The following is a 143030-nucleotide window of genomic DNA, read 5'->3' on the forward strand; positions in this document are numbered from 1 at the left end:
CAAAGGGGTTAAAGGAAGCAGAGCAGCTGCATGGCCCCGAGCCACACAGCAAGTCAGCACTGGGCAGAGCTGGGCAAAGCTGGAACCAGACCAAGGAGTTCAGCTCCAGTTTGTGGTGGGTGCCAATGGAGAGCTTTTCCTGGCTGTGTGGGGAGAACAGGTGGCAAATCATTACCTCCTCAGGACTCTCAGGTAATAATTTAGGAGCCCAACACCCAGTTTTAACCTTCAGCTTCAAGCAGGACACAGCAGCAGGTGAACAGACCCGAGGCATCAGCTCTAAGTCAGCATGCCGGTGATTTAGGGTGTTTTTCAAGTAGTTGGGGCAGATGGAAAAGGGGATTTTGTGCGGTGGGAGGGTCAGGAAGTGGAGCTCCTACCTAATCGTTGCACGGCGTGTACTATCGTAGATCCGCTTCCGATCCCAAGAACTTGATTGTTCTGCAAATCAAAGAGACAGAGGAATGATCTTACTGGAGGCTCCACACTGTCCACTTTCCCCTGCAAAACTGGCATTATAAACACATGCAAGAGGAGCCTTGTCCAGGGCTGCACGTGGCCACAGCATCTCAGCACTCCACCGGCAAGGAAAGGAACGCACTGTGCCAGTGAGGGCACGGCCATGGTCTGCGGCCAAGGGATTTTAATCAACTCTCCCTCTCATTAAAGGACATGTGCTTGCTAATTACCAGCACAGTCCGATCTCAGGGTGTTCAATGCACACTCGCTGGTGGTTGCTGGCATTCCATGAAAGCTCTCCTGCCGGAAGGCTGTGAATTTCAGACAATACCACAGAGGAAGAAGGGGAAACAACCTCAAGATAAAATCTCCCAAGGAACCCACAGAGTAAAAGGCTGGGTTTGCTGCCAACCATCTCGTTTGTAAACGGCACAGATGCACCAGCAGCCAAAGCAGAGAGCACAGCAGCTGTTCCTGTGAATAATAAAAAATGTTTTCCAAAACAGAGTGTAAAGCTGCCTATAGGAGAGTCCAGCAAAACTTGAAAGGTGGGTGAGCCTGGCAGTGTGTGCTGAAGAGGATGAAATTTTAACCACAGCTCCATCCTGGCCTTTCTCTGTGTTGCCTGATTTCAGAAGGATCACTGCCCTGTCATCCACAACACAGATACACTCCTAAAAGGTGCTGCAGGCCGAGGGTGGATGAGTGCACTTGTGTTACTTCTGCAAGACATATTCTCTGCCACGTCAGTCTCTGTTTATTATCAACTCAGTTTCCCACCCCCTGTAAGTGACCTGCAGCCTTCTGCTCTTCCCATTTTCAGTGTACTTTGTTTTCTTTGGATGGGATCCAAAGCTCAAATTGACTTAAAGAGGCCCAGTATCACCACAGAGACTTCAGATGAGGAAGACATGAAGACAACCAGAGATGCAGGCACAGAGCTGTTGTGCATTATCTCTTGGACATTAGACAGATCTGGAGCTCTTTCCTCGTGTGCAGCAAATCCAGATTTCAGCAGCTGTGGAAAAAGCCACACCTGCAGCACTTCAACCAGCTAAAATCTTGCTGTCACGCAAGTTTACCTGAAAAGGTGGAGTTCAAGACAGGTCACACTCCCCTAGGATTAGTCATTTCTCTTGCTTCTGCAGGTTAAAAGCTTAAAGAAAACAGGAGTTCTCCAAAAACAGAGGCTCAGTTTACATCCCAGCCCTCACTAACCACCGTGACTTTGCAAAGCTGGGCAGAGCAACAGGTCACTGCTGCACACCTGCAACGTGGCCAGCAGAAACCCAGCAGCTCCTGAGGCTCCCAGTGTCACCCACCCAGCAGGCAGAGCCAAGCAAGGCCAGCCAAGGCAGGGACAAGCAAAGCTGTGCAGAGGCTGGCAGGACACAGGCAGTACCAGTGTTCCCAAAAGACTTGTTTTGACCTGGGGAGAGGCAGGTTCTTCTCTTTGCCCTCACTTCTGTAGGGTGACACAGCTTCTTGGAGCAGCTGGGTACCCTAAAGGGATGGGGAAAGCCTCAGCATCAGTGACTCCACTGTAATGAAGCAGGAAGAGCTCACAAAGGTCCCAGCCCATCTGTTTATCAGTGATTAGAGGTGAAGCAGCACCTTAAACCAGCATAAACTGGCGCTGTCACAGCCCCTGCCTTAGTGTAATTCCCATCTCTCCCTCCTCAGCCAGACCAGAGGCCAAACCAACCACAAAACATCCACTTTTAAAAACAGGGGCAGGGCAAACATTGGTGAGAAGCAGAGCACTGAGGAGCAGCACCTCATGCAAAAAAATTGCTTTTCCAGTTGTTTACCAGAAGCCCACCAAACAAAACCAAGGCACTGAGCCACAGCACAGCTGAGGATCCACGTATGGGTGAAGTGGACAGTGACCACAGCATTTTCTCAGCCAACCCAAGGGTCTAAATACACTGTCCAGCATTACAGAGGCCAACAAGGCAATACACATGGAGCAGTATCAGCAGCACACAGGCACTGACCAGTCCAACCCAAGATCAGAGAACAAAGAGGTCCAGCTAAAAGCAGTAGATAAATACAGAGCAAATCCCAAAGTTTGCTCAGTCCTCTCTGGGGCAGCAGGACATAGGGCAGTACCTGTATTTTCATTTCTAACAGAGCTGCTGGCAGGGCCCGCCCTCAGAGGTGTTGTATAAACGCAAAGCCAGCTCTCCCCAAGCAGCTTACAGCTCTAAAGCCCCAAGCCCTGTGCCAGCCCTGCTCCCCCAGGCTGTCACAGCCCCACAGTCCAAGGGCTTTGAGGTTGGTCACCTCAGTGTCCACTCCAGAACTGGGGAACCCTGCTCCTGCAGCTGTCAGGGGGACAAGTGCTTTGGGTAAACACACCAATCTAGCTTTAATTAAAAAAATAAAAAAAAAAAAAAGAGAGAAACAAGTTTTCCTCTCCTAATCCCCCCTCCCACACCCAGGTTTACATCTGCCACACGAGGAGCTGCTGTCCTGGCAAGGCAGGGATGGGTGTGAAGGTGGATGCCAAGTGAGGAGCCTTATCCAGTACCAGTCCCAGTCCCAAGCCCTCAGTGCCACAGATTTATGGCACAGTTAAACAAGAGAGATTTGTCCAGCAGAACCAAACCCTGGTGTCTCCCACACATCCCTGCTGTGGAAGGGGAAGCCTCAGCTTTGCTTTCAGAAATGAAGTTGCTCCCTCCTGAGAGCTCTAACAAGCAAACACAAAGGTATCCATTACAACCAGCATCTGCCCCCCGACAGTGCAAACTGACAGCTCAGACCATCCAGCTCCTGGGCAGTGACCCTGAGCTCCTTCTCCACAATTTCTTGCAGCCAGCTTGCACAAGCACTGGGGTATTACCCCAGACACTGCCTAATTTACTTACCAGCATCACAAGCTGGACACTGAACTTTAGTCAGCTGGAACACAGCCAGAAACATTATCCTAAGTTTGCTTGGCCATAAAACAGCACAAAAGCTATTTCACTATAAAAGTCCAGAAGTTCTGGTTTTCCCCCAAATCAAAGGAGGCCTCATTTATAGTAACTCACAGCAACAGCAATGTCTTGGCTCCATGTCTTGTGACACGAGTCCTTCCTCCCACGACCCCCCAGTGCACAATTTTGGGCTTGCTTGGGTAAGAAAGGGGATTGTCCTGCAGCTGCCAGAGCCCCCAGGCTCCCCTATCTCACAGCCTGATCACTGTAGATGGTGTTGGCCTGGCAGGGCTGGGTGTCACACAGCATGTGGCTGTGCTCTCTCAGGCAGGTACAGACTGCTCAGAGGAAAGGGGCTGCAGAACCAGACAAGCTTTCGTGGCACATAAAGGAAGCCACCAGCAACTGAACTTCAAAACCTACCGAAGGGGGGGGCAGGAAGGAAAAGGGATTTTGTTTTCCTCCCCTAACTGCTAATATCGACTTTCTTAACGGCAGCTCCTCACCCCGATTTCACCACGGCTGTTGCGAAAGGGCTGGCACTGATAACCCTGTGTGACTGTAACCGTTCATCTTCCAGTCGGGCTGTGCCAAACTTCAGGCAGCTCCAGCCCTATCTGACACTCAAGCCCCCGGGTGCATTTCTCTCCCTTCAAAAGGACAAGACACAACGCCCTGGTCAGGGACTGTTGCTCCTTGCTTGGGTGCTCACAAACGGGGTGCAGCAGCAGCAGCACATCCTGGACTTGGGGAAAGGAGCAGTACATGGCATTAGCCTGAACTCCCACACAGCCCAGCTCGCAGGAGGGTGCACAAAGACTGGAAGTGCAAGATATTACCCCAAATTCGGGGTACACAGTGCTGAGCTGGATCAGACACGAAGCTGCTGCCAGGGAGGCACACACTGGGGAAGGAAAAGCAGTTTTCTCCCTTCACCTCAGCTAAAGGAAGTGAAGTCCAAAGCGAAAGAGAAAGAGGCTCAGCAGGACCCATCCATGCACCCCAGGGTCCCCCTCTGCACCCAGGACTGTTCATGCTCCGAGTGGGGGTGGTATTCTCAGTGCCCCCCATTGCACCCATGACCCCCAGGGCTGCTCTGTGCACTGCAGGGGTCTGTGCCACCTGAAGCCCATTCATGCCCTCGGAAGCTCAGTCCATTCCATGGCCATTCCATACACTGGGGAGTCCCGGCATAGCCCTGGGTCTGTCCGTGCACTGGAAGGCTCCGTGCACCCCTATGTTTTGTGGCCGCTCTGTTCTGTGGGGTCCCGGCACCCCAGAATTGCTCTGTGCACTCCAGGGTCCATCCATGCACCAGAGACTCTGTGTACCCCACGGCCCCTCTGTGCATTGCGGGGTCCCAGCACCCCAAAGCCTGTCCCTGCATCCAGAGCCACTCCATGAACCACAAGGTCCATCTGTGCTCTGGGACAGTCCGTGGCTGCCCTGTGCTTTGGGGTGTCCCTGCACCCCAAAATTGCTCCATGCATCCCACGGTCCGTCCGTGCACCGGGAGACTCTACACACCCTGTGGCCGCTTCGTGCTTTGGGGAGTCCCGGCACCCCAGAGCCACTGTGTGTATGCTGGGGGATCCTGGATTCCCGTCCATGCACTGGGAAGCTCCGTGCACTTCACTGCCACTCCGTGTACTGGGGGGTCCCGGGACCCCAGAGCCTGTCCCTGCAATCCAGAGCTGCTCCATGCACTGGGAAGATCCGTGCACCCTGTGGCCGCTCTGAGCTTTGTGGAGTCCCGACACCCCGGAGTCGCTCCGTGCAGCTCCCGGCCGCTCCGTGCACTCAGAGCCCTGGCACCCCAGAGCCCGTCCCTGCGCCCGGAGCCGCTCCGTGCAGCCCGGGACCCGTCCGTGCCTCTGGGACTCCGTGCACCATGTGGCCGCTCCGTGCATTAGGGGCTCTCTGCACCCCAGAGCTGCTCCGTGCACCCCAACCTCCGTCTGGGGATTTGGGGAGGGGTCTCTGCACCCCGGAGTCGCTCCGTGCACCCTGAGCTCCGTCCGTGCTCTGCGAGACTCCACGCACCCCGTGGCCCCCCGTGCATTGGGGGGTTCCTGCACCCCGGAGTTTCTGTGCTTTGGGAGGGGGTCCGTGCACTCCGGAGTTTCCCTGTGCTCTGGGCGGTCCCTGCAGCCCGGACCCCTCGGCGCACTCCGGGTCCGTCCGTGCTCCCGGAGGCTCCGCGCACTCCGCGGCCGCTCCGCGCCCCGGGGCTCCGAGCCCTCCGAGCCCCCCGCGCCCCGCAGCACCCCGGGCTGCCTCACCTGGACGTGCTTGTCCACGGCGGCGAAGGCGGCCCGTTTCTTGGCCTCCTCTGCCATGGTGCCGCCGAGCCGCCCGCGGGAGAAGCCGCGCCGCGCCGCCGCCCGCCCCGTTCGGAGCCTCCCTGGCGGCCGGGCAGCCAGGGGCGTGCTGCGGAGCAGGGCGAGCCGGCCGGGGAGCCGCATGCCGGCGCGGCCCGCCCCCGGGGGGCTCTTCCTCACGGGCTGCAGGCCTGGGCCGTGCCGGCTCCTCTCCTCCTCCGCCTCCTCCTCCTCCTCCTCTCTCTCTTCTGCCGGGAGGATGGGACTTGTAGTGCTGCGAGCGGCGAACTACAGCTCCCACAATGCCCGACAGTGCCCGGAGCAACTTGTTGAATCGATGTCTATACATTTATAAGTACCGAGAGACGGGTTTGCCGGGGCTGGAAGGCGGCAAAGAGCAGAGGGATGCGGGGTGTCCCACCGGGAGGGGCTGGGGGAGGAGGGAGGATGGCGGGGGAGCCCCTGCAGTGGGGCCAGGCAATGCACTGAGCTCGGGGAGTTACTGAGCTCTGGCCGGGCTTCCACAGGTTTTGAGGAAGAGCCTTTCTCGGACTTTTCACTCAAACTTTGTAGTACGATCTCCCTCGAAAGTAGCAACATGGACATGACAAACGCCAGGGCTCCTCTGAGCACATGGTGTCAACAGCACTTAGTCCTTTACCCCGCCCTGCCAGGACGGTCCGGACAAAACCCCATGGAAATCTCCTGTCCTGAAGCACACAGTGCCTTTTTTTATTTCCCATAGTTTTTCCCTCTACCCTGGGTTGACCTCTGATGAAGTTGTTTCTGAAACATATTAGAGAGGCAGAGCAACCTTGAAGTCCTTCTAAGCAGCATTTTCACTCCTGTGAGCCACATTAGGACCATTCACAGGCACCTCAGTTTCTCTCCAGCTGCAATCACACAAAGGTGGATGAGAATTGCAGGTATTTACCCCTTACTACTCACTCCAAGGTCAGGCCACAATTCGTAGAGAATAATCTTTTGATTTGCTCAACAGAAAAGCTTAGGCTGACTTCTCTTTTTAAATTCTGTGTATGACTGGCTTGCTTTGCTGTCAACCTCTGCGATTCTGCTGTGATTTTCAAGGACTAGAAACATTTCCTTTTGTTCTCCCTGGGCCGGCATATCAGTCCTTGAACAATGGAGTGGGATTTTAACAAAGACTCTATTATCATTGCCCGAGTTTATCTCAGGCCTTACCTTTCTGTTCACAGCGAGTGACTCTCGCTGTTAAGAGCAGCACGTGGTTCTGTGCAGTGGTTCAGTGTTTTCTGCCAGCTGGCAACGATTTTTCCTGCAAGTTACCCGTTTTAAAGTGTAAATACACACATCTAGTGGGATATATATTCAGAGGGAATCAGACCCAAGCACTGCGTTCTTCCATGGTGCAAGAAGGGTAAAACTGAAGGAGCAGCTGACTGAGCTTTGGGAGACACTACAAGAGCATGTAGTGACAGGACAAGGGGGAATGGCTTCAAACTGAGAGTAGGTTTAGATTACATAGTAAGGAAAAAAAAATTACTGTGGGGGTGGTGAAGCACTGGAACAGGTTGCCCAGAGAAGCTGTGGCTGCCCCAGTGTTTAAAGCCAGGTTGTGAAAGAGCTCTGGGCAACTAGTCTAGGGGAAGGTGTCTCTGCCCACGGCAGGGGGTTGAAACGAGATGATCTTTAAGGCCTCTTCCAACCCAGGCCACTCTGTGATTCTATGATTATTCTGTTCAATATCCTAAGTATTTGGCTGAAATGAAGAACAATCCCTCGGGTTTTATGCTGACTCAGGAAGCCCATCCTGGGCTTCTCAAATCCCACCATTGTGGGGAATGTTGGTGCAGAAGTGTGGGATGACAAACCTGTTGTACCCTCACGGCAGCGGCTGATGTGATTGAAACACATCATGCAGTGCCTGGGGAAACACAAACATTTCCACTTCTAGATAATAGCCTTTCTGTTAGCAATTTATCTCAATCTGTTGGTGAGTTACAGCTCCAGTGAAAGCAGAAAATCTTTCATTTATGCTGTGCTGAGCCTTGCCTGTGCACAAAAAATTGGTATTGGACATTTCAGAAATGGATCTTCTGTGAATTCCAGCAACAACCAGCTCTGTTTGCAAACAGCTCAAAGTCCTTTTGTATTAGCCTGGTTTTGCCCCATGTCAAAGCCTCTCCAGGAGCCAACCTTCACCCTCTGTGCTTCAGTCCGAGGAGGTGTTTAAACCTGCTTTGAACAGACATTCTGCCTGTCAAACAGTGACAACTGCGAGGTGTTACCCCCAACAAAAACCGCTCTGAGGAACGGAGCAGCTGAGCCCTTTCAGGGACTGCATGACTCCGGGGACTGAATTCTGCATCTGAGGCTGAAATTACATGGTAGGAAAATTACATGGTAGCTGAGATAACAGCTTGCTGTTGACAAAAAGGGAAGAGCCTGCTCTTCACTCCCTTCAGCCACCATCCACACACAGCCTGAGTACAGAGTTTGTGCTGGTGCTGGCATTCCCATGACCCTGTGCTGATTTACCTTCCCATGCAGGCAAGAAAAGGCAGTTTCTTCTTGCCAGGTGAGTGAGGTTGAACTGGGTTGGCCAAACTTAATATATCTCTCTGAAAGGAGAATTTTTAAAATTTTGTCACTGGCTTAAGCTGCCCTGGTCTAAGAGAGTTGAAAAAAAAGGGAACATTCCCACCTGATGGTCCATCGCTTGCCAAGTTTTCCTGCTACTTCCATGTGTTGGCAGAGAGCTATTCTTTCTGAAAGGTAAAGCAACCAAAAAATCAAAGTCAGTTTTCCTTGACCTTTCCTGAGGAAGGCAGCAAGATCAGTCAGTTGGGAGAGGGAAGGCTGTGGGACCATCTTCCATGGCAGGCTTAACCCAGCCTAAACCAACTGGAAAAGTGCATTCTAACCTGGTGAAATCCTGGTGAAGGCACAGTCCCTCTGGGTGGCAGATATGTTGATCCAATTATCTGTACTCCTCTCTCATTGATTAGGCATGAAACAGCTAAAATCCAAGAGCCATGAAAGCAAAACCTCACCAACACACCGGTGAAACCAAGTGGAAGATTGAGAATTTCCCAGACAAACTCTCTTTCTGGTTGGCAGCAGCGCTCCAAACCACATCCCTGCAATTTACATTCCTGCAACCCAATTTTTTATCCTGCAAACTCCAGTTCGGTGACATTTCCCCTGAGTGACACCTGCCTCCCTGCTTGTCTCTGTTTTGATCTGTTGGGTGAAGAATTACTCAGGTTTAAAGGGAAGGGAGAAGGGAGAAGGGAGAAGGGAGAAGGGAGAAGGGAGAAGGGAGAAGGGAGAAGGGAGAAGGGAGAAGGGAGAAGGGAGAAGGGAGAAGGGAGAAGGGAGAAGGGAGAAGGGAGAAGAGAAGAGAAGAGAAGAGAAGAGAAGAGAAGAGAAGAGAAGAGAAGAGAAGAGAAGAGAAGAGAAGAGAAGAGAAGAGAAGAGAAGAGAAAAGAGGCATCAGCAGGGGTGCCGGAATGCTAATTACAGCATAGGCAGCTTTTGGAATGTCTGGATTCTCCTGGAAAAGGGAGGCACTAGGAACGGCCCTGGGCACAGGGCAGCCACGAGGTGGCACGCTGGGCTTTCACTGCTGCGCCTCGCTATTCCAGGAGCAAGTTACTCGGGAAAAGCAGGCAGATCTTCAGTGGAGCTATGTAAAACACCATTCCTGTTAACATCCATCCATCCTGCAAGAACAGGCTTTGATTTCCACATAAGTGGCTAGTCAGATTCGAAGTTATTGTCATATGACTGAAATAGATCTCTTATGTCAGTCAGTCAAAACAGAATGGAGGATGTGAGTCATGCTTTGCAAAAAGCAGGAAGTTTGGTTTTGTTGGCACAAATTTTTTAATACAGAGAGAAAATTACAGGGCTGTATTGCCATGTTTGTCATAAGGATTCGAGAACAACGTTGAACATCTCTTGGAGAAATGTTTCCAAAACAATAAAAAATAAGAGCTTTTTTAATGCATTCTGATTATTCATTATTCCCCGGTGCTACGGAATCTAGGAGGAGTCTGGAAGAAAACGTGTACTCTGGTGGAAACTGCGGGATCCTCCCCTAAATCAAAGGCTGCAATTGGAAGGCGGCTGCTCTGGGGCGGGGGCTGGGAGGGGACACGAGAAAATGAGATCATGCTCATGGGTGTGAGAGGGACACTTGCACCGGGCAGTTGTTGTTTTCCTTTAGGTGTAATAAACCTTCACGACCCAGCACAAAGGTGGAAGTGCAGGTCTAGTCGTGACATGTCCCGATATTCTGGAACCTTCTGGGGTCTGTGGTTGTGTCTCTGAGTGTTTCAACTGGTGGGACAAGAGATAAGTTACTGTAAAAAGCATGGCAAGGAGTTTGCTTTTCTTCATTGCCTAGAAATAGAATGGAGTATAAAATTTAACTAAATTTACCTTTCAATGTGACTGTGCAAAACATCACCATGCAGGAAAAATGAATTTAAATGGAGACAGGTCCAGGATAGGGCAAATTAGAGGAGAGAGCCAAATGTGTAAAATAAATGTGTAGAATAAAAGCCTTTCTTGGTTTGCCAAGAGAAACAAGGAATTTGATTAGTCTTTATGTTTATAGCCACTCAAGAGAGAGGAGTTATCTAAATAAAGAAAATAGTAGCACAAGACCATATGGATGCAGTAATAAAATGTCATTTAAGTTACTAAAAATGACATGCTCCATTTGGCATATGGTACAAGGTAAATTCTTTTGGACTTTGTTGTAATGAAGGAAGTAAAAAAACCCAAACAAAGATCCCTGGAATGCAAATCAGTGGTTGGCTGGGGAGCAGTGTTTGTGACCTGAGTTTGCATTATCTGGTGCTCTAAAACAGCTGCATTTCCAAATCATCAGAAAATAAGAGTGCAAGCAGAAAGAAAAGAAATTAGGTAGGAGTCTAAAAATTACAATTATGAGCTCTTTTTAAAGAATTCATTGGACAATCAAAGAGCCACAACTTCAAAATCAAGAGAGGAAAAAAATGGAATTTTATTAATGGACTGAAAGGTGTGAGTAAAATTAATAAAAAAAGCCAAAATGGAGAAAGCAGGAAATAAGAAAGTGTTGGTATAAATGAGAAGCTGTGAGAAGCAGAGCAGTTATTGGAAGTGAAGCACATCAAAGGAAATCCATATCTGGCAAGGCTAAACCCCAGAAAACCCCAGAAGTGAGTGGTACAGGCCCATTACTAGACGGACATGATTAAAATGTCAATACCAATGCAGAAGTGTTCATTGAACATTTATGATCTATGTTTGTAAAGAAGCAGGGAGATAGATACATGTGTGTGGGGGGGGGGGGGGTCATTTGACAGTGATGTGATTGATTTCAGTGCATTAGTGACCAGTGGAGCTCTGGTCTTCCAGGGATCCCTGTGGCCCAGGAGGTTGGAAACAGTGACTGCAGAGACTCCTCGTGTGCTGACATTCCTCTGTAGTGAACCTTGATAGACCAGGGCAATTCTGGGAGGCTAAAAAAGTGCCAGGTTGGTGCCTGTCTTTAGGAAAAGAGCCTGCATGATATGGAGTAAATGTAGATTTAATAACATCAGATCTATGGATAATGTTCTGCATAAACACCAAAAAAAGGGTGTTATGTCACTCATTAATGAATTAGTAATGCCGGTCAGAGGTCCAATAGAAATCTCATTTCATGCTTCTAAAAGATAACAAATAATTCAGTTTCATCCAAAAGGTGTAATAAACCTTTTAAAGCATTTTTATTTGGAACTGCACAACATTTTAATTAAACAGGGTAATAAAGCATCAGTGAAGAATATATTAAACACTGGTTACAGGGATTATTTTTTTATAAGTGGTTATAAATCACTATTGAATAAGGCTACTTCTAATAGGACCCTCCAGGATCATATATGCTGTGCTACACACATATATAATCAATATTTTCATTAGTCATTTGGAAGTAAATACAAAATCAGCCCTAATCCAATTTGCAGATGACAGCCTCATCAGTTGGGTGGTACCATCACAGTGACAAGGACTGTTCTTCAAAAGATGGTAAACTGGGTCTGGAAAAAACTGGGGGGAAACTTACCTTGAAGAGAACAATTATATATCACATATATCATTTATATCAAGTATATCATAAACAGAGAATCACAGAATCTCTTGGGTTGGAAGCAACCTCAAAGACCATCTCGTCCCGTTGGCAGGGACACCTTCCTCTAGACCAGGCTCCTCAGAGCCCCATCCAACCTGGCCTGGAACACTTCCAGGGATGGGGCACTGACAAATTCCCAGGACAGATCTGAGAATACATGGAGGGAACAGGAGTTTAAGGTACCACAGGGCCTTTCTGGGGCTGCTACAACACCTGGCCGAAGTGCTGGGGCTGCCGGTCACGGGCCTGTGTGTGCCGGGGTGGGTGGGCACAGAAAGCCCTAGGAAAGGTGGGGTCACCTGGGGTGAGCTCACCTGGGGTCAGCACAGGGCGAGTTCGGGATCGGGGTTGGGGTTACCTGCACCGCTCGGAACAGCCCGGGGGGGGCACCACCGAATGACAGAATCAATTCGGGAGGTCAAGACCCCCGAGCTGACCGAGTCCCACCCATGTCCGAACACCCCCGTGGCACTCAATGCCATCTCCACCCTCCCCTCGGTGGCCCCGGGCGGTCCCTCCCTCACCGCCCGCTTCCCGCCCGACGAGTCCATCCCGCTCCGGGCTGGGGGGAGGCACTTTCTGCGCTGCCCTCCCCCCCTCCCCGGGCCGGGTGGTGCGCGCCGCTGGCCCCGCCCCGCCGGCGCCGAGGAACAGCCACGTCTCCAGCCCGGCTGAGGAAGGGGCGGGGCCGCGCCGCCCGCGCGCCGGCCGACGTCCAATCGGCGACCGGGCCGGTGAATCATGCGCTCCGCGATTGGTCAACGCGGCAGGAAAGGAGGGGGAGAGAGCGGCGTGGCTCTGATTGGCCCGGCGGGCTCTGTTGACAAACACCCAGCTCCTCCCCGCCCCCCGCCTCCGGGCGCGCCAATCAGAAGGAAGCGGCGGGCTGAGCGGCGTGGCGGCGGACCAATGGGATGCGTGTCCGCCTCGCAGGGGCGGGTGCGCGCGGGGTGCCGGTACGTGGCGGGCGGGCGTGGCGCGGCGGGCAGGGCTGCGCGCGCGGCGGGCGCCCATTCTGTGGCGGCGACAGCGGGGACAGCGACAGCGGCGTTCATGTCCTAACGGGTGGCAGCGGCGGGCGAGCCGGGCCCCTCCATGCGGGGGCCGCGGGGCCGCAGCGCTCTGGCCGCCTTCGCGTTGCTGGTGCTGCTGGGGGCGGCGGCGGGCGGCCCGGAGCCGCCGCCGAGCGATGTCGCGGCGATGGAGGCCGCGTTCGGGCTAGGGGCGGCCGCCGCTCCCGCCGCTCTGCCCGCTGGTTCCGCGGACGTGACAGTGGAGGACGATGAGGGCGGTGTGGCCCCCGCGGCGCCCGGAGAGCAGGAGGCTGAGGGCAGCGGGGAGGCCCGGACCGGCAGCAGGTGAGGGGGGAAGGCGGTGACTCGGGTGGGGATCAGCGCCTGGGGCCAAAGAGGGTTCAGTGCCTGGGTGAGAGTGTGGGGTCGGTGACTGGGGTGAGGGTCATGCCTGGGGGTGCTTGAGGGGAGTGTCGGTGACTGCGGTTCCTGAAGGGGGTCGGGGGCTGGGTGCGGGTCAGTGACGGGGTAGGGGCTCGGTGTGGGGTGGCTGAGGTGGGGTCAGTGCCTGCGGAGGCTGAGGGGTGTCGGAAATCAGTGTCTGCGTCTGTTTAGGGGGAGTGTCAGTGACTGGGATGGGGTCAGTGTCTTGAAGGGACTCTTGAAGGGTGTCTGTGATTGGGGTGGGGATCAGTGCTCTCAGCGTGGAGGTGCCGGGCAGGGCGCTGGGCGGGGGTCAGTGCCTCGGCAGAGAAGGTGCAGCGTCCAGGGTCCCTGTCTGGGGGTGCTGCAGGGGACACGACTGTGTCTAGGCTGGGAATCAGCAGCTGGGGGTGTTGGGGAGGGGACAGTACACGGGGAAAAGGCTGCAGCGTCCCGGGGTCCTGTGTGGGGAAGGGGCCGTGCAGGAGTGGGCTCGGACGGGAATAGCGCCGGGATGTGTCGGGAGTACTGGAGGAGGAAGAGTTGCGCTGTGGGGTTATTACAGATGGAATGTTGCTGGGGATGGGAAAGCGGTGAAATAAGGTTGTCTCTGGCTGGTGCGTGGGGCTGGACTGTGGGACGCTCAGGGAAGTGTCCCGGGGCCGGAGGAGGGATGGGAGCGGTGAGTCCTGTGATGGGGCTGGAGTGGCGCTGCAGGGATGGACAGGCTGGACCGGGGGCGAGCGGTGACAATGAGGAGAGGGAACTTCGGGACCTCACCAGCGCTGAGGTGCTTGTTCTTCACGCGGTTGTTAGCAAGGAGAAAGGGTGTCTTAGTTCTTAGACAAACAAGCTGCCGGATGTCGCGCTGTGTGACATCTGGCCCGTCTGCCAACCCTGGTAATACTCGTCTCGATCCTTTCCTTGCCTTGGTCCCCTGTGGCAGTTCTGTGCCTGCGGGAAGGACGCCCTAAAGCATCTGCAGTATAAACTCTTCCCAATACCCGCAGCTCACAGTTGTTCAGAGCGCGCCGTCCCTTTCTGTCACCGTTTTGTTTTAAAGAAAATGCAGTTCCCCCGCGTACTTAATTGTCTGTTCAGCACAGACACTGCGGTGTGCCGGAGGGGAAGCCAAACACGCAAGGCAAATTGATGAGCAAGTTTCAGAATATAACAAGGGGAAATAAAATACTTAATAACTGCGTGTGGCAAGGAGCTCCGGCAAAAGGAAGACTTAGATGAATGACTCAAGTGCAGAAATGTTACTGAGCTGATTCCAGTCTGTATCTGAATTGGCTGAGAATGATGAGGTGATAAGCCACAGCCTGAGTTTAAAGGAGAAACAGCGTGACTAAATGCCTGCTGTATTTGAAAACATGAACATGAATAGCCCAAATAGAACAAATCTTGTTCCTAGTATACCCAAGCATTCACTAAAAGCAAGAAACTGGCTGATAACTTGGCACCCTGTTTTCTTGGAGGACAGTCTCTCCACTTAGCAACAGGATCACTGTTTTGTGTATCAGGTGATCAAAATACCACCTGGTTTGTTGCAATTCTGCTGTATTCAGTTTTTGATAGGACCCCTGTTTATTTAGCCTGGAAAATTTTTAAAAATACATTTTCTGTTTGCCTTCTTGAGCTAAGTAGAATACACTAAAGATGTTCAATGTAGTAAATTAAGCCCGAGATTAAATGTAGCTGCTCTGTAATTGATTAGTATGTAGGAACAGATTTGCTGTCATCAAATAAAAATAGAATGGCTGCCTGGCCATAGTGTTTGCCTGCGTTTCTTTATTTTTTTAATTTGTGTTTCTGAGATCTCCACTCAATTAACTGAGATCTCAGTTAATTGTTTTTCAGCAATACCCAGGCAATATAGAGGTCAATATAATCTGGAAAAAAATGAACAAACAAAGGAGAAAAAAAAAAAAAACAACAAAAGCCAAAACCCCAACTGTCTTTGCTGTAGGCAAATGAATATAATCATCTTGGTTTAAAGATTTTTTTTGTTTTGTTTTTCTAGAAGAAAATAGGAGGGTTAGTGATTTGTTGTGCTCTTTACATACAAACATGCAGAGTTTACTGTTGGAATGGCTGCTTAGAGTTCAAGTTTAACAAACAGCCATATTTGCAATGTCCCAATGGATTTTTGAGGGTTGAGGGTTTTAGGTTGAATGATTCTTTTAAACTGAAACAGGAACGGTGGTAAATGTACCAAAATGACAATAAGTTCTGCTTTGTTTTTCTAACAAAAATAATTTACTCGAATAAATGCAAAGTTTGATGTAGTGAAAGGGTGTAGGTGAACTAAAGAAGTTCCTCCTCTGTCCTGTTTACAACTTCCCTTGCTGTCTTCCCTTTTGTTTGTAGGTAAATCATACCTTCACTTCTGTAAGGTACAGCAGTGCTGTGCTAAAGCCTCTTGATCTCAGAAAGCAGGCTGTGTTCATTATGGGACACTAACAAAGGTTTTAAGGCCCAGGACTGCCCTTTTGTCAGTGTATGTGGAAGTTTGCAGTAGATATTTTGAATAAGATCAAGGGGGAACTTTATCACTGCCCTTGAACAACAAGTTCCTGTCTGTGAGCAAAGAGGATAGAAACTGGTAAGAAAACATTTTCATTCAGCCATAGAGGCTGTTTGTAGATGGTTGGGGTTAGGGAAGTGTGTCCAGATATGCTTTAGTAGTGCCAAAGTGCAAATAAAATCCAACTATACAACATTAGCTTGTTCTCTGCCAGCTGCTCCAATTACTGATCTCTCTGTCTGCTCCATGAACTGGCCCCTTGCTTTATTCCTGCTCTTAGCCATCTGTAAGGGCCCAGAAGGGATTTTTGCCTCCTCCATCCCTTGGTTCATTCACAATATATTCTGGACCAGCAGCTCAAGGCAAGGAGGAGTGCAGGTCTTAATTTTACTGATGTTTATTTTTTAAGTGATGGGTCCTGGGATTTAAGTGACTGCCTTAGTCTGAGTAATTTCTTTTTGTATCTTTTTTTTTTTTTTTTTCTGGTCCAGGCTTGTGGAGCTTATTGATTTTGTGGTATTGGTCATTGGGGTTTTTTTCCCCTCCTCCTTTTGTATCTCTGTGATGTGATTCACTCTGTAGTATAGTCCGTGATTTACTGTCAACAAGTATTGACACAGCCTTGATGCTGTTTTGTCTCTATTCTCCTCACTTCCTTGGTGTTATAATTGTGACTTTTGACCTTAAGCTGGGTAATACTTTGAAAAACACAAAATACTTTGTGTTTTTCCCTTCTCAGAAGGTACCATGATTTGGTAGTGTTCTCAGAAAACCTATGTGTTCCTAGAAGCTGGTTTCTTTGGTCAAGGCACTCTTTCAACTTTACCCAGTCAGGAAGTGATGTTAATAAAACCAGTGACAAGATGTTGTTTTCTAGAGAATGAAAGAGTTTATCAAGCCTAACCAAAATAGAAATTGAGTCCTTTTACTTTCATTTCGTCAATCAGTTGGCCCAAACACGCATCAAAAATATTGTTTTTTCAGTTTAATGTAATGGAATTACAGGAATCGCAGGCCTGACATCTTGAGCTAGCAAAGGCTGGCAAACAGGTGGCTGAAAGGACTTCCTTTATTCTGGAACTGAGGCTGTATTCTGCTCGTGTTTCTGAGAATTTGATGTAAGAATTGGCATAAAACACTGCACTAAACCCACAGTGGCATTGTGGGGTGACAAAAGCAAGTTGCCTGCCTGCTTGTTTTTAAGCTCTGAAATATTTTCTTGGAGTAGTTGCCTAAATTGCTTTTATCATAATGTGTTAATTTAGTGCTTGATTAGACTACCTGAGCAACAGAAAGATCTCCTGTCAGCACTCCATGCTCCCAGCACACAAAGCTGCAAGCACTGAAATCTCACAGAGAAAGGGAGGGGAAAATCTGACAGTCACAAAGTGTAACACTAGAGAGAGTCTTGGGCATGAATCTCAGATCCTACACCAAGCAAAGTTCAAGTGATGGGGTTTAATTTACTGGAGTCCATCAGAGAGAAGAACAGGTATTAAGATTTTAACTCCTAGACATAGACTAAGGAATGAAGGATTTTATCAGAAGAGAAAGGAGTTACAATTTTCTTTTCCCTGGTATATGATATTGCTGAAGAGCAAGATGAAATTGGAACCAGAAATGTGGCTATTTAGTTGAAAATTAATCACTTATTTAAAAAGCAGAGGGAAACTGATGTTTTTCTTACACCTGGTCTGAGTTCTAAAAGTAGCCACACCTAAAATTTAGATATAGCTGGGCCGATGTCTCATGGAAGTGTTTGCTCAGGAGGTGAAACAAAGTCCATTCTACAGCTGGGGACAAACCAAGGGGACAAACCCTGAGTGCCACTGCACCCAAGAAAAGCCAGGACTTTTACAGTGTGCAGAAGTGATTGGTTAAACCAGTTCCTCCAAGTGTGTGCTGCTGGCACAAAGGTCCCCCACACTCCCCTCCTCTTTCCTAATCAGCTGAACTGAAAACTGGAGTGTGGTCAGAGCACGATTTGGGTGGCTGGAGGTCACAGTGCAGGGACAGATTCCAAAACCGCCACCTTGAGTGGCCCTGGAGAGGCTTAAACAGGGAGGTAACTCTGAGGGAAGGTTGAGGTTTGCATCTGGTGGAGAAAGATAATACAGACATGTAAGATAGAAAGGCATGAAACATTTGTTACTTGAGGGAGAAGTCAAAACAGAAAGAATTTGATAAAGGAAAACAATGGGAATACACGGGAAGAAAACATTTCACAGTGAGATTTTAGGATTTGTCTTCTCCTCTGAGTATGGCTGCCAAAATTCCCTTCATTCTAGCTGCATTTCTACCTCTTTTTATAACCTTGTTGTCAGGAGGATCAACATAAAATTTAAGTAGACCCACTTAGAATAATATTTTTTTATGCAATGCTAGAGGGTTTCAGATAAATTGCTTTACCATAAAGCAAACAGATTGTGTTAAATATGTGTCCAAGGCCGTGTGTGAGCACTTGTTTACAGTACTTGAAAATAGTCAATCTCCTGCAATCTGGTTTATTATTAACCTAATCTTCATTTCTGTACAGTTGGAAAAAGTGTTTGTAATCAGCTTATAAAAACTTACATCTTCTACTGTGCAAATATTTGCACAATTGGTATTTTTCTAACAGTATCTTAAACTTAGCTTTTGGAGGAACGTGATGCTCGGCCACTTTCAGGAGTAGGAGCTGCTGTGGCATTTTTGGAACAGGTTAAAGATATCTTTGGGTTTATGTTTATTAGTAGTGTAGTGCTATAAGCATTATAAAATCCTATAAATTGTGTGGGTTATTTTAACATGTAAAATGGCCATGTTTTACATGACCTTTGTTAGAGGTGATGTAATGAGCCACTTTCCCTGAACATGTTTTTAGATCGTGATTTCAGTTTTTCCCTCCTTAAAGCAAACAAATAACCCCCATCATTTCCTCCCTAAATCCCTTGTTACTACACCATTAACTTCGGACAAGTGAATATATTTGGCCAGAGTTCTACACAATAATTTGTTGTCCCTTATTGTTTAAAGTAAAGATTAATATACATGTCTGTGTGTGCACTACCAGCCCCCTGCCCTATCACCCTCACCTGAAACTGGTTAATCTCCCCATCAGTTTATTTGCACAGTTCCTTATTCTCATTGAAACCAGTGACTATAAAGGTCCTTCCAGGTCACTGGATTCAGCCCCCCTTCAGTGCAAGCAGCCTGTAAAGTGATCAAGTTCTACTCCCTCTGCCTTTGAAGATTGGTGAGGCTGCTGCAAGCCAAACTGACAACACAATCCCAGCTTTTTCAGGTCAGGGAGAAACAATCTTCAAGGAAAAAAAAAAAAAAAAAGGCCTTTCAGAAATGCCTTGTCAGTGCTTTGTCTCTGATGTGTTGTTTATTTTGTTTGTTTGTTTATTTTAATGCTGGAGCTCTAGCACAACCAGAAATGTTTATTCTAATTGTACAGCTCTGTAAGAAACGAGATTTACTGAAATTGAGGAGCTTCAGGCACTGTAGAAAGCAGCAGCCAGCCTGCCATGGCCCTGTATTCCTAGACGTCAGAGTACTTAAAGCCCAAGCTGCAAAAGCCAGTTTGGTTGCTTTGTGGTCTGCGGGCATTGGAGGTTGTTTGTAGTGCCCTGTGTGTGCCTTTGGAGGGACTTGTTTTATTCGGAGACTTAAGAAATTTCCCCGAAGTTTGATGTTTCATCCAAAATCATTGAAAACTTAGTTGCAACTTAGTATTTTTTACATCCTGATTGCCTGGGTTAATAGTTTTGGGTTTAGGTTGTTTTAAAAGGATGTTTAAGGGGTTAAAGATCAGTTTGGAAGGGACTGGAAGAAGTGGGATCCATATTGTTTGTGTAAATATCTCCAGAAAGATGATCTCATTCAGTATTGTAGTGGTAACATCTGCATGCAAGAGCAAAAAGTCAACTGCCTTCCCCTGAATCTCAGCTCCGAAAGTCTTACAACATGGAAATCAGTTTATGACACTGAGCCAGAGACTTCAGCTCTTCTGCTCTGTTGTGGGTCTGGGTAGAGCTACCCAGTTGAATTGCTCTTTTGCAGAATACAGAGACTTAACTTAAGGGCTGGAGTTGGATTTTACTGAGCATAAAAGGCAGCTAATGAGTGAAGTCCATCCTGCTGTAGTTTTGACTGTGAACGTTTCCAACCTGCAGATCTCTAGTAATTATCAGCACTTTGGATGGACGAATTGCTGCACTGGATCCAGAGAACAGTGGGCGAAAACAGTGGGATCTGGATGTGGGATCAGGTTCTCTTGTGTCATCCAGCCTCAGCAAACCAGAGGTAAGGCTTAATTTCTTTCCTTACTGAATCTTTAAAAATGGAGTTGTCTGTAATAAGAGGAATGCAGCTTCCTCCCTGTTTGGTTGGTGTTAAATAATGGAGCAAACACCTATGAAACTTTGTCTCAAACTTTTTTTTTTTTTTTTTGAGTGCTTACATCATGTTGCCATTTCAAACTGGAGTGTGTCAGCATTTCAGCCTTGGGATTGACTTATTTGATAACTATCAAACTAGATGATGTAACTGAGTTGGGGAATTGTATGTAATTGCTGATTGAAAACAAGTTACTTGTAATTTCAAGCAAATGAAAGGATCATCTGCTTTGTATTACTAAACTATGTCTTGGCAAGTACTGGGGGTTTTTTTTCTCCCTCAAGAAAAGCAAAAGTCCTTGTGACTTAATAAATGAACAAAGGACTGTTTTGGGTGTTTTATACTAGATAAGCAGGCTTCCTGTGAAATAGAATGTGTTAGCAATTAAACAGAGTGCTGAAGGTCACCCTGAAGTACTGAGTGGTAAAGGGTTGCATCACTTCATGCTGATGAACTGTAAGAAGAAAATCAAGAGTTCAGTTTCTTGTTTGGTGCTATTGGCCACCATTAGTTTCAATAAACAAGGCTAAAAATTAGAAGGAAGGTTTTTTTCCTTTTTTTTTTTTTTTCTTTTCCTGCACTGGGGACATCTTTGATTGTTTCTCTCCTGGAATTAGGAGGAATAAAAACACTGACAAAGAGGTAATTTATGATGATAACACACCACAGAAGTTCACAGTCCTTCCCTGTCAGGGATAGTTGGGTTTGATGACCAGTCCTGTATCATGCTTTTGCACAATGAGCATCAGAGATTGAAAGTTGATTTCAGGATTATTCAGACTGCATGACTTTCTTACTTGTGGTTCTTCGTGGCTGTCTGTGGCCATGACCTCTGTTTCAGTGAGAGCTGCTAATGAGTATCTCAGGTTGCAGAAGTAATGTGAATGTTTACTCACATTCCTTTGTTTCTGAGGGAGAATTTTATTTATGGATGCAGCTTTGTGATATTTGTTCTGGTGTATTTTTGTGGTTTAGAAAAAACACTGTAGGAAAGAAGAACTTTGCCCCCCAAAATATGTTTATGAGCAGAATTGAAAAGTACAGAAGAAAGAACTGTGAACAGCTCTGTGAGGTGGCAGGTGTCAGTGGTAGTGTGATCCTTCACAAATGTTCTCAGTAGTAGATATATAAAATACTGGTCTCTTACCTGTTGCTGCAAGTAGTTTCTCATGACCATATGAAAATAGAACCAGGGCTTATGAAAAGCACACGTTTGAAATCTGTGCAAATATAAACTTTATTTTTTTCACTACAGGTTAAGTCACAAGCACAGGCTTTGAAAGATTTGGCAGTGCGTTTCCAATTATAGATGTGGTTTTGCAAATATAGATTTTGTCACTCAACTGTCTGTCCAGAGTTTTGATATTTTTCCAATGTGGTACGACTGAAGAAACAAAAGGTTGGGGTTTAGACAACAAAAATTGTAGTTTGCCCATGTGATATTTAATTCCTTTCTGTGACTACAAGTCAGTAGGTTGTGGCAGTCATAAAAATGCATTTTTAAAGAGTGTTCATTGTGGATAGAGGAAGTTAGACTTTCAGATGGGCTTTCAAATTGTTTAATTTCTCCAGCTGTGGCCAAAGTTACTGAGGGATTTTGGCAGTTGAGATGCAGAGCCTGTGAGATAACTAATTTTGGAAGGAAAAGGTCATTTTGGCCTTTTAGAAGCTGTTAAGTATTATGAATATTGGCCTTTTTAGACTTCTTACTGTCATGTAAACAAATGCTGTTAAGACAATTTAACAAGAAACATGATGAAAAGTGATGAATACTCTGAATAAACTGCATTTAAATATTTCAATGTTTAATCTGCTGTCAGTAATCAGCTGAAAGACTTAGATACTTAAGTGAGTAATTCACCTCATTAAAATTGCTGGGAAAATTCTGATTTGGGTCAAAATACTGATGTGGGCATGCGGCCTGTTGAGTTTCATTCTCTCAGACTGAGTCCTGAGGCTCTTCCTTCCTCTTCCAGCATTTTTGAAGTAACAAAGGTTTCTATGTTAGCACCCACAATATTCATCATAAAGCAGTAGCATTATGTAAGCTGTTAAATTACATCTTCTTGCAAGAAACGGCAGATAAGAAACTCTGTCACACTTGCAGTGACAAAGATTTGTGTTCTTTCAGTGCAAGGAAAGCGTGTGCTGCTGGGTCTTAATTGTTTTGATGAGGATTTTTTTAACTATCTGAAGTGTGAATATAATGAACTGTACTTCCAAGTCCTGGTGCAAAATCATGAATTTAATTTTCCAAGTGCCTTTTAAGTATAGACATTAGATCTTCAAACTTTGTTTAACAGAAGTGTAGTTAACTTCCTTTGCCTAACTGTAAAATGTCAACCTGGCTGTCTGGAGCTCGTGTGTTAATTAGGAAAGTGAGGCAGTGAAATTTCAAATGTTCCAGCAGCTCTGTCAAACGCTTCAGATCTTGAAACTACTGCTTAAGACACTGACAAGTGAGATGTTCATCATTTGTCATGTGAACAGATCAATTAGAAAGGAAAGGCTGCTGAAGTATTAATTGTGTGTCTGGGTAACTAAAATGCTAAAATTCTTTCCTTGGCTCCAAGCTCCAACATAAACAAACCATGGTTGGGGTGCCAATGCTGAAAAGTTGACTCTGTGGTTCAGGCTTGTGCCTGAGAATTTAAAAACTCTGTTTCCCTGTCCATTGTTTTAAAATGGGAAACCTTTCTCTGTGAAAGCCTGGTTACAACTCCAGGTTTTCTGTTATCTGCATGTAAAGATTGCCTGATGAAGTTCACAGTAAAGTTGTTGAATGACAACTTTTCTAAAAGGGAGCTTAATTTTAATAAAAACACTTTGCTCTTTAAAATTTAGGTTTGTAATTAATACACTGTCCATTCTTAGAAAAGAATACTTTTGGGAGAAGCAGCGTTGTTGAAATAATGATTAATTATAGTGAAAGTGGAGAACTGCTTCAAAGTTCTAGAAGCAGTGGGAAAGGTTCATAGCACATTGTTTGCTGATGAGGGTGAGCAAATCATTCTTTTACCTGCAAACTTTATACTGAATTACTTAATGGGCACCAGTCAGAGTTGTTTCAGTGCTCTGGGCAGAGACTGCGCTGGGATGGACTCCATAAAAGTACCTGGTAGGCTTGGGCTGTTACAGACTAATCCCTAAGTAAGCATCTTATTTCCTTATTTGAGACATTGAAGATCATGGGACAAAATCAGTTTCAGCTCACAAGGCTGACATTTATAGCAGTCAGAGTAAACATGCCACTGTATCCTGGAAAAATGGAATAATTTGATTATGCCATGTCACCAAATCTGTCAACATCCTTATTCCAATAAAGATTCTCATGACCTTTGTATCGCATTGTGTGTATGTATGTATTTATATATAAAGATATTTTTTTAATTGTGACAGCCACGTAAAATCAACTTTTCTACAAACTTAGATATCTGTGTCATCTTTTTTGAAGACAGAAGTGGCATATTTTTATAAAATACCCTAGTATTACATTCTTTTTCTCCAGAGAAATATGGAGAGCTGAAGAAGTTGTATACTGATGTCATCTGAAAACTCACAGCATTGTTGGTGAAGTGAACCCATAGAGACTTTGAGCAGATTGTTCCTTTTTTGCTTAGAGCAGTGAGTTGGAAAAGGATTTTGAAATCTCAAAAAACTTCACTAGTGACTGGATTTAATGTACAGTATATCTTCTTTCTTTTTCCTTCCCTTTATCTGCATCATAAACCCTTCCAAATTTTCAGTGCTTTGGTTTCCCAAAAGAAATACAGAATTCGTCTGTGAAGTGTCCAGACACCTGGGACTCACTCTGAGGTACTGACTTGCCTGCACTTTGCTGCAGTTTGGATAAGGCAACCTCTGTGCCCAGACAAGCCAGAGAAGAGCACAAATGTGTCTCGGGTTGCTTTGGGAACACAGAAGGAAACTCAGCAATTCCCATCCTTTGACCTCCTACACTCTGGAATAGAAGAAAATGCGAAGTCCACACTGAAATGGGTCAGGGCAAGGCAAGAGGTCAAAATGCCCTTTGAGGGGCTTGAATTGTGAATTCTGTTATGTGCCCTCCCAGAGGTTCAGGGAGGGTAAATAATTTAACAGTGTCTTTGAAAGAATTAGGAAAGTCTCACCCACCACTTAATGGCACTGCTGCAGCAGTATTTTATTAGTTTGAGTAAAACTTGTGTTTGTTTGGTTCATGGCTTTCTATTATAGTTACTTTTCGGTTGAGTCACTGTCTGTAAATATCATCCAAGGAAAAGCTGATAGTGTTTGTCTTGGATATGGGTGGGGAACACTTAAGACTGTCAGACACTTGAGTGTTTTCACTGAAAAGGTTATTATTATAGCAGCTGTTAAATGCAGTGATAAATATTAGGAATTTATATATCTTGCATAAAATTGTTTTGATTCTGCTAACATTCACTGGCCAAACACAAATGAGATTCTTTTCAAACTACACAGACATTCTGAGAAAATGTCTTTGTTCTGAGTTCTGATTAAAAATGAATGCCTCTAAGTTCACTGTTAGTGATTTTAAGTCCTAATCTTGGGTACATCTTAAAACATCTGGAATGGGACACAGCAGCAACAGAAACAATCTTTCCTGCTCAGCATTTAGAAGAGTCTCTGTGCACCATCCAGGCAGCTTGCAGGAGGGTCAGGTTTTCATATACAGAGAACAGCAAGTTGGTTCTCTGAGGTGTTTGAGTGTGTACAAAAGGTTCTTAAAGGACAGTTTTACTCAGCAAAGAATAAAATTTTTAAAATATCTGTTCATGCTGGGAAATGACTTTCAGCTGTAATGTGTTCTGAGCAGATGTAAAAGCACTGAATTGTCACTCCCTTCAAGCAGGCAGAGTGTCAGTTGCTGGTCTGGGTTTAGAGGTGATTAAACCAGGGAAAACGTTTCCTTGTAGGCAAACTGGTATCATTTTAGTTGTCTGAAAGTGTATTCTTGTGTCCTGTAGTGACCTTTATTTTTGTGTACTGCTGAGACGTGTAGAACCACCAGATGCTTAGATAGTTGGAGGTGTCATTCCTGTAGAGAAAGACTGGCACATCAGCTGGTTCTCAGTCATACAGGTTTTCTATAATAGACATGAAATTAAACTGTGCTAAATGAAATACAAGATGTGGGGATTGATAACAGTGGTTTTGTTGTTGAAGGTTGGAGAGGACCAGTTTAAAACTGAGAAAACTGTGTACGAAGATATCCCATGACAGGTTATCAGCTGCCATCTCCGTTCCACTGCAGGGGAAGGAAATGTGATTCTTCCTTGCCTGCGGGTAGAGAGAGAGAAAGAGAGACAGATTAGTGTCTTAAATGGTCCTGGAAAAGCTCATAATGAATAAGAAGTGAGTGTCCAGAATTGTGCTTCAAAGGAAGATAAATTCTAATTGCAATTGAGGCAGAGAAGGCTTATTAGGGCTATCAAGGGGAGTGGAGCCTGTGTTTTGCAGGAGGAGAATGGATGTGACTACTCTGACTACATGGATGTATCAACATTCCTGATGGCACAAGTGGTTCTTTTCAATTCTGTTTTTGGAAACACACGTGTGCATGAAGAGGTGACAGACAACAACTTCACTGGAGAGACCTGTGGATTTCTGAGTACAGATTTTTGTTGCTTTCTTGGTGAAACTAAAACATAATTTACAATTCTCCTGAAAATAAACTTCTAATGTTGTTTAGTGGACAAAAAGTCATCAGCAAAAGACTAATTGTTTTAAAGTATCCTGATATCTGGAAGTATGCTTTTATAGGAAACACAACCAACTTTTTAGTGGGAAATGGTAAACTTGAGGAAAAGGGGAATTGCTGACAGCTGCCACAGCTGAGTTGGTGCTTGGTGTGATGCACACCATCATCACACGTGTGGCTGTTGCTTAGCCAGGTGGTGTTATGTATTCATCAAAACCACTCATCTTCAGTCCTCTTAGTTTGGTGTCCTGTTCAATTAAAAACCCCAAAAGACCTCCTGTAGCTGCAGCTCAGTGCCTGCCTTGCTGCTGACACTTGTAGTCAGCACCGATGGAGCCCTGAGGAAGTGCTGACACGTGTCCTTTCACTGTGCTTTAAGGACCTTTTGGAGGATGACAACTTCCTCTAGGGGACACATGAGCAGCTACAGAACAGGATATTGTGGCTTGTGTGATACCAGAGCTCTCAAGACCAGCCCTCAGGGGATGCTCTGCCTTGAGCAGAGTTACTCTGTGTATGACCAGCTTTCATCTCATGCTCACAGCCATACTCAAAATGCTCCAAATATTGGAAAGGCTTTTTACCATCCCCATTGTCTCTGGGGTTTTATTATCTTTATAGTAGAATGACAGAATGGTTTAGGTTGGGATAGACCTCTAAGATTACAGAACGACTGAGTCCAAGTGTTAACCCTGCACTGCCAAGGTCACCTCTAAACCACATCCTTCAGTGGCACATCCACAAGGCTTTTACATCTCCCCAGGGATGGTGACTCCACCACTGCCCTGGGCAGCCTGTTCCAATGCTTGATCATCTTTTCAGTGAAGAACGTTTTCTTCACAGCCAGTCTAAACCTTCTCTGATGGAACTTGAGCCCATTCCTTCTTGTCCCATTGCTTGTTTCTTGGGAAAATAGATTGACTCCTCTCACCTGGTTAAAATTTCTGTTCAGGTAGTTGTAGAGAGCAATAAGGTCTTCCCTGAGCCTTTTTTTTTTTTTTTTTTTTTTTTTTTTTTTCCTCCATGCTAACTAACTGCAGCCATTTCTTGCAAGTCTTCTTGTCTGGACCCTTCACCTCCTGAGTGGAGATAAGAGCAGGAAGAGAGCTTGTAATTTAATTGTCTATGGCCTATTGCATGTTTTATATTGGCTGTTGAGCAGTTTTGGTATTTACAGATACTAAAATGGATCAACTCTAGTACCTAGACAATTATCAGTTTCAGTAATGGATAACTTAGGTAGTTGGAATTCAGCTGCCCAATACACAAAAAAGTAATTTGTTCTGCCCTAGTGCTTTTTTTAACTTTCAGGCTACAACTTTATCTATATAAAGAAAGGCCCATTTCAAGGGTTAAGCATTTTAGACAGTTTAGCAAATCATTCCTCTAGCAGCACAGCCACTGACATCTCATTTCCGAATTTCTTCTGGACTTTGTGCTCCGTAAGGAGGTAACTATTAATCTTTGTCAGACTCGCTGCATGTTTCGTGCACTCTTTCTTTGCATCCTTGAAAGAGGAGACTGATTTGCCATGTTCTGTTCTCCTGTATCAGGCTCTTTTCCTACAGGAGTTGCTCTGTGACTTAATTTTTCACATGGACTCTGTCCTTATCTGCAAAACCATTCTGTCCATGCAGGGCCAGGGGAAGAAACACTCAGGGTCTAGCAGAGATCAGTTTGAATCCTGGTCTCCTGAAGTGCCATGAGCTTCTGCTATTGCCCCTGCATGGGTCCCAGGTGCCCAGCAAACCACTCTGTCATGGTCCTCCCCAGCTGGACAGGGGAGAGAAACATCTATTGAAAAGGCTCGTGGGTCAAGATAAGGGCAGGGAGAGATCGTTCACCAGGCACCATCACAGGCAAAGCAAACTCAACTCAGGAAACCAGTTTTATTATTAATAAAACCAGAATAAGATAAGGAGAAATAAACCCAAATCTGAAGAACACCTTTCCTCATCCCTCCCTTCTTCTTCCCAGGCTTAACTTCACCCTGATTTTCTCTCCCTCCACCCCAGAGTGAGGTAAGGGGATGGGGCGTGGAGACTGCCATAAGTTCAGCACATGTTCTCTCTGCCACTTCTTCCTTCTCAGGAGAGGACCCCTCACACTTTTCCCCTGCTCCAGTGTGGGGTTCTTCCCACACCTGTAGCCCCCCCCCCCAGCAAAGCTTTGCTATGCAAATCCTATGCAAAGTACAAGTACCAATTTTATCATGGTGGCTGATGAACTTCTGTGTAGGGGCTGTTTCTGGAAAGGTGAGGCTTTGGGTAATTTTTTTTTCCCCCTAATCCACTCCCTTATGTGCTGTTAGTTTCAAGGAGCTCAGAGATGGGCTCAGTACCAGCAGCACCAGTTTGTCTCAGAAAGCTCTCAAGTTTCGGAAGACTTGCAGTCTTATTAATAAAACTTGCCGTGTAAAAGAGGGGGATGGAATAATGTCAAAATAAAGTCTTTCTTAAAGCACCGTGCAGTTCGGGTTTTTTATTATTATTATTAAGAGGAACAGTTTTTAAAAGTCTGTTACCATGGCAGCAAAGCAGGCTGGCATCTCTGTTTCTCAAAACCTCAAATCTTGTTTGACTATGATTAAAGTTAACGGTGGTAATTTTGGTTTGCTTGTCTTCAGAGGAAGGGTCTGTGTGATTGCACAGCAAACAGTATTGGGTTCCTGGTCTCTTTTGAAGCTGGGGTGGTCTAGTTAGCACACTGCAGTGCCTCACATTTCCTGTATGGCCCTTCAGGGGAAGGCAGAGCAGGAATAATTCTTTTGAGGGTAAACTCAAGCTGAACAAAGGACTGTGCCCCTGATGCTGGAGAGTATAAATCTCAAGCTGCTGTGCTGCTGTCATCTGTTGCTTTTTACACTATTTGTGTAAAAGACAGTTTTGTCAGGACCCTGGTGCTTACACCTGATCAGATTTTAAGATCTGAAGTGTAGAATCATGACAAAGATACCAGCTCTAGTCTTTTATTAAAGTTGTCGGGAGGATGTTGCAGGTGTTGCTTTGAAGAGAGAGAAGAAAGGAGTTTTGAAATGAGTTCTCTAGTCCTCATCCAGGCCCAGGGTTACAGCATCACTTCACACACTCATCAGACAGAAAATACAGGCCCACAGAAGTTGAATTTATTACTCTTTCCCGTGTATTCATGAAAAATGAAATAGAAACTGCCAACTTGTGGAGTATGGGGTATGATTGAAGGAGAAAGACTGTAACAGATATAAACTTCTGTCGTCAGGTACTTAATGCAGGCAGGAGTCAGGGAGCAGGTTTGGTCACTTGATAGATGCTGTGAACTGTTGCTGGGTGAGCCACACAGCCTGGTGGTACAGATCAGCCTGAGCTTTGAGAAACATCTCTGCTCACTGTTGCTGTGCAGACCTGGTGTGCTCTTTCAGGCTGTCACACCTCAGCTGAGATGAAACCCATTTCCATGGCTTCTCTGATGTGCCGCCCTGGCACTCACCTCTGCAGAGCAGGAAGGTCACCTAATCTCCCCTCTGTAAACAGCTCAATAAAATACTGATTATCTGATGTCCAGGTGCAGCCTTTCTCACGGTCCTGGTCTCAGGGATGGTTTGGGCATGTTCAGCACTGAACAGGCACAGGAGGTGGCCAGGACAGGTATGAATTCCATAAACAAGTGTAGTGCTGAGATCAGAAGTAGTGGTACTCACAAAAAGGAAAAATTTTCTAGATAAACAACAACCTGTCTGTTGGTATTTCCTGCCTCAGCTTCCTCATTGCCCTTGAACATGTCTCAGCTTGTTTTACTGATGTAAATCATGGACTTCCCTTCGCAGTCAATTTTCTTTTTCCTGGCTGGTTGAACAGCCTTCTATCTTTTGAAGAATATTTGCTCTTTTACCAGTGCTTTAGGCAGTGGAATAGCTCAACAGCCTCCATTTTTCAAAATATTTTGTTTGTGTCTTTGCTCTCCTAAGGATGTGGGGATGTTGTGGGCCTTGCAGAAGTTTGAAGACTCTGGTTGGCCCCTTCATCCCAGTGTGCTGCTGTTTGATTAGGGTTTGCCTGTTAGTACACTGTCATCCTTGAGGTGTCCTGTGCCTCAGGATTTCTGCAGGTAGCTGGAGGCAAAAGAGATGAATCAGCATCCTAAAATCTAAGGTGAATAGGAGAAATAACCTCTTCTGTTGGAAGGAAATCATAAACCCGTGGCTCTGTGCAAATAACCTTCCTGCATGCATAACAAAAAAAGGCAGACAATAAATCAGTTCCAGACCAGCCCAAACTAGGGACATCTCAAAAATTGTGTGTGTATCTATATCTATACATATCTGTATTACCTGAAAAATCCGTAAACATTTACAGTAGGGGTACCTGTGTTACTGTCTGTCTGTGGATTTGTGGTTTTAATTTGTTTGTTTTTTTAATGTGGAGCATACCAGCTTGCCTTCCCTTTCCCACATTTCTTTCTGTAGACTCTTGTTTCTACCCTTCAGAATAAAGCTGCCATATGTGACTTTTAATATGTTGCCTAGATTAATTTTAAAGAGGCTTAAAAGACATAGTTCTCAGTGCAAAGTAGTTTTCTTAAGAGCTTGCTTGATGTTGGCTTTGATCCTGTTTGTTACAGTGATCCTGTTGTAGGGATAATCATAGAGAGAAAAAAAACCTGGTACCCTTATCATTTAAGATCATGTAGGTTGGTCTTAGTTAATTTGTAATGGGAATGAAGCTCTGGCAGCTTATAGTAACAGTAAGATTTCAAAACTACAAGCAGAAGTGTTAGAAAAACATAACGACATAAAATCCTATTTTAAGGAAAATATTTCACTTGTGCGTGGTTATTTCCTTGGAGTTAGTAGATGGTCCAGCCCATCTGTAAACAATAATATTGACTGTTCTGGCACCAGCCTTGGCTCAGATGTGTCTGCACGTGAGCGCGCTTGATTCTTGTTTCAGACGATAAAGAGCCTCAGGAAGGGGGTAGAATGTCACGCTTGCTGTTAAAACAGCTCCTGGAAGCTTTAGTACTTCAGCTTGTTTTGATCTCTGTTTACACGATTTTTTTCCTGTCCTTTCTCTTTCTGTTCTCTCCACCGCTATAAATCAGCGGCTCCCCGCGCCTATCAACCTGCCGTGGCACCTGGCGTACGGTGCCCTCCTTTCCAGTAAAGAGTCTAGACAGCAAATTCCCTGGAAGCGTGTGCCATTCCGGATCGTTATGCCTTTTTCGCTTTTTTGTGGAGGCTTTTTAGAAACTGCATTACCTCACCCGTCGGCCTGGAGATTGCGCAGCCCGCGCCGCTGATAGGGCTGCCGAGCCCCGCGCAGAGCCAATGGAGAACTTGGGCTGCAAACTCTTAATGAGCAAAAGAGCAGCGGCTCCGCGCTTAATGTGGGGGCCTTTTTTTAAGTGTTACTTCTGAAAGACTAGCCACTTAACAATTATGTGCCATATTGCTGACCGGTGAAGCTGAACAAATAGCTATTTACATTGACAGATCAGAGGAATGTGTAAGTGCATCGTGGTAACCTACATTTTCTGTGCCAAGAGATTTGCAGCTGACTGCCTGGGTGACTCACTCCTTGGATTAGGAGATGAGGTAATGCTTTTGAGATACAGGGTGATGTCATTCCTTTACCTGAGCTGCATGCCGATGCTAGTTGCTAGTACTTTCAAGGAAAGTCCCTTTTCTGCTTCTGATGTACTAGAGAATGAGCTGCATAATTCAGATAGTTGTTGTTATTAATGTCCTTCCAAAGCCTCTGGCTGAGCTGCTCTTTTGAAAACAGATGTCACCACAAGTGACCACAAATGCCTTTTGTTACACGTGTGTGGGCACCTGCAAGTGGCACATTTGCATACCTGCTCAATTCTTCAAATAAAGCTATTTTGTTAAAAGAAGACCTTTGTGGTAATCAAGTGCTGTCTCTTGTCAGCACTGTGTCATGTAATCCACTTACACATAGAGTCATATTAAAGGAAGGTGATTTTTTTCCCCCCTGTTCTGTGTCTGTAGTGAAATAGCTCATTTGTGATGGTTAGTAACCCAAATGTTTCACTTGCACTTAGGAGCAGTTTAACCTTATCCACTCCTGCTCTGGCATTGTCCTTCACTGCAACAGCTCTTCCTGCTGCCTGTGCTCCCTTTCCTGATGTGTTCATGGACAGCAGCTGTGTCTTTTCTCAGCTTTTCCCTCCCAGTGTCACCCAGGACATGCTGCTCCTGTGGATGCCCTCCAGGCTGGGAGCACGGACTGGTGATCAGCAGAGCTGACCAACAGTGTCATCTGTCCTCTGCAGCTCATGGGGACCGAGGTTTTAGCAGTTGAGCAGGCAGAGAGCCACTGTCAGGGAATTTTCGAAGCCATAACTTGATTTGATCCATATATTGGGAGTGTCCATATATTGGGAGTGTGTTGCTGAATCAGCTTCATGCATCTTGGAAATTTGGGTGTGGTTCCTAGAAATGGCCAATGTCTGTGTGTTATTTCCTGGTGGAAATTTACTACTCAGGCCCTGGACCAAAATCTTTGGGACAGGTATCTTTGGGCACTTAAGATGACATGTGTCACGTTGTCCCCAGAGCTTGCAGTTGCCCCAGAGTCTTCCTTGCTGAGCAGCAATTCCTCAGCAGTTCACACCACTGTCTCCCTTCTTCCCAAACCATGGAATGGTCTCCAGCCCTTGGAGCAGAGTTATCTCATACTGGCATGGGCCTTCAGACTGGTTGCATGTGTATGGATCATGTGCAGATCCATTCAGAGGATTTGTTAATGCAAAGTAACAGCTGCACAGGCTAAAAGTTGTCATCAGAATTATTATGGGCTTCTGAAAGAATATATTACAGAAACATTTTGTGGTATTACTCCTCTGTGTTGAATGTTTTAACAAGGTGTTTCCACCATGGTTACAGCTGCAATTTTGGCACTAGCATTTTGATTTTAAAAATATGTTTTCCAAATCTTCCCAGTCTTTTGTTTCTCAAGACCACAAGGTTGCTCTTGAATATGAATGTTTATATAAAAACCTTATTTGTTTGCTTTATTTGTCCACTGATGAGGTGATCTCTACAAATGACAGCCCCCACCCACCACCAGAATATTTGCTTTTTTGTTGGTTTATTTCTGTGTGCGTATAGGGCTGTGTGTGTTTACTTTTCCATCTCACTAGTAGGCAGTAATGGAGCATTTGTGTATTGCATGCAATGTCTTTTCCAGGATGTTTGGCCTTTATTGCCATAAGGTAAATATCTGAGAGGGAAAGAACACACCTAGTTTTGCTTTGTAAAGAGATTCACAGCTAATCTCAGGGGTTTATTTTTATCATCTCTCCAATTACACATTGTGCTCCTGAGAGGAGTTTTTATTTCAATTGTCTGTCATCATGAGGCTTTTCAAAGCTGGAAAGCATCAGTGTTGGATCCTTTAGGGATCTTAAATACTGGCAGTGTAGGGTAACTCACCTCAATTTTCTCTTTAAATGAGTTGTGTTGAACAGTGTGTGAGGAGATATTAGTCATGACATGCACACCTCTACAACATCTGTCTTTCCCTCCCTTTTCAGGTGAATCTCAACTTTGCTTAATGCTGTTTGCTCGACTCTGACCCAGTTAGAGGAACAAAAAGTTCCATGTTATGTGGAATTTGAATCATGCAGAAGATGTGTTTTCAGATCCTCACAGTGACTCCAGAAATAATAAGAAACCTTCTGCAACTTTTGTACCACTTTGTAATACACATCTGCGCCTTGGAGTCTGAGCAGAAATATTTTTTTCCAAGTGGCTAATACACGTGTACCAGAAGCAGTCTTTAATTCCTAATGTGTCAAGTATCTGAATTTAATGTAATTATGTTGTAGGGTACTGCCCAAATTGACAGAGGTTCTGAAAAAACACTCAAACCTCCCATGTTAATCCATATCCTCAGAAGCTAAGATTATGTGGATTACAGTTTCTCACTGTTTTTGATGGGCACCGCCAGTGTGGCTCCACAGCATTAGTTATGGTCCATCATGCTGATAATGAGTTTCTTAATAAGTCCCTTAGTACTCGCTGACAATGACTCATACTTCCCAACTAGGATCTCCTTGAAAATCTCTGCATAATGGATGAAATATTGTATCCTGGTGAAGATTTTTTTTTTCTTACTTGTGTGTTTAGGGAAAAGCCAGGCAATTTTTGAAGGAGCAGTGTGCTTAAAGATAAGAAATTCTGAGGAGAAGTCAGATTTAACTGTCTGGAGAGGCGAAGGTGAAATGTGAGCTCTGATCTCAGTGATAATTGCTCTCTCTGCTTTACAGAAAGTTGGATATTCTGGAATAGACATTAATAGTCTAGTAGTACAGCCTCAGCTGTACTTTTAAAATTACTCTATCTTGAAACTATCACAAATAATCTGCAAAACTTTGCACTTTAACCAGTGCCTGTCTCTTGGAGAATGCTTCAACCCACATCATATTTTCTTCAGTTTTGGATGAAACCTGTCAACTCCTCGAGCTTTCAAATGTTTTGAAGAAGTGTCACACACTGAACTGTTTTTAAACTAAGAATAGTGAAATGTGGATCTGATTTGAATGCCTGAAAGTTTTCTGTCTTCAGTATAACTTTGAAAAATAGGACTCTGAGATACAAAACCATGAGGACACTGGAGCATAATGCACTGGACTTATCTGTATTCGCAACATTTCTGTTGCCATTTGTGGTCTGCATGTTTTGATAAAATTATGGCTAAATCATAGCTAACCTTGAATTATTTTAGGTGTTTGGAAACAAGATGATTATCCCTTCCTTGGATGGGGACCTCTTCCAGTGGGATCGGGATCGAGAGAGCATGGAAGCTGTTCCTTTCACTGTTGAATCTCTTCTTGAGTCATCCTACAAATTCGGCGAGGACGTTGTCTTAGTTGGGGGAAAGTCTTTGACCACCTACGGGCTGAGCTCATATTCAGGGAAGGTAAGAGCCTGAAAACGTGTTTTGAGTCTGTGTGTTTCCAGCTCTGCCTTGCAAACAGGTAACTCCTGAGGTTTAAACTGTGGTGCAGCTCCAGGGTTTAACTGCACAAAAGGGCAGAACCTGAGCTTGGTGGGCTGCAGTAGGTGACATGGCACTGCAGTCTCCTCTTGCCTGGGAGCTCCTGCTGGAGCTGTGCTGGCTTTAACCCTTGTCTCACCATTTGCTAACCCACTGTTCACTTTTTACTCCATCAGTTTTGTGCTGGGTTGGCTATAGCAGGAGATCAGGGAGTGCCAGAGCCAGCACAAGGGAAGGGACGGGGGGTTTGTCACCAGAGCACAGTGAGAGGATAAGAGGGATGACCCCTTTCTGTGGGAGGAGTTCAGCTTTATCATCTGGCTCTGGTTGGAGTAGACTTTGTAGTTCAGCTCATTGTGTATCAATTAATGCTTTAGGTGACACCTTTTTTACAACTGATTTCAGATTTTTCAAAACTAATGAGAACAGAAAAAAATCAACATATGCAAAAGTTAAGAACTTTCAGTTGTCAGTGTGTTTACTATCAGAAGAAGTTCTCCTTATAGTTTCAAGTAATATTTAAAAGCTAAGCTGAATATCAGATGTCATCAAAGTGGTTGTGGATACTTTGTGTAGTGAAGAACAGACATTTGGTGATTCAGAAACATTGCATTTTAAAACAAGTTTAAAAATAGATTCAATTAAAAAATGTTAAAGTTCCCAGTGTTTGTTTTCAACAAAATCAAGGTGGTGGGGTATTTTTTATTTTCACCATACATTTTAATGTGGAACACTTCTATGGTGTGGTGTGGAATCATCACTAGTGATAAAGAGCACAGACCCCAAAACAGAGTTCATTAATTCCTTTTGATTTCCTCACTGGTAGCTGAGCGCTCTGTACACCAACAAGCTCTTCCTCCTCCAGTGCTCAGAAGAGGAAATTTTCATTTCAGTTTTGATTCCTGCTTATGGTCAAAGCTGCCTCTTTGAGAGAGAAATGGTATCTGGCTCTTCCCTCCTAAGAGTTTGGGCAGTTTTATCTCTCTGGTATTGCCCATATAATGCAAATTCTGTTTGAGATTGGGACTGTTGGAAATTGAGTAATTGTGAGAGTTTCATTAATGTTCTCTTTTCCTTTTAATAGCTGACAAGGCAAAGGGGGAAGGCCTTGTGGTATTTTATATAAATCAATAGTAGTTCATTTGAAGCTGAGAGAGTTATGCTAAGACAAATATGACATGAAAGCAGAATTGTGCTGTGGGTCTTGCAGGAATGTTCTTTTGATGTCCATAGAAATAGTGGGAAAAGAGAGAGCTCAGATTTCTTTGTGTTAGAAGTACATGCAATATACAGTCAAATGGTAGTCAAAATACCACAGACTGTAAACTTTCTAGAATCCTTTGAAAGTTTTCATTCTGAAAAGCCGTTATCTCTTAAACCACGCTTTTCAACATCCTTCCACTCGAATATCTAAAGTCATGGAGTTCCAAGTTGCCTGCCGGCCAAGAGCAGGCTGTAAGGATTGTTAGCTTTGAATGGTGCAGTTGATGATACTTGTTTTGAAGTTGCACATGTGAGGCTGCCTTGTCCCTCAGGTGAAGTACATCTGCTCAGCCGTGGGCTGCCGCCGCTGGGACGACGAGGACACGGAGCAGGAGGAGACGCTGCTGCTGCACCGCACCCAGAAAACTGTCCGAGCTGTGGGGCCACGCAGTGGCAATGAAAAGTGAGTCTGAGAACTGCTCAGGAAGAGCCCCATAGAGATGGTGAGGCAGAAAAGGTGGCAATCAGATCACAGTTGCTTCTCTCGTCCTTGCTCACCTCGGGAAAGTTTGTCGCTGTTGTACTGTGCAAGGCAAATGTCACTTAATGTTTGTTTTGACTGTTGCTTTTGTGCAAGAGGAGACAGTTTAAAAGTCTTATAATCTACTCACTTCAGACTTTACCTACTAATGGTAACTATCACTGGCTGGGGAGGGGGTTGTACATGATGTCTTAAGCTTTCATTCTAAGTTGGTATTTTAGAGCATTCTTAAATTTATGGTGTTCATTCCATACTTTCTGAGCTGTAGAAACTGGTTCAGTCTGTGATTTTTCTAACACTGTCACGTTGAAGTTTTAATACATCAAGATTTCTGTAAAATTACAGCATGTATTTTCTGGGCGAAAAAAAACCAAAAAACAAACTCACTTCATAAACCACTGACTTAAAAAGCTGGATTCTTTACATAGATACAAGTAACTACCCAGCAACATAGTGGAGAAACAGTCATTCCCTGTTCCCCTGCTCCCTCTTCTGTTTGCAGCAGGATGTGACAGGTTGTGAATTTGTAGCCTGTCAGAGAGAACCTAATGAGAGCTCAGTAGATGAACAGATCAGATATTTCAGAGGATAAATCTTGGTTTCTGTGTTTCTTGGAGGCAGATATTAGCCAGGAGAGGTATGTCAAAACCATAGTAGTTAATCTTGTGTCCCAGAATCCTCCTGTCTTTGTGGGAAACAGAGGTGCTTTCCTGGTGACAGGAAATGGGTAGGAAACATCTGGGGTTTTAATCCAGAGAAAGTAACATCTTTAATAAATCGACTGAGTGTACAAAATATACCAAACATTTACCATAAGGGTGTAAATTCTTTAAAGAGCCAGTTTGGGCTCCTGGTGGTTTCCAGACTGATTGTTTACCATGGCTTTGGGTGCTCAAACATACTGTTCAATAAATATTTACCCCTTCGTGTTGTCCAAGACACAAACATGCCATGCTTTTCCCATCTGTATCTTGGTTGGTTTACAAGAATTGAAGAGTTCTTTGCTATGCAAGAAAACTGTGCTATTTACACATTTCATTATACATTTGTCTTTTTTTGGTATTAATTTATGGGACATGAGCAGTCCTGGTTTCATGAAGTACCTGCCAAGGGATCTCTGTTAGGTTGGATGTGGGGTTACACAAAAAAAAGCATTGTCTCTTTCTCAGTTTGAAAAATCTTATGTTTCCAATTAAATCCACTTGATTAGTGAAGAGAAAAATATTAGACTGCTGCTTCCTAAGAGCTTTATACTTACTGCTTTCATCAGCTACAGAATGTTTTCTTACTAAGCAGACCCAGCTGTAGTACTTGGTGATTTTAATTTCCCCCTTCATACACCAAACCTTTAATGCCCTTGGTCATACTTTACCAGCTTTTTTCTCAGTTCACCCATCATGTTGGACAACATTTCTCAGCTTGTTTGATTTCTGTTCTGGATTAGCACTCCCCTCCTGGTACAGTTTTATTCATTTGACAGTCTGAGAGTTTATTGTGAAAATATGGGCCAAATATAGGTAATTCAGTTTAGAAATCTTCTGCACAGAGGACTAGGGACTTCCTTGGAAAATAAAAGCTGTTTCTATAAAGGTTTTCTCTTTTTCTTTGAGGTGGAACTTCAGTGTTGGTCACTTTGAGCTCCGCTATGTCCCAGATATTGAAACTAGAGCAGGATACATTGAGAGCAATTTTAAATCAAATATGAACAAAGAAGAAACAAAAATAATTTCAGATGTGGAGGAGCAGGAAGCTATGATGAAAGACACAGTGATAAAGGTCTCTGTGGCTGACTGGAAGGTGATGGCTTTTAACAGACGAGGAGGACATCTGGAATGGGAATACCAGGTAGGGGAAAGACAGAATATTAAATATCACAAAAGTAGATGTTTTGAACATGTCTTTCATCTTTGGTTTCAGGCACTGTCTTTGTAAAGGAGCGCACATCTGCTTGTAATTTTTTAACTGAAGTTCTGACTTGGAGCTGCTGCAACTGTTACAAAAATTTAAACAAGAAATTTAAGCACTTTGTTTTTTGTTATTCTTATTTAATAGCTCATTAATACAGCATTAATTTTCCTATTACCTCTCTCCCCTACAGTTTTGCACTCCAATTGCTTCTGCATGGCTGCTTAAGGATGGCAAAGTAATTCCAATCAGTCTGTTTGATGACACAAGTTACACAACAAATAATGAAGTACTGGAAGATGAAGAAGATCTTGTGGAAGCTGCCAGAGGGGCCACAGAATCCAGTGTCTATTTGGGTGAGACACCAGCTGCAACATTTTCTGTAGTAAACATTATTCATTTCTCTGTTGAGGTTGTAGTAAAGCAAATATTTCTGTACTGGTAGATTTCAAACCCATAAATCTTTTCCATTTTGATTCTGAAATGTTCATTGCTTTGTCATTTCAGTACATTGGAGATGACTAAAAGCCTTGAAACTTTAGGAGACAGGTTGACAGCTAACAAAGCAGCCTTTTTGCTCATTAATCTGTACACTGATTGCAGTAACTTACTGTGAAGAAAATTCAGATAAGATTTTACATAGCTTAGTTTTCATCCAGCTGTCAGGATTCAGTGGATGGGGTTTGTGACAATTTGAAATAGAGTGGCTCAAGGTCCTCCTCCTCAGCTGTCTGCCTCTGGGGAGTAAATATGCTTTAGTTTTCTAAGACTTGGTTTGCCTTAGCCTTTTTCTCTAAGTCTTTACACCTTGTAGCTTTCCAATTAATGGTTAGAATAACAGGTAAAAAATAGCACTAGGAAGAAACCAGCTTGTTCCAGCCTGCCTGGTAATGGCTGTTTTGTGCAGCATTAGCAAGGGTAGGAAGTTTGAATGAAGTCTTCTGCAAATCCCCAACTCCTTTATAGCTCTTAACAACTGCTGGCATTTTCCTGTAGTACCAGCTTTCCAGCAGTAAAAATGAGATGTTCTGAACTCTTGCTTTCTTAGAACAGAGGGAAGATGCTACTTGAATTCAGCCAGCCTAGCAGTCAAAGTCAGTATCTCAGGTTCTCAGAATATGAAGGAATATTTTCAAAAATGTTTTTAACCATGTATTTTGACTAGACAGTTTTATTCCAGGGATGAAGAGAACCAAATCTAAAGACTAATACATGTCCTTCTTTATTACTTAGGTATGTACAGGGGCCAGTTGTATCTTCAATCATCAGTCAGAATTTCTGAGAAATTCCCAACCAACCCAAAGGCTCTGGAATCCAGGAATGATAATGCAATTATTCCTCTTCCCAAAATCAAGTGGAAACCTTTAATCCGTAAGTAGCAATTGAGAGTTTCATTTATTACTTTAGCTCAGAAAAGACAGGACATCTTTCTGATTTCCAGTATATTTCAAACTAGTCTGATGTTTCCAACTGTAAACTACTTCAGGAATATCTCTGTACTTTATTAAGTGTTTATTTTTTTTTTTCTAATTAAATGTTTCATGTCTGTTTTCTTTTACTAGGGATTTGACAGGGTTTTTGTTAGTAATGAAATGTTGAGTGTTCCTAATCAAATTTTTCAACAAAAAGAGGAAGAAGTTTTTTGCAGTGATGTGAATATGAGTGAATTGACTTGTCAAGGGGGAGAATTATTAAGTAACTGTTGCCTTAAAGTAACTTCCTTGATGTTTCCTTCTATGAAATTTACTTCTCATGGTATGTTTGAAAAAGCATTTTGTAAGATTATGCAGTTGGAGTTCTCTTTAAATTAATGTGAGAACAGAATTTTTCAAACAATTGACATTTTATATACTCTGTGAAGAATTAGCAGTCTGTACTTGAAGTAAAGCTCAGAAAATTTTGTCTTTTCTGTGCTTAGAATCTCCTTCCAGGACTCCAGTGTTGGTGGGCTCTGATGAGTTTGATAAGTGTCTCAGCAATGACAAGTATTCTCATGAGGAATACAGCAATGGAGCACTGTCAGTTCTGCAGTACCCATATGGTAGGTGAAGTTCTAGACTTTGAAGTGTTTCAAATACCCAGGTTTTATTATCTGTGAATTTCAATAAATGACCACTTATTTGATCTTAAGTATGTGTATTTTTTTAATATTTAATGAACTAGGAAATTACTGCCCAAACTAGGATTTCCAGATTGTGATGTAGGTACAATTAGCGCCATATAAAGCACAACAAAATGCCAGGGATTGCTAGTGGAGAGCTGTTGTGTGTGCTGCAGTTGCCACTGAGAGTTGTTTGGAGTGAAAAAATCTTGGGAATTACTTTTTTCAGAATTTACTAACAGTGCTGGAGACTCAGGATGGTTGTCACAAGTTTTCCATATGGAAGCTATTCTGGTTTAAAGCTAGGGAGGCGAAGTTGCTGTCCACAGCCTTAATTAACTAAATTTGCTGATGTGCCATTTCAAATCACAGATAATGGCAATAAAAACACCCCATGTCTGTTGAGGAGACCTATTAACAAGAAGCAAAAGTTGTTTTGAGGTACCTGCAAGTAAATCCATGTTCTTTTGGTGTGTTTTATACACAGATAATGGTTATTACTTACCCTACTACAAGAGGGAGAGAAATAAACGTAGCAACCAGATCACGGTTAGGTTTTTTGATGACACCAATTACAAGAGCATTCGCAAGAAGGATCCTGTCCTCCTGCTTCACTGGTGGAAGGAAATTGTTGGCACCATTGTGTTCTGTATCGTGGCCACCACCTTTATTGTGCGCAAACTCTTTCATCCCCACCCTTACAGCAGAGTAAGTCTTGTCTTCTGAATCCCAAATACAGAAGGAATTATTTTAGCTGTTTCTTTCAGTTTGGATTCTGCAGTGAGTAATATTAATAAGTTAATAACTAATGAGATAACAAAATCAAAAGCCTAAATTTATTGTTTAATCTGTGTGTGAAGGCTGCCAGCTGCCACATACAATTTGCTTAACTGCTTCAGCAAGCAGATTAGACTGCTTCTGACGTGTCTGGAGATATTTATTCAATGCCATATCTAGGGTACAAACCAGTCTCAGGCACTCAAGGAGTTGATTTTGTTTGTTTGTTTGTTTTGTTCTTGTTTTGGAAATCCTTGTTAGCTGCGGAAGGAGTCTGAAACACAGTGTCAGACTGATTGTAAGTATGAGCCCACTTGTGGAGACATTAAAGACAACAGCTGGAGTGATGCCAAGAACTCTGGATATGTGTCAAGGTGAGGTCTGTTCAACACAACATAAACAGGGTGTTTAATCACTGTGGCTGCTAATACTGTCTGGAGATAGAAAGAGTAGGTGTTCACCTGTTCTTACCTAGGAACTTCCAGTCCTCTGACATTTCAGGATAATCAGCAACTGGCACAAAGGACTCTGTCACCCCATTACTCATGGGACATTGCAGTTATGGTTAGTCTCAGAAATTCCAGAGAGTCAACAGGTTACCTGTGATCAGAGGTACTGCTCTCATACTTCTTGCTGATACACAGAATGGGAGTTTGATCCTTGTAGGTCTTAATCAGTGTTTACTCCATCTGTTCCTGTGTTTATGGTGTAAGGCAGGGAAAGGCAGTTGCAGATGGAAATAGATGACATTTTATATACTCTGCAGAATAAACAGTCTGTACTTGAAATAAAACCTTTATTAGTTTTACAAAGGAGTTGGTTAAGACGAAAAGCTTAATAGGGGCGTGCCATTATGCTCCAGAGCAAATGTGACCATTTCCTGTACATTTGTAACTCAATGAAACTAAAACCTGGAGTGTTTAAAATGAGGAAGAATAAGAAAAGTAGTGATATCTAAAAATTAACTAAAGATGTTTTGGATGCGATGTTTAGAAGGACTAGTTGCAGAAACAGTTTGGGGTAGGGTTAAAGGTAAATCATGATTTAGAAAATACTCAGCTATGGAAATGTGGGCTATATACACAGGATCCAGTAGGCATGCAAGCTGGTGATGTGAAAAACCTCTTCAATTTGTCCGGTGCATGCAGAATGGATCCTGCTGGTCTGTGATAAACTCTGCATAAATACATATTTAGCAATTGTCCATTTCATAGATAGATAGGGAATTGCTCACAGTGGGTGAGCAGAGAAAAATAAGAAATTCTGCAAGTCCTTCAGCATGTTTTGCCTGTACAGAACTACTTCAGTCAAGTTCATAAGTGACTTTATTTTTCTATCTACACTAATGCATTTTTCTCCTCTATCCTCCCTCCCTTCTTCTATCCCTTCCTCGCACCCCTCTGTCCCCAGATATCTGACAGATTTTGAACCAATTCAGTGTCTGGGTCGTGGAGGTTTTGGAGTGGTTTTTGAAGCCAGAAATAAAGTAGATGACTGCAACTATGCCATCAAGAGGATCCGATTGCCCAACAGGTAATGAAAGGGTTTGTTGGGACACAGAAAACGAATGAATGGTGGGATCCCATCCTACACAGAACCATCTGCTCCTGAACTGATTTCCCAGATATTTCATTAGGATGAATGACATACTTTTTAATGGGGGGCTGACTTAGTTTTGGCACGGAGAATTTGGCATATGCAATCCCAGCAGAGGTGACCTGCTTGGCTAAAACACTTGTGTAGCAGATCCCTTTGTGGGGATGCTGCTCCATGGGGATTTCCTTGATGAATGGAGCCTTTGCTGACAGGACCAGTTATTGCAGTGCTGTTAATATGCTTCTCTCCTTCCTCTCTTTGCCTTTCCAATTCCACCTCCTCTTCCTTTTTTCTTTCCCTCACCTACGTTTGTGACTCCACTCGCCCATTTGTTTCATTTTTTGGTCCCACAACCCCTACCTTTTCTCTCAGTCATAGGTGGTCAAGCCATGCTGCTGAATTACCCTACCCAGAGCTTGCAGCACTTCCTTTTAGTGGGAGATGGGAGACACTGCTTCTGGAAATCTCAAGTTAGAACAGCAAGAGGGAGGGGGTAAAGCTATGAAATCTAGAATTACTATTTTTTGAATGTGGTAAATAAGTGTGACTATTTAGGACTAAAGGTTTTGTTCTGAGATTTAAGGTAGCCTAAATTCTTATTTTCCAAGCATATTCAAAGCAATTCAGTAAAACCATCAGATTTTATTTGGTCCAGTTACAGTCTTGTGAATAGAGATAAATTCCTTCAGTAAGACAGGAGGCTGCCTGCTTTCCTGTCCACAGAACAGCAATAGTCCTTATGCAACCTCTTTACCTATTGCAAATTAAAAAAAAATATTAAGGTATTGTTGTCTGTCTTTTGTGTCAGTGTCTTCTACATCCCTGTAGGGCATTGCTGTTTAAAATCATGTTTTCTGTCCTTGAGAACAGTTGAGAGGAAGATAAACTTTTTTTTCTTGTTTTTGCTGTCTGTAATTATGTGAAAATAGAAGACTAAATATTGAGCTACTAGGAGCACATTCTGTTCCTCCACACTTATAAGCTAAAGGAGTTACTCTGGGGAATTTAAGACATATTTTTGTTTTGATGTGAAAAGCAATGCTACTGGCCTGGTGCATACTGGGGCAGCTTTGATCGAATTCCTTTGCTCAAGTTTTTGTGCTGTGCTGTTGCTTTTTGTGACCATGTCTGTTTTTCTCCTCACCCCAACCCACAGGGAGCTGGCTCGTGAAAAGGTGATGAGGGAAGTCAAGGCTTTGGCTAAGCTCGAGCATCCGGGGATTGTTCGGTATTTCAATGCCTGGCTGGAAGCTCCCCCTGAGAGATGGCAGGAAAAGATGGATGAGCAGTGGTTAAAAGATGAAAGGTAACTCATGGGGCTCTTTTTAACAATTGAATGTGAGATTGCTTGTCAAGAGAACTTGAAAACTAGTAGAGGATTCAGGAAGATGGAGAGACTATCCAGGGGAGAGATGGTTGTTATAACTTAGCCTGCCAAATTTTCCATTGAACAGGTAAAAATATATCACCCTTCTGCATAAACCTCTTGATTTATGGGTCCTCTCTTGTGTTAAGGTACTTCTTTCAGCTTAGGAAACATCACATAGTTTTTAACTGAGCTTGTGTAGCTGAATCTTGTGGCAATCGGATCATTGCTGCTGTGATTCAATTTCAAACTTTGGTATCTCTGCCTTCTTTGTTCCTTTCCACTGCTTTCTTCCTCTTCATTGTCTTGAGTTAGATGGACCTGATACTGTACTCAATGAATTTATTTCAGCAGAAATACGTGAGGGCTAATCAGACTGACAGTTTGTGAAGCTTGGTAGAAGTAGGTTAAAAATGGAAAATAAGATAAAGGAGTTAGAGAATGTGAAGAGAGAGGAAAAACTGGGTGTATGTTGGCATTTATAGAATGAGGCCTAATACAAGACTGCTGGGTGGTTTCATAATAACATCTTAACATGCATCACAATTTTTAGAATGCAGCGACCTTTATATTTCAGGCATCAAATTAACATTTCACAGCTGTAATTCTTCCAAGGCACTTTAAATAGTCCTTGCAGTGCGTGTTGCAAAGGGCTGGATTTTTTCAAACTGAAGATGAGCCTGATTGCACATTAGGAATCCAGGCAGTAGAGCTTGTTAAATATTCCTTTATCAACACTTTTGTCTTAATGAGAAAACGTTATCCTTGCTAAAACACAGATGCTAAATCCTGGTTATTAGTGGTTCTCACACTTGGGTAGTCATTCTGTGTTGCAGTATGACACAGGTGTCAGGGGTAGCAGTTGCTAAAATCTGGACCTTTGGAAGTGCATTTCTAGTGGAATGATTGGAATCTACTACAATTTCTCTAGTATTGATCTCTCAACTTTGTCTTCCAGCACTGATTGGCCACTCAGTTCTCCCAGCCCCATGGATGTCCCATCATTTAAGATCACAACTGAGCCATTTTCAACAAAGGAACACATTGAAATTACTGCAACTTCATCGGAGAGGGTGAAGTCTGTGGGGATACCTTGTGGTCAGTCAGATTCATCTGGAAGCCAGTTTTCCCCTCTGGAATTTTCTGACACAGACAACAGGGGCTTGCAGCACTCAGAAGATCCACTATTAAACCTTCAGGACAGTGTCCTCACAGGCTGTGATATAGAAGACAGTACTATCAACAGTAATGAGCTGGGACACTCCTTGGAAATATGTTCTTCAGCTGTTCCTGTTGTACACCTGAAGGAAGGGACCTCCTCCTCTATTGTGTTTGAGGATTCTGGCTGTGGAAATGCCTCCAGTAAGGAAGATAAAGTTGATGTTTCACATAATGAGGCTCCTTCTGAGGATAAAGGGAAAAGTACAAAGGAATCTGATAACAAGAAATCTGCTTCAGGAAGTCCCCTCTCTGTTTCTCCTCCAAGGCCAACGAGTTTAAGCCTGGACCTTTCTAAAAACACTGCAGAAAAAGTCAAACCCACCTCTCCAAAAGTGTATCTGTATATCCAGATGCAGCTCTGCCGGAAGGAGAACCTTAAAGACTGGATGAGCAGAAGATGCTCCATAGAGGAGAGGGAAAGGACAGAGTGTCTACAGATCTTCCTGCAGATTGCTGAAGCTGTTGACTTTCTGCATAGCAAAGGATTAATGCACAGGGATCTCAAGGTTTGTATCTGTAGGTTGCTCTGTGTGGGAGGAATGTGGCACTGCAGACAAAGCCTGCCAAAATAGCTGACTCCTGTCAGTGACCTCAGCATGGGTGTTAAAAAAGCTGAATCAATGTCTGTACAAGAATCTGGAGGTGCAGTGCTCCAGGAAATAAACATTCATCACTTGTTACTGCAATTAAAGTCTTTCTTACAGCAAGACTTCTTGTACCTGGCACAGATCAGTGGCATTTGTCCTATGGTATTTTTAATTCATGTTCTTTGTACAGGGTCATTCAGTGCTGAGCTGTGTGACAAAGCTATTTTGGATCCTGTTCTACTATTTCAAGTGAATCAGATAATTGGCAGTGTGGAGCTTGTAGTTGGACTTGATTTTAAAAGTCTTTTCCAACCTAAATAATTCCGTGATTCTAATTCTGCTATTTTCATTTTTTCTATAGCAATAACAGCCTAAAAGGAGCAGTATGCTCTCTCTTGGTTAGAGAAAGTAAAAATTAAGTATTATTCCTCTGGGATTGAAATGTAAACTGTCCTGGAGCAGAATTGTGAGCCAGTGCCAGCAATTGCAGTGAAGATTTCTGAAGCATTCACAGTATTTTTAATATTTCATAGCATCCAAACAGTGAGGGCTGGGGAAGGTGATTTGCACCTCTGTTGTTAAGTGTAACTGAAGTCAGGAGTAACTTGTACCTTTTGTTCCATTTTGTTCATAATCCTCCTATGCTTGTTCCTAATTTTGCTCTGTCTTAAAGTACTGGAAGTGTCAGTATGTGTTACCAAATAAACAGGTTTAATTGAGGAGCCCAGCTGAAGTTAGTTTTATTAGGCCAGGCTCTGAGAAATGGATCCTTTTTGCCATATGTGGGCAGTTCTGTTTCTCTTTGCTTGCTTGAGGAGGCATTAATTAATATTCTACCTCAGTGGAGTAATTACTGAAATGATTGTGGCTTCTCAGATGGTAATTTGGTATCAGCAGAAGCAAAAGCTAAAAACTGCCATCTCAGATGTGGCAGTAAAAGGAGGTTCAAATGCAATAATCCTCAAAGGATATGTCAGAGTTAGAAAAACTCCTGAGCCCTTCCAAGTATTTTCTTTTCCCAACAGCATTAGGCAATTACCCTGAACCAGTTATCTGACAAATCTTTAGTGCTTGAGAAACTGACCATAAAAGTAATTAAATCCCTGTACTAATATGTTGCTAGACATGTTAATTAATAACCTTAACAATACTGTCAGTTGTAGCCCTCTGCAGTCTTCCCTGAGCTCACTGCTCAGTAAACATTACCTGGATCTTCACTTAAAACTATGTTACTCTTAATCAGCAGGTGGGGAGTGTTTTGTTGGAACATCTTAAAAGTTCAGTGCTGGCAGCAGTTTGAACACAAGATTTAATTTTGTTTACTTGGTATAACCAACTTGGAAATGATCTCCCTGGATGAACAACTTCCTCCTTCAAGGAAACTTTCTATGCTTGTACAGATGTTATTCTTGGATCCCAAAGTTTATTTGTCTGTTACATGTTAATTTGGTCAAAACAACAGCCAGTTTATTTAATTATTTTCTATACTTTTCAGAAGCTCCTAGGAAGAGATCTCATCTAATTTTGTAATTTGTCCAAGGGATTGGTCATGCAGCCCTGAGTTGGTGCCAGCACTAACAAGTGAATAACCTGCAAAGTTGCTTTGGCTTGGCTACAGGCAGAGCTCAGTGACTGCAGAGGCCAGTTCTTGCTCCCATTGGCACCAACAAAAGCTGGTAGATCTGTGTGAAAACAAATTTCTATGTGAGCATATTAAAAGATCCAAGAAGTAATCTAAATATTTAAATTAACAGTGCACATTAAAAATGCATTAATTAGGCTGCTGCTAATCACAGATACTATAATGACAAGATGGCAGGAATTTATGTAGGCAAGAGAAGAGGTCAGAGTTCAAATTCTTTTGAAGAAAATGGAATGCAGAAACAAAAGTCTGTCTGTCAAGTGAATTTACTGTTATTTATAGGATAAGCTGTCGGTCATGCTTCGCAGCTCAAAAGAAATTATCAGTTTCACAGAACTGCAAGAACAGTCTTGGATACATTTTGCAGCATTAATTGAATTAAACAGAGTATTTCAGATGTGTGAGAAGCTTATTCCTGCCTGTGAAAAAAAGAGAATTCTTACTATGACTGAAGAATATGGAGAGAAATTTCTTTGTGCAGGTGGCAAGATAACTAAACTAGAGGGTGGTTATATTTGATTGTCCTCTCCTGATGATTTAAATCAAAACTGTGTGCTTCTGCCTTAGGCTTTTTCTTCTCCCTAGTGTGATCTTGATGGTTTATTTTTGCTGGTATTTTGCAATAGCAGAGACTCCATTCCCCTTATTTGTAGAAACCATGTGCCAGCCTGTTCAGAGACAGTCTCTATCTAGCCAGAGAAGCATTGAAATAAACTTTCTGTTATGAGGAGTTTTTCCCCAGGAAACAAGACAAATCTTGACTTGTGTGTTAATTGGAGGAAAATGGAGATCAAGGCAATGGGATACAAACTCCTGATGGAGATGTTTGCTCCTTGAGCATTAAAATTCTGATACCAAGACTTTTGACCATGTGGGTGTGCACTGAGGGGTGGGTGCTCTGTAAATGCATCAGGCAGAGCCTGGGGACGCTGTGGGTTTACAGGGCAGTGCCTTTTGTGCCCTGAATGCACTGTGACTCCAAAGGGCTGATGTTCATTACAGGAAAATACAGTGAGAGACCTGGCTGAGAAGGCAGTTTCAGAGGCAGGATGGGGGCAGTTTCTCTAGTGCTTCCCTCAGAGCTGGCCATTGCCTGAAAGCAAAAACCGAAAGCCTTTTCTGTCTTGTTTCTTGTGCACACAATGGATTTGTCTTTAACTGAGGAAGTCAGATGGACTTTGAAATAGGTCAGTTTTGTGGTCCTTTATCTTATGGAAAAATATTGCCTCCTATCTGTCTGCCTGCTCGTGTTGCAGGGCTTATGTCAGCAAAGCACAGACCACATTCTCCTCAAGGGAGCTCTGAAAGGAGCTTGCCCAGCACCACCTGCCTCTTCACAGCTTGGCCCTGTACAGCATCCTGCTGTTTCCTTCCCTTTGCAGGATCAGTCTGTTCTTCCCCCAAAACTCTGTGTCTGTATTTGTAACCCAGCTGGAGTGGTTTATTTCAGGGGAATAATCATTCTTTCGGTGGGTGCTATCAGCCAGGAAGCAAATTTCTTGGAAATCTGTCTGGGATGTGCACCACTGGCAAAGGGACATCTCAGTTCCAGTCCCTTTTATCAGTAGGCTAAGCCAAGGATGGTGGTGTGTGGCAAACAAGCTAAAGGAGAGTCAAGCCAGATCATCACTGTTGTTGCCTTCATAAAATTCAAAGTTCTTAAGCTTCTATCAAAAATAAACTTCTAATTCTCTTACACAAACAGCTGTTCCCACGTTAAACTGCACAGGTACACTGAAAAGCAGACCTTGTTCCTGTTGTAGCTATAATTTAACACTAAGATGATGTGCTATGTGCTGATTAGTAATACAGCAAACAATTTTAGCACATAGGGATTGAAATACAAAAGTCCAGGAGATGGAACTGCAGCATGTGGTGTGAAGGCTTCATGTGATGGGGGGCTGGATAACTTACCTGGGCTGTTCCCAGCAGTGTGGACTCTGTGTGTGTTCCTCAGCAGACGAGTGTGCTGCTGGTAAACCTCTGCTGAACGACAAGAAATGAGCAGTCTGAGTTTCAGGACCAGACAGTGGTTAATGCAGGAGTAATTGCTTTTTCTTGAATAATTAAAATTCTTAACTGCTATCCTTCAGCAGTTCAGGGAGTGTTTTTAACCCTGAGAGCTTCTGAGTTAGAACCAAGTGTTGTAACCACTGTTTGTTACTTACTTTTTCTTTTCACCTTTGTTTTCTCAGCCTTCCAATATATTTTTCACAATGGATGACATAGTAAAGGTTGGGGATTTTGGACTGGTGACTGCTATGGACCAAGATGAGGAGGAGGAATCAGTTCTGACCCCAATGCCAGCTTATGCCAGGCACACAGGACAAGTAGGGACCAAACTCTACATGAGCCCGGAACAGGTTTGTGCTCTCTTCTCCAAAGCTGTATTTGGCAGTGCCTGGAAGTGCCCTGAATTCTTGGGAGCTCTAAGATCAGGCACTCCTAGTAAACCATTGCAATCAAGTAACTTAAATTCTTTCTCATCAAAATAGAGTTTTGAGCTGAATTGAATTCCAAAATGAATATTTAAATATAAATGTTTGTTATAGCAAACATAGTGGCTAATTATTCAGACTGGATGAATTTATTTTTCTTGGTTTTAATGTAGTATAGGAAGATAACTGTAAAAGATTCCACCTAATTGTGGAATGAGGTTTAAGTAAGGTGAAACATTCTGCTTTGCAGCACAGAGGAGCTGAGGATCAGGACCTTGCTCCCTGCTGCTCATTGCTGAAGTTTGCCAATGTTGCTGTGCTGCAGCTTTCAGCTCTGCACAGGACTGGTGACTTCCACAGGTGGACTTGCCAGGGTGTTGTTTACTTTGTAGATAATCCAGTGAGTAGCTTGATTGCCCTGACCCTGATTTTGCCTTCTCAGATCTGTGGCAACACCTACTCGCACAAGGTGGATATCTTTTCTCTGGGACTGATTCTCTTTGAGCTGCTCTACCCCTTCAGCACACAGATGGAGAGGGTCAAGGTATGTGTGGTGTTGGGTTATCTTCAGTTTGGGCATTTGTTTAAAACAGCTATTTGCTTGATGAAACACTGGCAAGAGTTTGTTTTCTGTGCTGTTTTCTTTGGAGAAAAGCCTTGCAGCTAAGAGCACGACTTCTTTATCAGCCTTGTACAGACCCCCTGAATCACTGAAAATAAACTGCAGTCTTCCTAATGTGTGCAGTTGAATTTAAGCTTTAATTTCTTTACAAAGCTCCTCTGTTGTCAAGCCAAGTAAGAGAAACTATTGAACTACAATATCCAAGAACTCAAGCAACAAATATAGCTTGTGACTTTAAGCCTACCAGCTTGGTTTTCATTCAAGAATTGGAACCATGCTGTGCATTTTGATTATTTCTTCCTTCATTTGCATCTGCAGTGCTTTTTCACCCAGAGCACTTGGTGAAAAATGGCTGTTCCTTTTCCTGTAGTGAGTCTTAGCTGTGAGTCTTGCTCAGCTTCAAGCACAATCTTCCTATAACTGATGACATTCGTTGTACCCCATGTGAATTTGGGATGTTTGATGGTGCACTGCAGCTCTTGCTTGCTGTTAAAATGTGAGATCCGTCTTGCTCAGGAACAAGTTCATGGAGAACAGGGGCTACAGGCAGAAATGTCTCTCCTCTGTGACAACCAGTGACCTGTGCAGGAAAGAGAGTCATTAAAACTTGTATTTATCATTTAAATGTGCTTGGGGGTGTTATATTTTCAGGTGAAGATGGAGTGGGTTTAGCAGGGAGGTAAGAAACAACTTGAACAGCAGCCTGACCAAGTGGTCAAAATCTGACCAAATCTGTTGCATTCTCTTGATTAAAGTGCTCTGGCTTTTCATGGCAAAAGGAGGGAGGAATTGGTGTTTAATTTGAATCCCTGGCAATGAAACCAGTTTCAATTTCTCTAAATCAGTTTTACTGAAATAAAATATCCAGGAAAGATCCATCCTGCATTCTCAGATCTCTTGCAGCAGTGATTACCAGCTTTGCCCTTCCAGTTTCTCTCCTAAGAATAAAAGCAAAGCAAGTAATCAGAATGAAATCTAAATTCCATCTAATTTGATTTTTTTAATTCAAGAGAGTGTTAAAAGAGTGCCCTGACTTTCCAAGATTTTTACTGCCATTTCACTCTTCTTGCTAAAAAGAAACCACTGCCCTTTGATTGCCAGGTTCTGGAGTTTGGCTACTTCAGTAGTTACTTCTGAGTTGTTACACTGAGGTTTTATTGTCATCAGCCAAGCATTAGCACTGCTTGCTGAAGCAAAGCATGCTCTGCCTGACCAAGTAACCCAGCAAATTCTAGGAATTTGTGACAACTGGCTGGAAAAATCTCCAGAAGTGGAGCGTGAGAGCTGCTGCTGTCTCAAGCTGCGAGCAGTTAGTCAGTAGCAGTGCAGTTTATTTCCAAATGACATGCTGGAAAACAGATCACTAAATGCAGACTGAACTGACAGAAAAAAAGGAAAGTTTTCTGAAGCATTTTAATGTCACCAAATTCAGTTCTCTTGAACAGGAGCTTGACTGTTGCCCATCCCTTTTAACTGGTCACTTTATATTTTGAGGGGAGTAATAGTGAAATGAATTTTGATTTAACTTTAGAACTCTTGTATTTTATGCTCAAACTTTAGTAAAAGGAGATCCTTCGAAAAAAAATTGAAGTGCAAAATACTGTGCTTCTGGCTGAGCATGGGAAAAACACTGTCACTAGATGGAGCCAGTGGCCTGTGTATGAAAGAAGCACAGAAACAGCCAACACAGCTGCTTTCCAAACTGCTGATAAATCTTCTCATTCCTCCTTAAATGTTAAAGACTGTTACTTACATTGGTAATGCAGACACAGTCACTTCATGTGTCTCAATACTGGTGCAGGCCACCTTGGGAGTTACGAGTGGTGCACAGATTGGTTGATTTTGTTCAGCTGAAGTGAGAAAGTACAAGTTTATGTATCTGACTGATTTAAAACTGCAGAGATCACAATTCTTGTGGTAAAACTCCTCCTGTTGCAGACTCTATACCTAGGGAAGCAGCAACTCACCTGTTCAACTGTTGTGATTTTTAATCACTAAAGCAACTCTTTAAAGCAAAGGGTTTTCTGTCCAGCAGGCTGATTTCTTTGCATAATTTGCATAATTTTGAAGGATAGGGTACTATTACTAAAGAATATTATTTTGGAAAAGTTATATGTTGTTCTTCATATTTTTGCAGACCTTAAGTGATGTTAGAAATTTGAATTTTCCACCACTGTTCACTCAGAAATATGCACAAGAGGTAGGTCCATCTGATGCTATTGATTGTAGCCTTTTCATTAATAATTGTAGCTTTTTTCCTTTGCTTTCCAACTGCTTTGCTGGTAAAAATGGAGAAACCAGGTTGCTTTCATGTTATTAAGACGTATTTCTTTATCCCAGTACTTCTCTACCTTTCAAAGCTGTAACATTGCAACAATGGGCAGGATGACACTTCTGTCACAGTGTTACTCCAGGAATACATTTTTATCTGGCTTCCCTTTGTCACTTACAGTCATTCATTTCACATACATCCTGTCATGATTTCCTGCAACAAATCCATATTCCCAAAGAGAAAGTGCAGAGTTTCAGACAGGTAAAGGGAAGGGTCTGGGTGGCACCGTGGCTGCAGGGGATCCCCTCCAGAGCTGGACTTCCCAAGAGGGAAATCACAGGAGAAAATTGTGCTGTGCTCTCATTAGTCAGGTCTGTAAAGTGTTGTGGTTTTAGGAAAAGAGGAGGTGATGTACAAAACCTCCCCAGTAAAAAGCTGAGGTTCTCTCAGGGGTTCCGGGTAGCTTCAGACCAGAGACCAAATGAGGCCAGCCTTTCATGCTTTACAGCTGAAGGCTGCCTGGAAGAAGGGGCTGTACTGTGATCAGCTGGAACAGGACACTAATTCTGATTAAATTTGAAACAAATATTCAAAATTAAATTCAAAATTAAAAAAATATTAATTTGCCACAAGAAAAATTCAGCGTGGCTAAATATGTGATGGCTTAACATGAATCTAAAAATTACATATAAATTATGTACCAAACATTTAATTTTGATTGCATATAATGTGAAGTTTTTTATAACTCTATTAAACCTTGAGTCTGATTTGGTTCGCAAAATCGTTTTTAGTCTTTGACAGTAAAGACACTTTAAAAGATGCACAGTGACACATTTTAAAATATTTAGTGCACTTCTAACTACTGAGCCAAAGCACTAACACCCAAATAACTCAGAAAGCAGCTGGGGGTATTTTCCACTTGTTTACACAGCCACAGCTGAAGCCAGGACATGAAATGAGGAAGAGTTCATGGGTTGGTTCATGTAATATGTCTTGTGTTTTCTTTCAGTACAACATGGTGAAGGACATGCTCTCTCCAAGTCCCACTGAACGACCAGAGGCTGCAGCAATCATAGAAAATCCTGTCTTTGAAGACTTGGAGCTCCCCCCCAAACCCGTGCTCAGGCAGAGATCACGGACAATGAGTCTATCAGGAAATAAACATTCCAGACAACCAAGCAAATAACTATCCTCAGGATCACTTCTTCCACTCGGCAGGTTTCACAGGGATTGTTCAGCAGAAGGATCCTATGATGCAGAATGTTTATCTTGGGAATAGTTTACTTCAGCCTTTTTTTTTTTCTTTTTTTTTTTTTTTTTTTTTTTTTTTTTTTTTTTTTTTTTTTTTTTTTGCCATGTTTAATGTATAAGACGTGTTGGACAGATTTTTGTTTACTTTGACAGCCAACGAAGCCCCGTAACCAAACCTTTCCTTCTTCCAAACATTCCATCTTCCTTACCTTTGCTCTCCTAAGCAGATGGGTCCAGCTGCTGTGCTTGCCAATGTTGTGCTCCATTATCCTTTTTTGGTGGGGGGAGGTTCCTTGGGTTTTTTTGAAGCTTGTAAATGTCAGCTTGCTGGGTGAGTGAGAGATCTGTAACATGTAAATAGAATTAAAATACTGTATTTTTATAGAGCAAATTACAGTCTCTAAGCCTAGTGAGTGTCTATCTGGATCACTTGCTCTTTGGTGAAATGAAGATGATTTTGAAATTAACTTTGACTCCATTTTTGTCCCTGGTGGGTAAACTGGGAATCTGCACTATTTTTAAAGCAAAAAAGTACCACAGTTGTACATATTGTCACTGTCCATAGCCTGTCACTAGAGGAAATCATTTCATATTTCTGCACTACAGTAGATCTTAGGGAATGCATCTTGTATGGATGAAGCTGTAGAGAGGGAAAAAGAGCTTTTTGCCATTAAATGGGGGGTTTTGTAGGCAATGGTTGGAAGAGCCATAGTCAAAATTATGTACAAAAATGTTGTGATTCTGAAAATTTAAACTTAATTAAGTCATACGTGTCGTATGTAATCTTGTAGATTTGTACTTTTTAAAAAAATCAACTGGTAGGCATTTGTGTAATCTGCTAATTTAACTGCCTAATGCCATGCTTTTATTTCTCACTGTAAATATGTTAATTTTTATTTATAAAATACAGGATCAATCCATTTGGGTTGGTGGTGTACAGGATGCACTTGCTGTAATTGTTGAGTGCATTGATTACTGTGACTTCTTTCAAGTCTAAATGATGTAATAAACTTTTTTTTATTTATAAGACAAAATAGTAGTTGCTTCTGTTGGAAGCCTTGCATCCGTGTGTGCTGCAGATGGCAGCCCTGTGCAGCGGGAACAGGATGGGCTCTGCATTCCTGAAACTTCCTTTGCTTCCCTGTCTCACACTGGCCACAGCGTGTGTGATGACGCAGAACTGAATGTGCTGCTTGGAAGTGGGATAGGATCTGGAGAAAGAAGGGAGTTGAGCTCTAAACTGGGGGGATTATGGATTATGGAGGCAATCTCTCAGCAGAGGGGACAAGGGATGATTCTTATGCTGTTAGAACTGTTCTTGTACAATTGTAGTTTCCTGTTTTACAGACTGAGATTTGTTAAAGTCTCTGAGATCAGTTTCCTAAAAAGCCACTGGATTCAAATCCTTCTGGAGATTACTGCACTGTGGTGTGACACTGACCAGCAACTAAACCAGCTGACACCCTGCAGCTTTATGATAAGGCAGAAGTAGATTACAATGATTGTCTTCCATGTCCTCCTGGATAACTCTCCTCCATACTGGCTTGTCCAGGTGAAAACAGATTGCTGCAGTGAATATCTGACCAGGAACAGGATTTGTTTTTAGCTAGGTTAAAGCAGGAGAGTTAAGTGTGTCCTCTCCCCTTGGATGTCCCTGTTTGCATCAGCTACAGCTGCCCAGTGAAATGGCCACATGTGGAGCTTCTTTGCCTTCCCTGCCAGCTCAGTGATTACAGGTGGAGCACAGGAAATGAGGAATCAGGTATTTTTTACTTGCTGTATATTTGGATGTGTGTAGCTGCCTATTCCAATGGCCCTGCAGCATTTCAGTGCCAGAACTGGCATATGTGTTCACTCCAGGTGTGTCTGCATATTCTGGGATGTTACACCTGCCCTCAGAGGCGTGGATGAGTCCTGCCCTGCCAGCCACAAAAGCATCTGGCCTGCTCAGCTCTGAACTGCCTGATCAGGCTTTGCTTCTCTCAGCACTGAAGTGTGTTGTCCCTGTCTTTGTCCCTTATTGCTCCAGGGTTTGACAGAGAAAGGCTCTTCTCTAACCTGAGAGGTTTTCCTCTGGATGATGTGTACTTTCTTGCCAGTTTGTGGAACAACACCCAAACTGCCATAGCTGTGGGCTCACAGCCCTGCCAAAGGGGCTTTGGCCTGGGGTTCTGCTGTTCTGTGCAGCATTGGGGTCCTGCCCCATTCTTTCACAGGATGTTGCCTGTCCCTCAGCTCCCTTCCTCCCTCATAGCTCTTGGGAATGAAACCTCATTCTTTGTTCCATTTTATCAAAAAGACCTGGGTGGCAGCAGCAAGATTCCTGCCCTGTCCCCCTTTGTGCCCACGGGATGCTTCCCCCAGAATAAGGTGTAGTTACTTACCACTTCCATGTTGTTGCTGGAGTCGTAGGGTCTGGGACACCTCGCCCTCTCCCTGGAGAGTCATTTCACAAAAGAACCACTGTTGAACTCCAGGTCAGGACTGGTTTTTCTATCAGGCTTTTGAGAGAGAATTCCTGACCCTTGTGCTGCATCTTCAGTAGTTCAAGTGCTCCAGGCAGATCCTACTGCATTTTGCTACCTCTGAGGACAGTTCCCTGCTACCTTTTCAGAGTAACCCCTCTGTGAGGCACTTGTGGCTTTACTGCAGGGAGCCAGTGCAGTTGGGAAAGTCCAGACAAGCACTTGGGAGTAGTAAAAATAATAATTTCCATTTATCATGATTGTTTTTATGTCACTGTGGTAGATATTACAGTGTTCACACAAGTAATAATTCCTATTCACATCCTGTCTTCAGATGGTGTCAGCCACCTGTAGCTTTGAAACCACAGTGCTCCTGGTGTTACAGCAGGTCTTTGTCATCTCCTGGGGTCTGTCACGTGGAATGTCCCCTTCCAGAATTAACAAGGAAACCCACAGATAATTCACAGAAAGCCATGGAATGCTCTGAATATCCAGATGTTGCAGAAGCCAGTGAGCTGAACCCTAAGCAACAGCCCAGGCCAGAGTGGTGCCTCTTTAGGAAGTGAGCTCTGCTCTTTGGCCACATCTCTCCTCTAATTCCCATACACAGACTGGCACACATGGAGTTACTAAAACTGGTCATATCTGTAATGAGACTTCAAGATGAGAAACAACAGTGGCTTGATAAGAAACACTGTCCCCCCACCTGACACAGATCACCAGGATGTACACAAATGTTAAGATCACGTTATACCAGACTGGTTTGGGATTTTTTACCCAACATGAAGATTGAATTTGTCTTGGGAAATGCTCATTAGAAAAATAATTATCCAGGAATTAATTAGTTCCATTACTATAACAAATTGCCCCTAAAATATCTGAGTTCCTCATTATTCAAACTGTGGAAGGTGAAGAAATGCATCTTTGTTGTATTGTCCCCTGCTGTAATATTCCAGCCTCTCCTTCCCCTACTTTCCTACTCTTTGTTTTTCCATTGGGATGTGCTCCAGCACTTTCTGTATCACCACTTCCAGTGACTGATCCCAAATCTCTATGACTTGGGTTTTCCCTTGGGGGCACCGTTGGGCACCGTCACACTGTATTCCAGGTCCGGAGCAGTCTTGGCAAAGGTGGCTATGGAAACCATGTCCTCCCCAGCGTCCACCTGAGACCTGCGCCTGCAAACCAGCAGCTTCTTGAGGGCGTGCTGGAAGTCCCTGTTGAGGAAGGCGTAGAGCAGGGGGTTGATGGTGGAGTTGCAGTACCCCAGCCAGGTGATGATCTTGAAGGTGCCGAGCAGCACCGTGCTGGCTGAGTCGGCACCTCTGGCCGCCAGCCAGACGTTCAGCACGAAGTAGGGCAGCCAGCACAGCACAAACACGGAGATGATGATGCTGATGGTCCTCGTGGCCTTGTTCTCCAGCTGCAGGTGGTTCTGCCTCTTGCTGTTGGGGTGGTAGTGGATCTCCAGCGTCTGGGACATGATGCGGGTGGCCTTGAGGCGGGAAGCGCGGTAGATGAAGAAATACATGCTGCACATGACCGTGAAGGGAAGGAAGAACGCCAGGGCAGAAGCCACAATGGCAAAAACCCAGTTGGTGACGAAGATGCATTCTGTGCCCGCATCAAAGTCCACCCCAGGGATCTCGTTCCAGCCTTGCATGACGGGCAGGAAGGAAATGAGGGAGGAATACACCCAGACCGTGCAGGTCATCACAATGCATCTGCAAAAGGAAAGAGATGTGGAGGGGAGAGAGGGTCTGAGTAATTTTGAGTTGAGAACATCCAGTACGATTCAATCCCCATGGTAACCTGTGTGGGATATCGCTGCTGAGCAGTCCAGCAGGGCGTGGAGAAGGGAAAAAAAGCTGGAGTACAACAAGTCCAGACATGCGTATCTCTAACAAGTGGGTAATTGGTCTGTAGTTGACTGAATTGGGGTCAGCTGAAGGAGTGCTCAGAGCTGGCTGAGAAAAGATGAGGAAAGGTTTTACAGAAGATGTTTGTTAGTATTTGAAACAACAGCATGTAGATTTTTTTGCTTTCAGCTTTAGTATCTGGTCATTATCCCACCCTCTGGGGCCTGATGGGCACCAGATGACAGAATCTGAAAGGCGGGCCACACAGCCCCCTCCTCTCTTTGTGGTCCACAAATCACACACGGCAAGAGTGACAGTGGGAAAACATGCCTAGAAGAGCCTGAACCCACTCTGTAAAGCACCCCACTGCTGCACTGTCCTTTCTGCCTACCCCCAGATGAGTTTCCCCACCCTGCAGTCCTCACTTCAGCCCTTCACGTGAAACCCTCATGGGAGCTCAGAAACTCTCTGTTTTCCCTGAGTATCACTGCAGAAAAGATGGTGAGTTTAAGAAAGGGAAGACTACTGCTGTATGCATTCTTTGGGTCTCCTTTCACCTAGTCCTTAGAAGTTCTTCAAAGTCCTTCCCCATTTCTGAAAGTGTTTAAGGCCAAGGCTTGAGCAACCTGGTCTGGTGGAAGATGTCTCTGCTCAGAGCAGGGAGATGGAACAAGATAATCTTTAAGGTCCCTTCCAACCCAAGCCTGTGATTCTGTGAAATGACTGCACAAGGAAAAACCTGTAGGTCCAACTCAGCCCATATCACTGCTTTCTACCCCATTTTGCAACTCTTCCTTAGCTCAAAAAATATTCTCCCAGGAGCACCATCCAACCCCCCTCAGCTGCATCCTTCTTGTCCTCTCCTGCACCACATTAAACATTTTCTGCAGTTTTAAATGGTGAAAGTTCCTTTTGGCACATCACTCTGCATCTGGGAAGCACCTGTCAACAGCTCATTCAGTCTCAGATCAATGTCCACCATGGCCAAGTGACAACCTGGAAGGACCCAAAATGAGGAGAGAAACTGCACTCACCTGCCACGGGACATCCTCCTGGAGTAGTGGTAGGGGGTGACCACGGAGCAGTACCTGTCCAGGCTAATGAAGCACAGCGTGACAATGGAGGCAGTGCAGAACATGACATCAAAGGAGATCCAGACTTTGCAGAACAGCTTCCCGAACAGCCACATCCCCGTCACCTCATAGATGATGCTGGAAGAGAAAACAGCTGGAAATCACAGCTGGAAGGGCTGTTTGTGCAGCCCATGCAGGTGTATAAGGCCTGACTGGGTGAGGCTCTGAGCAGCCTGGTCTAGAGGGAGGTGTTCCTGCCCAGGGCTGGAACAAGAGGGTCTTTAAGGTTCCTTCCAACCCAAACCATTCTGTTACTATTCCTTTGTGACTGTTCTGAGGTAATGCTGTATTTTATCACACAGGTACTAAAGATGGGCACATAGCTCTGGGATTCATCCTCAAAGCACAGCCCAAGAAAGGAGCACCCCACAGCTGGAGCATGGTTGAACAAGAGCAACCCTGTGCTTCTTGCAGCCTATGTGCCTCAAGAGAGTTGCTTTGCTCCACAAAGCTCCCCAAATTTACATCTGCACAGCTTTGTTTATCACAGCATTTTCCCAGTGCTGACACAGCACAGTCTTTTGTGATTTTTCCCCGATGCTGGGGCATGGAGCATCTCCAAGAAATTCACTTTGCATCCAATTGAATGCTTCAAAACCAGAAAATATTTCCACTCTTGGTTAAAAAAAAATACAAAACAACAACATCCTAGGAGGAAGCCCATGCAGCTTGTACATTATGTGGCTCATAAATGCCTCAGCAAGGTAAACACACCAATAAAAAGCAGACATAATACCAAAAATACTTCTAACAAAGTCAAGAGGGGCCTGTGAGAAGTGAGCAATGAAGGAAGGAGCATATGGCAGCTGTAGGAAGGCTGATGCATGTTTCTATAGCATTCAGTGAGATGCCATTTGCTTCTCCTTTCTTCCTTCAGCTTTCTGCAGCTCCTGAGGCTGCTGAAATCACCACTGTGAGTGAATTTGATGAGTAACTCCCTAGTCCTGCAGAGCTTTAATTATCCTGTAACTTCCCAGCTTGCTGGTTAAATACAGTGAGATCAGGTCTGCTGAGCTGCTGTGCTCAAGTGTGCAGCAAGGGATTCAACCTGATGTCAGAAAACTATGCCTGATCTACATCTCATCAGCACAGCACCTGTGAAGGTTGTTCCAGAGCACACAACTGCTGTAGGTGGGTGCAGTGCTGCTGAAGGGTCCCAGCCCTCAGCAGCTCTTTATGTGGGGTTCCATGCAGAAATCAAAGCAAACTACAGTAGAGCCTGTCCCTGCACCATGGGCAGCATGGAGGATTCCACAGCACACACATGGAAAGGCTTCATGGCTCTTTTACAGAGGGGAAATGAGGCACTAGAATTGGAGCACAGGTTCAGTTTTGGACCTGGGTGCTGTTTTGCCATTCCTCAGAGCCCTCCTTATCCCCAGAGGTGCTGCAGAGCCTGTGGTGTGCCTTGGCCTCCCAGGAGGAGCTGTGCTGCTGTCAGGACACCCTTGCACACAGATCCCAGGTGAGCAGGTGCCCAGTTCTCACCTGCACACACCTGGGGGGATGCACCCGACCTGCAGATGTTCTCACAGCATAGGGTAGTGGACACTTGACCACTCTTCTCTGAGGTAAAAAGTCTCTGCAGCTTGGAAATGATGCTGGATAAGAAGGAGTACTAAAAGCTCAAAAAAGCACACAGTGAAGTCACCCCTGCCTTGCCCTCTTGCTTGCAGAGGAAAAGAATAGCTGGAAATATTCAGCCTGGAAATGACAGACTGGCTGGAGTACTCAGAGAACAAGCTAAGCTCAGCTGAACCGCTCCAGCAAACCAGCCAAGCCAGGAACAAAAGTCTTACTCTTATGAAATTAAGACACCAAGTGGCAAATTTATTTTCCCCTTCTGACACATATTCCTGAGCCAAACTGCCTCCTAAGATCATTTCTTTTCCTTCCCTTTGGCACATAATAACCTGCCAGCTGAGGAGCAAACTGAAATCCAAAAGAGCAACATTGATGTGAAGCCAGAACAGAGGGAAAGTGTGAAACAGCAGCCACTGTGCTGGCAGGGCTGTACAACACTGATGGAGCCAACAGGGTCCATTCCTCACCAGAGGCCCCTCAGGACCTGGCAGGTCTCCCCACCAGGCAGCACCAGGACATTCAAGAGGGGCACACAGCACCAACCATGCTCTGATCTTTGCTCCCCTTTGTAAGTTTTGTTGTTTAAGTAAAACACAACTAAAAGTAGATGGAATAAAGTAAAAGTAGTAGATATCACTACAAGTAGTAGATATCTATCAAAATAGATAGGTGTTAGTAGATAGATAGTAGATATCTATCAAAATAAATATTTTTTCACAGTGAGGATGCCCAGAGATGATGCTGTGGCTGCCCCATCCCTAGAAGTGTTCAAAGCCAGGCTGGATGGAGCTCTGAACAGCCTGGTCCAGGTCCTGTGTCCCTCCCTGCTCAGTGTGGGGGTTGGACTAGATGGCCCCTGAAGGTCCCTGCCAACCCAAACCATATTATGGTTCTATGATAATTTCAGCACCTGAACTTAAAATTCATCAAGCATAGAATGTAAGTTAGCAGTAATATTTTTTTAAAAAGAACATAATTAACTGGTTTTTTCCACCTGGTACCATGAACTTTTAACTCAGCTTGTAATTGCTTTTTGGGACAATATTCTTCAGTGCCAAATTCAAAGTAACAGGCAGTCCCATGAGAACTGAAACATAGCAATGGAAAAGAGTTCAGCTTCCTCTTATTGCCCCATGAACTCAAAACAGGGTGTAGTTCCTTGATTTACACAAACTTATGGCTGCTTTGCAGGACAAGACAGCCAGGATCACAAGTCAGCTGCTTTCTGGTTTTGTTTCACTGTTTTAGCCAGGTAGTGAAGCTCTCATAAATATAAACCTCATGCAGGGACACCTACCCTCTCAAGTGCCTCTTCTTCCATGAAATACAGGGGAAGCCTAAATTTCTCTGCTTATCCTTAATAAATTCCTTACATTCCATCTGCAGGGCTAGTCCTGGACAAGAGGGGCTCAATGACTGAAGCTCCATGTGCAAAGCTGGAAATCAAGTTCAGATCAGCAGCCAGGGTCTCTGTGTGGCCAACAGGAAAAACACCCTTGGGAATTGTGTCTGCAGGAATTACCAGGGGATCCATAACACAGAGCAGAGACAGGGAAAGCACACACAGCCACCAACCCACAGTTCAGCCCTTTGGAGACCCCAGCAGGTGAATCCCAGCCCAGCTCCAAGAGCAGATGCAGAGCTGGGAGAAAGGACATTTGTCCTCCTCTGCTCACACCCCAGGGACACTCCTCACCTGAAGGGCATCACCAGACAGGCCACAAGGAAGTCTGCCATGGCCAGGGACATGATGAACATGTAGGTGACAGTGCGCAGCCTCCTCTCCACCACGGGGCAGAGGAACACGATGGTGTTTCCCAGGAGTGTGGCCACGTCGATGAGGGTGAGGACCAGCCCGATGAGCACCTCCTGCAGCCCCACCCCTGCCCTTGCAAAGGAGGGGGCAGCAGAGGAGAAATTAGAGAGCCAGCTCTCATTCCTGTCCATCAGCATCTTCCCACTGTTAAAATCTGAGCGAGGCAAAAGGGGAGAAACCAGAATTACTTTAATAACGATTTTTGTGGGTGTGTGAAAGGCAGGAAATTATATTTAATGCTTCATTTGCTCCAGGAAAAATCCACACACCCTGCTGTGCCTGTGCCACCACTGTCCCGTGGTTAGCAGCCCATTAGAAGTGTCTGAAATCCTGAGGGTGAGGATAAATGTGCAGCATTGACTGAAGTCCTTCATGGCAATTAAAAGCCCTCCTGTGAATGAAAATGCATCATCAGATGAAGCATGAGACCAGAAAAAAAATAGAAATGTACTGAGAGCAGAGAGAGGAAAAGAAAACAACTGAAATAAAAAATTAAAGCAGCTGAGCCAAATCCCACTGAACAGCATGCCAAGTCCACATAATGTGGGGGCTGGAACTAGATGATCTTTAAGGTCCTTTCCAACCTAAATCATTCTGTGGTTCTATATTCTCATTATCATCTCTGCCACCCCCAGAGCAGCTGGGGCTGCTTGCCCAGGCTGGCTGCTCTCATAACCCCACTCTTCAGTCCATGCTGTGCCCTGGGTTGTCCTGGTGCTTTTTCAGACTGTGAAGTTCAGAGGTTTTTTACCACCACAGTGGGCAGCTCCATCCTGCAGTCTGAATGGCCAAGCAGGGCTGCCAGCAGCTACACAGGGAGCACAATCCTGCAATCACAGAATGGTTTAGGTTGGAAGATCATCAAATTGAGGTGTCTCAGGTGCAGCCCCGACCCCAGACTCAGGTTCCCTCTGTGCCCAGATGGGAGGTGATTGGGGATTTTTAATTGGGGATTTTTCCATTTTTGGAAATCCACATGCTCGTGTCCACAGCTCAGTTCCCAAGCTCTGACCAAGTGGTGTCACAGGTAGGTGAGAAGGTGAGAAAAACTCCAGCAGTACAAAGCTCACTGGTGTAGCTGAGGGAACACAAAGACAAAACTTGTGGGGAAAAAGAGAATTATAGAAATATTTCCTGATGACAAATTGTTATATTTAAATATGATCACTTCTCCTGTGTCCAGGATCTCCTTCCCCAGTACCCTCAGGTCAATCCCACATCTCCAGGGCATCCTACAGAGTGCAGTGTGAGAGTGAGCCTGGAACACATCCCTGTAGCCCAACTTGCCTCATCTCACAGGGGCCAAACTTTGTCTTAGAAGTGTAAGAATAAGGCAGCAAAATGTTCCCAACATCTCTTTGTCCTTCCTGCAGCCTCTGCTTCAGAATTACCTCTTAAGATGGTTTCAGTGATTTCTGAACCATGAAATTGTCCTGCTTCCCTTCTGGCCCAACAAACTTTCAGCATCCATGACCTCCTATAGTGACAACTTCCACAGCTCAGCTCTGTGTCCTGCAAAGAAACAACTCTTTTTGCTTGTTCTGAGCCTGTCACCAGCCAGCTTCATTCAGTGCTTCTGGTCCTTGCATTGGAAGAGAAATCACACAACCCATCCCCATCCACTCCCTCAGTGCCTTTGGTGGACTCTTCAACCCCTGTCACACCCTGCCAGCTCCCTCCTCATCTGCCAGTTTGCTCATTCCTCACAAGGAAGCAACAGAGGATTCCTGCCCATCCCTCCTGCTCTTCTGACCTTCTGAGAAGGACCAAAACTCCAGACAGTCTCCAAGAGGTAAATGCTCTGTGGATTTACCTAAGGGCATGGTCTCTGTTCTGTCCTGCTGCCCTTTCACCACCTTTCATCCCTGCCATGATTTGCTGATTTGAGTGGCACTGAGCTGACCCTTCCACTGGGCTGTGGCCATCCAAAGGTCTTGTTCCTGAGCAGCAAAAAGAGTTCAGAGCCCACTGCTTTAGATGGGAAAAGAGCATGAAATTAGGAAATTAAGTCCTGTTCATCTTTTCAAAACCCCATCACTCCACAGTTGAATTCTTTCTTCCACTGTAATGCTCAGTGAGTCTCATAAAAACCATTTTTCACTTCATTAAGTCAGACATTATCCTTCATGCCCTGGTTAAACTTCCTTTTGCCTGTAAATATCACCACCTCATGATTCACGTTTTTCCCAGCTGAAGATTTCTACAACCCCACATACCTCAACCCCTACCCCTGTAAAGACCATCACTGACCTCTCTGTAACTCACCCTGCACTTACCCCTCCTGCATGTCACCTTTCAGACAAGTATTTTTTCACACAGGGAACTTCCCTCTTAACTCAGGACTATCACATTTCCTTAAAAGCCCCCACCATGAGGGACTATACTGAAAACCTTTCAGAATTCCGAGCAGCCTACACCACCCAGGTGTTTCTTTTCCACCTGCTGACTTCTTCCAAGGATTCCTACACAACTGTGAAGCTGGGCTGCATTTTCTGAAAGCAATAGTGACCTTGTCCTTGGAGGTGATCGTGTGTTCATGCACCTACTCATCCTCCAAAATCTTCAGCTCCATCCCCTGACTTCTGTTTATTTGCTGGATTTAGTGGTCTCCTTTCTTTCAAGTTAAAAATAATTAAAAAAAAAAATAAAAACAAAATTAAGAGAAGACTCAAGCTGCCTAGAAAAAAAAAAAAAAAAAAAAAAAAAAAAAAAAAAAAAAAAAAAAAAAAGTAAAGGAGGAAAAGCTCTTCCTCACTGGAGCTGAGAGTCACTGACTGAGACCTGAAGAACTCCTGCTCCTCCAGCACTGAGAACAGGCAAATTTTTTGGACAGCACTGCTAAAAGTCTGTAGGCTGTCTTAAGCACCTCAGTCCTAATGAAAATGTTCCCTGGACAACACTCCACATCCTGGTAACAAACACCCCATAAAAATAAAATAAAAAATCCAGTCTGCAGCTCTCCCATAATTGACAGGAAAGAGCAAAATCTGCACCATTCTTTCTAAACAGCTCCACTGAGGATGTCACCAGACTGGATGAGCTCCCGTGGAACAGTTGGATTTCAGTGCAGCCACATTTCCTGGCAGAAATAACTGTTCAGGCCGTTCTCCTCCTGCATGTTTCACACAGACAGCTCAGGGACAGCCACATGGACCACTTCAAACACTTGAGTAGCACCCAGTGAACCCCAGGTTCTCCCAGGTGTGCATGCAGCATTAGGGTAGGCTCCTAAGACATGAACAGCAAAAAAAAACCCCAGGTTGGATAAATTTTATTTATTTATTTTTAATCTATGTCAAATTATAACATTTAAAACCTCCAGTCTTCAGGTTTTTAAAAAATCGCTGTCAAATTTTTGTTCTATGATAGATGAGAATCCTGGATTAACTATTTGGGTATTTTTAGAGGTAGCACTGAGACAAGAAGGTTTTGAAGTCGCACCTTCCTGCAAAGAATGACGGTTCCCACACAGTCGTTAAGTTTGTATCAGCGTTAGAACGGCTCTAATTAAAGCAGATCATTACTCACAGTGCTCTGTGAACACACATCACTCCCAAACTTCGAGCAGAACTAGGACACGGTTATTAGAATTCCTCTCTGCAAGTTCTCTGTGCTCCTCAGGTGCCATCTCAGCCACCAGCTTGGGTTAAAAGGTCTTCTTGAGTGAAAAACTCACAGCAGGCTCCTTAGTGCAGGATACATCCAGGAGTATGACAGTGCACAAAACCAGCAGGCAGATGTGCCCACGCTCACAAAGCACTAGAGAAACACTCTTTTGTCATACTTTTTTTTTTTTCTTTTTATCAACACAAAGGCTGAAGGACTGGAAATAAGGTTGTCTTTATTTGACATCCATTACTCCCACAATAAAAACAAGGGGTGTTGGATTCTTGAAACTTCAGGTCTGAACCTTAAACTTTAATTCAGGGTGCAGAAAACAGGATCCTGCTGTTCCTGATCCCTTTAAGAATCCCCAGGCAGAGTCCCTGGAAGCTCCTCCAGAGCCTGTCACAGCCTGGGGTGGATGTCTGGATCCTTTTACCTCTGACTGAGAAGCCAATCCTTATCCAAAGTGTGCTAAATTAAGTAAGTTAACTAAGAAGTGCTGCTCTCAAACCACCTGGAGAATGGTTAACACAGGAAAGCAGGGGATGGCACCATCCTGACCTCTCTGTGGAAATTATTGGGACAAAGCAGGATATGTCATCTTCCCCAGGGATGCACTTCCTCAGCTTAAAATATTGGAGCTTTTAAATTCTCCTGTGAGCTGCAGCAGCCCATGTGGTTACACTGCTCAGATAGCCCAGAGTCTTCCTACAGCATCAATATTTCTGTCTTTCCTGCAAAACCAAAGGGATAAATGCCCAGTTGTACCAAGGTGTGGGATCTTCCCGGGTTTCCTGGGATCTCAGATGCCTTAAGGTTTGCACTGGTCTTTTTTGGATATTGTAGTTTTACTTCCTTTCAAAAAACTGATGGGTTGGTTTCTGCTCTGAGGCTGCCTGAGGAAATCAACTCCAGCATTTCAGTTCCCGTTTCATATCCAGAAAGCTTGACCTAATTTATTCACCAGGCAAATCCCAAGCTAAAGGTTAATTTCATCAGTAAAAGGCATATTTTTATGGCAAGGGAAGGGGGGAAAAAAAAACCACTCTGCAATCTCAAGGCTGACTGCCCTTTAAAATCTTAGAGGAACGATGAGAACTGGAAATCTATTACTGGGAATACATTTGCTGGCAGGCTCTGCTGAATCAGGTACAAACCACGGCACAGGGAACAGCACCTGCCCCAGGAGTTTACCTCTCACACCTTTCCCTCCTCCTCCTCCCCACGAGAGAACTGCGAGAGCTCTGTGATTGTGGAACAATGCGAGCGATTTGTGCGCTGTGGAAGGCTGGGGGTGGTGATGGAGGAGGGGGAGGATGCCTGGGGATGCTTTCAGCAGCTCAACACTCTGTGCAGCGAGTGAGCCTCGCCACTGCCTTCCCTTCTCTTCCCCTCCCTCCCTCTATCCAACTTTCCCGATGGAAGCGCAGCGTTTCCCAGGGCACGATTTCTTTCCACCCCCGAACCAGCACGGAACGGCTCCTGCAGCATCTCTGACAGCCCCGGGCCTGGGAACACGGTAAAACACAGTAAAAGAGTAAAACACAATATCCTCACCCTGGGAGCCGATGGCTGAGGCAGCTCAGCGATGTTTTCCCGGCTGGAGGGCACCAGGGGCTCCCAGAGATCCCGATCCCTCCCCTCGGAGCTGCTCCCAGCCTGGCTGGGTGAAGCTGATGGTTCCTGCCCCCAGGCAGGACACGGAATCCTCCTCCACAGGCGGCACAGCGGGTCGGGATCTCCCCTGGCAGATGTAAAGCTCCTCCACAGCCACACAAAGTCTCTGGCGGCCGCTGCTGCTCCGGGGGGAGAGGAGAGACCGGAGCCACATCACAGCGGTGAAACTCAGGTGAAGTTAAACCCGCGCTGCAAACACCGGGGGGATCACTGGCGTTAGGAACCGAGCCGGGGGCTAAAACCCAAACCCTGGGGAGGCAAAACCCTCACCCTCTGGGGAGCAAAACCCCCAACCCCCGAGTAGCAAAACCTCCAACCCCCGAGTAGCAAAAATCCCAGCCCCTGGGGTGCAAAAGCATCAAACCCTTGAGTGCAAAGACGCTGCCCCGGGGTGTAAATCCACAGCCCCAGGGTGCCAAATCCGCCCTTCCTGGGGTCAAACCCGCCAAACCTCTGAGGGTAAAAGCGCCAAGCCCCAGGGCAGCAAATCTCCCAGCTCAAGGCAGGGCAAAACGCCGTGGAGGAGGATGCTGTGGAGCACATCAGCACCAGCCCGGGGCAGCGGGGACCAGCCCGGGGAGGGGCTGCGGGTCCTGCCCGCCGAGGGGATCTCCCTTGGAGGTGGGGAAGAAGAGGGGGAACCCTTCCCGAGGGGGAGACGGTGTTTGAAGGGGGTGTCCTTTGGGCAGAGGGCTCAGGACGTGCCTCAGGGGAGCCTGTGATAGAGGGGAGCAGCAGCCGTGCCCGTGGGGAGCCCTGCCCGGGGATGGGGTGTCAGGATCTGCCCGGGGATGGGGATGGGGATGGGGATGAGGATGAGGATGGGAATGGGGATGGGGATCCCGCCGGCGCCACTTACCGAGGCAGGCGGAGGAGCCGCCCCCGTCTCTCCTCCGCCCCGCAGCGCCCGCTCCTCCCCGCTCCAGCCGGGAACCCTTCCTTCCCTCCGGGAACCCTTCTTTCCCTCTGGGAAACCTTCCTTCCCTCCGGGAAACGGGGCTCCCCCTGGAAACTGTGCGCCCTTTTCTCCTGCTTTCGAGCCGGCCCTTCCCACTCCCCCTCGGCAGCTACAGGCACACGGAGACCTGATGCGTGAAAACAGCAATAAAAAAATAAGAGGCGTTCCGTGGGTTTGGCTCCCCTGCTGCCAAACAGGGCGTTTTGTTCATAAACTGAAACGAAAAATCCTAAAAATCCCGGGCTGGAAGAGGAAACTGTGGCACGAGTTTGGTGATGTTACCTGCCCAACCTCTCTCTGCCTTGTCCCCGAGTCTGGGTGGGATGGGATGGGATGGGATGGGGTGGGATGGGATGGGATGGGATGGGATGGGATGGGGGTGGGATGGGATGGGATGGGATGGGATGGGATGGGGGTGGGATGGGGGTGGGATGGGATGGGATGGGATGGGGTGGGATGGGATGGGATGGGATGGGATGGGATGGGATGGGATAGGAATGGGAATGGGATGGGAATGGGACAGGATGGGATGGGATGGGATGGGATGGGATGGGATGGGATAGGAATGGGAATGGGATGGGATGGGAATGGGGTGAGATGGAATGAGATGGGAGGGGATGGTGGGTGCTGGATTTGGGGTTCTTTAGGCACATCCCTGGCTGAACTGGCTGCCTAGAAAGGACAATTCCCTCTCCCAGCTGCAGCTCAGGGAGGGACCGGCACCTCTCGGGCTCCTCCACTCAGCCGGCAGAAAAGGAACTCGGCAAGAAAAGGCGTATAAATGTTGTTCTTTGAGCGCTGGGGTGAATGTCAGACACAAAGATGGGCGTGTGTAACCCTCAGCCACAGCTCCTGTCCTGAAACAACCCCCAAATCACTCTCCAAGGCATCAACTCTTGGCACTGAATTGCTGTCACTGGCACATCAGTCTCCTTTTCCATCTGTTTTCCAAGGACTGTTGCAAAGGTTTTGAGCGCTGGCTTCACCCACCACCAAAAATGACACTGGAGAATTTTTTTCAATGCGTGTGGAGAGGGTTGGTGCAAAGTAAAGAAACTCAGATTTACTGTCCTCTCCCTGGAATAGCTCAGCTCCTGGCTGCCAATTGGCCTCTCAGGTTTCAGGTTTGACATTAACACCCAAACTGTGATGGAAGAGCGTGTTTGGATCATTTTGTGTCACATTTATTGCTTCAGAAATAGCAGATTGCCCTTTGAACAAAATAAAATCTACTTTAAATTATGGATTTTCCACTCCAAGAATGGAAGGATGGAGAAAAAAAGAGAGAGAAAGAAAGAGCAAAAGAGAGAGAAAGAAAGAGTGAAAAAGAGAGAGAAGGAAGGAAGGAAGGAAGGAAGGAAGGAAGGAAGGAAGGAAGGAAGGAAGGAAGGAAGGAAGGAAGGAAGGAAGGAAGGAAGGAAGGAAGGAAGGAAGGAAGGAAGGAAGGAAGAAAATTGTGTCACAGTCAAACACAACCCCCTCCCTGTATTTTACTTTAATAAGAATAAAATATTTTCTATAAAGCAGGAGAAATAAGTAATGTGTGGACCAGAGTTTTCTTTGAATTTAGATTGTTTCCATTACTTTAATCAACATAAATTTCCATTTTTTTCTGAAAAAAATCAGCTTTGACAACTCCAATGTTAAATACTTTAAATTACTATGTTTAAAGTTACCTTCTAATTTGCATTTAATTTTTAAAAAAATAATATAACTTGAAAGTTGAGCAAAATATTTTATTTCTGATCAAAAAGAACAATTTTCAAACCTGAAGAAAAGGTTCACCAGCCTCTTTGCAAGCTGAGCTCTTGAAGCCAATTTCTGATCTCCTTCCTCACTCCATTAATGCCACTGAGCCAAACAGGAGCATCTGACCAGGGAAGATAAGCAAAGGGGTAAAACTTTTTAAATAAAAGCTTGTACCAAGCTCATTTATTTTTCCATTTGCTGACAAGCAAACATCAACAAATAGAATTAAATTATATATATTATATACACATTTTATAACAATTATATTTTGTATCATATGAATACATTGAAAGCATAACAAATATATTAAATTACAGAAATATTAAATAATTGATTTTTAATGATATTTAGTTTATGGTTGAGGGGTTTTTGTGGGTTTTTGTTGTTGTAGTTTGGTTTTTGGGAGGGTTTTTTTGGGTTTCTTTGGGGGGGGTTGTTTTATTTTGTTTTGGTTTTTGTTTGTTTGGTTGGGGTCTTTTTACAGATCCTTCCTAAAACATACTTTTTTTCATAGATTCATAGAATCCCAGAATGGACCTTTCAGGGTCATGCAGTTCCAGTCCCCCTGCTGTGGACAGGGACCCCCAATCCTTTTTGTCCGGGCTGCTCTGGGTCTGATCAATCCCCCAGCCTGGATTGATGATGGGTTTGCATCCACCTGGCCTTGCCAAAACCCCCTTCTCCTCCTCTATTTCCCTTGAATTCATAGTACAAAAATAGTCCAAAACCCAAAAAGGAAGCTGCCTCTTCCCCTAATTAGCGTTAATTGCCCATTCCTGGGGGGGTGGGAGGGACCTGTGCCACTGTCTGTGGTACCAGAGGGACCCATCTGGGTCCTGGCTTTCCTTTTGCCAGGCCCTTCTTTGTCCTCCTGGACTCCAGGGTGGCTGTCAGACTCCAGTAATTGAATTTTTATGGAGTAGAGAATAACAGCAAAGGCCTGCAGCTCTTCCAATGCACCAACCTCAAAAGAAATGGCAAAGGTGAGATAACAGCAAACGGTCTGGACAGAGTGCTGCAAATGCTGTGTCAGCCACTCATGTGAATGTCATCTGTGATCATTTCACCTGCAAGCATGTCACAAACCAAAAAAAAAAAAAAAAAAAAAAAAAAAAAAAAAAAAAAAAAAAAGTCATGACAAAATTTAAAATCTACTGGAAATTCAAGGATATTGTCAAGCAGGGATTCCTGGGGTGTCATCTCATGGGTTGCTGTTGTTTTGGTTTTACATTATATCTTCAGTGCCTCCTGGAAAGAGAGGAATGAGGGGAAATGGAGTTTATTTACCTTTCTGATCTTTACGACAAGGAAGGTAATAGGAAATTTACACTTCAGAGCCTTTTCCATATCAAAAGCAGCTTAATCATAAAAAATTTGAGAACCAGTAGAGCTGTTTATGCAGACACCGAGCTACAGCTCCTTAAACTGGCAAATAAGGTGGTGCAGGGGCTGGAATACTCAGGAATGGTTTGAGGCTTCATTTACACTTGGAAAGCATTGCTAAATCTCTTGGGAAGGAGGGAAGGAGCTCAGACCCATGTCTTGTGTTGGCAGTTAGAAGGATACAAGGAAACCTGGTGGGTTTTATACCTCAGGGCTCAGCAGTGGAGGTGCTGCCGTGGCAGATGATAACCCCACCATGCACAGAGATTTACAAAATGCACAGAGAATAATGGATAAAAAAGCCTGTAAATCATATGGCATTGGGCAAATAGGCCCATAGGAGTGGCACTTCTGGTGTTTTCCTTTGCCTCTTGAGGGGGAGCCTGTCCTGACAGCGCTGCTCCTCTCCAGCCCCTTCTTAAGGCAGCAGCATGAGAAGAACAAAGAAGAAAGGAGCATTTGCTTTCCTGTCTGTCTCGGTTTAGCCAGGTGTGAAACTGTACAAACAGTTGTTTGGACTGTAAAACAACTCCTTCCTAACCCTGCTGACTGTCAGGTTTCTGAGCAGAAGCCCCTGGAGGTGTTTGCTGGTCACTCCTGTGGCAGCCGCAGGGCCCGGAGGCAGCTGCCTGTGAGATGTGCTCTGTTCAGGCTGCTCTGGCACGCTGCACTTGATCCCTGTAGAAATGCTTTAGCCATCAGCCCAGGCTGTGAAGCTCCTTGGACACACGATCCCTGCTGTGCTCCCTGATTGAGCTTTTTCACTATCTTATGTGCTTAAAAAAAAAAAAAAAAAAAAAAGCTTTTTCAATATCTTATGTCCTGCAGCGTCTGCAGCATTTCTTGTGCTTGGTGAATTCTACCTGACAATTTCTCTCTCCTTCATCAGGACCCATATGTTTATATTTTCTTTTTCTGGTGGGATTTGTAATCTTTCTACTTTGACATAATCACTCCTAAAATGAGGGATTGCTCCTGTTGCCTGTGGCAGGCTCAGCTGTTCTGTGCTGCTTCCCACTCACACCTCAGACCTCAAAAGTGGTCTTTTCTTTCCATTGGATATGTAGGGGGTATAAACTCCTAATTTTTTCTGCTTTAACATATGCAATTTATATTCTGGAAATAAATAGTCCAGGTATTTCCACTACCTTCCAGCAATGTTTATACTGATACACTTTTAACTCTGCAAATACCTCCATGCCTCTGGGTGTGCCTCAAGCTGAACTGCAGCCTGTGTCACACTGCTGAAAAATCAGGATCTTCCCCATTATCAAGGGAACTAGAGAGACCCAAAACATTTTTGGTGAAATCCATGGGAATTACCAGAGTCTGAGATAGTTTATTAGACATTTATTATCTTTGCACCCATTAAGTCAAGGCAGTAAGATGCATATAGTTATAGAAGTATAGAAAAAATAAAATAAAAACAATTCCCAAAATTTAAACTGGCTCATGAGAAATGGTGTTTGTACATATCAGGAATTTTGTATGGATACAGTGGTTTTGGTCTTAAGGGCAATTTTGGGTCATTGGATCAATCCCAGCTGGACAGGAAGAAGAGCAATCACACTTTAAATCTTCAAATCCCAAACCCTAAAATGCTGTAGGCATCTCCCAGCCAAGTGTAGATCTTTTTTTCTGTCATTCTCCATGAGTTTCCCATTGGTACAAACCAGCCATGTGTGTTTGCCAGAGGGACCTCTGGTCACTGTCCCCAGAACTCTGCTGACAACCTCTTAACTGCAGGGCTGTAGGTAGTGAAGTGAGTTAATTAGTATGTGAAGTTTTGTGTCCAAATTCTGCTCTGTCATGTATTTTCCCTGGAGCTAGAGAGGAGTTTGAGGCTCATAAGCTCTAAAAGCACATTCAGACAAAGAAATGGCCCAGCTCTGCCTTGTGACTTGCCACGGTGACAGCTCCTGAGTGCTCTTGAATGTTCAAATTGTTCTTTGCAGCTTCACTTCAGCCACACTCTGGTGTCACTGCACACAGGAGTGAGCAATTCCAGCTGAACCTTCATCACTGCTTGGGGAGACCTTGGGCATTTTGATGCCTTAAGTTTTAGCTTTCATGTTTTTCAGATTCTGTGCTGCCTAGGGGTGCAGATCTGAGCCTCATATTCAGTGTTAGTCAGCTCTTCACAGAGCAGGGAGACAAAACAAATCCTTGTCCTGCTGAACACTAAGGACAACTTTCAGGCCCAAAAGCACAAACAACAGTGGACTGAAGAGAGAAACAAGAAGGACGAGACTTCACAACCTGAAGCTGTAATTAAACCCCAATATGCAAAAGGACCAAAACTTACAAAGTGTGAAACCTCACGACTGGTCATTCATTTTGTGACCATTCTAAGTCCACCTTGGGTGTAGTCCTGGTCAGGCTCTTGTCCTGCCCAAGGTGGATCCTGGAGGCCTTTCAATAAATACCTATTTTATTCTCTAGCTCTGTCCAGTCTCTGTTCCAGGCCAGCCTTCCCAAGGCATCAATTTCATCCCATAGAGGGATAACAGATCTGATACTGCCAGATTACTGTCCTCTCACACCAGCTGATAATCCAAGAGACATAATTCAGATAGAGGTATCCAAGACTGGCAGGGAACTGTCCCTTTTACTTGAAAGCAATAATGATTTTACAGTAGGACCAGCTGTCAGACATCAAGAGGCTCTCTGGGAACCCTGGATAACTTTCACTGGAGTGTGCACACATCTGCTGCGTGCTCTCATGGAATTGCCTGCTCACATCTCTGAAGTGGCTTCTTTATCTCCCTGTGGCTGTTGGGCAGATGACTTTTATTTGTGTGGGAGATCTCCCCAGAAATCTGATGACACTTCTAAGCAAAATGTTTTTCCCTGCACAGGGCACGTCCCAGTTATCAGATGGTCAGGGTTTCACTATGGTCACCCTCCTTGCCATGATTACACCACAGCACTTTCACCTGAGGCTGGCCATGTTGTGCCAACAGAATCTCTTTTTCCAGAAGGAACCTTGGTATTTTTACCCTTAAACTGAAACCCAGTGAGTAACATTCCCCAAAGTGCTCTCTAATTATGGGTTCCTCCATTCCTAAGCATCCAGATTGGGCTGGGCTTGCAGCAGGGTTGTACAACTGAACTTGGTGTGTGCTTTGAGTTCTCAAAGACCACCAGAAAATCCAAGCCCAAGAGATATGAAAATGCTCAAACTGAGTCATCAGAAATGAGTGGTCATTTTTTAAGCTTTCACTGCCTGCCAAAAGCTGCACAATGACTCAATGTCATGGTCTGAAGCAAAACCTCTGGTTCTGTGTGTTATCTATTAGACCGTGTCGGATGTGGAGGATGGAGAAAATGATAAATGTAGTCAGAAATGCCACTGAGTAGACACCAGAGACCTGTTGCAGAGACTACCAAGGGGAGTTGCAAAGGCTTTTGTTGATCTTAGAAGAAAAGACACCATTGATACAAAAAACAGAGTCTTGAGAAAGAGGAGAACACTGAACGCCCACAGACAAAACCACTGGAGGAAAAAACTCAGGATATCCTACATGCTGTATCAGGACACAGAATCTATTTGAATAGCTGCCATATTTTAATTGCTCCCAACAATCCTGTTTCTTGGCTCTGTTGTGTATTTCTAGCAACAATGCTGAAATTATTGTATAACTCTGAGAAGAAAAAGAGAAACTTATCATCAAAACCACTTGTCAGGCTGAAATAAGTTGCCAAAGGAAATTTTCTTTTTCCTTTTTATTGTTCTCCTCACAAGCTGGACAGGGGCTCTTTTTCTTGTGCTGCAAAACCTAATTATATACATACATAAAAAAATAGACAGCACTAGCCATTTGTCTCGTATGACTCACCACTCTCTTTGCAAATGTCATAAATGCTGGCAGACAAACTACAATCACATATTAGTGTCTCACAAGACTGCCTGGCTCGATTACAGCCTGGCAAGGATTAGGCTGAGTAATTGGGAGAAGATAAGAGGAAGATTTCACTGGACATCCGGGATTATTGTGTGCTGGAAGCATGGCAGGAGACAAACCACTAAAAGACAATCCAGTGCCTTCAATGGCAATCCCTGCTGCAGGTTGATACCACTGGAACAGCCCAGGAGATCTGAAGAAACAGAGCCTTGATTTTAAATAAAGGGCTTTGAAACTTTTTATTCATTTATCACGTGGGCATCCTGTTTTAAAGAATGAAAGGGGATCCCTCTCTGGAATACATCTTCATGGCCACCTCTGTGCAGGAGCAAGGCTGGTGCCTGGAAGCCCTGCCCTGGACCAGGTGGTGGGAGGAGGGTTTCTGCTACACCACAGTGAGCCTGGACACCCTCACCAGGGTGCACAGTAAATGCATTTGACTTCCTCACAAACCCCACTGGAAGGCTATTGAATTTCTTGAAGAGCCAGGTAGACAAACCCCACTGGAAGACTATTGAATTTCTTGAAGAGCCAGGTAGACAAACCCCACTGGAAGGCTATTGAATTTCTTGAATAGCCAGGTAGACAAACCCCACTGGAAGGCTATTGAATTTCTTGAAAAGACAGGTAGAATTAGGATTCAACACCTCTAGGGTGTCCAGCACCTTACAGAAAATGGCTTAAAGAATTTAGCGAGCTGGCAAGTCGAGTATGTATTGAAAAAGCAAAAAGGTTTTAATAAAAGAGAAAAATAATACAAAAACAAAGAACAAAGCTGGGCACATTATAGGGACAGTCCCATATACCTGCTACAACACCTTGAGAATGCACTGAGGAGCTTCATGCTCTCTTTTAAGCATCGGACGATTCAGGTGGGGTTTGGGCTACTTTTTTGAGGAATCGGTAAAGAGACCTATCAGTGTTCATGCTTTGGCACTGAGCTAATTACTGTCAGGAAAACCAAGAAACTTCTAGTGTTCTTCCCTTACAAAGTTTTGAGGTGAGTCTTAAATATGCCCTATATGGAAACGTGTTTGGCTGTGGAAATGCATTCCTACAGAACACCAGGGTCCTTCTGGGTCCTACAGCACCCATTCCTCTCTGCCCTGGGGCTACACCAGGTCTGACACCCCACTCCACCTGCAGGGCTGTGTCCAGCTCTGGGACCTCCAGCAGGACATGGAGCTCTTGGAGCAAGCCCAGAGGAGGCCATGGAGATGTTCTGAGGGCTGGAGCCCCCCTGCTCTGGACTCAGGCTGGGGGAACTGGGGGTGTTCAGCTGGAGAGGAAAAGGCTCTGGGAAGACCTTAGAACCTCTTTCAGTGCCTAAAGGGCTACAAGAGAGCTGGAGATGACAAGGCCATGGAGTGACAGGACAAGGGGAAATGACTTCAAAATGAGAGAGGGCTGGGTTAGATTGGATATTAGGAAGAAATTCTTTAGTGTGAGGGCAGTGAGGCCCTGACACAGGTTTACTGGAGATGTTGTGCCTGCCCCAACCCTGGAAGCGTTCAAGAATGGGTTGGATGATGCTCTGAGCAACCTGGTTTAGTGGAAGGTGTCCCTGCCCATGGCAGGGGTGTTGAAACTGGCTGGTCTTTGAGATCCCTTCCAACCCAGACCATTTTATGGTTCTGTGGTTCCATGCCTGTCAGGGCAGAGCAGAGCCAGAGAGGAGTGCCCTGGGCTGAGCAGAAGATGAGATCGTAAGAGTAAGTCTCAGTCACAGAACATCAGACATGATGGATCTGCTATAGATTGGCTTTAATAAGTAGGTGACTTTTTTAAAGATCAAAGTTACTTCTAAAACCCTGGAGAACTCTGAAGAAACTCATCTTTTCACAGTGAGACGGGCAGTGAATTTGTCAAACACAGGAATTCTTAAATGCTCTTCCTCAACTTCCATGGCACTGACACCAGAACCTGTCCCAACAAGAGCCAGTCTCGTTTCAGTTTTACAATCCTGTTTGAAAATGCATCCCCTCACTGTTCAATCCCTGAGGCACAGAACTCAGTCCCATTCACATGCACAGCATTTCCTGCCCTGGCTGGGCCAGGGATGGCTCCTGAGCTGTGAAATGTTTGAAATATATGAAATGTGTGCAATGTGTGAAATGAACTGTGTGCATTCCCAGCTCCTTCAACGTGCCTGGAGCACAGATTTTATCTCACTGGGTGACATCAGGGCAGTGATGCCTGATCTTTGGAGAAGTTTCACAGTAAAAAATGACAAATCAGGAAGAAATACTCATGTGGACAGGGAGATCTTGGACAGGAAAAGAACTATGCTCTGACGGTTTAAATGTGAGACCATCATAAGTTGCTTGGGGAAATTGTGCTTTTTTCTACAAAAAGCTGCACTGTGCTTTTTTCATTTGACAAGTGTATCTGTGGTTTGTTTTTATCTTTAATTAGGTATTCTTTCAAATCTTACCAGTGCCCATCCAGAACAAGTGGAGTGGCATAAATACAGACATGATGTAGAATAACTTATGCTGAAGAGCACAGCAACAGCAAATTAATAATCTTCTATTTTTCCCAGGCATTTCATCTTGAATCCAGGAGAAGACTAGTTTACTGATGTGATTCATTAGCTGAAGAATAAAATGTTGTCTGGCAAGGTTAATATTTCACATTTTATTATGGATTTTCACTTGAGGATCTAAAAATTATTTATAAGACTTAAAGCTTGAACTAAACACAAATTTTTTTTGCCGCAAATTGTGGCTGTCCTATCCCTGGCAGTACTCAAGGCCAGGCTGGATGGGGCTTTGTGCAACCTGGTCTAATGGAAAATGTTTTTTTTTTAGAGCATGTGTGCCCTTCCCCCCATACCTCCCATTACTTCACCTATCAAAAATTTTACATACAAAATCATAATTACAGCTACAAAATACTTCAGAGCTGTAGAACAAAACATCCCTGCCACTGTACTTTTATTAAGTTAAGCAACTTACATTTGCATGTAAAAAACATCTCATTGCTTGTCTTTTTAAGTTTAACCAAAGCTGCAAAACACCTCACAGCTCCATGGGTGGAAAGTTGATTGGAGCAGCCAAAGCCTTGGTGGGAAAATTGCCCAGGGATGTGCTGAGAGTGCATACCTGATGTGAATGTCTATGGGAGCGTTTGTAGAAAGGAGGAGGTGTTTGAACCGGCAGGAGGAGGAGCATCCTGCTCCTCTGTGATGGGAAATCACTCTCTGGAAATGGTGCTTTGCTCCGAAGATAAGTAAACCCCAGGGAGAGTAAAGAAGCATGTGTTGGAAATTAGGTCTTGCTCTCCGAGGAGTTTTCTTTTGGCATGATGTGTGAATATTACTCGGTCATTAAATCTGGATGGCAAGAGAAGGGATAGAATATGAAAGCAAGGCCAGGGAAGGCAGATGGAAAACTGGAATGGTTTGGGGAGCAGCAGGAATCACTGCACAGGTTGATGGGTTGTTAAGGGCATGTGTTCATCCTGGCACCTCTGCTGGGGATGCCCAGCTGTGCCCAGCTGTGCCCTCTGCCACCCCACAATGGCATCTGCTGGGGCTCAGAAAGAGCAGGAGAGAGGGAAACTCATTTGGTGGGTTATGAGAGGAGTGAGAGTCTTGTCTTTACAAACAAGCAGCAGGTTTGCTGGTAGATGAAACTAGCACAGAGAGATAAATGAAAAAATGGGAAGGATTCCTGTGGCTGATGAATGGAAAAGAAGATATTTGCCTTTACAAACAAACTGTAGGTTGGCTGATAAATTAAACTGGATATTGAAAGATGAAAGAAGCAATGGGGAAAACCCATAAATTCCATAAGAATTAAAAATTAAAAGGGAGGTTATACATTAAAGGGGAATTTTAGGTATTAGGCACTCCAGGAAGTCTGTACCTCTCAAATACCTCAGCCAATGGGGAAAGAGAGAGGAAAATGCAGCTGGGAAATTCGGATAAATAGGAGGCTGCATCCTCCAAAATTCGAGAGACCCCAGGGGAAATGCCCCATGGCCTCTCTCTTTATTCTAATGAAGTAAAAGGACTCCTCTGTCTCCTTTTTTGGACATAAACCTCTGTGTTTGTGGATTAATTTTCCTAACAGTTATGATATAGAAGAGGCTGAATGGAGGAAAATACATCTTGTCTGCTGCAATGATGAACTCCTTTGAGGTGCATTACACAGCTCTTCAGGGGCAGGACAAAAATCCATCCCATCAAAACCTCATATTTTCCAGGAACAGATATAAAGAAAGTGGGGAAGGGAATGAAAATCCTCATTGTTGATGAGAATTGAAATTGGGCTGGGAGGTGAGAGTGTGTGCACATTGCCCAGCCAGACAACCATGCCCACCCAGCTGATCTCAATCATCTCACTGCTTTCTCATATTTGCTTTTTTGCCCCTTTCCCCCTGTTCTTCCAGCTCAGTAATTATTTCTCAGGAATTCTCATAAAACAGTGCACCAGGAGCTGTCCCTAGCCAGCGGCTTAGGAACAAAATCCAAAAATGTATTTCTGGTGACAGCTGTGTCAGGCTGATTCCTAGAGACCACCAAACCCCTCTCCTCCCAATAACAATCTGTCTGCTTTCCATTACCTACTCTGTAATACCAAAACTCATTTTTGTTTGTTCTGTTTTTCATGTCTGGCTTCACACAAGCCAGGCTCTGTTTGTTTATTTGACACTGACTTGTGCTAGATAAATATGACCTATGCCAGATAAATATAGGTTGGATTCAAAGAATTGGTATCCAAGCTATTTATGTTAGCAGCTTGACTGAATCAGTTTTTATCAAGGTAAAGGAGTAAAATCTGAATATAGAAAAGGAACCAGGTAATAAACAAGAACACAGGTAACAAGTGGCTTTCATGTATTTTCTTTTCTTTGCAAAACTATATTTTTCTGACCTTTATGATGAAGTTGGCACTCACCCCCTTTAGATCTGACACCATCCATAGCCACAGAGCTGGCATTTCCCACATCAGACACTCCACAAGAGCAGAGGAAGGTCAGAGTGACCTTCAGGCTCACCTGGGGGAGGCACTGTCATGTTTGGGTCTGACTGTGAGCAGTACCTGGAGCAAAGCTTTTCTCCCTGGTTTTGATCACTCAGCCTTTGCAAATCTCCCCTTCCAAAATCAGGAGAGGCACCCAAAGCAATCACAGCTGGCAGAGGATGTCTTTGTGCAATGAGCTGGAAGTGGCTGCATTTTACAGAAATTCATAGTCAAAAATTAGAGCTTGTCTATTAAAATTGTGGCTGAAGCAGAGTCCTTTGGCTCTGGAGGCTGAATCTCACATTATTCCAGGAATAAAATGAGGAAAACAACCTGACCTGAAGCCATCACCACGGGCAGCACAGATTTCCCCAGGCAGCAGAACGAGGGTGGTGCCAGTTTTGGGTCTGATGCTCTCAGTGATGGGCACTGAGGGGAGGATCTGAGCACTGCTCGTGTGAGACTGAATTTAAAGCATTTTACATTCTCTGCTACATTAACTCTGAGGGATAAGTACCTTCCTGCAGCCTGGGGATGAGTCTGCACAGGCAGACAAGGTGATGGGTGATGTGGGAAGGCAGAGACACCTTCCACTCTCCCAGGTTGTTCCAAGCCCCATCCAACCTGTCCTTGGACACTGCCAGGGTTGGGGCAGCCACAACTCTGAAAAAATTAATCAGATTTTATGTAGATTATTGCAGAAGATTAAGATGCATGTGAAGATGGGTTTTTTTCTGATAATTTTGTTTTTTACTTTTTTTAAAATATATATATAGTTCAAGTAGCACAGAACATTGATGGAGAGTAGTGTATCCTGTCCCTTTTTCAATGGACACCCAGGGTGTGCCAAAATTAGAGCAATTTTAGTGCTTTCCAGTGAAGCCACTGCTTGGGAAATGCTACTCCACTAAATAGAACAAAACAATACCACACAGAACCCCACCCACTCCCAAAAAACCCCAAACAAAATATAAAAACAGTTGTTGGGGAACAGAAAACAAAGGAGTTTCTGGCAGGAGAAAATACTCCTGTGCAAGATCAGATTCTTCACCACTGCCCAGTTCAGACTTTTGCCTGTTGGTACTACATGGTGTTCTGTTAAAAACCTTTATTTTTTGGTAAAAGGAAATCCTGTTTTTCTGGCTTGTGCTCATCACAGTGGCCCCAAGGGAGCTTCAAATATTCATTTACTTTACCAGAGTTCAGAAATACTTAGCTCAAACCAATTAAGTTTTTAATTAAAATGCATTAGAAGGAGAATCTTGCATATTAAATTTCTCCTTTTTTTCTTTTTTCTTCTTTTGAAGAGGCACAGCAATCAGAAGAGTTTGGCAGCCCCTGCATCACAACGAGTTGGAGCCCAAAAACATTTTTAACCTTGGCTGTTGAATTTCATGACTCACAGAATTGAAGCTCACGGAGCAGAACCTTGCAATTCCATTTCCTTCTCCCAACGTGCTGATTTATGTATTGACCATATTCCCCAGCCTCCTGTGACAGAAATGCTGTCATTTTAAAAACAAGCAGCGTTTCATCTGTGAGCATCGTGCTTCTGTGGATTGCGAGGCCAATATCTGCAATTCTGTTAATGTAGGAGCTGCTGCAGTAATTGATCTGTGCCAGCAGCCACCACCACTTGAATGATAAATCCATGTTTTAAACAAACTGGTCTAAAAATCTACAGTGAGCTCAGCAAAAAAACAAAACCCAAAAAACGCCTGGGGAGAGCCAATAAAGAAAGATATGATAAAATAAACTGTTACAGAGCCTTCTCTGTGCAATGCCTTGGGAGGAGACTTAGCTATGGGGTGTCTAGAAGAGGTGACTGATGAGGTTGGGTTTAAACAAAATGAATCTTCAGCCTTCTTATTGTTTTGTTCTTACCCAAAACACACAAAATCCCACTGCCACTGGGACAGCAGGATACAGAAAATGTTGCCATTAGTGGGATGAGTCTGAAATCCAGTTTTTCATGCTTGTTATTAGAGATAGGAAAACTTATTTGCAGTCTTCATAAACTTGATTTCATGTAGGGCTGCTGATATATTTTGAAAGAAAATGAAAAATGCCACTAAAACACAAAAATGCTTTTGTTGGAAAACAATTCTGTACAGTGAAAAACAACTACCTCCAAAGTAAAGATGGGAATATTTTATAAAGGTTCATTAATCTTAGGTGAATCTCAGGTGAAATAGTTTTTCTGTAAGGACTGTAAGAACAAAAATAAAGGGAAAATTCAGGGCTCATATCTTCTCGAAGGAGAAAAGTGTCTGTATTTGAACATTTTCTAGACTCCTGAGATGGAGGCTCCTGGCAGCACCTCTTCACTGGGTGATGGTGTAACATAAAATAATGAAAACATTTCACTGCAGAGGCAGAAGTGTGTCCTGAAGGGTGGGGAATGGGCAGCAGAGCCAATGCCCACCCAAAACATCACCCCAAGGGGCCCAGGAGAGCCTGAGAACTTCCATCAAAATAAAAATGTGTTGGTTGGCTTTGAGTCTAGGAGTAAACAAGCAGCAATTCTCCATGTATAATTTGTAGGTTAGCAGTGACAGTGTCACCCTTGGCATCCTTCTCCCATGATTCACCCTCATCCCTGCCAGGGATAAATGTGGAATAAAAAAATCTGCAGAGAGAGGCAGCCTATATTTTTCATTTCATACTCTGACACATGAAGCAGAGCCTGTTTCAGCTCAGTGCTTGGGTTTTAAATTTACCCTTCTAGTTCTGTGTTTAGACGAAAAAAAAGCCCATTTTCTTTTTAAATATTTAGTTTCCAGTTGTTCCCTATCCTTTGTTCCTTTAAATGGGGGCCCACTAGGACCCTTCTCAAGTCAGCAAGAACACTGGGAAAGAGAAAACCCAAAGAAACTTTTATTTCTAAATTGAGAAACAAATGTGTCTTTTTTGTTTTGTTTTTTGAGGTTTTTTTTCCAATCTGATAGCAGCTAGAAACTTGGGTTTGGTGAACAAATGACCAGAGTTAACTCTTCAGATGCTCTTCCACAACAATTCAAGTGTCATCTCCTCCCAGACATGGCCTCACCACCAGATCCAGCATCAGGAGTCAGCCCTTGCTGAGATAAATGGAAAAGGTCATGAACAGAACAAGAAACTTCCTCATGCCTATGAAAACGTGGGAGCTGCCTGATTTCCCAGGGGAGACCTGGGCTCAGCATCACCCCATGGAGATGTTCAGCTCTTTCCTCTTCCCACTGTGTCTGGATCACATTTCCAACCTGCCCAATTCTCCCTTTTTCCCTATGGTGGGGTTGAAGCAGGTGAGTGCCTAAAACACAATAATGCTGTTGGAAAACAGGTGCTCTCAGTATTTCTGGCCATCTTTCCCAAAGAGCACTTTGCTGCCACACTCAGCAATTTTCCAGTCCTTTGCAGGTTCCTGGCCCCACCAGTCTCTGCCAGCCCCGGATTGTGGTGGGAACTCAGCATGAAGAAGAGCAGAAGAGTTTGGAGAGCATCCTCTATCCAAGCCTGCTTCCCAGCCTCTGGTCAAGGCCAGGTCCTGTTTGGAAGGTCATCAGTCCCAAAAGTGAATTATAGATGGAATTAGGTCATCCCTGGAGAAGAATCAGAATCCTCTTTCTTTGTCAGAGGATCAGCTCCTGTAAAACCCTTCCTACCAAAACCACAGGGAACACATGGATTTCCAAGCCATCATTTGGATTTGTGTACTTGAATCCCTTTATGGCATAAAGGACATAAATCACAGGGACACTTGGGAAAGAGCTCCACACTGAAAAACATTTTAAATTATTTTTAAAAGGTTAAAAGTTTTGGTTTGTCTGGGGGGTTTTTGGATTTTTTTGTTGGTTTTTTTGCCTGCAGGAATCCTTTAGCAAATGCATCTGACTTTGCCTGCCAATCATGGTCAGCCAGGGATGAACAAACACAGGGGAGAAAACTGCTGGAGCCTGCAGGGCTCCTGTAGGCACTCAGAGAGCTGTTCATAAAAACAATAGGGAATTGTACAGCAGGACTGACCCACAGCTCTCTGACCCCACTCTCTGTAGCACTTGGGTCTGCCTGTGTAATTGGCACATCCTTATATATATATATATATATGTATTTAATTTGTATATTGTATACATATATATTATATTTAGATAGATAGATATAGGTTTTGTTTGTTTGTTTTGAGGTTTTTTGTTTGGGTTTTTTGTGGGGGGTTTTTTTCCCAACCATAGAGGCAATGGCTGAAGCACCCACTGCATCTTGGAAATACCCAGAGGAAGCAAACCATGAGTCTGAGTATGTGGGAAATGGATTTGTAAAGAATTCCCTAAGTCTAACAGAAAGCTCACATAATGTGTATCTATTTGCAAACTCTGAGATAAATGCTGACTTATAAAGACCATTGGATAAGATGGACATTGTTGAGAGAGAAATGGAACTGGGAAAAATGTTTCAAAGGATGGCCTTGCAAATAAAACTAGATACTTTGGAGAAACAGAACTATGAAAGGTGCATTGTAGTAAGACCCAAAGGGGTGATTTTAGATGATTTGCTTTAAGGCATTAATGGCATTGTGTGGCAAAAGCTGATAGGCCAAGAAACACTTATAATATATTGTAATTAGGAAATAATTTGCTTCTGATTGTGATGGCGTGAACTGCAACATCTATATTGTCTCCCTCTTCACGTGAGACTGAAAATGGAATAAAAGTTTTTAAAACATCTCTCAGTTGTCCCATCTCTGGGTCAGAAAAGGGAATAATCTGACATGACTAGAGAGGCATCAAGCATTTAAACCTTCCTATGCTGCTCTCACCTGCCCTAAGGTGAGACTAAAGTTGTCTGAGCTGCCCTGGAGTTCCCAGCTCAGTGTTAGATGAAACCACCAACATATGGCAGCCTCACAAAACCTGCTCAGTTTAATGTTTTATGCTCAATATGGAAAGCTGGAGCTTCATCTTGCCCTTGGCACAGTAAATGGACTGAGTGAAGAAAGTGCTTTATAACTGCAGAGTGTCCAGTGACCCATAAGAGCTTCTGCAGTGTCTGGGTGCTATATCCCTGGACACAGAACAGGAGGGAAAATGCAGATTTCACCAGTTGCCAGTGGAGATTTGTGTTCAGCTGGTTAAATCTCTGAGCTTTCCTCACCTGAAAAGTGCTGCTGGTTGTCACAGTGTTCTGTGCTGTGTGGCCAAGGCTGGCAAAGCAATTCCTGCTGACCTGGAGGTGAAGGACACGCCCGCACTGCCAGGATGCTTCTGGCATTGATGGATCTCACCACTCCCCACTTGGGAATCCAGCAGTTAAATATGCTCCATCCCCTGCTGGGTCATGCATGTCATCATCCTTTCTCAGCTCTCTGCAGCCTCTGCTGCCAGAAAAACTCCATGATGACGGCGCCTGACGCAGGCTGGAAGAGATGGATGTTTATTGTTGTTAAATATCTCTGAATAAATGTCTGGAGAGGATCTTAAGATGAGCAGAGGTTGGCTCACAGCAAGACGTACTGTACAGAGTAAGGTGTACAGCCAGAAGGTTCCAGCTGTTAAAACTTGATTTCCCAAAGCACAGAACTTCCAGGAGCTTGCTCAGGTGTTAAGCAAGGAGATAAAAAACTTGAATTAATGAATAATTTGTGATAGAAGAATAGCTGATGGTGGCAGGGTGCAGGAGGTCTGGTGTGATGCACAAGGGATTGATTAGGAGGAGCTGTCCCTTGGGATGATGGATTTCTGGCATGTGGGGTGCATGAGCTCTTTTTTCTGCAAACACAGAGTGGTGCCTGTACTCAGAGTGAGACACACACACAGGTACATCCACACAGTGCTAAATAAAAAATGCTCAAACTGAAATCCTGGCCACAGGGCTGGGAAGGCAGATCTGGATTTCATCCACAGGAATTGTCACTAATCCTCTACAGCAGATTTGTCTCGGTGAGTCATGGGCTAAGCAAGAATTCAGTTACATGGACCACCCTGTTCCAGTGCTTCAGCTGACTTCCCTGGCCCTCTGATTTAGTATCATAGAAGTGCCTTCAGGATTCCTTTCAAACCCATTCTCCGTTATCTGATTAAATATGGAAACAATACAATAAATAAAGATATATTTTTTAAATAATAATTTAAAAAAATCAACACAAAATGAAACAATCCCCCAGAAAATCGCTTTCAGTGCTACTCCCCAGACAAGACTGCTTATTATTCATAGTGGTCAAAGTCTTGAGTGATCAAGGGATGAAGGAGTGGGTTGCTGGTTGCTGCCTTCTCTGAGGGGAAAACACCCCAACAAAGTGTGTTTGAATAGGAAAACATCTATTACAAGGATGTGCAGTAACTGTGGAAAATGCGAATCCAGGAGCAGCTTTATGAGAGGTGACTCAGACATTGGTCATCCCCCAAAGAGCAGACAAAGCAGTGAGGAAGAGAGTGACAGGAAAGCACCTGCATTGCAGAGCTGATGTGACTCAGCTGAGAGTTTCCTCTCCAGCCTCACAGATTTCTGTCCTGTCCTGCATGTCCCATCCCCAGGAGCATCCCAAACCCATCCAGTCTGTCTTTCCCTACCAGCTGCAGGCCTGGGAGTTTGGGACTCACACTCAGGAACTTTTCCCTTCCTTCCCAGAGGTGAAATTCTGGGGGAAGAGAGGGTGCCCCTCAATGCAGTTTTCATGCAGGATGAAAAACTCTTTTGGCCACAAAACTATGAAAATTCAGGTGGATTTCACCAAACACCCCCTGCTAGCATGGTTAGGGTTATGTTGATTAAAGGGACAGCTGACTCTGCCCTGAAAAAGGTAGATAATCAAATTAGGTAAAAAATGAAAAATTAGTTACAATTTTCTAAAGTATTGTCTTTTCCCCAGTTCCTCTGTTTCTCTATCTTCTTCTTCAAAAGCTAGAAAAGTGCCAGTGAAAGGAAAAGGCCTGACTCCAGTTCAAAGACTATTCCCACACTTCTTTCAACCTAGACCAGCTTCTCCTGAAACCACAAAACACCCCAACCTTGCACTCACCTCACTCCCAGCCAGGATGGGCTGGTTCCCACACCCTGCAGTCCCTCCCTTCTGCCTGGGCATCTCCAATTTGTTCTCCATCCCACAGAGCCACAGCACCAATGGTCTCCCTGTGTCACCAGGGTGACCTCCAGAGAGGACTGGGTTAGACAACTTCCAAGAATTGCAGAAATGCTGCTTGGATGTTTCTCCTGCAAACACAATATTGGGATCAGAAAGAATTGTATGAAAAACCAAAGCTTCAGAGCTGGCATTTCTCCATCTGGCTTGCACAGCTCCATTTGGATTTTAAAAAGCCCATTTATTTTGTATTAGGCAAACAGGAAACTGGTACAAAGCAACACTTAGCACTTCTTACATGTGCACTGGCTGGGTTTCAAGGCAGCAGTGGACAGGCAGAGGCTCAGAAGGAACCTAATTCCTCAAGCACATCAGCTGCTGCTCAACTCTTCTTCTTCTGCTTTGCACCACTGATTGATTACTTTGCTAGTCTTGAAGCAGTTTTTCCCACCCCTCCAAAAGCCTCAGTGGGGTGTGCAAAGGTTTGGGGCTCTGTTTTGAGCCAGTGCCCCAATTTTTGAGGGTTCTGTTATTGTGCCATCTTTACTGCCCTGTCACCCAGCACCAGTCTGGGCAGCAGCATCCTGAACAAACCTAACTCAGCACCAGGATCTTGCCAGGCCAGGGTAAGGCAGAGTTAAAACCTGCAGGCTGCTATTTGTAGCAGCAAGATTGGGTTTATTGATTTTATTGCAAAAAGCTATGGCCACTGCCAGAAACAGTGCAGGGAAGGCAATGGGGAAAGTGAGCACTTTCAGCTGTGGGACTGCAAAGAGTCACATCAGGGGTCTGCTCTCTCTGATTTTTATTAAAGTTACTTCTAATTTTTTTTCCTTATTTATTTTTTTTACAAAGTCTGAGCCTCTTGAAATAAGTGGAAAATTTTCCAGGGAACCCAGTAGCCTTTGGATGCAGTTTTCAGGGTGTGTGAACCCACCACCACAGTGAGAAATGCAATGGGATTTTGAGAGCTCTGACACCTGCAGTGCAATACAGCTGATCTGGCTCTCCAGGTAAGACAGTTTTTTGCTGAAATGAAGCTGAATTGAAGAAGGTGTAGGTGATTGTAAAGCTGCCACATCAATCACAGCCTGTGTCTGCTTTTGAGGCAGTTTGATTGAAATAAAACACTGAAATGCTTGTTTTCACTTTTTGTCATTATTTATGTCTTTCATTCACACATTCCATGGATAAATACGGTGAAATCTCACAGTGTGATGGAAAGCAGGAGCAGCTGGCAGAGGAAGGAGCAGCTCCCAGGCTGGAAGACCTTCACACTTGATTAGAGCAGGAGATCCTGATGGGACTGTTTGCCCTGCTGACCTGCTTAATTAATTGACTCATTATCAGCAATTCACCCATGAGCCCAGGAGAATATTTTCCCTTGATATCCATCCCACAGAGAAATAAAATCCACTTATTTTTCATATTTCTCTGGCATATCATTTTCCTGCTCAGTAACACATACAGCTGGATGTTTCCAGCTGGCCATGGAAGGATGAGAACTGAATCTGCAAATATTACAGTGTATTTCTATTTAACAATCTTTTTTTTTTAAGGGAGATAATTTATATTTAGGCTTATTTTGATGTAAGAGTGGCTCCTCCTATGGGGGATAGGCCTGGTTGGGTATCACCACTGTTCACAGGGAAAGCAGCAAAGCTCAGGTCTGCAAAGGCCACATGATCCCAGAACACCTGAGATGTGTCCACTGCACCAAGAATGACCTGCACGGTAGAGGAAGAGCTCAGGCCACCCAAAACACAATTTTTTCCAAGGTCCAGTGATCAAGGAGATGAAGAGGAAATCAAAACATGTGGGTCAGCATGACCCTGGGTTAAAAAGTTTTGTCTTGAACTTATGGAAGGAGTACTGAAAAATATGGGCAAAATCAAAACATATTACAAAATACATTGCTTGTAATTAAAAAATAAAAATAAAGCAGTACCAGTGGAAAATTCTAACAGTTTTACCAGCATGGTTTATATTTGATGGAGTCAAATCCATCAAGCAGCTTTCAAGCTGACCACAGAATCACAGAAACAGAGAATAAGCTGAGTTGGAAAGGACGCACAAGGATCATCCAGTCCAGCCCCTGGCCCTGCACAGCACCATCCCCCAGAGTCACAGCCTGTGCCCCAGAGCATTGTCCAAACACTCCTGGAGCTCTGCCAGGCTGGTGCTGTGACCACTGCCCTGGGGAGCCTGTCCAGGGCCCAGACACCCTCTGGGGGAAGAACCTTTTCCTGATATCCAACCTAAACCTCCCCTGACAACTTCAGGCCATTCCATCTGGTCCTGACAGCAGGCTGTGTGTTTCCTTCCAGAAGAAGAAGAAGATCTGAGGCACTTGGAACCCACCACCGAGCTGAGCACAGGCCAGGCAGGTGCATGCAGAGGACTTGTCATCATCACATCATCATTTATAACTGCAGCCATTTATAGCTGTAAACTCACTTTTATCTTGCAGCAACATCAGACGGATCTGTACACCATAATTGGAGTCATCACATCTCAGCAATGCACCCCCTTTCATTTTCTATTGCATGATTCATGTAGCTTTTAACCAAACCAAAGGAACCCTCTTCATCTAAGTGAGCTCAAATAAAGGCAGTGAAGAACTTTTTAAGTGTTTATGAACTTCTGTGAAGGTTGTGTCCCACATCCCAGCAGACTGTTCCCAAACACTAACAGCACCTGAGCTGCCACAGAAACAGCAGGGAAACAGGCATGAAGCCAGCCGAGTATGGTTGGAAAACAAAAGACTTGATTTTAGGGAAAGTGGGAGGAGTGGCTGGCAGTTGCTTTTGTTCTGGACTGCCAAGCCATCACAGTAAGCCTTTCACACTTCTCTCTGTTTCTCTCCATCTCTTTTGAACTCCATCATTTGCCCAAGAAAGTGCCATTAAAACTACATCACTCAAAAAGAGTTGTTTGGCCACCATCCCTTGACAAAAAAATCAGTTTGGCAAAACATGTTAATTGGCAAGTTCTTTGCTTATAATTTCTGCTCAGGTTGGTGGCTGAGCCAAGGGCAGGGCTGGCCTGGCTGCAGCAGATGATGGATTTGCATCATCAACTCGTGCTCTGTTAACATTAAGCATATGCTGAATGATTTATTGCACAATTGTGAGTTGGGTGGCAGCCACAGGAAGAGTTTTGTCCAAAACAGGAGGAAAAACTGATTGTTCAGTGATGGGGCTGAGGATCAGTCCTTGAATGTCCTTGCAGCCTTCAAAGATGTGGCAGCACTCATGGGCAGTGCTGTTTGCAGAGCAGTGAAGGTGCCCAAGAATTTACTGCAGGTGCTTCTCTTTTATAGATGTCTCATCACACCACTGAAACCCCAACCACCAATGTTTTGTTCTGCTGGGCTAAATTAATCCTCTAATTACATTTGTAAAAATACCTGTGAAATTTTGCACCTGTTACAACACAAATCACCAGCTTTTCCCAAGAATGCTCTTCCAAGGAAGCTGTTGTGGGATTTCTGCCTGTTCCCATGCAAGGTGCAGGCAGCATCACACACATCTGAGGGTTCAGTCATTCCTTGGTGAAGTCAATGCTCTGTAGTGGTGGTCAGAATGACCACAGACATAATTTACCCAGTCTTTCAGCACTGTGAAATTTATCTAGCCATTCAATAAGGATGTTTTGCACCTCTGATGTACAGTGAGATCATTTGTGGAGAGTTCTAGAAAGACTCAAAGTAGGGAAAGTCATCAATGGATTAACCCATGATAATTTTGAATTAATCTTTCCATAAAGGATGCACGAAGTACATTTAGAGTTCAGTCACTGCTTCCCTGCTGGGAAACAGAAAAGACAAAATTAAAGATGGAAAATGCTTCTTCAAAATTCGTGATGAAGATGAAGAGTGAATCCAGAGCATCCTTTTCCCTGAACAGACATCTCCATTATGAATCCCAAGGAAGAGAATTCTTTAGCATCTTAGCAAGACCAGGCAGAGTGTGGGATCCTGATGCTAATCAGGACTCTAATGACTGAACGGCCAAGGGCGTTCACACCAAGTGTTCCACTTCCAAAATGAGAATTTCCCCTTTTACCCAGGAGATGGCACTAAGGCATTCGAGCAAAAAGCATCACTTCAGCCTTACTAAAAACCTGGTTTTTTCTGAAGTTGTATGTTGGGGGGAAAAGCTGCAAATTTTATATTCACTGGGTTGTGCTTCTTGTGATGGGACCAACTGAGTGTCCTGAGAGGGAACATGTTCCTGATTGTCCTTCTCATGGCTCCAGTGAGTTCTCATCAGATCAGAGTAGCCTCCAGCCAGGGATATTCCTCTGTTTTGGGCACAGGGAAATACCAAATACTCTGAAGAAATAGGCCTATGGCTCAGCCATAGCAGTAACGAGGCAACAGGACCCTGGAAAACATCTCCTAATCCCTATCAGCCACTTCCTGACTCATGCCCAGCTTTTTCTCTGTGTTGTTTCAGGGGTTTTCTCTTGGATTTTGTTACTACTGTGAAACCTGGTTGCATCCCTTTTTGAACCTTGTTGAGCTCATGGCTGGTTGTCATCTTGGTGCTGCAGAAAAAGGACTGAAAACGGATGGTCTTGAGGTAAAGCCAGTATTACCTAGAGCTTCTCACCTCTTCTTGACCCCAGTGCTCTTCAGTGTTAACCTCACATGAACAGGATCCATCCACTGAAAAGCCAGAGCATTGTTGGAGGCACCAGGAAAATTGAAAACCTGTTTCTGTGTCTGCTCCCTTTTGCCATCTGGATTTATTTGCACACAGCCTGAATGTCCCCTGCACGCAGCAGTGACTTCTGGGGACATGTGAGAGCCTTTTGGTGTGTTTGAAGTGCCTTGGGACCATCACAATTTCCATTCCCAGGGATCTGGGGTGTGGGAAAAAGCACTAACAGCAATCACTGCCATGACACACCACGTTGGGCACAAGACTGTAAGAGCATCTGTGGATGGCAGAGAGGGAACTCTGCAGACCTGAGACACTCTGAGAACTCGTGGTTTTATTGCAAGGGTCGTGGGTAAAAAGGGCCTTCAGCCACCAGCCTCGGCTGAAGGGATGCTCCAAGGAGACAGGGAGAGAGGGAGGAAGAGGGTAGGAGAGGTAAGAGAGGGAGGACCTTGTTACAATACGTTATATATCTCCTTTTGTGTTGAATATTCTAATTTACAGTGACCAATCGGCGCCAGATACAAAACCTACAGACTTTGCATGCAGCCTATGAGAACTGCTATATTACCATATCACTCTGTATTCTAAACTCTAAAGGCTGCTCTCTTATCTACTTTTTCCTGGATTCTTTGGTAGGGTCTACACCCTTGGGTCTTTTGGTGTCCCTTTGTTTGCTATCACTCAATCCCATCTTCCACTCAATCACCATCTTCCTGCCTGCCATGATCACATCTCAAAGCTGGCTTTCATTTCTATTTCAATCACAGGTTTTATATTTTCAGTATCTCTTGCCAGGCAATCATATTTGTAACCTTTTCCTGTCCCATCTCTCCCAACAATTTGGGAAGGGGCAATGAGGGGTGGAGAAACAAAGGTTTAAAAGAAAATTTTGGGAAGAGAAAGAGCTGGGGATGCAATAGCTCCTGAGTGGATCCTGAGTGGGGGCTGCACTGTGAGTGCAGGTTTCAAAAGCTGCATCTCTAAACTTGGTCTCCAAACCTGGGAAGTACCTGGAGAAGGATACTGCCAGAAAAAACAGGAAGGACATTTATCTCCAACACCAGCAGCTTCCTTCCTTCTCCCTGGCACAAACTCAAGGACCCCTTTAAGCAAACCCAGCTTCCATCTGCCTGATTGAGTATCCTCATTAGTGCCCCTGACAGGGTGTAGCACAAACCCAAGATTCTTACCCAGGCATTTTTTTTCCACCATGATTGTGATTAGAATTTAGCAATATGATTTTTCCAGTGATATTACCTTGTATATGTGCCCTGAGAACTCATCCAGGCACAGCCCCCATCAGTGCAGCAAAACACAGCAGAGCAGTGTGGAAATCAGTCTGAGGAGCCCAACTCCAGCATGAGGACACAGGAAAACGATGTTTTTTCATCAGAGAAAATTATCAGTAAGGCCACAGAGTTTATTTTAAGTGGTGTCAAAGCACACATTTCCCTTAAGAAATCTCAATTCTTATGGTCTCACTTTCCTCAAAGAGGTCAAAATCTGTCTCCTCTCTGATATAAGCAAGTATTTTCCCCTAATTTTTAAGTTAAAGGTAGTTTCATTGTTTCTGTCCTCTAAAATTGCCGTTAGTCCACTACACTTGGCTGCAGTGGAAATCCCAAGTGCTGCATGAGCTGTGGTCAGCAATGCCCCACACCAGAGCAGCTTTGCAGAAACACTGGCCTATTCTACTTCCCTGTATCATCTGCTTGGAGCTTGGCCCTGCCAAACATCATTTTGCTAAATCCCACAGAGCTTAGAGGATGAACTCCTCGGGGCAGGGACTGGTGTGCTGCTGTGTCCACGCAAGTCCTGTCACCAACAGGTCTGGGGATAGCTGATATTACTGTAAAACAAGTTATTTGTTCTCATTATTTTTGACATTTTAGCTGTATCCATTAAAAATGTCTTGCTTATCCCTCAATACTGCAAGGACGTCATTTAAAAGGAGTACCTTTTAGGAATCAGGGAGAGGTTTCTCTACACCACCTACTCTGGGATAATTTTGGTACCAATTTAGAAGACCCAGATCACTAAAGCCACAGCAGAAGAGCTGTCAGCCCTTTCCAGGTCTGGGTTCGGCGGCTCTCCATTGCCATCTTCAGGCTGGGAGCAGCCTTGATCCTTCCAGAAACCCCAAACGGACACGGCAAAACTCAATTCCGGTTTACCCAGCGTTAGCTGAAATTGATGGCCAAACCTGAAATAAATTGTTAAATGCAAAGGAGGGGAAGGAGCTCTGCAAGGCTGGTACTCTGCTGCCCTGGATAACACGGGTATTTCCCTCCCTGTAAGTGCACAAGGTTTTAGAGAGTAAATTAACACCAAAAATGCTGTTTAACACCCACTACTTCTTGCTGAGAGTCCAAGTTTTATCATCAAGTTTTCTTTAAAGTACATAAATTGAAACTACCTGAACGATTTTAGCTCTGTGGCCTCATTTCCCCCTCCCCCCTCAAAAAAACCTTTTCTGACAAAAGCTGAGGTTCTTGGGAGATTTTAATCCTGGTTTGCACTTAGAGGTCTTTGCCAAACCTTTCTGACAGACATGGTGGTAGGTTTGATAGAGATGATGTTTCCAAGGTTTTCAAGGTTTCTGATGAATAATATCACACAGGCATCTTGGAGGGCCAAAGAGCTGTAATTACAGAACAACATAGGTAACACATCCTAAAAGAAATTAGAAAAATGTGGAATAATGTAGGTGTCCTGGTCCAACAGGGCCAGCCTAGATGGGGCTCCTCAGACCCAGCATGGTCATCCAGTGAGTACCTCCATGCCACTCCCCCACCATGCCAGGGTCCAGACAGTGTCTGACCACCACCATGGTAAAAAATATTCTCCTAATTAGATCTGGTTGGAAAATCACTTTCTAGGAGCTCAGAAAATCATAGAATCATAGACTGGTTTTGGTTGGAAGGGACCTTTGAAGGTCATCTCATCCAACTCTCCTGCAGTGAGCTGGGACAAATGCTGCTACTCAGCAGAGCGTTCCAGCAGCCAAGCTCTCAGGTCTCATGGTAGTTTGTACCAGATCCCACAAACGGTTTATACTTTTCCCCACTGCCTCAGTCCCTGAAATCCCAGCTCTCAGGGCCAAAATGATGATCCTGGTGCCTACCACAGCCGCCTTAGCACTGTGGTGGCACTCTCCATCGCGGTGTCCACCGTGCATCCTTCCCAAAGGGCAGCCATTGTGCAGAGATGGGAGATGACCAGTCCAGCCTCTTCAGGAAGATGTTGTAGCTGTCTCCATACTCAGTAACCCAGCGGCTCCTGCAGACAACATGGGGAAGGGGATAAGGAGAGGAGCTCCACCCTGTGCTTCGTGCACCAGGACAAGGGACCTGCCTCCCCTTCCACAGCGTTCAACCACCCAGCCAGGAATCTGTGCAGGGCAAACAAATCTGTGTGGGGCAAACAAAAGCACATTCAGATGGGATGAGGGAGAGGGGGAAGAGCCTGTCTCCATCAGGAACAGGGCAGATGCTGCAGCACACACACAGCTGCCATTGGGATGCATCTCCCACCTGGACCAACCATTACACAGGCACAGTCTCCACCCCACATATAACTCCAGATTAAAATCTGCAGTGCAGAGCTAAAATACATGTGTGTGAGGGGAAGGTGGGGGGCATGAAGCAATGGGGAGGAATTGCCTTTCCAGTGAGAAATGAGAGCTCAGGAGCAGTTTATGCCTGTTTGGTTCATAGTGTGCAGATGAGTCACGTTGCAAACAGCTCCTGCCCTGTTTGATTTTAGGACACCCTTTCCTAGGGGAAGCCTGGGCATGGAAATTATGAGACATGCCTCCTGCCCTAGCCCCATGAGGATCTTCTTTCCACAGGGATGAGGCTGCCCCAAAAGTTGTCCCTCCACTCCTATCAACCTTGCTGCAAAACTTTTCAAGAAAAAGCTGATCAGCCTTTGGGAGTGGATTTGTCCCCGAGGGAATTTCTTTGGGCTCATTGCATAACATGGACAAGGAGAAATACGCTTGAGAAACACCTTCCCATTCCAAAACCTCCCTGACTTATTCCCACTCTGTCCCCCACTTCCAGCAGCCGCCTTCTCCTCCCTATCCCACTTCTCCCTTACGTGTTGAAGCGGTTGTCTTCAGGGAAAATGGGAGAAGGCCTCATGTCCCCTGTGTACAGCCCAGCAAAGACTCCTTTCCGGCCCTCGTAATCTTGCTGGTAGATAGTTTTCCAGTCAGGCTCAGAGTAGTCTAGTGAAAGAGAGTCCAACTAATTTAAAGATGTTTTGAGGGGGGGTTTCTGTCTCCTATATTGCTCAGTCTGAGTGTTCCCCCTTCCCCTGAGCTCCACTGGCTCTTTGTGCTTCCAGCACTGCCGTTGGAGTTACCACGATGAAGGGGTTAACCAAGGGAAAATGCAGGAATTGCTTCCCTGGTGTAGATAAGGTCATTTAGATGAGATTATTCAGCCCTTATTTTCTATAAGGGAAGCCACACAAGGCAGACCTGGAAATGATATCTTGTGATCTTCCTGCCTGGATATTGACTTGTCACCTGGTATAAATTTTCCCATATTGTCTATTTTCTTTTCCATCATGCCACTCATCAGGGACTAAACCAAGGAAGAGATTCATGGCTCACTTAACCCCTAATTGAGGACCATCACATCAGCTGTGATATCATGTAATATCTTCCCCCAAAATCCCTGTAGGAGTTGTTTTAAAGAGGTTCCATCTCCCATCTGACTCTCCAGAGATGTCTTATCTGTGTGTTCACAGCTCGGTGTGTGTCCTGAACAAGCAGATCTAACTGGGGATAAACATGCAGGGAGGACACACAAAGAAGAGCCTCCCACTGTAGGCAGATTTTCAGGGTATTTTAAGAATGACACATTCCTACAATGAGTCACTGGTAGAGTATTTTTGTTGTTTTCACCGGGGCTGAGGTTACAGGTGTCTCACACGTGCATGGCCATGTCAGGCTGTCAATGCAACCCAGCAGCAGTTCCTGCCTTCTGACATTATTCCCAGGGAGACCACACTGTGCAGGGCTGTGGTCCATGGGATGGACTGTCTGGTAACTGGGATAAAAGAAACACCATTTACAACACTCCAACCTCTTCTAGAAGAAAACTGTTTTTCTCTGCTGTCTGGAAATTGGAATGAAAGAAACACCAATTACAACACTCCAGCCTCTTCTAGAAGATAACTGTTCTTCCCTGCCCTGCTTCTCCCCAGTGATGGGCAAATGGTTACAGGGGCTCTGTGAACCCTTTCTGTGTCACTCACTTTCACTTCACCCTCCTCAGTCTCTTCTGGAATGATATTAAAAAACATAAAACCAGGCTGAAGGCCACCAACCATTCTCATGGGGCAGCTGCCACTGCCTCCATCCACTGACCAGACATAAAAATAGATGAGCTCCGGGCCTTGGTTTTGTTTTTATCAGCATCATTCAGCCCTTCCAGGTACAAATCCTGGGCCAGTTGCTGGTAGTTGACCAAGGCTGTAGGTGTCCTCTGCACCAACGGCCCTGAGGAGGGAGAAGAAGAAGGTGAATTAGTCAGGAATCACTATCAATTATTCACTCATATCCTATGCTTTGATAGGGTAGGTTGCAGTCCCAGCTGGCAGAAATCAGGGGAGACCCAGTCACTTCAGCAGAGCTTTGCTGAGGGACATCAATTTTGTTCATGACTCAAGTAGGGGAAGGATTTATGTTGTACAAAGCAAGTGGAAGGAGCCTGCTATCTCCACATTGCCCTGGAGCACTAACAGGAGACCCTCTGCAGCAGGTCTGTGTGTGAAAGGGAGAAAAAGTGCACTGCTGGGATACACAGAGCAGGAAGGGAAAAGCCCACAGGACTTTTGTCATTAGCATAAGACAGCTTCAGATGGGCTTGGCAAGGCCATCTTTGAAGGCCTCAGATGTAAGTGGAGTCCACATGGAGACATGTCTGTCTGAGCTGCTTGTGCAGACTCTCCTTCTGTAGAGTGGAGAGAGAAAATCCACCAGAGCTTACTCCACCTCACTGTCAGGGTGGCATTAAGCTACAGGAGATGGCTGTGTCTTTGCTCCAATCTGACCATGAAAGGATCCAAGATACAGGCATCCCACACTGGGAGAGATCAGCTCAGGGAACAGAGAGGACATCCCTGGCTATGTCTCCTGTTTGCTTCTGGAGCACTGCTGAGCAATCACATTTTCTTCTTCACTCTCAAGCAGGAGCTCAGAGAAAAATCCCCACTGCTTTAGGATGGTTGAGCATGGCTGAGTGATATTTGGTGACCACTCAGTTTGTTTTCCTGACTCCTATGAGCATTTTAACCCATGCAAGAAAGCCATCAAATGGTGTGGCTGAGGGCTGGCTACCAGCACCTTTGCTGCATTTGCTGTCATTTTCTACTCTTGGCAGAAGGAGTTTGAACCACCCAAACCCCTCACACCCAACCAGAGTTCTTTTTCCCTCTCTGCAATTCTGCAGCATGGGGTTGCCTGCATCTCCCTCTATCCCAACAGAGCTGTGAAAATGAAACCCTTAGAGAGCCTTGCTAGGAGTGTCTCTTCATGCACCAAGATGTTTCTAAAACCCCAGCTCCCTACACCCGTGCTCTGAGCTGGCCTGGGAGCTGCACACTCGTGGTGCCAGGATGCTGAGGATGTGTGAATCCTCGCCCAGCAGGCTCAGCCCAGCATCATCAGGATGCTGCCATCCATGTGTGTCCAGCCAGCACAGACCAGGGGCTGGGGGCTGGCAAAGGCCCAGGCAGACAGTCCCTCGGGCTGACACAGCCAGTGAGCTGCTCAGCAGCAGTGCCTGCAGCAGGGGTTACCCTCAAGTTCAGCTGGGGCAGCAGGAGCTGGAAGGGGCAGGCAGCAAGACAGGTCGTGCATCGGCTCCGCCAGGACCTCCAGTTTCCCCGCCCATCTCGGTGACAGGTCAGAGGGGCGGCACCCGGGCAGGTAGCACTTGGGGGGCTCTCCAAAGGTAGGGAATGAAGGTTTCTGCAGGAAAAAAAAGTCCCGTGTGAATGGAGAGGCAGCAACTGGGGAGGGCAGTTGCTAAAGCATCGTCAAACACCCACCCACAGCAAAGCCTGGGCTTGGGGTCAGCATCCCTGGGGATACAGCGGCCACAGAGCAGCAACTGCGGCTCTCGTTGGAGTCCAGGAATCATCACAGATTCCTCTGTCTGCCCATCTTACAGCTTGGGACGCTGCTGGGGCCCAGGTGGGCAGTGGGAGGGAAGGAGGGACTGGCAAAAGCAGTGGGAGGGTGAATGGCTCCAGGGTTCCTGTCAGGGAAAGGCTAAAGAGGATTCTGGTGTGGCTGCTGCCTCCAGCCTCTCCAGCTGCACACTGCAGCTCCTGATGCTTTTTAGGGGCTCAGAAAGGGATTCTCCTGCTGTGAGCTCCTCCAGGCTGCTGGGCCAGCAAAGACCATCCTCACAGGCTCTGGCTATTGCTGTTTTGGATCTCTGTGGGTTTCTGTTTGTCCCCCAGACTCCAGGGTTCCCAGGGCAATCCCCCTAATGTTTCTCCTTTGCCAGGCTGACAGTAGGGCAGGTGGAGGCTGCAGAGCTACAGGAACTGCCTCTGTCTGGGGGCTTCTCCCACTGAGGATGGCCAGAGCTTCTCCTGAGGTCTCTCCAAAGGGACAAGAGTCTCCAGGAGACCCTGGTGGGGATGGCTCACCAGCCAGTGCTTTCTTCCTTAACCCAAGAAGTTCCCCTTGGGAGTAGGTCAGTGCCCAAAATTTCACACATAAGAACATCACAGTTGGTTTACCCTCTTACACAAGAACAAATCCTATCAGGGCCAAGAGGGAAACCTGAGTCTCCTGAGTACATCATCACCACACTACCCGGTGGGACAGCTTTCTTTGGCAGGCCTTGGGAATTAATAGGGAGCCAAAGGGAGCTGCAACCCCAGAGAATCAGGCACAGCTTCCTCCCTTCCCATCTCCCAAGCTGCACCAGCACCTGAAGCGTTCAGCCTTCCAAAAATAAAATCCAACGACATAAATAAAGGACAAGGAGAAAAGAAACCGAGATGCACGGCTTGTAAGCTGCGCTCCAGCAGGCGGGGGTTAAACCCTGCTCTGCCAGCCGGGCTGCTGGAAACCGAGCAGCCACCTCAGGCTGGGGCTGCCCGGGGAGCGCTGGCCGGCCCGGAGAACAGCGGGAGCCCCGAGCGGCAGCGCTAATGAAGGCGGCTGGCAGCGGGAGCGCTCCCCGGGGACGGGAGGGGAGGGGAGAGGAGGAGAGCAGAGGGCTCCCCAGGCTGCTGCCCGGGCGGGGATGGCAGCGGTGCCCGCAGACAGCCCCTGTGCCCCGCCGGGCATCCTCACACAATTATTTCTCTGTTATTACATCCCCTTTCTTTTCCTCCCCAGCCTCAACTTTTTTTTTTTTTTTTTTTTTTTTTTTTTTTTTTTTTTTTTCCCCCCTCTCTCGTGAGCGTATGAGCCCAAAGGGCTCCGGCAGGGAACACGCCCCCCACCACCTCCCCGCGGTGTCCCAGCGCAAACCGCAGCTGTCCCCACCGGGCTGCCACAAGCAATTAAACCAGGGCAGGCGGAGCGAGGCAAATCAGATTAAATAGCTCAGGGGGTCGCTCGCACTGCCAGGAGATTAGAAAAAAAAAAAAACAACCCCAGCTTCCCCGCAGAAGTCTTCTCAAGCCCGTGTCGGGGCAAGGAGCCATCCCCATCCCCAAAGCGATTCCCCCTCCGCAAGGCGCTCCCGGGATGGGTCTAATCCTGGCGCCCCCACGGGGAGCGGGCGGGCTCCCAGGAAGGCTCAGGCGCCGGTTCGGCAGGCGCTCGTTAGTGCCCTGGCTTAATGAGCGTAATTAGCATCGCTCCCCACCAACAGCTCCACCGGAGGGTGCCAGGGGGATTTCCCGCAGGAGGGATGGGGCTGCAGGGTGAGGGCATTTGGGGGTGATGGGACCTGCTGTGGGTCAGTGACAGCACCCACCGCTGCCGCCCCTTTGGCACCGTCCCTGTCCCCTCTGAGCCGGAGGGACCCCAGGCAGGGAAAGAGCGCGGTACCGGAACGTGTGCCTGGATGGGGGAGTGGTAATCGTCGTGCCAGCAGTAATCCTTCTTGTAGATGCTCTTGTACGTGTCCAGTGCGGGGGGCAGCTGGAAGGGAGAGAAGGAAACCAAGAAAGCAACTAAGCCTCGGGGGGAAGCTTTCAAACGTGGTGATGCAAACCCAAAATGCTCCCTCATAGCTCAGGAGAGGATGAGCTGCTCTCCCGGGCCGCCTGGGGCCAGTCGAGCAAGGCAATTCCTTGCTCAGTTCAGCCCCAAGCAGGGCGGCTGGGAAGGTCCTGCACTCTTTTGGCAATGGTTTCTGGGGCTCTTCTTGTCCCAGGATTTCCCTTGCAACAGACACTTTCCTCCTGCCTTCCTCAAACTTCCTCTGAGTGCCCAAATGGCCCCAGGCAGAGCACTAATACAGAGCTGCCGAAATACTTTGATCAGGTGCTGAGGCCCGGTGTCACTCAGGTTAAATCAGCACATGCTTCCATCTTCTGTTTCAGTAACATTTGCCATGTGCTTATCACATATTTAAAGAGCTGGTTGATGTCAATACTCATTCTGCAAAGGCATTGGAGGAACTATGGAGGAAAACTCTGCCAGGGGACATAAAGCCAGTGGCACCTGCACTAACACCAGAAATCCTTGCAGTGCAATTTTCTGGAGGTGGAGAGGATTTTAGGGAGAGAGAGCACTGTCTGTGTGTTTTGTCCCTCAGCATGCACCATGAGCACTGCTGGAGCCAGGAAAGCTGCTGAGATGAGCCTCCAGAGCTGTTTCTATGCTGAAGCATGAAATGTGATAACTCATCAATGCATGGCAAGGGCTGGGGGAGCTCTGCTTGCAGGTGTTACTGTGATCTCCACTGTCACACAAACGCTTCCACCACACGGGGGTGGCTTGGCTGGCCCAGGCAGGAGCTGCACTGCCATGTCCCTGTGACTGGGGACACTGCAGCAGCACCCAGCACCTTAGAGAGGGCTTTGTGTGCCTTGCCAACAGTCACCCAACTTGGGCAAGGATATATTTTATAGTCTCAGTCTTTTTTTTTTTTCTTTCCTAACATTCCACCCTTTCCCCCCTCTGGGTTTCCAAACCAGTGTTTGCTTTTGGCCAGGATGCAGAATTCCATTGTCACCAGTTCCTATTATCTTCCCAGCCAAACCCTTACTTAAACACCAGTGAGGATGAGAGTCTTGTGTGTACTTCACCTTCCATGCCTTTGCATCCCTTACTATCTCCATGGTGAAGAAGGAACCTGCACCAGAAAAATCACTCAGTTAAAAGCCAGCAGACCAGATCTTCTCCTCCATCCCACCTCAAGGGATATGGGAACTGGAGGCCTGAAGCTGGCTACTGGCAGAAGGAAGGGGGTTCAGATGGGGCTGAAATACTCAAATTGGCAGGGTCTGACTGATTTCACCCAACTTCAGCACAGTAAAACATACCCAACCAGGATGGACAGAGATGGACACGTCAGGGGATGCAGTCTGTTGGAACTCAGGAGGGATGAGATGGAGGCATCCCAGCAGCAGGACCCCCCAAATCACCCAGAGGGTGAATGGGTGTGCCCCCCTCCTGGGGACAGGGAATATGAGTGAGGGGATCCAACAATGCCTGTGTGGTCACTGCGTTTCCAGGGTCAAGGGAAAACTCCATTGTGACACCACTGAACTTCAGAACCCCGGAGGCCTTGGTGGAGGAAGGGGAGCCTGAGGGGGGTTGGTGGTGTTTCTTGGAGGCAAAGGCACCCAGCAGTCATGCCAGGGAGGTGTTATCCACTCTTTCAGCTGCAGCCAGCAATGCTGGGGACACAAGGCCAGGAGACGGACAAAGTTTGCCCTTTGTGAGCTCTTGAAGCCCCTGATCCCCAAATCCTGCTAAAGAGGTGAGCAAAAGGTGGGGGGACTGAGGAGAAAAGGACATACTTTGTGGGTGTGCTGAGCAGAAGGAAACAGCATCCCTACCTCCCTACATGGAAGGATGGGAACACTTAAGAATTAGGGCAGGCAGGGATTTCCATTTGGACCCAGAGGGTGGCTGAGGACACCTGAAATGTCCCTTTCAGATGTTGCCATTCTCTTCCTCTGATGAGGCACCAGGGGATGCTCAAATAGAGTCCTCTGTCCCGTGAATAAGAGAGGAACACCACACTGGATACACAGAGCAGTATTTAGTCTCTAAAAAACATCAAGCCTTGACCAGGTTTGGATACATTTCACCAAAAGACTAACCTTGCCTAATTTTGTGTGTACACAAGGAGGACATCTCCCTCTGAGCTGATCTTCCTGACTTCCTGGCTCATTCAGGACAATTCATGTGATGCAGGTACATAGTTGGGACTGAAATAAATCCAGAAACCTGGGTTTGGTGAGCTGAATCTCATACAAGAGTCCAATTTCTGTAGCTGCACATGAGCCTAGTGCAGAAATGATTTTTTTTTTTTTTTTTTTTTTTTTTTTTTTTTTTTTTTTTTTTTTTTTTGCCACTACACTGATGCAAATAGTAGTAAATGCTGGTGATGAGCCAGAAAGATGAGATCTCAGCCCCAGGAGGAGAGCCTGTCACAGACCTGTGTTCACAGGCACCATTGGAATGAGCTGAATCCCACGAGTTATTTTTCTCTGTGCACTGTTACATATCCTGTGCATCTGCAGCCCAAGGATGCTCTTGTCAGGGCTGTGGGCTGCTGACAGCTCTGCACTGGTGTCAGGAAAGAGGAGAAGCCCTTTGTCTTCACTGCCTTTTATGTAAATTAATATTAGAATAAATAACGCAACAAGGAAAGAAACTATTTCCAGAAATGTGAAACTCTCATGTTCTCCTGTGCTTATATTAAAGGGATTACACTCCATTTCCTTCTTAATACAGCTAATGCTCTATGGGAAGCCCTCAGGCCAGGGATTAAAGCACTTATTCAATTAATTAGGAACAAACTTCTGCCTTAAAGTCAAACACACAAATATCAGTAAGCCCTTGAGAGTGTCTTCCTTCCAGGGCAGAGAAAATGGATCCTATTTTTGCTGTAAATGAAACCAAATCTGCAATCTAGAATTACCAGGAATAATAAAAATGAAGAAGAATCACTTTTAAAATATCACTATTCTGTAACACGGCAGAGTGAAAAAAAGGATGGTCCCATCATCTTGAACTCAGCAGTGGAACACCCATAATGGGGAGCAAAATCAGGTCTTACAAGGATAATATAAATGAGATACAATTTTAGGATGTAACACTGGTAACCAGCTCCAAGCTGCAGGCACAGCAGCAAATATTTGGGAATATTTGAAGTTAGGGGTGAAATCTTGGCCCTGGTAAACACAGAAAAAGAAAAATGCTTATTCAGTAGGATCTGAATTTAACCTAAGGTGTCTGATTCATTACTGAGATAGGAGACAATTTCCAAAACCTGGCTCCAAATCCTAATCTTTCTTGATGATAGCTTGATCCTTCCGTCTTCTCGCAGGCACAGTTCACATGAAATTAAAAGGCATTTTGCCAGAATAGTTTATGCAGGAGCAGCCCACTATTGCTGTTCAGTTTCCCATTTCTTCCTCCCAAATATCAAAGGATGGGGCTGATAGTTGCCAGCATAATCCCAATTAGAAGTGGATAGGAACCAAACTCAGCTCTCACTTTCCTCTGCCTCCAAGAGAACTTATTTGCCTCCTCTTTGCTAATGCAGATATGGAGAAAGCTGTGCCCTGCATGGCTGCTCTCTGTGTAGCTGTCTGCACATCCCTGACACAGAAGATAGTGTTGAGGACCAAACAAACACCTGCAGGAGGAAATTACTCTTAAATAATTGGTTTATTTTCACAATACTCCAGGGAGATGATGGCTCAGATTCCCAGAGTCAGGAGCTTAAACCATTCACCTGAATGGCAGTGCCCCTGTTTCTCAGGGCAATGACAACTCCAAATATCCAGGAAGGGATTCAGAGGGTGCTGGTGCTTTTGGCCTCTCCACATTGTGCTATGTGCATTCACAAAAGCAAAGCACACGTCAGCCAGGACCAGAAAGTCAAAGGCAGATATTTATGTGTTTGAGTAACACCTTGGGAGAATTTGCCAGCGGGCCCAAATGTGTGATAGCTGAGCTCAGATCCTTAAAAATCACATAGGAAGGGTTTAAGTTAGAGTCAAGGACCTCACCTATAATGTAAGACAATGAGATTTGTGTCCCTGGCATGTGCAGATCCCTCCTGGCATCCTGCTGGTCATTCCCCCTGTGTTCTGAGGTACCTACATCCCTCTGGAAAGCCAACCTTGTAGTCACAGTAAGACTGCAGTTGCATATAGGACATGATGCAGAGATAAATTTCACCTCAGTTTAGCCCTAACTCACCATTTTTGCTGTCTTGAAACACAAGAGTTCTCTCTAGGTCGGTACTGCCCTTGTGATTTGCTGCTCTGAGCACTGGCAGGATTTGGGGGGACCATCTCAGCTATTAACAATTCCATGCACAAAAAACATGGCCAAGGAGGACATACCTCTGTTGGGTTGACAACCCTGTCAACTCAACCCCTGACAAGTGCTCCTTGGGCCAGGAATAAGATTCATTGCCCCCATGAGGATGTTGAAAGAGGGAAGTGATGGGTAAGCAGGACCCCCAGCTCCTGGAAGAGGCAGGGTGTAATCTGGGAATCTCCATTCAGGTTATCACCACCAGGAGACAAAGTGCAAAGAGGGGACTCTTCTTCAAGGGACGAGTGTTGACAGCCCATTCTGTCAGCAGGAGGTCAGGCACCCATTTGGGTGTAAAAACATGAACTTTGGTGGCAGTGCAGCAGTCCAGCATGGGCACATCTCCCATGGAGTTATTGATTTCGTCCTTCTCTCCTGCTTTCTTGAGAAATTGGTGGGGCATTTATGACTTCTTGTGAGCAGAAATAATCAGCATCCTTCAGCCTAAATCTGAGGCCCCTGTTGCTCCCTTCCAACCACCTAAAGCACTTACAGGACTGAGCCCCCAAAGCCAAACCCTTTGTTGCACAGACACTCCTCTGTGCAGAAGACAAGGACAGATGATGAACTCAGTTGTGCTGTCCCAAATCTTTGGGCAATTCTGCTGCAACCTGCTGAAACAATCAATTGTTTGTCCCTGATAATCCCCCAAAAATCATCCATCAGCAGAGGATGGGTGAAATCTCATCACTGCCTATGTGATGTGTCCTGGGATATAAATCATGGCATATTTATGCACCTGTGTAAGGCAAATACATATAGGTATTGTCAGGGAGCCTAAATCTGCTCCCTAATGCCGTTGTTTAAACAGCCCTTTAACCACATCACTTTTCTCCTCGTTAGGTTAAGTTGCTGGAGGTGAAAAAGTCCTTCCAAAATGGTTTTCACTCACTCACTCAGCCCAAAGTAAACATGCCTCTGGGACCATTATGTGTATCAGGTATCCCAGGCTTTGTTAAGAGCTTGCCTCTTAGGTAAATTCTGCTTCTCTTTCTCCTTGGAAGAAGCAGGTTAAAATTAGAGACAGTCTCACATGAGTAAAGCAGAGCAGCGTTTCAGAGAAATAAGAAAAAATTCAGAGCATCACACGCAAGTGACCCAAGTCTGGAGAGTCTCTTGTTCTGATGTAACTCTGGTTACAATTATGACAATTGGCTTGACTTTTGCCTGTCCCTTGTGATCACATTCCTCACGGATCTCATGGTCTGTGCTGGACATTTTCACCAGCAGCCAGCAGAGCCACCCTATGGAGGGAAGAGCCCAGAGTAAGGACCAGGAGCCTTTGCTAACACGACATAAAGAGGAAATGTGCGTCTTTAGCACATCATAAAAACCTTCCAGCTGTATGCCCACAGGCCTGGGGGAGCTCCTGGGCTTTCCTTGAGTGTCGCCTCACATTACAACATCTGCTTTCTAAAGGCAGGTCTGGCAGGACAATGACCACTCCTAATCTGCTCATCCAGACCCCATCACACCTGTCTGCAGTGGAGTTTTCCATGGACTGTTCCGAGGTTTAGGCTGGCTGTGCCACTGGGAGATTCTCTCACTGCAGCCATTTAGAGCCGTTCAGCTGATCTAAACTTGTCGGGGAGAATAAAGAAACCACCTGCTTCCAGGGACAGGAAAAGTAAAGTGAGATCAAACAGAAGCAGGAGGAGAGAATTTAAGCAATGCAAGAGGTGGCCGCATGTCATTTCAGAAGTCACCTTTTGGCTTTGATCTGTGCTTAGGAAGTGGGCACCTCCTGGATCAGATGGCCAGAGGAGCAGTGTGCCACCAAAGCCATCCCACCTTGAAGTCTCAAGTGTTTGCTTTCCCCAGGGATCCTCCTTCTGCTTCCGTCGCCGTGTAAATCATCTGCCCTAAGATTTCCTTTAGAAAAGCCAAATAATACAGGTTAGGGAGCAGGGAGCAGGACTTGTGTCCTCCCCTAACGCCAGGATCATTCACTGTGATGAAGCTGAGCCTTCTCTTTTTAAACTGTATTACATATGCACAGGTAGGATCCCTAGAGATCAGGGACTTGTTATAAAAGCTGCTGTGCAAATAAAAAAGTCCTGAAAAGCTTACAGTCTGAACACATGAGATGAATCAAGACTTTGGAAGGATTTTAAAGACAAAGCACTTTGAGACACAGCAAGCTACAGATCCCATGGAAAATCTGTGGCAGAACTGTGGATAAATCCCACTTTGCTGAATCCTCACTTCTGCTCTTAACAGCTCCTTGGAGCACTGCCTGGGTTTTGCTAACAAAGCATTTGTTTTAGCAGCACACTTTGGGGAAAAAAAAAAAAAAAAAAAAAAACCAAAAAAAAAAAAAAAACCACTGTGCCATTTTCATGTGGCAGGAACACGCAGCATCTTTCTGAAGGCCAAGATTCATATCAGGTGTGAATGCAGATATTCGCCAATCCCGGGCACGCAACAAAACAAACCCTCTGCATTTAGTCTGTTGATGCCTTCAGTGAGTGTTAACAAGTGGAAAAATCACGGGGACGAGAGAGCCGGGTGTCGGGTTACCCCATAAATTGGTTAAGGCTGCAGAGGGGATTACAGTCCCAGAGCCATCCTGAGCACAGAGATGTCATTACGGCAAAATCAAAGGTAACCGTGGGGCTTGGCAGGTAACTGTCAACAGCCACGGGAAAGAGCCGGTCTGGGAAGGAGCTCCACGTCAGGATGAAATTCAGTCACCTTTATTTTCATTGCAGGTGAGGGGTCAAGCAGAAAAGCTATCCCCAGCGGCCTTTATTTACAGTTTTCAAGGGAGCGGCTGATGAAGCATTTAGAGGAAGAAGGATGAACCTGCTCTCCCCTCACTCACAGAGACCAGCCCGATGACAGACAGGGGATGCTGTAATGGCACAGGAGCTGGGAAGGAGCCTTTTATGAATGAAATGGCCCTGGTGCTAATGAAATTGTCCACAAAACTGCCAGTGGCTCGAACGGGGCCAGGGCTCCATCTGTAATATTTGCAGGGAGCCCAAGGAAATTACCTTCCCACCAGGACACTCTCTGTAGCACAGGAGCTCACTCCCAGCATTGCTAACAACACAGAGCCCCTTAGGCAGATTTCAAGGCATTTTTCAACTCTTTTCTTTTACATTTCTTCTTTCCATCCTCCCTAGGCAACAAACCTGAAATTCTAGAAAACCATTATATCTTTTTTTTCCTTCTAGACATGTTGAAAATTTTCTATAAAAACCTGGTGAGGTTTTCATATTTCTCTGGATCTCTTGCTGCTGAATGAATAGAGAATAATTGGGTTTGTGTTGTCAAGTCAGAGTAGCTACATCCATGCTTGAAAAAATACCAGGGACTGTTCTGTGTTCTGAGCTCACATCCACACTGCCCAGCCAGCACTCCCAGTAACAGACTGGTCCCATGGAAACTGCCCACTGGAGAAGTCCATAGCCTCTGAGCCATGCCAGGGGATGGGAGAGTTCTGTAAATCCCAAAACATGCCTGGCCCCTGCTAATACCTGGACAGCATGGACTAGTGCAGGTCACTGCCTGGGCCCATGGCATGGTCCTGCTCAATGCAGAGGTGGAAATGCAGCCACTGAGTGTGTTCTGGGCATCTAGTGATCTCCTCTGCTGCTATCAGGGAAATGGAAGATGATTTGCAAGGGAGTTTTAAGTCCTCACAGCTTCCAGCTGACCAGCACAGGGAGGAGGGAATGATGGCCTCACACAAAAACCCCACAAGGCACAGCTCCAGCTCCTCCATGGACTGTGGGCTGCAGCCAGACCTCCTGATATTCCCAGAAATTCCCACCCAGACTTTGAAACAGAGAGCAAAAGGATGAAATTTCTCCTTTTCCACTCAGGCATTGAAAACCTTCCTTCACCCTCCCTCCTCTTTACAGACCTAACCCAACCAGCAGCCAGTTTTTCAAGGGTTAACCAGCATGAAATGAATGTGGAGAGACAGTCCAGGACTGTAATCACTTATTATTTTCAGGTAATATGCTTTATCTCTGACTAATCTCCTCATCTGGAGAAACACTCACTGCAGACAAGAGTCACTGAGGTTATCTCTGATGATGGGGCTCCACGGGCTGCTGGCTGCCAGGGACCCAGGAGAGGCCAAGGAGAGGACTTCAATTATGGCCTGAACTATGCTCTGGTAGCTGAAAGGCCATTGTTTAATCTACTAGAAATCATCTATTTTAGCAGATAAAGGGATTACTCGGGTTTTCTTTTCCCCAAGAACAGCATGTTATTCCAACTACTAATGGAACATTCGGTATTTAATTAAAGAAAAAGCACGGGGAGAAGCAACACAGGCATCAACATCACTTCTGGGGAAATTCAAATTGATTGTCACCCTTTGATGCTGCTCAATCACCTCTATCTCACTCAGCCTTCCTACAACCCAGATTAAATCATCTGGTTCTCTCCGTCCTGAACCTTTTTTTTTTTTCCTAAGGGATCCCATCCAAAACTTTGGGACTATGTGATGTGAGTTCACCACTCTGCAGGAATCTCCTGACTTGTAAAGAGCCAGATTACACTCTCCTTGTCAAGAGGAGAGTGTGGAAATTTGATTTTGCCTCTTCCACAAGCTTGGTGTTGGTTGCTGTCTGTCAGGGCTCTGTCTGCCTGGCCCATCAGAGTGACCTGGTGACACAGGTCTCATGTTTGGAAACTCAAAGTGGCTTCACTGCTCACAGATGAACTGGAACTGCTGCATGCAAAAATCTGCTCTTTGTCCCTTTTCCCTCCCAGTTCCCTTGTCTTTGTCATCTCCATTTTCAGAGACGTTTGCTCTTTATTTTTTGTCCCACAGTCTAATTACCATAAAGGGCAGTTACAAGTCATTCTCAAGTGCTCCTCTGTGCTCAGCAAGTACAGGTTCCTTTTTTTATGTCCTCCATCCCTTCCATCCACAAACTGTGGACCCAAAGGGTCTGTGGGGGAATATTAAGAGGCAGGTACAAATGCAGGTCATAAGGGTCCACACCTCTGTTGAGAAAATTGTAAACTAACAGCAAAAAACCCACATGAAAAGCAATAAACTAATTTCTGTTAACATCTGAATCTTAATCCTCCTCCCTTTACCAGAATAAAGAACAGGCTATGTTCAAAGAGATTATCCATCCATGCAGCAGTCAGAGCTTCCTCACAGAGGTGACTTTTTGCACATCCTCCTGCTGACTGTCCCAGTCCTGGCCCAATCCCAAAGTTGGTGACACTTCATTGCAAACACCAGATGTCTTTTTTTTGTTTCACCTTCCCCACCATTCATTTCTTTGCACACAAAGCAAGGACAGAGACCAACTGAGCAGCCTGACTTTTTGCTTCCATAATTTTTCTGTGTCTTTCCATGTCTGTTCCAGTTGATCTACACCCCCATGTGCCAGCTACATCCTCCTCCAGATCTCTGTGAGGGATCTGCTGCTGCCCTGTGTGGTGAAATGTCTCAGACAATGGGGCTGTCCATCTTGTCCACCCGGCTGCTGCCTGTCCATGGAGTTCTCATCCTTTCTCCCTTTCCTCCTGGTCTTTGCCGGGCTCCTGCCAATGTTTGACCTGCGTCATTCATCACAGGGCACAGCAACCTGGCTCAGCATGTCTGATGAACCAGCACCACCACTGGAGATGTGATCATCTTCAGGTTTTTGATCTTCTGTCTTTGCCCAAAGCCTTTGGTGGCTGTAACTCTGTCCTCTGCTTCCTACAGGCAGCTCCAGAAGTTACTGTGAATTATCAAGTCACCCTGTCTGCTAGCAGTCATTGTGTTGAACCAGTTGTTCAGCTTGTTCTTGACCAGCACTGCTGACCTCACCTCTTCATAATGTTCTTCAGCAGCTTCTTGCACATATCATATAGCCCTAGGACACTCCACACACCTCTTGCAACACATTAGGTCAAATGACTTTTTGAAATTGTGCAACTGAAGAGATGAAGTGCTTCTTGATATCTCTGAACTTGCCAGGGATCAGCCTCTTGCACTGGTTTTGCTGTACTGTCCCTCTTGCTTTGTGGAAATGAATCTGCCTTCAGACTCCTCCAGTAAGGAGCACAGTGAGGAATTTGCTTGGGTATCAAGAAACACACAATGTCTGGAAGGTCCCTTGTGGGAACTCACCCACTAGGAACCCTTTTCCTTGTTTAAGGGATCTTTTCTTTCCTGATAACATACAGGTGCCTGGTTGGGCCAGTCACCCGTGCCACAGCCACATCAATCCATTCTCAGCCCCTCAGAATTCTTTAGTCTCATGACTTTTAATAGAATTATAGAATGCTTTGAGTTGGAAGAAACCCTAGAGATCAACCAGTTTCAACACCCCTAGGATGGGCAAGGACATTTTCTGCTAGACCTGATGGTTCCCAGTCCCATTCAACCTGGACTTGAACACTTCCAGAGATGAGGCAGGTTCTCCAGTCAACCTGTGCCAGACCCTCACCAACCTCACAAAGGATTTCTTCCTAATATCCAACCCAAACCTGCCTCCTGTCAGTTTAAAGCCGTTCCCCCTTGTCCTGTCGTGACATGCCCCTGTGAAAAGCCCCTCTCCAGCTTTCTTGTAGACTCCTTTCAGGTACTGAAAGGCTGCAATAAGGTGATCTCAGAGCCTTTTTTTCTCCAAGCCAAACAATTCCAGTTCTCTCAGTCTTCTTTGCACCTTTGCTAGCAAGATTTTCTTGTCAGCCTGCTTCTGAATCATTATAATCTCCCAAACACTGAGAACCTCTAAATCTCTTGATGGGTCATCTCTAAAACCTCTGGTAATATTTGCCCCATCTCTCCAGCCTGTCCTTCTCTGAAAGCAGGGAGATCTCTTCAACATTAATGCAGAAGATCCCAGGGGAAACCCAAGTCTTGCTCTTCCTCTCCTTGCTAATTTTGGTCTTCCTAAATGCCAGTCAGAGCTTTTCAGCTCCATTACTGTTTAGTTTTTGCACTTGCACTTCTTTTTGCCTATGTAGAGCCTGTAGAGCCTCATGAGAGCCTGCAGGCCCCTGCCATTTCTGTCCTGGCTAGTATTGCCTTGGCCAGTTTTTGACATGTGCCAGTCAGTCCCAAAGGTGAGTCACAGGGCACATGAGTGGTTCACTCCCAAGGTCAGGCTCAGGCACGCCTCGACTGGCAGCAAAATCACCTGAAATTCTTCAAAGAAATCAAGGAGGTTCTTCCTTGGCATCAGTTGTAGGAGTCACAGAGCTGTGAGCATCAGGGAACCTGCTGCACAGCCGTGAACAGAAAGGCTGATTTCTGTGAGGTGACAAATCTTGTGTTTACTGGGTTTGTGGTTTTTTTATCAGTGTGATTCCTGCTGATGTCTCTCATGTGTTTTGCATCACTGCCTTAAAAAAGGGCTTTTCTATGAGGTGTCATTCTCTTGTCTGTCCACCCGATTTTCAAACGTACACAGGATTGTGCTGGAACATCTTTAACTGGCTCATTAGCAGTGAAATTTTACCCAAACTGATCTCAGACTCCTGTTTCTGCTGCCCAAAACTTCCATTAGCAGCAATCCCTTTGCTGGACCACAGCCCCTCATCAGACACTGACCAAGACACTAGACAGCCAAGAAGAGTGAACAGACTTCAAACTGTTTATTTACAGTAGCCTTTATAGTGTCGCTGTGGTCAGCTCTCTCTGTGTGCCCAGCTGGATTAAGCCCCTTCTCTCTGTCCTGCTTCAGTTCTGGCTCCTGATTCCTGCTCTGACTTTGTCCTTTATCCTCAAGCTCCAGCTCTTGCACAGACATTTACAGACTACAAACAGGTCACCCATAATATTTCCTTCCTGTAAGTTATTAAAGAGAGTTTCTTGAGAAGCTTCAAGGCATAGTTTTGCACATTGTGTGGTGGTATCTGCCCACAAAAGTGGCCCCCGTTTTAGTTTAAATCCCATAGGGTATTTGTATTGTGTTTAACTGGATAATAAACAACTTCATCACTGTTATTTTACCTTGCTACTCATGATTTTATAGGTGCCATCACAATTTCATACAGCATCAAAATGGAGTTATTATAATTTCTTATTCGTGTGCCTCATTCACCCCAAAAGCACAACAATTATTCTGATTGTTCTCAAGAACTACAATAACCTTTTTAAAAATTATTAATTTTTGAAGAGTCTCCATCACCCTCTTTAACATCAGCTTTTTTTTCTAAATATGTCCTTTTGCTTTTCCATATCAAAAGACACCCTGCCCATTTGCCCCCCATTCCCAGGCAGAGATAGCTCTGTGTCAGTGAACTCTTGTCTTCCTTATTTAACACTCCATAGCCTCAATTTTAGAGTCCTTCACATTTGGTAGACAACGATCCTTTATTTTCCCCCTAAATCAAAGACAGAAAGAGAATAATGAAACAATTTCCACCAAATTTCCCTGAGAAGAGACTCAAGGATTCATTTTTCATAATAAAATGCTGAGATCTTGTTTTAACCAGTTGGATCCACTGAATTTGCACTGTGGTGATTTTATACCAGTTTGTAAAATCCACCTCCAAGATGGAACAAATCAAACACTTTCAGAAATCAGTTATATCAAGAGTTGCTCCCCCTTGCTGGAGAACAACAGCAAATTAATTTGACAAGGTCTGTTTTCTATCTACACAAACTTGTTGGAATCAGTTTCATTGCCTTCCTTTAAGAAGGAAATTAATCATTAATAGAGAGATGCACCTATACATTTCTTGCCTTTAACAATGAAGGACTGAAAGTTTGAAGCTTTTAAACAATGAGCCAATATCAGCTTTCTTAGTGCTCTAAAATCCTCCCAAGTGTCCCAAAATGCAAAGCCAGCATTAATGGCCCACACAATGGACCTGGTTTGGAGAATTCTGAAACCCTTGGCTGTGAATTACCAGGACTGGCTGGTCATAAAATATTTCATTTATGTGGTTGCTATTTAATATAATCCCTAGTTATTAATGGAGCCCAAAATGATCTTTCGCCAGCACCTGAAACTAACACACTATATCTGATTTTTTCTGCCCCAGACAAACATGGAAAAGAAATACTAATTTAATACTCCTCCATTTCTTTTTGGTGTGGTCATGGCAGCCACTGCCTTTATCTACTAATAGTTTCAGTTATTTTTACTTTAGCTGACCACAGATTTATGTTCTTCTGTTTCTATTACTCGTTGCAGAGTGGAGGTGACTTATTCAGATGAATTAAGACCAAAAGATTTTGGCCTTTACCTTACCCTATAGGAGTGATCACTATGGAATAATCATCCCAGAGCACCAAGCTCTATTTCAAATACCCTATTACACACAAAAAAACCAATTTAAAAGGATGGAGATGTTTTATTTCAGTCCAGGTCAATTTCTTCCTTTAGGCAGGAGGGAAGAATCCCCTTGCTTAACATTCCTCTCAGAAAAAACACAACCCAACAGTACCAAGTCAGGAACACGTAGTTGCCAAGTAGACCTTTTTACTGTTGCAAAAATGAAACGAGGAAGGATTAAGTTCTTGTGATCAGAGTGAGGATTTTAAAACACTTTTTTATGAATCTTAAGCCTGAGGAGAGGCTGGAGGAATGCAGGGTGCTGAGAACTTCTGCAAACGTGTTTCCAAACCCCTGGAGCGTGTTCTTAATCCAGCCACAAACAGGTGACTTCCTTCTGTCTCCCACCAGGTTCAATTTTCCCCTAAAAAACACAAAAGTCAGGCTTCTTTCCCAGTTTTGCTAAAATCACTTCTGATCACAGAGTTACTGAAGCCTGGCCACATCCCTCAGTCCCTCAAAACTCTGAAATTCCCCCTTGCAACTGTCTCACTCCCAAGGTGTCTATTTAATCCCACTTTTATTAGGAGCACAGCCCGGGTAGTTTACAGGGGTTACAAACAATGAGGCTTTTATCAAAACGGGCTAATCAGTTGCTAACAAGCTCTCACTCAGGAAGGGGCTAGGCAGACCCAGGCTAAAGCTAACCTGAGGGGATAAGAAAAAGGGGAAAAAAGGATTGGGAAAAGGGTGTTTTCCTCAAACCGGATTAGTGCCCCACTCAGTCACAGAAACACTTGGGCCAGCACAGCAGCCATAAAAAAACAGTGAGAAGTGGACACAGAGCAGACACTGCTCCTTTCAGCCAGGGTGTTTGCTCCCAGCAGCCTGAAGTGCTGCAGCAACTACAGCTTGGGATGAACTAGGATTTATTCCTTGCTTTGTGGCCAGGTCCAGGGGCTCCATGACACTCAGCAGCATAGAATTGCACTGAGAAAATATTAATATAAATTATCCAAGATGTTAACCCTCAGTTTGCAGCCTGCAGAGTTTAACAGAGACCATGATCTCAAAACCAAACCAAGCCTGTTGTTGGTAGCCTGAACATCGTGGGATTAGGACACCTCCCCAGGAAACATTGCAGAGTCTGAAAAATCAAAAAATGGATTGAAAACCTCTGATCTTATTATAAGGTAAACTGGCAAAATTACTGCCAGAACTTCAGTCCAGTAGATGACTAGGTACAGAGAGGGAGGAACATACATCATTCTCCTTAGGTAAGGGATAAAAATTACTTTAATCTGTGTACATGTACTCAGAACACCCTTCCCAAATTCACAGCAGTGAAACATCAGTTCCTCAGCATCAGATATTCCCTGCTAGCCATTTGCAGGACAAATCAGGGGTTGAGTGAAAAAAAAGAGATGTTCTTACAGCATTTAAATAGAGAGGAATATGCTTGGCTCTAAGGAAGGAAGGGATACTAGATCTTAAATTTAATTTGAGCTGCTCTTAGTCAATTCCTTATTGTTCTTGAGGGTGGGGACACTGGAGTACTTCAAGAGAAAAGATAATTTTTCCATCTTGCCTTTGAGGATGAAGAACTCATTCCCAACTTCACTGATCACTCTGGAGAAATATATAAAAGAATTTTTACTGAGGAGATTTTATGTGGACCATGGAGTTAGCAGCACCTTGCTCCTTGCCAGCCTTGGGAAAAAAGCGAAACTTAGATTGCAAATGCAGCCAAAACAAAACAAACCTGCAGAAATCTGGAGCCATTGAAGGGATCCTGGTCTCTCTATCCTCCTGGTAAAGCCAACAGAAGCCAATATGGGCTGTTGTGTTCTGTCCCCCAACACGTACCCTGTGCCTAGAGCTGCATCCTTGGGGAATGAGAGAGTTCCAGGGGTGCAGGTCTCTGCTCCCACTGCTGGGCTGGGTGCTCAGGTCTGAAGCATTTTCAGGTTTCTGTGCTGAGCTGCACACACACACCTGAGATCCTCAGCAGGAAAGGGGAGCCTGTACCTACATGTTCAGAGGAGCAGGGCCTCAGGGGCACAGCCAGTGTCTTCCTGCAGGGGAAAAGTGTTTGCTGTGTGCACGACAAGGACAGGCACAGCACCTAAGGCAACACTGGGACAGCACCAGGCAAGGCTGGGAGGATCTTGCTCTCCTGCAGCTCTTGGGAAGCCTTGAAACACTTTCCAAGACAGCTGGCTGGAGAGCTTTGCACTTAATCCCAGCTGGCTGGGGATACAGCTCAGCCTAACTCGAGGTGCCACGGGCTCCTCTACCCAGCAAACCTCGCTGCCCACTCACAGAGCCAACAAAGCTGCTGAAACCCAGCCCCAAATCTGCTCCCAGTGATGGACAGTAGCCTCAGACTCTTACCTTGAAACTGATTTCAGTTTTGTGTTTCATCATCTCTTGCCAGCTCCCCGGTGAGTTCCTGCAAGGCAAACGTCTCCCAGAGCTCTCTGGAAAAGGAGCAGCATTTAGAAAGCAGAGGGGCAGAGTGCTGGAGCTCTTCATGCTCTCCTCATGCCTTGGCAGAGGGGAGCAGCAACAGGTCTGTACTGAGAGCTGCTGATGTTTCGAGGCAACACTGCTGCTATTTGCAGGATAAATGCATTAAGAAAATTAAATGTTTTTACAGCCGTCACACCATCAAAGCTTTATTCTCTCCCCTCTTTAAATTAAGTGTTGGTTTGCATATCCATGCCATCCCAGCTGTGTAATAACCTCTCTAAAGCTATTTTTGTTTCACATTCCTTACTATTTGGTAAAGCAAGCTGGAGTTTTCTGAGGACACGCATTTTTATTAGAGCTAATTCAGCTTTATTTTCGAACCCGTTTCCTTTGTTGGAGGCAGAGAAATCAGCTCAGGGAAGCTCGAAGGCAGCTCCCCTTGCCTGTGAGGAAAAACTGCCTTCCCCGCCTGGCCATAGCCGGGCTGTTCCTCTAGATGGCTCTGCCTTTGCCCCAAAACCCCGCAGCAAAAACCTCGATTTGGAGCGATACGGGACAGCAGTGACTGCTCCTCGCCCTCCTGCAACGATCCCGGGGGGTTTGGCCAAACAGATAAACACGGATTTGTTGTAATTTTAGAGAGTAATATTTTCGGCTCAGGTCTTCGGACTCAGAGAGAATTTGCTTTTTAAAAGTCCACCCGTTTCTTGTCCTTTAAATGTCCTTTCTAGCTGTGATTTCCCCGTAAATTTTTTGTTTTGGATGCCTGTTGTCCTGTCAGACGTCAAACGGGCATTTTCCAGCCCGACCCTGCTCTAAAAGAGATGAGGAGTTGTTATAGATGTTAAAAAGAAGGACGCTCAGAAGGGAAAAGGCACCTTGTGAAAAGTCATGTCAACTTTTCTCCTCCTGTTCTGTGTGTCCAAACACACACGGGAAACTCTTTCTCCAAGAGATGCAAAATAAAATCAGCAACAGCAACAGTGACGGCAACAAAATAACAACAGAAAAAGGGGAAAAAAACCCACACACGGACACGCACAAAAACCCAAGAAAACAAAACAAAACAAAACAAAAAAAAACAACAAAGCCCCCAAACACCTCTCTTCATGATTAAAGCAAAAAGCCCCAAATCCTAATTCTTTAATCCACTCACTTTTAAGTTATTCTCTGTCTCCAAAAAAGTTTATTCACTTGTTTTAAAACGAAATACAAAGTTGAAAATCCTTCGGCTATTATATCCCTGCTGAAATCACACAGGGGATCAAACTTTGGGATCAGAGTGAGCTCGGGAAAGCGTCACTGCTTTAACGTGCTTTTATAAGTGTTTTATGGGAGACATTAAATGTAAAGAGTTTTCCCAAACTCTCCTCTCTGCCCCAAACCCTGTTGTCAGACCAAGCCCGGCGCTTGCAGAGAGCGCCTCGTGTACACACCAGGAAAGGACATTTTTTGACACTTTTACCAGCAGAAAACCGAACAACAGCTCCATTTAGGAACGGGGAATGAAATGTCCATCTCATGTATCTGGTATTAAGAAAACGCCTCTAAATCCTTTCCTACCATGACGGTATTTTTGTTGTGTGTGTTTTGTGGTGCTTTGCCCCAGAGCGGAGGATCTGCCGGCGCTGTCCCTGTGTGGATCCCGAGTGTCGGGATCGTTGTGAGCGCCGAGAGCTTTTTCTCTGCGGATTGATGCTCTTTCCGTCAGGCTGCCCCGAGCGCTAAGGAGAAAATAACTTTTATTCACTAAATCTCGCCCCTCGCCCTCCAACTCATCCCGCCCGCGGTACGAGCGAAGGCGCCGGTGGTGTGTGTTTGTTTAATTTCGGGCAATGCCTTATCCAGAGCAATTCCTTATCCAGAGCAATTCCTTATCCAAAACTAATGAACTGCGATCTCAGCCCCGGCTGTTGGGAGACGGGGGCAAAGCTACACTCCGAGAGCAGAGTTTAAGCGAATTCCTCCCTCCCTTGGCGTTCCCGTGGGGGAGCCGCAGGGATGCTCATCCCCCTCTGGCCTCAGTGTCGGGGCCGAGGGGATGGGGGCGATGGCAGCCGTGGGAAAGCCGGTGGCATCCCGGAGCATCCCGGAGGAGCGGACAGCTCCGGGAGGGGGCGGCCACTGCGGGCAGCGCCAGGAGAGACCCCCAGGCCGAGAAAAGGGGGGCACGGGCACAGCACAGCACAGCACAGCACGGGGGGTGGGTCCGGCTCGGGGATGCTGCCCCCGCGCTGCCGGGAGCCAAATCCCTGGCGCCTCCCGCAGCTCCCCCGGCGGTCCCTCCCCCGTGGCCGCTCTCGGGCCCCGGCCTTGCCCCCCTCCGCCTCCCCGCCCTCCGCCCAGCCGCGCTACTGGCTGCTGCTCCCTGCGCGCCGCCGCCCGCCCAGCCCCGGCCCCGGCCGCGGGCGGGGAGTGCGGGCTCACGGCAGCGCCTATAAGGGCGCCGCGCCGCAGCCCCCCGGGAGTTTTTCGTCGGAGGCCACCGGGGCCGCGGGGCGGGGGGTGTCGCCGGGAGAGCACGGGAGCGGGGGGAGCGCCGGCCGCCCTGCATGGCCAGGGATTATGAGCGCCGGTGAGTTGCAGCAGGCGCAGCCCAGAGCCTCGGCGCCGGCGGCCGCCCCCGCGCCCCCGCAGCCCCGCAGCGCGCAGGAAGCCCCCGACATGGCCGTGTACTGCAGCGAGAACTTCAGCGTCTACCCCCAGCCCAGCCTTCACCCGCCCGGCGCCGCCGCCGCCGCCGCCGCGGCCGCCGCCGCCGCTGCCGCCGCCGCCGCCTCGTCGGGGCAGCGGGCGGGCGGGTACGCGCTGGGGGACTACGGAGCGCCCGCCAACGCCGGCTACCTGTGGGGCATGAACAGCCCCGCGCCCTACCTGCAGGGCCCGCCCGGCGCCGCCGCCGCCGCCGCTCCCTTCCTGCCGCCCGCCTCGTACGGCTGTTCCCGGGGCGGGCAGCTCGTGGGCTCGCCCCCGGCCCCCGGCTCGCCGTCGGCGGGCGGCGCGGAGCTGAGCTGGCTCAGCCTGGCCAGCCAGGAGGAGCTGCTGAAGCTGGTGCGGCCGCCCTACTCGTACTCGGCGCTGATCGCCATGGCCATCCAGAGCGCGCCCGAGAGGAAGCTCACCCTCAGCCACATCTACCAGTACGTGGCCGAGAACTTCCCCTTCTACAAGCGCAGCAAGGCCGGGTGGCAGAACAGCATCCGCCACAACCTCAGCCTCAATGATTGCTTCCGCAAGGTGCCCCGCGACGAGGACGACCCCGGTGAGGCGCCGCGCCGGGCGGGAGGGAGGGCTGGGCACCGGGAACGGCGGGTGCGGACACCGGCACTGCAGTGACAGAGGGGCGGCAGAGTCCCCGTGGCCGGCGGGTCCCCTGTCCCCTTCTAGTCGGGCTCTGTCCTGACAGCGCGCTCCCCGTCCCCTCGGGGCCGGCGCTGTGATGGGACCGCGTGTCTCCATCCCTTCTATTGGGATGCTGCGATGAGAGCGCGGTCCTGTCCCCTCGGGGTGGGGGCAGCGAGGTGACCGCGCTCCCCCGTCCCCTGCCCCGGGCGCTGTGTGTCACCATCCCCTCTGGCCCCGGCTCGGGGGAGGTGCAGGCGGGGGCCGGCCCCAGCCCTCTCCCCCTCCCGGAGCAGCCCGGGAGCGCCGGTTGTGCAAGGCCCGGCTCCTTGGGGCCGTGATTCACGGCTCCCCTCCCTGCCCGCCGCTGTCCGGGCCGGCCCCGGGGCACGGCCGGTGCCCGGGAGTGGGCGGGGGCGCGCCCCGACAGCGCTGCCCCGACAGAGCCGCTCCGGCCCCGCCGGGCCGGGACGTGCCAGGCTGGAGTCTCTCGGGACATTGTGGGGTCACGGAGCCCGGCCCGGCCGTGGGCAGGAGGAGAGTAGGGGCAGCTGATCCCACCACAGCGCTTTGCACCAAGGCTTGTGCGAGAGGCAGCTTGTCTGCGGCCCCCGCAGCTCAGTGCTGCTAACCTGCCATCCCCTCCGTGTGCCTGAGTGTGCCAGCCCACCTCTCCATCAGGTTTTCTATGAGCCATGGCCCGGGCACTGCCTTGTCACCCACTGCTGAGATGGCTGTAGGTGCCCCAGCTTCTGTGAGACAGCCAGAGCAAGGGGAATCCCTCTTCACCTTCTCTTTGGCCAAGTCTGAGGCAGGGGTGCAGGTCTGTTTCTGCTTTGGGATGGGGTGGTCCTCCTCTTCTATGGCCTTAAGGTTCACTTGGGCATCGAAGGGTAGGAGGTGGAAATGTCCTGGAGGCAGGTTTTGGATCCATGTACTGAACAACAGAGGGAGGAGGAACAGGTGCAGGAGAGATGTGGGTCCTGTGCCAGTTGGACAAGACATGGATGCTGCTTATCCGTCAGCAGCAGGGCTCACTGTCACAGAAGTTGACTTAAGTTGACTTTCTCTCTTGTGTCTCCTGTTTTCCACCAGGGAAAGGAAACTACTGGACCTTAGATCCCAACTGTGAGAAGATGTTTGACAATGGGAACTTCCGCCGCAAACGCAAGCGGCGCTCTGAGCCCAACGCCCCCGCCACCGCCTCCGCAGCCTCCTCTCTGGGGGGCCTGAAGGCTGAGGAAGAGAGACCCATCCCAGCCACAGGCAAACCATGTGGAAACAGCCCACCCCCAGAGCTGGACCCCTCTCCCTCTGCCAGGGACCATCCCAAAAGCTCCTCTCCCTCCGGTATCATTTCATCCACCCCTAGCTGTCTCAGCACCTTCTTCAGCGGCATGAGCTCCCTGAGCGGCGGGGGCAGCCGGCTGACGGGGGGTCTCAGCAGTGACCTGCACCACAGGAACTTCTCTGCTGGACAGCTGAGCAGTGGCACTTTCACCCCTTCCAGCAGCTCTTCTCAGGAGGTGCCTTCCCCAGAGCAGCTGCAGCGGGTCGCGGGACCTTCCCCTGCCTACTACAGCTCCTTCCACCCCAGCAGCGGCAGCCAGGGAGCCCAGTACAACCACTACTACAACTTCACAGTCAACAGCCTCATCTACACACGGGATGGGACAGAGGTGTAGGGTGCTGGGGCAGCCAGCCAGCGCTGCAAAGGGAATGGGAGTTGGACCATGCGCTTTTGCAAACAGCATTTCAACCTGGGCGCTTCCCAGGAGTTCTTCCAGGAAGAATGATCTTCTCACCCTTCAAAATAAGGACACCCCTTGAGCACCAGCAGAAGGCAGATGCAAAGTTGTTGTTTTTTTTTTTCCCATCCAGGAAAATGTTAGGTGGTGTAGATGGTTTGCCATCTCAATTCTGCAGGCATGAACTGAATTAATGTTTTCAGAGGTTTCTAGTCCTGAATGTAGAACAAGAAGTTTAAAAACCATAGCCATAAAGTGGTATTGGCAAGAGCCAAACGTAGACATCCAGTGAGTCTTAGAAGAGAGCAGGAAAAAAATAAATGAAGAGATTTCTTATGAAGTGCCTTGTACAATGTATTAAAAAACTCTTCTGCCAGCAATTGCCTCTGTAAGCCCTTGCTTGTGCCCTGCTCCTGCAATATGCAATGCACGGGGGAATACCCTGTATAAACACCCACCCAAAACCTCCTCAAACCCGTGGAGGGTCTTCCTGTGTCTGGCATATTGTACAGCAGGGTCCTGTCTTGTAAAACCATCTTCTTTCCCTGAGCTTAGTACCAAAGATAACTCTAGCCACGCAGCTTTAGCACAAGAATAAACACTGGGGTATTTTTATACATATTTGTACGTAATGTAACTCTTCTGTACATAGGTTTCTATGTGGTTTTATATTTGTAAATTATGCTCTGGAGCTGTACTTATTTATAATGTGTTTTAAACTTTGTTAAAGTTTATTTTACTTTGTTTCCCCCCCTTTTTGTTGTTTTATTTGTTTTGAATTTTTTGTTGGTTTTGTTTTTGTTTTTAGTGTATTACTGAAACTTTTCAGGCTGAACAGCTGTTGGGAATAAAATATTAACAATTGTTAGATATTGGCCTGGTTGTTCATCAGTATGTTTGAAGTGTTTTAAAACTCTGTGGGAGGCAGGTTTTTCTTTCACGTCATTTGGGATAAAAGGTGTAAAAAATTATGAATAATTTCATCTGCACAATAGGGCAGAAAGAAACGTGATTTGCTCCCAAAGGAGACACATCTGAGCTGGTTTGGAGTCTCGCTGTGAAGTGTGGGCACTCTTTCAGTTTTGTTTGTTTGTTTTTCTAAATGGTCTGAATCTCAACTGTCCTTTTCCAGCCCGATTTAGTAAAAAAAATAAAACATTGCGACAGTAAAAGAGGCGGGACTGGTTCCAGCGCGGTGCCAGCTAGCAGGAGGCTCAGTCCGTTTTGCAAATCAGTTTCTCTAATGGGATTGCACCTGCTTGCACTGTGGGACAGTGAAGAGGTGGGACCAGTCAACCAGAGGGCCAGGCAGCACTTGTGGAAATCGCTCCTGATTCCCTGCTGCTGGGAAAGGAGACTCCATCATCCAGTATCCATTATGCTAAACAACCCCTCATTCCTGCCGTTTTCACGAGCTGTTTGTTGAGGGCTGTGTGCACCTAGAGCACAAATGTAAGTGTCTTCATGAGGAATGTAGCATCCACAATGAAGTTAAGCATGAAATCGCAGCAGTTTAGCACACAGGCATCTGCCGTGATTTAAGGCCATCCCTGCAGGCTATTCACAAAACAAAGGAGTTGGCAGCGCCTCTGCACTGGCTACCTGTAGAACATACAGGGCAGTGATGCAAGACAAACCGCTGGCCTGATCCAAAATATAATGAAGCCGTGACGAAACATCAGATGACTTCCATGTGCTTGGGATCGGGACCAAGTACTTGCCCCGGCACTGGCCAGCCGCCCTTTGTGCAATTGTGACCAGAGGGTGGGTGGCGACTCCTGCCTCTCCCCCCTCTCCCGGCCCCTTCCCAGCACAGATACCATCTTCCTGGCTTTAGGGGTAATTCCTCCTGATTTTAATTCCATCTCAGGTGATGCAGTGGCAGCGATAATGGGAGGGAAAGGGCAGACTTAACACCAGGAAAAGGACAAGGTGGTCAGTCTTGTCCTGCCCAAATCCAGATGTGGAATAGCTTTATTTGGAGTTTGGGCTACTGAGTTTTATCTAAGAGCAGTGGAGGGATTCCCAACACCTCTGAAAGATAAAGATCCAGTCCCTAAGTAAGCCAGGAACTGCATACTTGTGTATCCAAGTGACCATTGCACCCCTTCTCCACTCTGCCAGCCTGCTCTCAGACCTCGGCAAGCGTTGAGCCAATGCAGGACACTCGTGTGTGTCCAGCACATGTTCTTTCACTCAGATTTTTTTCATTTAGTTTCTTCTATCAGCTGTGTCTCTGCTGGCATCACCCATAAATGTTTGAGGATGCAGAACCGATGGCAAATTCACATTGCCACTTCCATCAGCTGTAGGTTTCTGCACAGAACCCATATACTTTTGTTCCTGAGGATCCCAAATCTGACAAATTCGTGTTGCAGGGTGGCCTGCGCCTGGCAGTATGTCCTCAGCAATATCCCGCTGTCAACAGTGTTTGTGCCACTTCATTTGGCAGGGGCATGGCCAGAACCTGCCAGAGCAGAATCAGATAAGGATTCACCCACCACTCTAACCCTAACCCAGCCCTGGTCCTGGAGGATGGTGGTGGGCTCAAGGGAGGCTCTGGCAGGTCTGACTGTCCCCAAGACACCAGTCCAGCCATAAGCACCAAACCCTGCTTCTTCCAGGGAAAGCACATCCTCAGCTGGAACCAGGGAATGTGGCCCCTCCTATAGAGGAGCTGCCCCCGGTGTGCTCAAGGGACACTTGAGAGGAGAATTCAGCAAATAGGCACCCAGTCCGCAGAGGAGACAGTGAATGAGCTAATGGCAGCCTTTTAGCTTTCCTTTTGCCATTGAAAGAGGCCTCTTTTCAGCAAATCTTGGGAGAGGGAGGGCAAGAGGATTGAGTTTAATGAAAGGCGCTCAAAAGCAGCAGGGCTTTTGTCATGGGTTTAGGGATTTACCGAGACTCCCCGATTGAAGGAGGGGGAAGACAAAGGCAATTAGCCCGCTGTCCCACCCTGAGAGTCCCCACTCCCCTATAAATGCCAAGGCCATGCCTGAGTTGGGCAGTTCTCCATGACAATGAGCCTCTCCCCGCCCGGGTCGGGTGGTGGCCCAGCAGCCCGGGGCATGGCCCAGACCCGGCAAAGTCAGCGAGAATTGTCCTTCCTTAGGAAAAAACTTCAGGCCTTCATCCTCTCTGCTCTGGCAGCTCTGGGGATCACCCCGTAAAATCTGTCCTTCACAGAACTCCTGGCTGTAGGGGAGCAGTGATTTCATGCAGATTAAGCTGGTAGCCCACAGACCCCAGCTGCTGGTCACTAAAGCATCACCAGAAATCTCATCTTTGCCTTCTCCATTCTTTTAGTCTTTCTTTGTTTTTCTCTCACTCTTTTTAGCTTTCACTCATTTTAGGCATCCAGAGAGGTGCCTCCCCAGCCGTGGTACTCTCTGTGAAACGATGGTTGTGCTGACGACTGCAAACACATCTGCCTGGTCCCTCTGCATCCCTCCCAGCACGCACACACACCTCCTGAAAAAAAAAAAAAAAAAAAAAAAAAAAAAAAAAAAAAAAGCATTCCCTGCTCGAAAAGCATCGCACAGCAGCAGCGGCATTTCCAGAGATGCGTTGGATGGGTAACACAGATCCTTGCTGGCTCCTACGTGTGGCATTTCTCCAGCGCGGGGTCGTTTCACTGGGCTCGGCGCTGCCCTTATCGACCCGCCAGCAAAGGTTCGGGCAGGCAGCGCCCACGGCAGGTCTGCACTTGAGCTGCTCCCGGTACAAAGGCTCTGCCAGTACAGCTGGATCGGCCCGGGCCCCTAGAGGAGACCCAGCTCCCATCAACAAAGGGAACTCTTGTGCCAGGGGAGTCGAACCCCCCACCCCCAGCAGCGGCGGTGGGAGGGGATTCCAGAGGCAGAACTGAACCATCCGCGCCGGGATTCATCGCCCGCCAACTCCTTCAGAAGTGGGGCTTCAATTACTGCCACTGGCCATGGCTTGTGGTTTGCTTCTCCTCTGAAGGTGGAGGCTTTGATTTTTCCCTGTCGCTCACCGAGTCCGTGGAATTTGGCCACAGTGTGTTGTGCCTGTACAGAAGATTTTATTGCCCTTTTTTTTTCTTTTTTTTTTTTAATGCTGAGGAAGGGTGTTTTTTCCCAAAAAAAAAAAAAAATTAGTTCAAATTATACAACAGTGTTCTAGGGAACAACAAGAAGTATCCCTGCCCTTGCCATCCCTGCCCTGTGTTTCTAGAAATAAAGAAAAATTCTTCATCAGACTTCTTGAGATAGATCTCACCTGACTCTGAGTGTGATGTACCTGAGTTCTGCCCAACTCAAAAATAGAAGCTGGTGCTGTCAGTCTGGTTCTGATAGCACACTAAATAAGAGGGACAAAGGCTCATTCTGTAGTTTGACCAAAGGGAGTCAAGATGAGGATCAGGCCTGTCTCACAGTCCATGGATGGTGACACCTCAGCTAGAAATAGCTGTGCCAGATGATTTCCCAATCATTGGGAAATTGTTATTTCTCCTTAGCTTTTGGAGAGTAAAAGGACTAGTTTTATTGCCCTGTTAGAAAATCCCTTCAAAACTAATTTTTGTTCTCATTTTTTTTTCTGATTTCTGAAAGTAGGAAAACATGGATTTGCCTTTCCTTTTTTGTCCTGTCTGGCAGAAATCTCCACCGAGCTGAATTTCCGCCCCTGTTTCCCCCCTCAACATTTTCTGTTAAAAAGAAGGTTGATGGAATGTTTTTGACCAAAATTACTGAGCGTGATATTCACCTGGGTAAGGTGACGAGAATTTGCCCCTCAAGGAATAACTGAAGTGTAATGTAAAACATCAAAGGTGTTATTTTTTTTTTTTACCTTATACCTGAGCTATCTCTGAATCATATCAAATAATCTTCTCGTTTCATAACACCATACAATGCAGGCTGAAAGTGTATGTGATCTGCTTTGTGTACTGCTGAATGGATGATTAAACTGTCTAACCTGAGGGATAGTCATCCAGGGCCTGCCCCAAACACAGTGAAGTCAGGGGAAAGACTCCCACTGACTTCAGAAGGCTTTGGAGCAGACCCATAATCAGCCAGGCTCTCTTATACTTCAGGTGGTGTCTATAAGACTGCCTGGGGACACGTAAAAGGAGCTAAGGATTGCACATTTGTGAAATGAAAGCTGTAGGCCTGATCCAGGCAATTGGCTGCCCCAGGAGAGCAGAAGCTGTCTCCCCATCTGCCCCAGCTCCTTGGATCATTTCCCCTTTCCTGCAGCCCATTGTGTCTGGGATTTATTGACAAAGCAAAGCTCTCGCCATGCGGCTGGTCCACGTTTGCAGTAACAGTGACAAAGCAGGTCAGGACTGATAGGCAACCTGCCTCCAAAACCTTGAAGGGGTGATGATTTTATGTCTAATTAAGGCAAATAGCCAAGCTGAGCTGGGCCACTTCCCTCCCAGGGCAGTTCAGAGGGTGGCAGAACCCACACCTCAGCCCAGCACTTCAGGGCCACCACAAGGAGAGACCCTGGGGTAGTGCCTCAACTCCAAAACTGTGCAGGGAGTCAAAGTGAACACGCAGCAGAACCAACCTTGGGCCTCCTTTAGCAGGGTGAATGATACTCAAACAGGGATAAATTACATTCCCCATATGTGGAAATGACATTTACACCGCTGTAAGTGTTCCTCTAGTCTAGATAACAGACATCTAATGAAGCTGCCAGGCAATGGGTTCAAAGCAGAGCAGAGGAGGAGGTGCCCTACAGGTGATGGAGACACCCTGGCATCTCCTTGTTTGGGTCTCACCCTAAAATAAAAGCTGGGTAAGTAAGGGCAGACAAGTTGCTCTCTGCTGGTGCCTGAAGAGCTAATTTAGGCCAAGTTTTTGGACTCCCCCAGGGCAGTAATTCATGGATATCTGTAGATATGGGACATTTGTCACGTGGGGTTTTGTATCTGGTTATACATACTACCATGACCACCAGAGATGGAGTTTTCAAAGCAAGACACAGCCCTAATCCATAGGAGAGCATCCTTTCTCATGGGAGAAGAAAGCTCCTGCCAGGGAATTTCTTTGAGGTGGCATAGGAAATTTTGATGAGCCTTTTTACTCTACTTACTTTATTCCTGTTCATGAATGGCTGTAATCTGTGCAAGCACCTTCCAGCAATGCAAAATGATCAGTGTATTCTCTCTTGCCTGCTGCTAGAACTGCTCATTAAGTGTAAAACTTTTGGATTTAGTGACCTGCTGATCCACTTGGATGCTCAGAAGTCGATGGGATGGAACAGGATTCATCCAAGTGTGCTGAGGAACCTGGCAGAAGAGCTCACCAAGCCCCTCTCCATCATTTATCATCAGTCCTGGCTAACTGGGGAGGTCCCAGCTGGAGGTGCCAATGTGACACCAACCCACAAGAAGGGCTGGAAGGAGAATCCAGGGAAGTAGAGGCCTGTCAGCCTGACCTCAGTGCCCAGCAAGGTTATGGAACAGATCATCTTGAGTGTGATCACCCAGCACATACAGGACAGGCAAAGGATCAGACTCAGCTAGCAAAGGTTTTTTGGAAAGACAGGTCCTGCCTGACCAACCTGATCTCCTTTTATGACCAGATGACCTGCCTAATGGATGAGGGGAAGGCTGTGGATGTGTCTACCTGGGGTTGAGCAAAGCCTTTGACACAGTCTCCACAGCACAGTCCTGGAAAATCTGGCAGCCTGTGGCTTGGTCAGGTGCCCAGGGAGGTGGCAGAGTCACTGTCCCTGGAGATATTTAAGGAAAGACCTGATGTGGTACCCAGTGCCATGGTCTGGTTGACGTGGTGCTGTTCAGTCATAGGATGGGCTCAATGATCTCAGAGGTCTTTTCCAACCTAATTGTTTCTGTGGTTGTGTTTTCAGGGAAATAATGTTTCTTGTTTATCCAGTCTGCTCTCCTATTCTCCTGGAACGAGTTGTTTGTCAAGGGCAGCCTGGCTGGAGATGGCAGGAGGTGAGAGCTGTGGTGCACTGAAATTTGCAGCTCCACTGTCCCCGGCTACTGGGGCAGCAGTTTCGAAACTGAGCTCAAGTCATTATTTGGTCAGTAGCATCAAAACCATCAGATGTCTCAGTGGCAGAAGGCTGGAAAACCTTTGCTGGGCAACAGGAGAGCAAGACTCTTGAGAGAGCTGTGGTAAGATGCCCTGGCCTTGTACTGCTGAAGCTTCATTAAGGCCCTCATTTGGACCAGAGCTCATCTTCAAGTCCAGGGAAATAGACTTACATCCTGGTTAAGACAATGTGAGTTTGTGGCTTTCACAAGCAAAGTGAAAATAAACGACAATCTCTTCACTCTCTTCAGACAGAGCTCTCAGTTCATGGGAAATGTAGGGAGAGGCTTTGTCCCTGCTTGCACATGAACCATGTGAGCTGATGGGGAGCAGCTGGGCTCTGTAGCTGAGGCAGTGTGTGACTAAATGTGGGCAGAGGTTGTCAAAAGGTAATAAGGGCTGTCATACTTCAGTAGAGAAAAATTTAGTGTCTTCCTCCTCTCCAACATGTGCCCCTTATCCCTGGCAGCATGGTGGGGAAGAAGACCTGCCAAGAAACCAGGGAGATCCTTCAAGGAATCAGAGAATGTGTTTATTATAATGGAACAATGGACAGTGCTTATTTTCACTGTCCCAGGCAGGGAATACCTCAGCAGTGGGAAAACCACAGCAATGAGTATGCCATGAATGTTAAGGTCAATTAGCATAACTCTGAATGTTATTTTATTCCAGACAGCAGCTGCTTGTCACAGTGTGAAACCTCATTCCTTGCCCTGGAAAGGTGACAATCCAAAGAGACAAGTATGACTGAGGAAGTGTCACAGGCCCTGTTTTACTGCAAGGGGTCAAGGAACATCACAGGAAAGTGATTTGTTAAAGGTCACACAGTGCTGTGGCAGAGTTGAGTGTCACATCCACACTTTGCAATGCCTCCATCACTTTACTGTCCCTGCTGAGTCAGCCTGAAACCCTCTGGCATGGCTTCAAACCCATCCTTCCTTCTTGCTGTTACAGGAAAGCACAACAAATCTCAACATTTCTTGCCTAATTCTTATCTGTAGTGGCTTTACACAGAGCCATGGGTGCTGCTGGGGAAACACTGGTCCTGCCTAGGAAATCCTGAAGCGTTTAATCTTCCTTCCTCCAAACCCCACAGGTGACCTGCACATCCAGGCAGGAGCCTGGATGGTTCTGTCCCAAGGGATTCTCATAGGATGTAAGACCTGATCTTAACCACAGGACAACTGGAAATGTGCTAAACCTGGCATAAGTAATACCAGGAACTGAGAGCTGCAGTGACCAGAAGCTTGTGCTCCCTTTCCAAGCATTACAAATCTGCCCAGGTTTTGCAGTGAGAACATTAATTTGCACACCACAATATTAGAAGAAAGGGTTAAAATGCCTTATGAGCTGAATCCTGCTCTGGAGATCTGATAATCTAATTACAGCAGCTCAGGTCCCTTCTCTACCCCCAGTGCAAAACCTCTTTTCATCTAGGAGTGATACCAATCTGATTCCACCCAGTTTGAGTTCTCTCCAAGCAGCAGCCTTGCTTGCACTTGTGCAGCTCCATGAAGACACTGCAATGCTCTAAGACCATCAATTCTTCCTGTTCCTGAGGGCAGAGGGATATTTTTCCCCCAGTTTCTAGTAGACAGATGAGCTCCTGGACTCTGGTGAAATGCTTTGGATGCAGGAATGCTGCATTCCTCCTTGCCACTAGAAATCTATTTCCACTAGAAGTAAAACGATGCCCAGAGTTTTTGTGAGGAGGGTGTTGGAAGCAGGAGGAAGGATGAACTGATATCTTTTCCTGGCCAAGTCACCATGAGTGGATCCTCAGCTGCTAGGAGGTGTTGGCTCAACAAATCTAGGAAAAGATTTCAATTTGCAGCAGAGGAACTGTCCCAGCTCCCTTCACATCAGACATCCAGGTGTGTCTCACTCCCTGAGCTCCCCTGACTGTGCACAGCCCATTTCCCCTGCTGCTGACAGGGCCTGGCCACCTCTCTGATGTAGACACCCACCTGCAGACATGTGTGATCCAGTGTCTTACCTGCAAGCTGCATCCTGCCCTCCCTGCCCACCTACATGCCTGGCTCTCAGATCCTCACCAAAACTCCCCAGCTCTTTCTAACAGTGGGATTGGTTTCACCAGTTTCGGCAGTTTCGGGTGTTTCCAGCACAGAATGTCAGATGTCTACATCTGAGCCAATCATCCTTTGAACTGGTAGAGAAATTGGGGTGATGCACCTGCTTCTTTTTTTTTTTTTTTTTTTTTTTTTTTTTTTTTTTTTTTTTTTTTTTTTTGCGCTTTCTTCCAGAATAGATTAATTTGTCACTAGATTTCTACTGCCAATGGAGAGATTTGCTTTAGCTGGCTCAGTTCCCTCTCCACAGTGACATAAGTGTGATTAAGGTAATCAAGGGCATGAAGGGCAGGGAAACAGTTGTACTTCACCAGGTCTGGCCTTCAGACTTCAGACAGTGCTGCTGCAAGCTGGGAAAGGTGGAGGGAAGGAGGGGTTAAACAGGATAAGACAAACTCATCAGGAACCATTATTCATTTCACTGCCCATGGAACTGGTCCTTTTTTTCTTTGGCTCCAACACCTCCAGGAGCCACTGTGTTTCTCCACTTGTTGAAGGAATGAGGCCAAGTCCCTCTTCTGATGCAAATTCCTTGGGATGCATCCTGCCATTCACACTATGGACAACTTCATTTTCTCTGAAAGCAGCACAGGGAGCCACGCTGGGCCCAGGGTGACTGAGTGACACGGAGAAATGGAATTCAATCGCTCTGATTGTGAAATGCTGCTCAAGCAGTGAGGAGGAACAGCCCACATGGACCCTCCTAACCAATGAGTTGCTCCAGTTGTCTTTCACTGGAAGGATGCAGGCAAATTTGCCCAGTGCAGGTTTTCCACTGACATTGCTGCTTGGAGTCTGTCAACACCAGTCCAAAGAAGTGAAGGGAAAATCTCCCTTCTTCCTTGCCAGGAGCCAGTGGGGGAACTCTGTGTTTTCCTTCACTCTCCTCAAGGTTTTCAGTCGAGGGAAAGAAGACCCTCCCAAACTATCCTTTCACATTATGTTTTCAAAATTTGCCTGGGCTAGAAAAATCAGGACTGGGCACACCAAATGACATTTGGACTTAAAACTCTTCTGCATTTACAAAGTTTTTTCAAATCTTAACTGCATTTTTAGTCCTGACACCTGTATTGAAATGTACTGTATGTGTTAATTTCAAATTATTTTCTTTTTCCATAATCTTTTTCAAGTTTTCCTGCAGTCAGGCAATAAATCCAATTAGGTCCATGGATGTTAGTAGAGAGCCAAATTTAATTTTTATCTCCAGACATTATTTTCCTTATTTTTCTTTCTTTTTCTTTTCTTTATTTTTGTATTTTAATTTTTTTACTTCTATTTTTTTTTTTTTTTTTTTGCTTTTTTTGTAGTTTTTCTTTATTCTTCATCTTTTTTTCTCCTTCATATTCCTTCCTTCCCCTTCCCTCCCTAACCCTTCACAGAAGTTACACCAGTACCTGGACTCTGCTCCTCTGCACGTTTCCCTTTCTTGTGTAGGCTGAAACTGCTGGAGGTAGAGGTGTGGCAGTGATGTTTGATCTTATTTCACATTAAAACTCTTCCATCGAGGGCTGATCCCCCCACGCACACCTTCACCTTGAAGAGCATCCTGCTCTGTCAGTGCTCTGCGGGAGCCAACGGGCAGGGTAAGGTAATTCCTGTTGTAAGCAGGGCTGGCAGGATCCATCCTCCAGCAGGCTGCCATCCCCACAGGGCATGAAATCTGTAAGCCTCCTGCAAAATAAAGGTGAACGTGATGGCACTGCCTGTAGAGAGTTCATGCCTCAAAGCATATTCTGGCTCCAGCTGAGGATGAAACCTCACCAGAGCCAGGATTTTGGCTGTGAAAAAATACACAGGATACTCCCTCTGAGGAGCATCTTGGAACTGCCTGTGTTGTCTCTATTCCTACGAGGGCAGAATTAGGCGTTAAAGAGCACCTTAATCTGCAGCCTTTTGTCCTCCCAAATGCAAATGAATGGGAGTTATGCAGTGACTGATTACATAAAGCAGAGAGGCCCTTGCTGTGTGTTAGGGACTCACAGAGGTGACTCAGGTGTGAGGAGCATGCACTCCCTGAGCTGGCAGGCAGGCTGCAGGATTGTCACTGCTGCACTCACTGGGACCTAAGCAAATCCTTCCTCTGTTCACTCTACAAACACTGAATAGTTTCCTCACAACATGTTTTGAATGTCACTAGATGGAAACAGCACTTCAGGCCTCTTTTCTGCTGCCCATCCCTGTGCCTGGTCATTTATTAGCTGAGTTCTCATCTCCAGGAGCTCACAGGGACACCCAGCCCAGCCAGGCAAGCTGCCCTACTGCAGACATCTCCAGGGGAAGCACAACCTCCTCTCAATCAGGTCTCCCACAGGACTTCTGGGCACTTGCCCCATGATGGAGGAGCCAGCAGCTCAGAGGAGGAAAGGCTGGGAGCAGCAAACCTTGGAATGCTCTTTACCTGGCATGTCCATGCTGGGGACAGATCATGGAATCACGGAATGGTTTGGGTTGGAAGGGACCTTGAAGGTCACCCAGTTCCAGCCCCTGCAACAGACAGAGACATCTTCCACTAGACCAGGTTGTTCAGAGCCCCACACAGACTGGCCTGGAACAATTCCAGGGATGGAGCAGCCACAGCTTCTCAGGGCAACCCATTCCCAGTGTGTCTCACTACACTCACTGTAAAGAATTTCAGATTTTAAATAGAAGAGAAGTAAAAGCTGGTGCCTGTGGTGGGTCACTTTATGGGCAGGGAAAGCAGGAAAGGTCATGTCTGTTCCCAAGGCATGAAGAGGCCACCCAGCGCCATCTGACCACAGGTGTGGTAGCTGGAGCAACCAGTCCTAGGTCTAGTCCCTGTAGTGCCTTCAAGCTTTCCTTTTAATAGGTTCCCAGTGGAAGCCTCCTCTGTGGTGCTTCATGGGGTGGTTATTTGCCAGTGGAGGAACCAAATTTTGGCTCCTGTGGCCACCACCACTGCTCTTGGTGAACACCCTGAGATCAGTGCTTCTCCAGTCCCTCCTTCTCCAGCAGGTTGGACTGGGGTACTTGGACATGGAAAAGGTATAGACAGCTGTAAGAAAAAATCATCAAACTCCATTAAAAAAGATCAGGGAGCAAGTAAATGAGACACGCAGAGAGTGATTCAGTGTGAATAACATGGCTGACAAGCCAGAAACATGACCAATGCCTAGAGGTGTGAAGAGTCAAAGGACAGGAATGAAATACAGATGATTGTCTTAGTAGCTGGGAAACTAAATACAATCAGCTGAAGTAGAATAGTGGCTCCCCAGCTCCTCCATTGCCATTATTTGTGATAATTTTAAAGACAATACTTGCTAGAGACACAAAATGGCCCACTGGGAGAACATTGAAGGTTTCTGAGGAACAGTGGTTTCTGTACCTGCTTCTACCTCTCCTAATCATTTGGTCACCTCTGTGACAAGCAGTCTGCCATGTGTCTCCAGCTTTCTAAGGGTCTGTGGCTGTTTCACTCTCCTCTTCTGTACCCACACTGAGCACAGGAGTCCTTTCTCTAGCAAATTGGGATGTCTGCTATAGCCTGGTAATGTGCTTCATGATAATTGATCCATTTGTCTCATCAAGTGCTTTTCTGGTTTTATCAGGACTCTTCAGACTATGGGGAAGGACAGTGTTTTCTCTCTACATTAAAGGGGTAAATTCTTGAGGAAGCAAGAAGGACTTGCATTGAAATTACTGGCAGGGACCGTGAAGGGTGATGTCTTCATCAACTGGAGTGGCTCCAGCACCTCAGAATCCTTCCTGAATTGAGGGGCCCAGAGCTGAACACAGCAGTCAGGGTTTGGCCTCACGAGTGCCCAGCACAGGGGGACAATCCCTGCTCTGGTCCTGCCCCACACCATTGCTGACACAGGCCAGGTACCACTGACCTTCTTGGGAAAGACTGGACACCACTGACCAGAGCCCCAGGTCCTTTTCCTCTGGGCCACTTTCCAGCCACTCAGCCCCTGGCCTGGAGTTCTGCAGGGGGTTGTTGTGGCCAAAGTGCAGACCCAGCACTTGCCCTTGTTGGACCTCAGACCACTGGCCTTGGCCCATCCATCCATCATCCAGCCTGTCCAGATCCCGCGCAAAGCCTCCCTGCCCTCCAGCAGATCCACACTCCCACCCAGCTTGGTGCCCTCTCCAAAGTGGCTGAGGGTACCTTCCTCCCCTCATCCAGATTAACAATGAAGAGATTAGGCAGATCTGGCCCCAGAACTGTTCCCCTGGAGAACAGCAGCTGTGACACTCCACCAGCTGGATATGGCTCCAGTCCCCACTGCTCCCTGGGCCTGGCCATCCAGCCAGATTTTCACCCAGCAAACAGTGTACCCCTCCAAGCCATGAGCAGCCAGTTTCTCCAGGAGAGCACTGTGGGAAAGGGTGTCAAAGGTTTTCCTAGAGTCCAGGTTGACAACATTCATAGCCTTTTCCTCATCTTTAGAGTGTCACCTTGTCAGAGAAGGACATCAGGTTATTCAAGCAGGACCTGCCTTTCACAAGACTGCTAGAGGAATCACTGTTACCTCTAGACTCTATCTCAATTTAACTGAAGTTCATCTGGGACATTTCTTTTTGGTGGGTTACCTCGACAGTGACTCTGTCCTATTCATATTAGGCGTAGTCGTAATTGTGGGATATCCCAGTTAGCTGTGGCTCTGAGGTCATGGCAAGGTGGCAATGTAGTGCCATCAGCACCCCAAATGTCCCTGTGGCTGGATAACACCTGGTCACTGTCAGTTCCCAAGGGACGTGTGACATAACCTGGACACAACCTGAACACATGCCATGGTGGCTGGGTACCCACATCTTCCCCTGCTCCCATGTCCTGCCACCATAAACACAGATAATCCCCAGCTCATGCTCAATCAGTTCTTCTGAAACCACTTCATGGGCTTGAATTTAAGCTCTGCTTTATGACCGAGGGAGCACAATCCTTGCAAAGCCCCAGTAATCATAATACGTGGAGGCAGAATTGATACATGTGGGCTTTTTCTATCACTCAATTAAATGGTTAGTTTATGCAACATGCCGTCTTTTTGAATCAAAGCTGGGTCACTGTTAGGCTGAGGTAACATTAATTATTTTTCCGCTTGTCGGATCCCATGAAAAGGATGTGAAAATGGCCTGTTTATGAAAGAGTGCGGGCAAAGGCTGTGAGCTGATTATGTCAAACATATTCAAAGCTTCCTCTGCAAAAGGGATTGTGATCAACAAAGCATAGCCCACACCTGCACCCATTTCACAATGAAAGTTGTTAGGACCATGAACCTATTGGGGGAAAAGAGAAGTTGCATTAACCCTTTTGGAATCCTCCACTGTAGGATTTACACAGACAAAGTTGCTTTTCTTATGCCCTCAAGTGGATCCCAAGAACATTACCCCAGAAGCAAAACCAGTCTTTCCCACCTAACTTTTTCCATGCATTGGCTTTTTTAAGATGGATGGAGCCATCAGTTTGAAGCATTTCCTCCTGCTCTTTGCCTAGTTCCAAAGGGAATTGCAGAGAAGAGCTGAAAGAGCAGAGAAGCAGAGCAAGCTCAATCCCAAAAGTTCTGTTCAGGGCAATCCTGGCACCTTCAGGGCAAGTGCCTATCACAGGGATCACAGTGCTGGAGTCAGGCCACCTCCTTAATAAAAAATGTATCTGCCCGGAAGGCAGGAAGAGAGAGAAGTGTGCTCAGGGAAAGCTGAACTGCATCCCAACTGCAGGGTAATTACCATACCCCAATTTTGTTTTTTTTTTTAACTTACCCCATTTTTTTGCAGCCCTTTTGGTTATACTACTGCTGGATAAGATGGTCTGAATTCAGCACTGAGGCTGGCTGCGGCAGAAGGTTGGACCAGAGTTGTCCTGTGGTCCCCACCAACCCAGGTGATGCAGTGATAGGTAGAGCTCTGTCCTCAGGAAATCTTGTGAGATTCATGAGTCTCAGAACAACCTTGCTTGTGGTGCTCTGTGAGAGAAGATGGGACAGAGCAGTGTGCCAGCATCTCTCTCTACATGCTCAGTATCTGCTCTCCCTTTTCTCATTTGGGTGGCAATAGACAATAGATTTACAGCAAGTGTGACTTCCCTGACAGCCTGTGGTGAACCCTGGCCAGGTCACAGTGCAGGCTCAAAAGGCAAAGTGGGTGTATCCACCTGGCATTTTCCTGTAGCACCCCAGGAACTGTGCAGGAAAGAGCTCAACCTTCAGAATCCTGATATCTGGCCAGAAATACCTTTTTTTTTTTGGAGCTGCCCGAAGGTCACAGTCCCACCTGTGTGAAAATTTTCAGCTCATCCTGTTGTCTGGAAGAGATGAGTCCTCCATGAGCAGATGAGCTCCATGACAAACTCCTCTGAAGCCATCTCAAGTCAACCATGGCACACAAGATCCACCCCAGGATAAAGATGGTACTAAAAATTCAAATTTCTGTTCATGCCTCCTGTGGTTCAGCAGATTTTCCTGGCTCTGTCCTCTAAATCCTTTTTGGCTCCTGTGCCAGCTCAGTATTGTCTTATGGCAAGACCTGGGACAATCCTTTAATTCAGCAAAACTTGTACTGATTAATGTAAGAATTCTGCCTTAATAAGGATGCCATAGACTAATTGCATTTGTTCTAATTAATGCTCCTGACGGGAGATCTAGAAATGCCCTGCTAAGCATCACATAATATAAAACCAGATTAAGGAAAATCCCCACCTGACTGTTATCAAATTTGAAGTTTTCCCCTGATTCATTGCATGATGGTAAAGAAAATATTCCACTTGTAGGTATTGAGACATATTTTCCAGAACTATTTCCCCACATAAGCTCATGTAAAATAATGTTGAAATAATTCTACCCTGAGTACAGGGCAAAAATCATTACACAATAAACCTCTAAAACTCTCATGTTTTAACATCTTCTGGCTGGGTTTTGGAGTCTTTAAATATGAAATGTTATAAAAAACATTGGCTAAATGCTCTTTGGTTGGGCTCTAGTCTTATCTCTGGGCCATGGGAAGTGGAAATGAGTAAGAAAGCAAGGCATGTTGCAAAGAGGTGTCAGTGACTCAGGTAAGAAGGTGAGGAGGCAATTTTTCATTAACAAGTGTTCTCAAAAATACTTTAACCTTGTTTGGAAACAAACAATCAAACAAAACCTCCAAATACATAATCTAGCAATCCTCATAATTAGCATGGAGCAAGGAAAAGTGAGTTTGGTAAACAAAAACTCAGCTAAGGAACTATTCTTGATTAATATGAACAGTGGTTGTTGGAATAATTGTTTTATTTAAAAATCCTTCTTTTTTTCTTTTGGCAATTTAAATCCCTTCCCTCAGGAGTTTAAAATAGCTTCAAATATTTAAAAGGAGCAGAGGGTGAGAGCACTTTAGTTTAACAAATGCTACAAGCTCTTTTGAGAGCATAATGGGAGATGTTATAAATGATGGAGAATAGTCACTATTTGATTGTAATTATGTAGAAATACACCAGATCTCTCAATAGTATTTGTGAGGGTCATTACCCAAATCAGACTATGGCTTTCTGCACAATAGTTGGTTCAATCATGAATACACCCCTTTAGAAACCAGAATTTCCCACTTGCAGGATATTCTCATTTCAATTATTTATTCCTAAAACTTTATTGAAAACCTAAAATACCATAATTTTCCTGGAAATTATACCCTGAAAAATGTTCATAAATTGAAAGTGTTAGCATGTGGACATATTTGTAATACCTTTTTTCCAAAATCTTAGTGTTTTAATGCATGAAATGGTATTTTCAGCCAAAAAGGTATGATTTTCACTTTGAAATTCTTTCCCCTTAGGAAAAAAAAAATTAAAATGCTTTTTAAACTACTAACTACTCATGAAAATTTTGTGGTGAGAAAATGGCAAGATAAGACCAAGCCAGCTTTTAAAGGGGCTTAAATATTTGTGGAAATATGTAAACATGAACCCTGTCTGAAGAAAAGCTTGTGTTTCCAGGATGTGACATTTAAAAGCAATGCCCTCCTCTGGCTGAGAGCAGCTGCCAATGCCAATGGCTCTTGGCAGCCTCTGCAGCTTCTCCTGCAGGTGGGACTTTGCCAGCTCCAGGCACTGTGAAATTGTGCTGGTGCTGTGTGTGCTGGTGTGGACACCAGTGCAACATGGCCAGCAAGGCTCCTTGAGCAGTCCCTGCTACAGCTGGAGGCTCATTTTTTTCCCCAAAATTATTTTGGCTCCTGGAGTACCAACCAAGGTGCAGCATGCTCAGGGGCCAAATAGGTGACACTCATCTGATCACAGGCAGGTGTCTGCCCAGCCCCTTTCTCCATATGAGCCAGCCCCAGGCTCCTCTTCTCATCAGGGGAGAAAAACTGGATTTCTCAGAGCCTCTTTAATTCAATATCTGCATCTGACTGATGGAACAAGCCCTACTTGGCAGCACAGGAGCAGACATCTTCCATACAGACATCTGCAATTAGACCAGCTGAGTCCTGACTATCTATCCACAACTGGTTTGGCTTTTCCTCACCCTTTCTCTTGGAAAACCACTGGAACACCTGACAACCAGTCCAGGAGCAGGAGAGGTTCTCAGGCACTGCCCATAATATTTACCCACTGTGACATCTGGGACATCAGCACCATGAGCTGCTTTCCCTCAAAGTTTTTCTCTTTCAGCATGGAACTGAAGTGAGGACTCAAACCCTGTAACAGCACAGATATAGGAACCACAGCATGTATATAACTCCAGCTAAATTCTATAGGGGCCCCTAATATACCTTTTTATGGCTTTGACATATGGGCCCTGAATTATTCATCCCCATGTTCACATCACACCCTTGTGGAACAGCAGGGACTCCTCACAGCCTGGCTCAGAAGGTCCAGTATCACTCCACAGGTGCTGTCCACAAACTCTGTCCTTAGTCTGGGAATAGGAAAGTGGCATTCTGACACAAGTGCAAAGCAGAAATTAGGTGTTCCTGTCATCTTGGATTGTTCAGCAGCCCGGATAACACCAACATGTCAGAGGGAAGGAGAGGATGGACAAGGATTTGTAACCTCTCTCCTCATCACTGGTGGTGGTTTACCATGGCATGTGGTTTGTTTTGTGGTTTTTTTCTTCATTGGAGCTGAGTTCCAAACACGTAGTGAATGGAATCAAAAGCTGCTTGCTGACCTTTGGATTTTCATCTGGAGGTGTAACTTCTCTACCTCTCAGTATTTCTCCTTTTTCCACATCTTTCTCCAGCATCTGCAGTGGCAGATGCAGTTTCTTCTCAAAGGAAATGCCAGCAGGACATTTTCTCTCTCCTCCAAGGGCTTGACTCATAATTATACATGGAAAGATACACAAGAGATTATAAGAGGAGCAGCAGGCAGCCAAAACCAAACTGATTTATGTGTAGTGTGTGACATATGGCAACATGAGACAAGATCTCTGGCTTATGGGCACTCTGGCAAGACACGAGGTGCCTCCTATGGCAACACTTTGAGTTTGCAGAGCTCCCATTTCTGCTGCTCTGTCTTGGGGTTTTTTTTCATTTCATCTTCAGGCCTTCAGTGAGAGAACCCAAATCTTCCTTGGCTAGTTCTGACCAAGGCATTGCTTAGAGACATGCACAGGTGAGAGTCACACTGTTTTCAGGGATAAAGCATCTCAGGGAACATTTTTATCCCATTTTCGCAGACCATAAATGCAGGTAGTGATATCCCATTTATCCACCTCAGAAGGGAATGTGAGGGCAAGTTAGTGTTTAAAGCACCATGTAGTTGTTGGTTATTTTTTCTACTGTCATGAAAAGTCAGAACACAGAGCAGGCAGTCTGGCTCAGATCACCACTCTGCCTGGCCCAGTCATGTCTCCAACAGGACCAAAAGTTTGGGAAAGGGTTATCAGGATAAATCAAGACCCTTGTCTTTACCTCAATGTGGCCTTCAGTCGTTTCCCACTAAGCTGAAATAATAGCAAAGGATTGGCTGTTGCTTTAATTGCCTTTCCTTTCTTTCTCCCTCTTTCCCAGGAAATGAGTCACCATGTGAGACAGGGAAGTCAGGAGGTGTCTGCTGTCAATGGGAAAAGCAGCTCTCAGTCAAAGGCAGCGGGGCAAACCTGCTTCCTACAACCAGGAAGGGAGTGGAAATTTCCATGGGGCTGGTGCTTGTGGGTCCCACCAGTCTTGCCTGCAAACCCTCTACCTTTGATTCCAAGGTCTCCTCACAATGGACTTTTTAATGCATCATTCTGCCTTTGATGAGTACTGCCAGATTATTTTTCTTATCTGACTTAGCAAAGATCTGACAGGATCAGTTAGCTAGCTCCAGGGTAGGTTCTTTGAAAAGCAATGATTTAACAGGGCTTTCTTTTACCTCCTCTTGGGGTTCTCCAAACTTTCTGGTTTATCCAGCTCTCTGATACACAGCACTGCCCTCAGGGATGCCTGGACAGGCTCTGTCAAGGTGCTGGCACAGCCTGACC

General features: G+C 45.8%; 4 protein-coding genes across 5 annotated transcripts in view; 2 read left to right on the plus strand and 2 right to left on the minus strand.

Annotated features, from left to right (window-relative positions):
* The window catches only part of RPIA (ribose 5-phosphate isomerase A), a 17326-nt gene extending 11463 nt beyond the window's left edge, over positions 1-5863 (minus strand). Inside the window, exons 1-2 of one of the 2 annotated variants that reach the window (XM_083861622.1) lie at positions 5666-5863; positions 381-441 (exon numbers count right to left, since the gene is read on the minus strand). In XM_083861622.1, the coding sequence (XP_083717748.1) occupies positions 381-441; positions 5666-5848 (244 nt within the window). In that variant the 5' untranslated portion in view covers positions 5849-5863. Of the gene's footprint in view, positions 1-380; positions 442-814; positions 890-5665 lie in introns of those variants that run through there. The other variant, XM_083861621.1, reaches the window with a different exon arrangement.
* Positions 5864-13061: 7198 nt separating this feature from the next.
* On the plus strand, positions 13062-55448 carry EIF2AK3 (eukaryotic translation initiation factor 2 alpha kinase 3). The gene is made up of 17 exons (XM_083861031.1): positions 13062-13210; positions 19979-20108; positions 34632-34826; positions 36440-36570; positions 38259-38493; positions 38747-38909; positions 39787-39924; positions 40472-40594; positions 41142-41362; positions 41693-41805; positions 42842-42964; positions 44184-44333; positions 45352-46120; positions 50039-50206; positions 50724-50825; positions 53041-53103; positions 54185-55448. Exons 3-17 carry the CDS (start codon positions 34647-34649, stop codon positions 54359-54361), a joined length of 2856 nt encoding a protein of 951 aa, XP_083717157.1. The 5' UTR covers positions 13062-13210; positions 19979-20108; positions 34632-34646; the 3' UTR covers positions 54362-55448.
* Positions 55449-57942: 2494 nt separating this feature from the next.
* LOC310909991 (histamine H2 receptor-like) lies at positions 57943-63861 on the minus strand (the record flags this gene model as incomplete). The annotated part of the gene is given in 5 exon segments (XM_083862381.1): positions 57943-58615; positions 59785-59961; positions 63164-63437; positions 63549-63624; positions 63626-63861. Coding segments are annotated over 5 exon segments (1215 nt in total). The 5' UTR covers positions 63641-63861.
* A 57117-nt stretch (positions 63862-120978) lies between these two features.
* FOXI3 (forkhead box I3) lies at positions 120979-123440 on the plus strand (the record flags this gene model as incomplete). Its single annotated transcript, XM_083862530.1, has 2 exons — positions 120979-121675; positions 122851-123440. The coding sequence occupies 2 exons, from the start codon at positions 120979-120981 to the stop codon at positions 123438-123440; spliced, it is 1287 nt and encodes a 428-aa protein (XP_083718656.1).
* Between the last annotated feature and the right edge of the window lie 19590 nt (positions 123441-143030).

This window comes from Zosterops lateralis (assembly GCF_965231275.1).
Source record: "Zosterops lateralis genome assembly, chromosome: 5".
In the NCBI taxonomy this organism is placed as follows: Eukaryota; Metazoa; Chordata; class Aves; order Passeriformes; family Zosteropidae; genus Zosterops; species Zosterops lateralis.

Excerpts from the sequence above, each read along its gene's own strand:
- EIF2AK3 (XM_083861031.1), top strand. The coding sequence starts at position 34,647 with ATGATTATCCCTTCCTTGGATGGGGACCTCTTCCAGTGGGATCGGGAT. Across the intron at positions 39,925-40,471 it reads CAAGTGGAAACCTTTAATCC|AATCTCCTTCCAGGACTCCA; the intron begins GTAAGTAGCAAT and ends TTCTGTGCTTAG. Across the intron at positions 42,965-44,183 it reads AGGATCCGATTGCCCAACAG|GGAGCTGGCTCGTGAAAAGG; the intron begins GTAATGAAAGGG and ends CCCAACCCACAG.